General features: G+C 35.2%; 4 protein-coding genes and 5 long non-coding RNA genes across 18 annotated transcripts; 8 read left to right on the plus strand and 1 right to left on the minus strand.

Annotated features, from left to right (window-relative positions):
- The first annotated feature begins 482 nt into the window (after window positions 1-482).
- On the plus strand, window positions 483-6146 carry LOC129925702 (uncharacterized). Of its 2 annotated transcripts, XR_008777423.1 has the most exons (4): window positions 483-1187; window positions 1223-1661; window positions 1777-1888; window positions 6017-6146. It is a non-coding gene; the product is annotated as an uncharacterized LOC129925702 (long non-coding RNA). The 2 variants fall into 2 exon arrangements; XR_008777422.1 differs by having other exon boundaries at window positions 918-1661.
- A 13441-nt stretch (window positions 6147-19587) lies between these two features.
- On the minus strand, window positions 19588-25486 carry LOC129925705 (uncharacterized). 3 transcript variants are annotated; one of them, XR_008777428.1, is made up of 2 exons: window positions 25283-25486; window positions 19588-20382 (listed from the first exon to the last, which is right to left on the minus strand). It is a non-coding gene; the product is annotated as an uncharacterized LOC129925705 (long non-coding RNA). The 3 variants fall into 3 exon arrangements; XR_008777427.1 differs by lacking the exon at window positions 25283-25486 and adding an exon at window positions 22533-22726; XR_008777429.1 differs by lacking the exon at window positions 25283-25486 and adding an exon at window positions 21035-21379.
- Window positions 21379-22875, plus strand: LOC129925708 (uncharacterized). Its single transcript, XR_008777432.1, has 2 exons — window positions 21379-22286; window positions 22453-22875. It is a non-coding gene; the product is annotated as an uncharacterized LOC129925708 (long non-coding RNA).
- Window positions 25487-25963: 477 nt separating the features above from the next.
- On the plus strand, window positions 25964-30316 carry LOC129925699 (uncharacterized). Its single transcript, XM_056025779.1, has 5 exons — window positions 25964-26109; window positions 27689-27743; window positions 28496-28547; window positions 28650-28717; window positions 29287-30316. The coding sequence occupies exons 1-5, from the start codon at window positions 26102-26104 to the stop codon at window positions 29437-29439; spliced, it is 336 nt and encodes a 111-aa protein (XP_055881754.1). The 5' UTR covers window positions 25964-26101; the 3' UTR covers window positions 29440-30316.
- LOC129925992 (uncharacterized) lies at window positions 29749-30723 on the plus strand. Its single transcript, XM_056027606.1, has one exon. The coding sequence runs from the start codon at window positions 29749-29751 to the stop codon at window positions 30721-30723; it is 975 nt and encodes a 324-aa protein (XP_055883581.1).
- On the plus strand, window positions 30720-39093 carry LOC129925993 (uncharacterized protein K02A2.6-like). The gene is made up of 7 exons (XM_056027607.1): window positions 30720-30882; window positions 30991-33056; window positions 34043-34115; window positions 35976-36093; window positions 37033-37118; window positions 38366-38593; window positions 39041-39093. The coding sequence occupies exons 1-7, from the start codon at window positions 30720-30722 to the stop codon at window positions 39091-39093; spliced, it is 2787 nt and encodes a 928-aa protein (XP_055883582.1).
- Window positions 39094-47122: 8029 nt separating this feature from the next.
- On the plus strand, window positions 47123-51479 carry LOC129925703 (uncharacterized). 2 transcript variants are annotated; one of them, XR_008777425.1, is made up of 8 exons: window positions 47123-47240; window positions 47605-47659; window positions 47788-47878; window positions 49527-49603; window positions 50203-50254; window positions 50383-50450; window positions 51244-51317; window positions 51428-51479. It is a non-coding gene; the product is annotated as an uncharacterized LOC129925703 (long non-coding RNA). The 2 variants fall into 2 exon arrangements; XR_008777424.1 differs by lacking the exons at window positions 47123-47240; window positions 47605-47659; window positions 47788-47878 and adding an exon at window positions 47915-48158.
- Window positions 51480-52100: 621 nt separating this feature from the next.
- Window positions 52101-59359, plus strand: LOC129925700 (uncharacterized). Of its 6 annotated transcripts, none has more exons than XR_008777415.1 (12): window positions 52101-52190; window positions 52346-52404; window positions 52685-52739; window positions 53372-53462; window positions 53615-53700; window positions 53808-53896; window positions 54080-54131; window positions 54231-54298; window positions 54699-54782; window positions 55552-55953; window positions 57875-57982; window positions 58667-59359. It is a non-coding gene; the product is annotated as an uncharacterized LOC129925700 (long non-coding RNA). The 6 variants fall into 6 exon arrangements; XR_008777412.1 differs by having other exon boundaries at window positions 55629-55953; XR_008777411.1 differs by lacking the exon at window positions 55552-55953.
- A 21745-nt stretch (window positions 59360-81104) lies between these two features.
- Window positions 81105-96907, plus strand: LOC129925697 (uncharacterized). Its single transcript, XM_056025777.1, has 4 exons — window positions 81105-81209; window positions 81549-82393; window positions 88563-88874; window positions 90596-96907. The coding sequence occupies exons 2-4, from the start codon at window positions 82292-82294 to the stop codon at window positions 90698-90700; spliced, it is 519 nt and encodes a 172-aa protein (XP_055881752.1). The 5' UTR covers window positions 81105-81209; window positions 81549-82291; the 3' UTR covers window positions 90701-96907.
- The last annotated feature ends 10353 nt before the right edge of the window (window positions 96908-107260 follow it).

Genomic DNA, 107260 nt, shown 5'->3' on the forward strand with positions numbered 1-107260 from the left:
TGATGTTCTCTTTTGGACTGCAATGGATTGTCTCATTTTGTTGTTTAGTTACTGCAATGCAAATTGGAGTTTGAACAAATTAAAGTAAAAGCATAATAAATAGAATAGAAATAAATTATTACATAATTTTAATGAATTTTCTCAATACTGGCTTTTATCTTTCAGACTAAGTTTTTTTAAGAGTAGAACAATCTTCCTTGTCAAACTGTTTTAAACCAATCTTTTGAAGTAGCCTAAGTAAATTGAATAATTTTTTCATAATATTTTTAAAATCAAGGCAAAGGAAGAATCACATTCAATATCTTTTTAACAGGATTTGTTTCACTTTTCACTGCCCAGGTAAAACAGAAGAAAACAAAATTGAATGATAGTAACATTTTACTGAAATCCAAAAGGGAAAATAATTTTCTTTCTCTAAGTTGAGAAAAATGATGACCTTCTTGTTTACTTATTTAAAATGTTATTTTTTTCTTTGTTTTATGTCAGTTTTGCTCTAATTTAGCCTAAATCATGTTTTACACAAAGCTGATTAAATTAAATTACTACTATTATGTAGATGCATTTTTTATAAGTAATGCTGAAAATGCATATTGAATTCTTCTTATTATTATTGTTTTTGCATTGCATTGAAAGAGAATGTCATAAGAAATAGAAATGGTTTTGTTCCTTAAATAGCCATTGCATAAGATTGTTTGACTAATCTCGCATTCCCTGTGTATCAGTCTCTCCATAGACCTTCTATAGTTCTTTGAAGTATATTTCATATTAAGGTATATATTATCTCTTTTCAATGTAGGAAGGGATTTATTTGCAATGGGTTTTTTTTTATTTATACTAGAAAAAGTATCGCCATTATTTCCTTTAATTTTAAGAAATCGGTCTAATTGAAATGGTAAAAATTAATCTAATTTTATGAAATACAGATGTCACTTAAAAAAAGAAGATGATTAAGGCCTATGCATGTTTCTAGGTCAATCTAGTCATGCATGTTGATCATTGACTGAAATTCTGCCAAGTCTTAGGTTTTGTGACTCACTTAGGCAGCCCATTCCATGCTCTAGGGAAGAAGGAGCATTTATACAAATTTGCCCCTAGCGTATGGAACAAGAAATGTGCCTTTATCTTTGTGTCTGAGTATTTTATTGGGTTTTGTTTTTGTATTTGAAGATTATGGTTCAGTGTTTTATGTATAATTGCTACTTTTAAGTCTTCTATCCTGAAGGCTTTCTTAATTAAGTGATTTTAGTGCCTAAGAATTATACAAAGGCCCAGTGGCTGAATGAAATAGGACTTTCAGTGTTAAAATTCTATAATATTAGGTTAAAAACAGACAAAATGCAGTAGGCTATATTTCAGCTTTATCCAATACCACACAGAAAATATTTTTTTCTTGAGCACGAGAATTTTGCCATCCACTCACTACATAGAAACTTAACTTTATTTGAATATTTTTTGTATTTTGTCTAAATATTGTTTAAAGAAATTAACACCATAATATTTTTTAAGATGAATGTTTGCTGTTGTATTTAGAAATGGTAAATCTTCACAGACATTGCAATGTTATCTTTTGAATTTATTCCCTAATCAGGTAATCATGCATCACGTGCCCTCAGATATGTACAAAAAATGAAGTTTGAGAAGAAAGAGAAAGGATCAAGATGGTATACTTTGAATTCTACAAATTAAATCCTGCTAAGCTTTATTCAGTTAAAAAATCGAGTTTATGTGTAACTACTATGATTCTACAAATATTTTTTGTTTGTTTGCTATGCACAGATTTACAAGACACTAAAGAAGTTATCTATCAACTATACTCAATGTATGGACGACTTGCAGCCAGACTAGAATTATAGAGTAAGATGTTTTTCTGCTGGCTAAACATGTATGGGTATGTTTGTCTTTCATTATGTCTATCTAAAAAATAATTGTTTTTGTTTGTAATGTTGTTACAGTGCCTTGAGCTTACATTTTGTTTGTTAACAGCGCTTTATAAATAAAATTATTATTATTGTTATTATTATGTAATACCTAGGATTCTTCAGTTGTAATACCTAGGATTCTTCTGTAGTATCTCAATTCCATTGCTAGGATCCTCCTCTCTAGCTCTGCAGTCAGTGTCCAAGACTCACAAGCATATAAAAATGTGGCCATGACCAGAGAGCGTATCAGTCTGATTTTGGTGCCTAGGGCTAAGCCTTTGTCTTTCCATATTATTTTAAGTTTTGAAAGGGCTGCTGTGGACTGTCAGTAGTTCAGGTTTCGTTCCCTCATCTGAGACAATAGCTTCTAGGTATTTGAAGTAGGCCAAAATGCTCTTTTGAATTTAATAAAGACAAGCTACAGGTTTAATAAATATTGTTAACTGCATTTGTCGACTGGTTGTCAGTAAAACCAAGACTTGGTAGAATTTAAGATTCTATTTATATTGTTACATGGTGCAGCTTTAGTGAAATCCAGTTAGTCTGTAGAATTGGCATCTCAAACATTGTCCATATATTTTTGTAATTATATATATATTTCTATATATATATGGTATATTTCTCTTCTTATAAGATTTCTAGAGCTTGACATATTCAGAAGTGTCCAAACTAGTTTAGTGTGAATTCCCCTATCCATCCATCCATCCCAGTGGTGGCTCTGGCCTGCTTTAACATATCCTTCCATTCAGATCTCCTGGGCCTTTCGTCTCCACGCCCTAGCCCCAAGCTGCTTCAGATCTGTTTCCACATCATCTATCCATCGCATTCGGGGTCTGCCTTTGGGTCGCCTGCCTTTTGGTTTTTGCCTGTATACGATTTTCACCCCTCTGTTGTCTGACATTCTTTCAAGGTGACCTGCCCAACGTAGTCTGTTCTTTTTTATTTCGTTCACTTTTGGTGGGTCTTCATACTATTGATATATCTCATGGTTAGTGCGTGTCCTCCACCCTGTTTCATCCTGTATGGCACCATAGATTTTGCTAAGAATTTTTCTTTCCCAAGTGTTAAGTAAATTTTCATATGTCTTTGTCAGTGTCCAGGACTCACTTCCATACATTGCTGCTGGTCTTATTATAATTTTGTATATTATTTTCTTGGTTTTCCTTGAAATCGTTTTGCTCTTAAATAAATGGTGGGTGCTATAAAATGCCCTGTTGCCTCCTGCTATTCTTTCCTTTATTTCTGCTAGTAGGTCATTTTTGAAATTAATAGTACTTCCTAGATATTTGAAAGTTTGGACGTTTTCAAATTCGTGGTCTTTGATTTTGATATTTTGTCCCTCTGTTTGATTGTCTCTTGTCATTGTAATGTACTTGGTTTTACTGTCATTGACCTCAAGTCCTGCTGGTCGAGATGCTTCTTCTAGTTGTATGAAGGCTCTAGCCATGTCAGAGGTTTCTATACCCAATAAGGCAATGTCATCGGCATAAGCAAGGTATTGTAGAAATTGGCTGTATATCATCCCTGTTGGTTGTGGACCCGTGTTTTCTCTCCTGAAGTAGTTAGTAATAGTTCCCCTTGTGTTTATGTGTATATTTCTTATAACTCTCTCCAGTGTTAAATTGAAAAGCATGCAGGAAAGTGCGTCTCCTTGTCTTAATCCTTGTTTAATCCTAAATTCCCGTGAGTCTTCTCCTTGTATTATGACTTTGCTTTTTGAGTTGTTTAATGTCATATGTATAAGTCTTGTCAGCTTGTTGGGTATTCCAAAATCCTGTAGAGTGTCTTATAGTTATTTCCTTATAGTTATTTCCTTCTGATACTGTCATAAGTCATTTTATAGTCTATAAAGAGTTGGTGGATTGGTATGTTGTATTCATGGCATTTTTCTAGTATACATCTTAGTGTGAAGATGTGGTCGGTTGTGGATTTTTTGGGTCTGAAACCACATTGGTAGTCACCTAAGATTTCTTCTGAATATTTTCCAAGTCTCTTAGTTATAAGCCTAGACAGTATCTTATAAGTCACATTTAGTAGAGAGATTCCTCTGTAATTACAGCACTTTAACTCGGATCCTTTTTGGTGTATTGGGGTTGTAAGAGCCGTTTCCCATTTTGTTGGTATTACTTCTTCTTCCCAAATTCTTGACATTAGTCTGTGTATTTGGGAATGTAAGTCTTTCCCTCCATATTTAATTAGTTCTGCTGTGATTTGGTCCTCTCCTGGTGCTTTGTGATTCTTCATGGTCCTAATTATTTCTGATGTTTCAATGAGTGTTGGAGGGTTCACTAAGGGATCTGGTCCCCCATGTGGCAGTTTATATTCTCCATTATCTCCATCTTCAGTGGTATTTAGGATCTCCTCAAAGTATTCAGCCCATCTCTCAATGACCCTGCTGTTTTCTGTAATATAGCATGCTTTATTATTTCCCTATGCTCATTTATGTTATTTTCGCTGTCCTTTTCTAATGTTGTCAGTTGCGTTTGGAGTGCCATTCTATAAGTTTCTGCAACAAGTGGATCCTTTGTGAGTTTTTGACTATCATATTGCTGTGCTCTCTTTCTTTGGTACTTGTGTATGGTACTTATTCTCTGTCTAAGTTTAGCTTTTACTAGTAGGTGGTCTGAGTCAGCATTAGCTCCTCTGAAACTTCTAACATCTAGTATGTCTGATCCATGATTCTTATCTATGAGTATATGATCTATTTGATTCTGGGTGTTGCTATCAGGTGAGATCCAGTTAACCTTGTGAATATTCTTATGTTGGAATTTTGTGCTGCTGATAGACATTCCTTTTCCACTAATCTTATGCCATTATTGTTGGTCTCTTCGTGTAAGCTTTCTTTGCCAATTATTGGTCTGAATGCTGGTTCCTTTCCAATTTTTGCATTGAAATCTCCTAGGACTATTTTGATGTCATGCTTTGGTGCTTCATCATAAATTCTTTCCAGTTCATCATAGAAGGCTTCTTTTGTGTTATCATCTGCATCTTCAGTAGGGGCATGAACATTGATAAATGATATGTTGAAGAATTTTCCTTTCAAACGCAGTGAGCAGAGTCTGTCACTTACAGGTTTAAATCCAATGACATTACCTACCATTTCCTTTTTAACAGCAAAACCTGTACCTAAGTTGTTAGTGCTTCCACCACTATAAAATATAGTATACTCCTTGGTTCTGAGAATGTCCGAGTCTTTCCACCTGATTTCCTGTAGAGCTTTAAGCGGTACCCTATATTTCTTTAACACTTCAGTAAGTTGGGCTAGCGCACCTGCTCTATAAGGCTTAGCACGTTCCATGTCGCAAAACAAAAATCATGTCCTTTTTCGTTTTCCGTTGTGGAGTTTTGATCTCCCATCGAGCGCCTCCCCAGGTGGCGGATAGGGGAATGCCCTCCAGATATGGTGGGTACCGGGGAAATAAAATACCCGGGGTGGACCAAAATCAAACCTGCTGCCTTGCAGGAAGTGGAGGGATCCACAAAGGCTAGGGCACCTTACCCAAAAATAAAGGCAGCTATCCAGAGAGCTGAAAGGGGCAGCCCCCCAGATGGTTATGCACAGGGCTAACAACTCTGTCATATAAAAAATACTGTTACGAAAGCTAATACACACAAGAATTCCCCTATCACCAAGACTTTAAACACATTATCTTTTATTTGTCAGCTGAATCCCTTCATTATCTCATTAACTGTTGTTCTGATAAAGATGCAGACCAAGTTCTCTAAATTAGATCAGCATACAGACTAATGAAATAATCTCCTATGAGTTACAGGCAAAACTTAAACTCTACATCAATTTTTTTTTCTTTTGGATAATATTACAAACAGGAATGGAAAATATGGCCAACAGATCTTGTGTGGTGCCCCAATGGTCCAACAACTAAGGGATAGGTTAATATGATAATACATAATAGGTTAGCTAAAACTTACAGGTTAATTCAGGAAATTAAGTTAACTTTCTAATTATTATTTTTTTTTTGTACTAAAACTTTCTTTTTAAGTACTAATTTGATTAAACTTTTTAAAAAAATAGCTTTCAGTTCCAGTTTCTACACTAATCTTCTTTGTCCAGGTCATTAATTGTAAATGTTTTTCAGATAATGATGCAGAGAATTTCCTGGTGATCAAGAATTAGGAGCTGCACACAGTTTAATGAAACCATATTTTAGGAACAGATAGAAAACAAAGAACTGCAGCAAAGATGGCCTGTTTTTATTCTTCCTCATGGCAAGTAGATTTTTTAAAGCATTATGATATAGTTTCCCTTTCAGACCTTGTGGTCCAAAGGGCAAATGATGTAAAGTCATCTCTGTTTCTGTGGCCTACTGTCGCTACCTGGTTTTGGCTGTAGGCGTAGCGGCGTGGGTGTGTCCGTGTGTTGTAGGTACCTCTTCTGGTACGGCTATAATGCTCCTCTTGGCGATGTACTTCATTAGACGCACTGGATTTGCAAGTGCGCAACATTACTAGTATACTAAGGTCTCTAACGACAACATTTAGAATTACTGATGAACACACTGGTAGCAGACGTAAAGTTTATTATATATAGGATAAATTACAGAAAATACTGGCGACTTCAGCCGTCACAAAATATACACCAATAAATACTGGCTGTTCATGCCATGTGGAATAAGCAATCACATCAATGAAATGTTCAAAATATAAGTCCGAAGAAAACTCTCAAGTTAACATTAAATCAAATTCATTAAGGTACATATTACAGACAGAGAAAATTGTACATCCACTCTCTGCTGGAGTTCTTCACCAACTAACTTTTGACCCTTATTTCAGAGTCCTTTAACTTATTCACATAACTTCGTGCTTGCCCGCACGGAATATTACAATAGGTGACTGAGTGTCACTTCATGTCACAGAGGTTCTAAAACTGGACTGTGACATACGCCCCACACTCCAAAAAGATTTTTGACCAAAAATCTTTGACAAATATATTTTACATTAATATCACTGTACAAATATATATGAGCTTAGTCCATTATTCTATCAAGTGCTGTAAGTTCACTCCAATTGCTCATATCATCTTATATAATCTTAGTAATTATGTATAACATCATATAAATTACTGAGTCCAAAAAAAAATCATTTATATACTTAATTCACTGAGAGCAGAATCACTGAAATGTAACATTAATTGTAATGAAAAGTACCTCCATCAAGTGTTAACAAACTTTATGCATACATTTGTACTGAAAAAAAAAAATTTGTACAAACAATCACATGCTAATCAATATAAAAAAAGGAAAAAATATCCAAGTTATTCCACATCCAATGTTTTACTATAATTGTAGATGCACAACATTATCAATGTGTATCATTTGACACACTGAGTAAATTTATTCAAAATTATTACAGAAATGTTTATTTACAATTGTTATGTGCTGTGTCAAAATATTATTCTAAGTTTTGCCTTCATCAAGAAAAATAAAAAAAAAATTTTCAGATACATGTCAATCCAGTTCAAGGTTGACCTTGCATAAGACTACTATAAATAGTCTGAGTGTAGTATTGAAGTACAATAGTAAACAAATTTCCATGTTTATAAACATTCATTGTAGTATTCAGGTGTGTAAAAAATTTTAGACAATATTTACATCTGTGAGTTGTTATGAAAAAAAATTCAGGTCAACAGTTCAAGTAGTTCACTGTTGTTTACATCTCATTGTTTACATTGCTGTGCACAATCAGTAATGAAATACAATATATACACACAAAATAAACACATCTGGTATTTGTCATATTACAAGTTGACAATAAAATACAATGAGTAGAAAATAGATGATCTGTTATTGATCATAAGCATAAATGTCATCATGACCCAAAAGAAAAGTGTAACAATAAAGTGTCATGACTTATTTGAAAAATGTGTAGAATGTTAATTTGACTTAGTTGACTGCTACTACTTGTTTCTAAGTGCTTTGTACTGGTTATTTATTCTATCAGAATGTCCTGGCTGATGTGTTTAATGTCATTATTTTCACTTGCTTCATTTTCATGTATTATGTATCTGGATAAAAAGTCAGCTATTACATTTTCATGTCCTGGAATGCTTTCTAAATCAAATTTGTAATCTGAGAGAATGAGTGTCCATCTGTTTATCCTGTCATTTTTTAGATCTTTTCTTTTTAGTGCCAGTAATGGTTTATGATCACACTTGATGCTAAAAAATCTACCTAACAAGTAATTCTTGAGTTTTACAACTGACCATACAATGGCTAATAATTCTTTCTCAATCACTGAGTATTTTCTTTCTGTTTCAGACAGTGTTCTACTGATGTGTACTATTGGCTTAAAAAATGACTCCCTTTGCTGTAGTAAGCATGCCCCAATACCAGTGTTGGAGGCATCAGTGTACAGTGATAGTGTTGATGTTGGGTCAATACTGGCTAATTCTAGTTTCTCATTAAATTTATCTTTTAAGTTGCTTAATGCTAGTCTACTTTTTTCATCTATGCAAATTGTGTTTCCATGCTTCTTTTTAGTAAATTCAACAAGGGGTTCAATTATCTGTGCATAATTTGGAATGAACTTTCTATAGAAGTTGCAAAGTCCTAATAATGATCTCATGTCTTTCTTAGTCCTAGGTTCTTTTATGTTTTTAATCTTTGTTAGGTTTGTTTCAGTGGGTGTAATTTTGTCATTGGTAATGCAATATCCTAAGAATTGGATTTCAGGCTTGGCTAGGTTTAATTTCTTGGGGGCTAATGTCATGTTGTGTGTTCTTAGTCTTGAAAATATTTGCTCTAGTACATGAATGTGTTCCTGTTGTGAGTTGGTGAAAACACAAATGTCATCTACATAAGACAATACATTATTTATGCCTTCTAATAATTTTGACATGCATTTCTGAAATGTGGCTGTACTATTTATTAAGCCGAATGGCATGACATTCCAGACATAGATACCTTCTAGGCCTGGCATAGTGCATTTGAATGCTGTATATTCCTTAGAGTCAGGGTCCATTTTAATCTGCCAGAAGCCTCTGTTTAAGTCCATTGTTGTGAATAGGGATGATTTGCTTAAAGTTGTAATTATGCTGTCAGTGTCTGGTAGGGGTTCTGGGTCTATGACTGTGCATTTATTTATTTCTCTAAAGTCACAGCAGATTCTTACTCCACTGTCTTTCTTTTTTACAATGACCATGGGTGATGCATATTTACATGTTTCTGATCTCTCTATCTTCCCATCTTTAATTAAGTTGGTCATTTCTGTTCTAACTAAGTCCTCATATGCTTTGGGGATACTATAGGCTTTTGTCTTAGTTGGTAGTGCTTTGTTGAGTTTTATTGTGTGTTCTATCAGATTGGTACATCCTAGCTTTTGTGTAATTACATCACTATATTTAACTGTCAAATTCTGTAACATATCATTTTCAATATTTGGACTACTGTTGTGTGTGGTGTTTATGGTGCTTGCTATATGTTCTTGTATGTTTTGTTTGGTTTCTACATCAGGTTCAATTATATCTGTGTCAGTTATTTGTCTCATATCCAATTTTACAAGTTTGTCAATATTGAGTTTGCATTCTCTACCATCTTTATCAATGATGTACACTTTGTTATTAATTCTCTCTATAACTTTAAATGGTCCCTCATTCTTATCTTTACAGTGTTTGTTTTCTATCTTAACAAAAACTTGGTCACCTACATTTAGTGTTCTTAGTTTTCTATTTCTGTTTTTTATTTTCCTATGCCTTTCTAGATTTTTGTCCATGTTTATCTCTGCTAGTTTTATTCCTTGTCTAAGCTGTTGTTTGGTCTGAATTATCCAAGGATGGTACTGTTCTATGTTTTCTAAGTCTAACATGTTGTCAGCCCATAACTCTAACGGTCCTTTAGGTTTTCTGTTAAATACAAGCTCATAGGGGCTGAATTTGGTGGTTTCATGGATGCTAGTGTTGTAGGCAAATATAGCATAACTAAGAGTCTGGTCCCAGGTGCTCATTGAGTCTCTTTCTAGCTTATATATCATCTGTTTTACAGTTCTGTTCCATTTTTCTATGACTCCATTTCCCTGTGGTGAGTAGATAGTGCTATGGACTAGGCGGATGTTAGTCATTTCTGCAAATGCTTGGTTAAGGTGGGACTTAAAGTTTGATGCATTATCTGACAGTAACTTATTGGGGAATCCAAATTTTAGAAAAAGTGTTTTTAAGCAATTACATATGTCAATAGCCTTTATATCTTTTAGAGGAAATGCCTCTGCCCATCTAGTGGACATGTCAATGATACCCAAAATATATTTATTCCCTTTACTGCTGGTAGTTAGGGGTCCCATTATGTCCATGGCAATTTTGTCCCAAAAATAGTGAGATTTATCTGATTTTTCTAATGGGGCTCTAGTCACTGTTTTTTGTTTGGCACATTCTGTGCAACTGTTTACATAGTTCTTAATGTCCTTTCCCATCTTTGGCCAGAAGAATTTGTTGGCTATCTTAGCATATACCTTTTTTTTTCCTAAGTGTCCTGCTGTGGGGTCATCATGTGCCATATTTAATATTTTAGCTCTTAAAGTTTTAGGGATCAGGATTTGAAGTCTAGTACAGTTTTCTTTCCTGTTATATCTAATGGCTAGGTTGTTAATTTCTATGTGGTGGTTATTTAAATTTATCTTGTTATAATCTTTGCTTAAGAGGTCTTGTATTGTGGTGTCATTTTTCTGCATAGCTATTAGTTCCTCCCTAGTTATGCCTATTTCATTGAGTAATACAGTGGGGCATTCTATTTCTGGTGTTATTTTTTTATGTGATCTGGTTTGAGCTAATAGTGCCTCATGTTTAAATAGGGAATATTTTTGTCTATCTTCCGCCCATTGCATAACTTCTTCTAGTGTTGGATCTTTTACACCATCTACATTGCCTATTATTAGATCTTGTGCTGGGGTGTCCATGACTATGGCTTCTAGTTCTCCTGTAATCCAGGGTGATTCTATTAGGACTTTAGCGGTCTTGCAAATATCGAATTTTTGTATATTTGCATAGGTCACTTTTACTGTATCTTCTAGATACTGTCCTGGTTCGACTAAAGAGGCTTTAACTATTATTGCCGTGGCTCCACTGTCGCGAATTGATCCTACTTCTTTAGAATTAACATAGGATGGAAAGACTTTTATTTTGGACTTATTTGATTGCATGTAGGCTACATTTTCCTCTCTATGGGTGTTGGTGTTATTGCCACTGTTGTTTCTATTGTTTCCTCTATTGTAGTTGTTTGGGTGGTTGTTTGTGTGGTAGTTATATTGGTCCCTTCTAGATTGCCTGTTGTTTCTATTATAGTTATTGTGTTGGTAACTGTTTGCAAAATTTCTTCTTTCATTGGGACTTGCACTCTGGTGTAGTCTATATGGTCTATTATTGTAGTTATTGTTGTTTTGTTTGTAGCTGTTTGGGTTGTAGAAACTAGTGTAACTTCTGTATCTGTAATTGTTATTGTAGTTTATAGGAGCTTTGCATTGGTTTTTTACATGACCTTTTCTCCCACAATTGAAACAAGTCTTGGTGTTGGACCATTTGAATTTGTCATTTTTGTTGTTGAATGTTGTTGCTGTGGCTACTAGTTGGTGTAGGTCTCTTTTGTCGATCGTGTGTCCAGGGTGACTGTCTTTAAATAGATTTAGATTCGTTATCAGTTCAGTCTCTGTCTTGATCTTCTTTTCTTTAAGGAAAGTAAATACTAAGTCTGTCACGTTGTTAAGGACATTGTCAATAAGTAGCATGTCTAGGATTTGTGTCGGGTCTTTGATGTCACATTTTGCTAGCTCTAACCATTTTATCATGTTAGTCCTCATGTCGAATATTATTCTGTTGAAGTCCCCATCTTTTTTCAATTTAGTGTCCCTGAACAGCTTACGATAGAAGTCTGAATTTTTTCCAAAGTGTTCTAGTAATCTAGTCTTTACTGCTGCATAGTCTTTCTTTTGGTCTACAGTTAAAGTGGAAATGATGTTGAGGGGTTCTCCAGACAAATTTGCTAGTAGGTGTTTGGCCATGTCCTCATTGTTAAGACTATAGGTTGAGGCTATATGCTCAAATTGGACTAAATAGTTTTCAAGTGTTTCATCTTTTGAATTATATTTATGGAATTTGGAGATGAATGGCTTTGTTGTGGACTGTTGGGTATTAATGTTGGGATTTGTTTTGGCAGCTTCTAGTTCTAGTTCTTTTTGTCTAGTTTCTAGTTCTTTTAATGTTTTCTGATGAGCTCTTTCAGCAGCTCTTTCTTCCCTATCTTTTTCCTCCCTTTCTTTCTTTTCTATTCTATCTTTTTCCTCCCTTTCTTTCTTTTCTATTCTATCTTTTTCCTCCCTTTCTTTCTTTTCTGCCTTTTCTAATTCTTTTTTGATAAATTCCTTTTTCTCATCCCCTTCTAGTTCCATGATTTTCACTAACTCTAAAATTTTGTCATAGGAAGACATGTTTAATGCTTTGTGTAGTTAATTAAGTGAGAAAAGAAAAAAATGTACTGTGTTATACTTGTCAATACAGTGTGTGTCAATTATTTAACATGTGTATATTACACAATAATATAAAAAATTCAATCAATGGTTACAATGTAATGAAAGAATGTAGTGATAATTGTCCAATGTATAGATCTAGATCAAAATTTACTCAGTTAATTATAAACTATTCAAATTCAATAGTCATAAATATCAACGTATGTTATACATGTGTGCTGTTGTGCCAAAGTAAAATAGTAAAAATGTAAATTAGTAGAAGAAAGAAAAATATATGTACAGTATAAGTAAAAAGACAAACACAGAAACAATATAGAGAACAACACAGTCTGCTTTTAAAGAAATTAATAAAAAGTAGAAATTTGACAGGAGAAATACAGATATATGGATACAGGACTTTTAAACAAACAACAATATAGATACAGATTAAGTACACTGACAAAAATACAAACAAGACTCAACAGCTAAATAAATAATTTCCCACTATATTCTATGACCTCCGTACCAACAAGGAGAGCCTCAAACGCATTGGGCCTTATAGAGGTTAAAGAACAAATAGGATAGACCCTAATAGATCCTATTGTTATGATAGTTCATAAAATAGTCCCTCTCCAGCCACCCTTAAAAGAACACTTAGAAAAATGAAATCAAAATATGGCTCCAAAAATGCCAAGAGTTATCAATTACTGACTCTACTAACAATCAAGTTTAATTACTACTATATCAAAGCAAAATCCATGTACTTTATAATCATATGCATGTATTTAATTTGTTAATAGTGACTTACAGATTCTTTTCTTGTCGACTAGTGTAGTTTAATCCTCTTCTCTCTTGTAGCTTGTCAAATGCCATTACAGTTTGGGTGGTTCGCTAATAATCCATGTATAGGTAATCCAATTTAAGAATAATAATCCATGTATAAGTAATCCAATTTAAGAATACACGTTACTATGAGCATTAAAGTGGTAGAAGAAAAATAATCCAGTTCAATGCCATAAGATGGCTCAAATGCTCAAATTTACAATACAGATAAGTTCTGTCAAGTACTCCAAAGTAATCCACAAAATAATCCAAATAATCCAAAATAATAATCCACCAAATAATCCAAATAATCCAACAGTACTTAAGTGGAAGACTTCAGCTTAGATAATCCAAATATGTAAAGTCTCTGAAAAAAAAACAGCATGGCCATAAGTGAACAGAAGTCTAAATGGAGGACCTTCTGTATAGCAATGTAAGGTGAAACCTCGACAATGCAAGAGCGTGTCAAACGTTGGTGACGAGCGCTCACGTGGAAACGATGTATCATCTGTCTTCAGGCGACGCCTTGAATTTTTCACCCACACAAATGTATCAGCTGTCTTCGAGCGACGCCTTCAGTTTTTCATCCACACAAATGTATCAGCTGTCTTCGAGCGACGCCTTCAGTTTTTCATCCACACAAATGTATCAGCTGTCTTCTGCCGATGGTGATGTCACGCCGTGCTAAATCTCAAGATGTCGACAATAGTGGAGAAATAGGCATTGACCAGGTTTAAAATATACAAGCTATTGATGTTAAGTTCGATTTGGTCAATGATGAAGTGGACTCTAGTAACTACGGGTCAGGTCAACCGGTGAAAAAGTGCAGGCTCAGGTTAGTTCAATGATGATCTACTTGAATACTTGTGGCTGGTTTCGCTTGAGTGGTGTTTGAGTCCGTGCGTGTCTAGAACACAACATACTGGCCACCAAATGTCGCTACCTGGTTTTGGCTGTAGGCGTAGCGGCGTGGGTGTGTCCGTGTGTTGTAGGTACCTCTTCTGGTACGGCTATAATGCTCCTCTTGGCGATGTACTTCATTAGACGCACTGGATTTGCAAGTGCGCAACATTACTAGTATACTAAGGTCTCCAACGACAACATTTAGAATTACTGATGAACACACTGGTAGCAGACGTAAAGTTTATTATATATAGGATAAATTACAGAAAATACTGGCGACTTCAGCCGTCACAAAATATACACCAATAAATACTGGCTGTTCATGCCATGTGGAATAAGCAATCACATCAATGAAATGTTCAAAATATAAGTCCGAAGAAAACTCTCAAGTTAACATTAAATCAAATTCATTAAGGTACATATTACAGACAGAGAAAATCGTACATCCACTCTCTGCTGGAGTTCTTCACCAACTAACTTTTGACCCTTATTTCAGAGTCCTTTAACTTATTCACATAACTTCGTGCTTGCCCGCACGGAATATTACAATAGGTGACTGAGTGTCACTTCATGTCACAGAGGTTCTAAAACTGGACTGTGACACCTACGGTTATGGTATAGCTATTTTAAATAGAACTTTCTATCTTTGAATGAATGCATAATTAAAAAAAAATAGGCAACATAAGAAATTAGATAGAGCCGCATCAGTGCTTTACATTCTGACTCTGTTCTGGGCTATTCCCCATCCATTTCCATCCTGCCAACTTTCCTTCTTGGTCTGCAGGTTTGATCTATGTTTGTGTCACAGATTCCTTATTATATTTATAATAATAACTCTATAGAATCTACCTTAGTTCTCGATACGTCTAGGTGTCCCTGGTTCAGTTCTAGTTAACCAAATAAAACAATGAAAGCACTAGATCAAACACATAAACTTTAATCCGCTTTACTGCAAATCACACACGCTGGTCTCTGTCTAACAACCAACACACTTCCAGTCATTCGCGCAGATTGTAAAAATAGATTATACATACATAAACACATTCATCCATGACATCTCGCCCCTCCTAAAATTATAATCGATTTTTACAAAGATTACTAAATAAAATGATTATAAAACAAATATCAAACATTACACCACAATACAACAAAAATGTTCGTTCGATAGGCCACAAATGCTCTGAATATGCCACACAGGCGTTTATGTATCCAAACAAACTTGAACATAGTCACACAGACTTTAATGTAGTCACACAGACTGCAATGTAATAGGCACACAGTCTATAGTTAAGACACACAGTCTTAGAAGATGAAGACACACAGTCTTAAAAGCTGAAGACACACAGTCTTAAAAGATGAAGACACACAGTCTTAAAAGATGAAGACACACAGTCTTAAAAGATGAAGACACAAAGTCTTAGTTGTAGACAGAAAGTCTACCATCAAGCAACAAAGTCTAAACTGTTGAAGACACAAAGTCTTCGATGAAGCAACACATGCTTGTGAGAAGCCACGTAGGCTTATATCTATGATAAGCATGGCAGAATGTCCGCTATGACGTTTACTTTACCTGGAATATGCTGCACTTCGAACTGAAAGTCCTGAAGCATCAGGGGCCCAGCGAGTTACCCTGGAATTCACCGACTTGTGTTTAAACAGCGTAAGGGTGCGTGATCTGTGCGCAGTACGAATGTTCTGCCCAATAGATATCTGGCCAACTTGGTTACTGCCCAAACAACTGCCAAGCACTCTCTTTCTACTGTGCTGTATCTTTTTTCGTGCTGTCCCCATATGACCCACAAAAGGTGAGTCATGACCTAACTCCAAAATTCTTTATCTTTCGGCGGCAGGGATGACTAGCTGTAGTTTCTCTTTGTTATCTTGTCTCATCAGAAGTCCATTTTTCACTTTAAATTTACTGGTGGGACGCTTTGCCAATTCAAAAAGTTTAACCAATGTTTGGTCCTCCTTTTGTTTCAATGCATAACTGGATGTTAATTCTGATTCTGGCTGTTCAATCTATGTAGGATCGGTTGTCCCATGTTTTCTATTACACCAGATTGAGATCTAGTTACCGCAATAGTAACTTCTGACATTGCTCACCTTTGCCACTTGTAGATATCTGTGATGGTAGGCTCAGTTATGCCAGTCACGTTTCCTAGAATCAAGTCAGCTGCAGGCCTCTCCAACACACATGCTTCAACTTTTCCAGATAAAAATGGCGTATCAATGTCAATGACAGCTGTGGGATATTCTTCAATTGTTCCTCCAAATGTCATACATTAGACTTTCTTACCCGTCAACTGGTGAGGGTGCACATGTAGTCTCTTCACTCCAATTGTGGTCGCTCCTGTGTCTCTCAAGACCCAAATAGATTTCTTCCCAACAAATCCAGGATACATTTTTAATTTCCCGGCGTCACAAGTTACAGCTCCAGCCATCTGATCTGATTCATGGAGTTGTTCACCATGTTGATAGTCTATGCAAACTGACGCATTGTATGGATGTCCAGTTGGTCTTCCCCTGTTGCTGGTTTTAAACTCCTGACTTCTGCTTGAACCCATAGTCTCATTTCGTCTTAAGGGGCTTTTGTTTCTACATTGGACTGCTAAATGACCCGTTTTGAAACACTTAAAACATTTTCTTTTTTCACCAACACTTCTTTTCTGCAGACGGTCCTGTCTCCATTCTTGTTTAAATCGACTTCTGTTATCATTAGTCTTTGCAGCAAATTGTCTTCTCTGGATGTGCAGTAATATAGTGCTGACACAACTTGACTGCTGTTGGCACATCTTTCGGTTTCCTTTCATGTAGAAAAGCCACTAACTGAGGATTGCAAAATGTGAGGATCTTGTCTCTGATGAAAAGATCAATGAGACCTTCGAATGTCTTTTTAGTATTAGACAATTCTACCCAACGCATTAAGTATCTTCTAATGTCCTCAACAAAATTCATGAAATGGCTGGTTTCTCTCTGGTTTAGCTTTATGGAACTTCTCTCTATACCCATCATCTGTCAAGTTGTATCTTTTCATTAATACTTCTTTCACCTTGTCATATTCCTCTAAATCTTTCTTAGAAAAGTTGATACAAGCTTGCAGTGCCTTTCCCTGTGACAATGTGTATAGATGACTTCCCCACTGAGTTTTAGGTCTTTCTGTAGCTTGAGCATGTACTTCAAATCTTGCCAAATATGCATCCATTTGATCCACATTCTCATTAAAAGGTGGCAACTTTGGTTTCCATACAGGTTTTATATGCTCTTTAAGTACTCCTATCGTCTCCCTAAGCTCCAACTCACTGACTCTCAATCTGTGTATTTCTACCTCAGCTTCTTTCTCTTAAGCTCTCTCCACCACCTCTCTTTCTTTAGCTCTTTCTTCTCTCTCTTTAACACGTTCTTCACGCTCTCTGTCTTCTCTTTCTTTTTCTTTCTTTTCCAGCTTGACTTCTCTTTCTTTCACCCACTCCTGTAGAGCTGTCCCACACAATCTCATCTCTTTTCCAGCAGCTATTAACTGTGTTAATCTCTCTGACATTTTGTTTATATCTTTAGCATACAATATACACAACACAAATAGTTTTATCACTGTGTTTGACCTGGTTTCGTCTCAGCTGATTGACTTAGTTTTTTTTCCCGCCATTGCACATGAGCGCACACTCTTCACGACTTCACAGCCTTCTTTGTCCTTGACCTTTTAACAATGGCGAACCGCAGTTCTGCCTAATGTCTTCCAAGACTAAGTCAAGTTACTAGATAAACGAGCCTCCAAATATGTCACAGATTCCTTATTATATTTATAATAATAACTCTATAGAATCTACCTTAGTTCTCAATACGTCTAGCTGCCCCTGGTTCAATTCTAGTTAACAAAATAAAACAATGAAACCACTAGATCAAACACATAAACTAGATTATACATACATACACACATTCATCCGTGACAGTTTGCATGGGTCTACCAGACTTTCTCTTCCTCTCTGGGTTCCAGTCCAGTCTTGCAATGTTGTCTACTGTTCTTCCCAGTGTGTGCCCAATGCATCCCCATGTGCATCATTTGATTTCTTGTTCTATCTCTGTTTACTTTTTTGTTTCCCATAGGCTGTAGTTTGATATTTTGGCTCAATGAATAAGGTTTATACTGTAATAATTTCAGTATTCTTCTCAAAAGGTTGGCTGATTGTTAAAGGGCTTGGTTTCTGAATCTAAGGGTCTTGGGTTCGAAAACTGGGATGGAATTTCTAGAATGACCCCTAGCCCTAATACGTACCAGACATTTGTTGTTGAAAGTAAAGGTGGCAGGTCATTGTGCTTTGCACATGACACTCTTGCTAGACAATGTTGACAGAAAGTGTTATGTGTACTCCTCAAAAGTTTTATATGAAATAATTTGTTTTTTTAACAAAGCTATACATTAAATTTCAGTTGTGATTGATTTCAGCCCACCGACACAAGGGACATACTTTTAGACTTAGATCCTCCCCCTCTGGCACATTGGGTAGCAAGCTGTCTCCAAAAAGATCTGTCATTGGCAGAAGTCTCTTCCCTCATACTTATAGAAATATAAAAATATGCTGACTTCTAGAAAAGAGAAAAATGGAAAGACAAACTAAACTTTGTCAATGTATTTAAAAAAAAACAATGTTGAACCAGCTAATAGTTTATGATGAGAAATGTCATCAGCCAGCCACCTTGGCATCAGTACCAAGATTGACTGCTATCCAAAAAACTGCCAAACCAAATGTTAGGCACTATCATCTTTGTCTTGTAGATGGCATTCAAAGAGGATGCAGTTTAAAGTTTCATAAGGGTAGCTAAGACATTAATGGGGAAGTGGGGACTCAAGATATGGATACCATCATTTATATTTATTTAACTTCTGCATTATACTTTTTATATTTTGCATTTTAAAATGTAATTTTTATTTTTATTTTATCATTATTTTTTTTTAGATCAAAGGAATGTACATGCTGCTGATATAGAACAAGTATCTGACTGCTTCCAGATCAGTGTTCTTAGTTCCGCTAATAATCTACTATTGCATGATAAATAAGCAAAGTCCTGAAAAACCTGCAGAATCTTGAAGCACACGTTAGTTAATAAGCAGGGTGTCATATGGCCTGCACAATGATCAACAGTTAGCAGTAATGACATACTTCAATGAACAAGTCCTACTTACGCCAAGATGACAATGTCTTTTTTAGTACTGTATTGTATATTATTTTACACCTTAATTGGTCACTGTAAAAAAAAAAACTAAGTAAAATATTTTTAAAGCTATAGCGAGTATAATTTATTTTTTTAGAATCCAATGTAGATAGTTTGTTTTTTAGGTGTTATTATTAATAGTAGTAATAGTGTTATGAAATAAAAACTAAAGAATTATGTTAAGACATATTTTATATGGAAGCTCTTTAATAGCATTCAACAAATTACATAATCTACTAGTAGCAAATAATGGCCTACCATTATCTCTAATATAAAAAACAAAAATGATAAAAAATACCTTTTAATATTAATAGCATTGTAACTAACTAAAAAGCAATTAAACTATTATTGAAAACACAACAACAGTATTGACCATCACTGTATCCATAATAATAGTAATGGTCTGGTTGTACTTTTTGTTATGGCTGCTCTCGTGCTATGATATTTTGAAGTGATACCCAGATGTAGTGCCATCCGGACACAATGTGTGATTGTTATCCTGGTCAGAGCTCATTGAATATTAGGAGCATTTTTGGCACATAGCTTACAAATATTTTTTTTTCAATTTCGACCCTTACAATGTGTGATGCACACAGGTTCTTGTTGAAACAATGTGGTCATGGAGATTATTGTAGTCAACTGCATTGAGTTTATCATAGTGTGCATCTTCAAAATGGACACTAGCGGCTGGGAAAAAGGTGGCACTGGATAGATCCACATGGAGAGAGAGCATAAAGGAAGGGTCTCGGATTGCAGATGCCATACACAACAGCAGCAGGAAGAAAGGTGACAATGCAACGGTGCCTGGTGATTACATGTGCTCAACCTGTGACTACAGCTGTGTATCAAGGATTGGCCTCTCTAGCCACACCAGAAGTTGCAAAGGGAAAAGATCTTTTCTCGAGAGGTAAAATGCCACAGACATGAAATCTTCAGGCAGCATCTAGATCTAATTGATGTTGTCAGCATTAGAATATATGTAGTAAATTTAAAGGCTGTTATGGTTATTTTTCTTTCAGCAGCACTTGCAGGTAGTATTATTGGAGTTTCAGAAGTTGTTGATCTAGTTGTATTCAAAACAGGGCTGCAATCAAGAAAAAGAAATACAAAATGTTAATAAAAGAAATAATTCATTTGTCTTAAAGTAAACATCTAAATATAATGTTCTTTACAAATCTATTGTTTATGTGTGAAGAGTGTTGAAATTTTTACAAGTCTATAGATTGCATTTTAAGAATCATGTAATAATAATCAAATTAGAAAAGTCTAGATTTAGAATTATTAAATAGAGATATAGAATCTAGATCCAGCAAGTGAAATGTAGGATACTAAACAAAAAAAAGTTCAAGTCAGTTTTTAGTCAGTACAACATGGGTCATACTCTAGAAAATAGATCTAAGCCTAGATTCGACTAAACACCTAATCTAGGCAAAAGACAGAGAGGAACGGTCCAATAGACTAAGTGTAGTTCTTTAAAAACAATTGTTTATGCGTGAAGATAGTTGAAATTTGTTTACAAGTCTATAGATTGCATTTTAAGAATCATTTATTATAATAATAATCAAATTAGAAAAGTCTAGATTTAGAATTAATAAATAGAGATATAGAATCTAGATATAGCAAGTAAAAATGTATGATACTAAACAAAAAAGCGAAGCAGCGAATAGGAAAACAAAATGTCACGAAATTTAGGAGGGACTGAAAAAACAGTAAAAAAAAAAAAAAACTTAGCGTACCAGCTGTAAAGGACCTCACAACTCGGCCAAAATTAAAACTGGCCAGTTCAGGTGTGTGGTCATTACTCGATGCACTTGTAACTAAAAGTGTTTATTCTACTTTGGCCGGCCACTTCGCAAAATGCCGGGGAATCCCTGGCCAATACCCAATTTGCGGATTCAAGTCTGTTAGGTATTGCTGTAACGATAATTTTCAGCTTGCTGCTTTTTCAAGAAAATGCCCTGTCCCCGTCATCTGTGTGTGTGTGTTTTACTGCAGTTTCATTGTTAGTGTTATTCCTCGGCTCGTGCGAAGCAGAACGTTGTGACACCGGACATTTTGGTGCTAAATCTATTTGAATCATTATACATTTTCATTTATTATGTCTTTTAAAAAATGATCCTTTTCAATGTTTTGTATGTTTTTGGACGCCTCCAAGCGAGAGTGTGGCGGAAATGGAATAAATCGCCCTGGCTGCCTACAAAGATCAGTGTCTATCAAGAACTTCGAAGAAGTGGTTCTCCCAACTCTTCTATAAAGATCGGAGAAATGGGTACTATACAGAAAGCAGATACTTCTTGAACGCTTTTCCCAATGACTTCTGCGCTCCTCCAGGAACATACGCTGGCAAGAGCAGTATTGTTCTTGTGAATGCGGTATGGACATGATAGAGGTATTGCTTATAATAGTTTGACAGCGACGCTGGGCAGGGCACGTATATCGTACGGGGGACGACCGTATGCCAAAGGCAATCTTTTGGTAAGACGAAAGATGGTTGGAGTCTTTGGAGCAATTATACAGCCATGCTTCACCCCATTCTTTACAGAGAAATAAGCTGATATGTCACCATTGTATCTGATTTGATTCTTTTGAGACGCATGCTGTTGGTTCAAAATAGTAACTTGGAAGGCATCGCGTACTCACTGTGCCAGATGTTTTGTTAGTAGATTCTATATTTATAGTAAATTTACAATAAAGGTCATTCATGCAAGAGATACCAAACATTGTATTGGCCGGGTTTCTTAACGTGTTAGTTTGATTTTTACATGAATTGTTTCAGACACGGAAAAAAAAGTTTGACCTATTTTTAGTGAAAGCAGACGTGTTATTGCAGTTCATGCGCGCACATATTTCTTTTCGATCATTTACTTTTTGTATAGAAATATGCTTCAGTGAAGTTCAGATATTGGAATAATTAGATTCTTCAACAGATTGGATTATTATAATCATACGGGTATTACAGGCAAAGTTTGGATTATTTATTACGCAAAGGTAAGATTCTTTTTCTTAGAAGAAAAAAGAAATGACTTGAACATCCAACTTCATGAAAAGATCTATTAAAAAATGTAGGCCTAAGTCAATATAAAAAAGACAACTTACAAATAATGAAAAAATAATAATACTGTATAAATGTCTCTGTCTCTCTTTCTATGAATAGGCCTATATAAAGCAATATATATATTGTTGTCAACCTGGTGGTGACATAGATGGAGGTAGTGCTGTGTATTTTTAGCCTACCCAAATCGCCACTGTCCAGCGCAGGAAGAGCGGTCAACTGTGACCAGTGACAGTACTCGCCAGTTCGTCAACGACCTGTGTGTAAATATTACGCACGCAAGTCACGGCGAAAGTGATCAACTGGAGTGGTCAAGAAGGTCCGAGTAGGCCAGTAGAGACACTATATAAGAGCGACTGTGTTAGTAAGACTTGACTTCACGTTACCTCGCAATGTGACCAGTACGAGGCGAGAACCAGCATAGTGTGTAAAGTCAGGCGTAACAAGACTAGGTTTTTGTAAAGACAGTGTTAATGTTGTTGCCAATTGCGATGTATTTGACATTAAACTGACTGATACTTTGGAGCACTGAGTTGTGAGGTTCTTTAAGTTCGTTGTGTCGTAAGGTGCAGTTAGAAGAGAGCCTGAACAGTAGGAGAGACATAACAATATAGATCTATATACGCAGGGCTTTTTTTGTGACGGAAGGCATCGCTACGGAGTACCGGCACCTTTTTGGAATGTGGGGGAAAAATTATTACTTTTCTTGTATTTTAACGTAGATCTATATTATTAATTTATTAGTAGTTAAAAGTTAGGCAATCAATCACTGAGTACCGGCACCTATTTTTTTTTTTAATAAAAAAAAAAGCCGTGATTCCTTCATTGTGAAATGCTTATTGTTCTATTATAGTACATTATTGACACGAGACATGAATTCGACAATTATTTGCATTACAAAGAGAGCAAAAGATTCTGACGATGGCATTGATTCTCATCTTATAAATTACTGACATCACTTCAAAAAAAAAGATGATGATTACATCTTACGCGTGTCAATCTAGTCATGCATGTTATCCTATGACTTAAATTCTGCCAAGTCATTGGTTTTCCTGACTGACTCAAATAACCCATTCAATGCTCTAATAGCACAAGGAAAGCACTTACTTTTAAGTCTTCTATCCTAAAGGTTTCTAAATTTAGTGATTTTACAAAAGGTGTCTAATCAAATAAGAATATTCGTTTGCTATGAATCTCGCTGCTCTATTTTGTGTCTGTTACAGTTTGTTCACTTTCTTTGAGTTGAGGGGTTCCAAACAGATGCATATATTCTACTATTCGCATACTATGAATAACGGCACAATAAACCACTTTTTTTTAAAGGCAAAACAAATCAAAGTCGATTAAAACTATTTTGTCATCTCAAAAAATTGAGAAACTATTTTAAGCTTACTTTATGTATCATCATTTGTAACTGTAAGTGTTCTTACATAGCTTATATCAATTCAGCCTATCTTAATGTTTTCTTGAGTTGATTGCTGAAACCTAACCCTTCCTGCCATAAATAGGCTTACTGCCAGTGGAAGTGTATTTTCAATGTACATTGACAATCAGTGAGCGAAGGCTTAAGCTAAGCCAGAAACATAAAAATAGTGATATTTCTCAAATACAACATGCAGCCCTGATTGATAAACTGACAGCAGTCCAATTAGCTACTTTATATCAAAAGTCATCCCTTTTACTGCTTCGATGCTATGTGTACTTTAACTGCAGCAATTTGAATGTTTCGTGTTTGCAATAGCTAGTGTGTTGTAATTTTTTGTTTTATCAGAGCATTCGGGTAATCAACCCTAGGGAAAAAAATGTAACACTTTCATTCACATCCCCCCTCTCTCTGCCCTAGACTGAACACTAAAAGTTGGACAGTAAACAATTAATGTGTTGGATTGGTCAGATAGACCTAGCTTGTATAGTCGATGTCTCGATACGTCGACTAGTTGCTATATATGATGAAAAGGCGGTATTTTTCCTTGTGCGTAATACTAATAGCGTTGAGTTGTCTAGCGATCAAATAACACATCTGTCAATGAAAAATCTAGATCTGGGTGTAATAAAACGGTTGCCTGACCTAGTCAGGAAAACCAGTGACTTGGCAGAATTTAGGTCATTGGTTAATATGCATGACTAAATGCATGACGTGTATGACGTAATCATCTTTTTTGAAGTAACGTCTGTATTATTATATAAGATAAAACGGGACCTCAAAACAGTGAACATTGATACTGGGAAGACATAGCTCTAGAACACTACGCGGAGAGAGATGGTGACCAAGAAATGTATGGACAGTGAAAAATCACGGGCCTCAGCTCTGGAAGAAAAGCGTGCCATACGAAAAATGTCCAGCTCATCTAGATAGACCAATAAAGCGAAATAGGCCACCTGTTAATGCGTAAAATGTGGACTAGAGTGTCTCTCCACAATAGGGCTCTACAGTTATATACACGAAAAAGTGTTCTGCGAGATTAACCTTAGTCGTTGTACGACTGAATGAGGCCAACACTTTTACACAGGTCAAATGTGTCTTACCCCGCCCTATTTTTGAAAAATGGATCTAGCGTGCACCAGTTACGTGTGTGTAGGATTTTTGTAAATTTCAGATCTACTTGTGACTATTCTAATATAAGCTATTAATAATACCGCTCTAATATTGACTATAAGATAATTATTTATTATTAAACTGTATAATTATAACTGATTTAAAAAATAAAATACGCATTAAAAAAACAACTTTGCGTCCTGAAAAAAAGTCCACGCATTTCCCCTTTGTTAGCACCTCCTACCAGCACAGTTGACTACACAGTGGGGCGGAGTAAAAAGTTGCCGTATTCCGCGTTAAAACGGCGCCTTCGACATACACGGAGGTCACGGTTAAAATGCACAGAACACCTTGTGATGTTTTTGCTAAATCGGAAGGCGTGTTTCACAGACTAACCAATCAAATCTTCCTAGGCTTTCAAGTTAGGCAGACTCTAGAAGCACGTGTAGTTGTTAATGTCTATTATTTGCGGCCAAAATTTTAGGTGATCATATTCAAATCATCATTGCTCATTACTTCAAATCACTACACCTTACAGTAGATTATATCTAGATACAATAGAGGCACATTCCTAGGCCAAATTTCTACAAATGCTCCAGCTTCCCTAGTGATATTAGAGCATGAATGGGTTGCAGAATAAATGCATGACGCATAGAGGTTTAAAAAAGACCAATCGTTTTTATCGCTATAACAATAGGTCTCGTTTTTTATATGTTAATAAATTAATAATGAATCTAGTATTTATTTTATAATCAATATTATAGTAATTATATCCAAATACTATAGTTCTCTCTTTAAATTAGTTTAAAATAAAAAGAAAGGGGGAGATATAGAATGTAGATATGGTATTTTAAAATTTCTTTGGGTGAGGGGAAGATACTATCAAGTAACAAATCTCAAGACTCAATCCAATCACAGCCATCAGACCAACACACATTAGAAAAAGTTCATTAATAGCACAACACACAGGTGTATACCAGGCCATCTACACAGCCCCAAAACATTGCTCTAGTTTTATTGACAACAATGATGAGAGAAAAGGGGGAGGAGCCAATTATTGATCGGTCAAGTCGTTAATTAGGTCACACACTAAGCATGCTAGTACGTTGATGCTTTTTGTATGTGTGTGCAACAGACACTGAGCGTGCTCTAAGATACGTTTTTTTTTTGGTCAACTAGGTGGCTTGGAGAAGGCGGAATTTATCTAGAATCTAGATGTATAGGTAACACAGTTCACAAGCTATCATAGCTTTTTAGCCCCTTCCCCGGAAAAAATATTCAGTACTGACTTTGGGGCCTTTTTCTTTTGTCAGACTGTGTTATAGACTATAGAGATAATAGACTACATAGATTAAAGATACTTAGAGTAAGTTAGATCAGCGCATGTTTTGTTTTTAGGTCAACCAGGTAAACTGATGTGTCCTCGAATGCCTAGGGGAGGGCGGGATTATCTAGATCTATATACTTTATATAGACTTTAATCTATACGTAGATCTAGATTATATAGATCTAGATCTCATTCTATAGTAGCCTTTACTATCATGCTAAGATTTAAACGTTTTTTTAAAAATCCTTTTCTTTTTCTTAGAAACAGGTTAGACTAGGCCTACTCACTGTTAGATCTAGATGGTAGACCTAGATTCTAGATCTATATAGACTAGACAGTCTAATATTCTTATAATATAAGATCGATCTAATTATCTGATCTAGCTAGACTAGAATTGACTAGATCTGATCTGAATGGATTGTCAGGAAAAAAAAGGATTTAGTCGGCTTAGTGGCTTATACTGTAACTTTAGTTTGTTCTTAGTCTTAGTGACTCTTAGTGAAGTAATACTATTATTAATAGTAAGGCTAAGGTACTAAGCCTAACTTAGTAACTAAGGTGTTCTTGTTTTAGTGTTAGTGTTATGGGTTGGTTGTAGTAGTAGAATATTGTAGATCTAGACTAGTTTATTGTAGTGTGTTTGTGTCTAGTAGATCTAGTATCTAGGTCTAGTATAGTACACAGTAGTTGTAGTGATTTAGTTAGATAGTTGGTTTTATCAGTTTGTAGATAGTTGGTTTGGTTAGTTTGTTGGTGTTTGGTAGTGGCGTAGATTTAGAGGGTTTTAGTTAATTTCTGGGTTCAGTTGTAGTGGTTAGTGTATATATATTATATTTTATTATTGATTTATTTTTCATGTAAATAAAGTATCGTTTTATTTTTAGTATTTCAAGTAAAGTTTTTGTTCTTGCTTCCATTTTAAATTTAGTTAGTTTAGTGTAGTCTAGTTGTCTGGTTACTTAGGCGACTCTAGCCCCTTGGTCGCAGACCGAGGTGCACAGATTGAGCCCACCCAGTAGTGCTAACATCTGCCTACTGTTATAAAATTTAATGTTGAGCAGAGAGAAAAGGTCTCTCTTGCGCCTCCTGACCTGCTCACATGTTAATTCACAGGACATCACAAACACATAATAACAATATGTCTTGAGCATAGGTTGTTCATCAGCCCTAGACTTGGAGAGGGAGGGGGGGGGGGCGGGGACTTGGTTCTCTTCTTTTCAATGTCAACATTCCTTCTCAGTCTAGTCTCTAACAGTGCACACCTACTGCACTACTTGAATGGTGGTGTGCTTGGCAGGGTTATAACTATATATAGATAATAATAAATAAAACATGATGATTGTTATTCTATACTGATTTATTTTCTTGCAAAAACAAAACAATTTTTTATAATAATAATAATAAAAGTCATGTGACCATCACATTCCAATATTGTTTGCATAGTTTAAATTTGTTAAAAAAAATTTCCCCTATAGCCTGATGCCTACTTATGTACAGCTTATCCTGTTGAAGATGAGGAATATTATATTTGTAAGTCAGTCACACTTTTACTTTGTGTTGACAATGTTAATATATTACTGTAATATGCATGCCTGACTCATTCTAAGACATGAGATCTAAACAGATCTTATAGCTCACTGTCTCTCTTTTGAATTTGCAAGTGTTATTCTGAGAAATGCTTATCTCAATTCAGTTGAAGAAACAAGTTGAAGTTGAAGAATCCAATGCATTTTAGGTGTAAATTTAGTCATGCATGTTAATCAATGGCTTAAACTCTGCCAAGTCATTGGTTTTCCTGGCTGATTCAAGCAGCCCATTCCATTCTCTAATGGCACTAGGAAGAAGAAGCACTTGTACAAATTTGTTACTACATCCTAAATAGCTTGTATCAACCAAGTCCAGCACCTGTCATGCTAATATAACTTAAACTGTTGTAAAGAATACCATAGTTAGTTCTTAAGTTTTATAGAGTCCTCTCAGGATTTTCCCTCAATCTCTTGTGGCTTGAAACTGCTGCAGCTTGTTTGGAATTGGGAGTACTAGATAAATATTCATATTATATAACTACACTATGGCTACAAAAGCTAAAAGTTCACCTAACTAAAAGATTGTTGATTGATGTTACTACTCAACTACTTTGTATTGTGTTTGAATGTCACTTTCTTTCTGTCTCATGAAATACTGCATTCTTCCTTCATCTTTGGACTTATTATTATAATTACCTTCTATCTACTTAATATAGCCTGTAGTGTTGTGACTTTGACTCTTAATATTTTATGTAGATTCTGAGCCTACTGATCATTCAGGTCTTAAGATATACACCACATTTCAGAAGTAAGTTTTTAAACCCTTACTCTTGTATTTTAATTTGTGTAATCATTTCTATTGAAATGTCAACACTCTTATTACAACCGTTCTTTCTGCTCCAACTTCTAGGCCTCAGTTTGTGGCTGGAATATTTCTTTTGGCTAGTTACTGGTTTCAAATTCCACCCCAAGTGTCATGTAAGTATTGACATTTAATGGTAACAATGTAACAGTTCAACAGACATGCACATTATAAGAGAACCATGTAAGAGAAGTATGTGATAGCTCTGTAAGAGAGATATATGATTAAGTGTAAGAGAAGTATGTGATAGCACTGTAAGAGAGATATATGATAAAGTGTAACAGATCTATGTGATGAAACTGTAATTGAGATATATGATTAAGTGTAAGAGAAGTATGTGATAGCACTGTAAGAGAGATATATGATTAAGTGTTAGAGAAGTATGTGATAGCACTGTAAGAGAGATATATGATTAAGTGTAAGAGAAGTATGTGATAGCACTGTAAGAGAGATATATGATTAAGTGTAAGAGAAGTATGTGATAGCACTGTAAGAGAGATATATGATTAAGTGTTAGAGAAGTATGTGATAGCACTGTAAGAGAGATATGTCTATGATTAAATGTAAGGGAAGTAATCATAATTTTCAAAATTATTTATTGACCATAAAATGTAAGAGCCCTAATATCTGGGCTTTTGGAATTGTTGAGAAATGTAAACTGTTTGCTATTCTTTGTATATTATAGCATATTGTAGCATATCCTGTAGATATCAGCTGTGCTTTCCAAAAAGAGAAAAGTATATTCCCCTTTGCATATAGAACACATGCTCATTGTGATAGTAAGTGTATGTGTTTTGCATGGCTGGTAGTGCAGTGTGTGTGCCTGTGTATGAAATGACCAGTGGACCTTGAGTGTACATGCTTGAGTGAACAGCAGTGTGTCAGGAACTGTGTGTAAAAGGAAGTCAGAGTATAGAGAACAAGTGGCTGGAGTAAAGAGCATAAAGATGGACGAATAAAAACATTGTGTTTATTGAAGCTCGTGTTGTTTTAGTCTATTACATGGTGTCAGATGGACCGACTCCACCCGCCACAACCGCTGGAATTAAATGGCAACGTAGCAGAAAATTGGAAAAGGTTCAAACAATCCTTTCAGATATATTCGATAGCAAGTGGACTGGATACAAAAAGCAGAGAAGTACAGTCTATGACATTATTGCATGTGATCGGCCAAGAAGCAGTGCAAGTCTATAACACTTTCCAATGGACGGACAATGAATGTAATGAATGTGAGATTAGCAAGTCCTTCAATACACTTCACTGCATTCTTAATAAGTTCGAGAAGTACTGTCTACCAAGAAAAAATGTTACCATTGAAAGACGTGTTTTTTTCCAGCGTTCTCAACATGAAGGAGAGTCATTTGACAACTTTGTCACTGACATCAAACTCAAGGCAAAGACATGTGAGTTTGATTTGCTTAAAGATTCCCTAATAAAGGATAGGATAGTTGGTGGCATAAGGAATGAGAACACCCTAGCAAGACTTTTGAGAGAACCAGATCTAGACCTTAACAAGGCAGAAAATATATGTCGGGCAGCTGAGGCAACTGAATGGCAGCTTAAACTCATGAATGAAGAAAGTGGGGTACACGTTGTGAATTCAGCTACCAATAGCTTTAAAAGAACAAAAGGAAATGTGAGTTGTAGCTATTGTGGCAAGGAACACAGACCACGTCAGTGCCCAGCTTATGGGGAAACCTGTCACAGATGTCATAAAAAAGGTCATTTTTCATCAGTGTGCAGATCAAAGCCTGTAAGTATAGTGAAGTCAGAAGGTCGAGATGACTCCGTTGAGGAAACATTTTTCATCTGCAGTAATGGCTCCCATAGTCTAAGCAACGAATGGAACTCACTCATTACTGTTGAAAACAAACAAGTCACATTCACGTTGGATACTGGAGCACAAGTCAATATTCTCCCATACAGAATCTTTAAGCAATTAAAAAGAAAGAAACTTCTCAAATCAACATCCAAACTTACTACTTACAGTGGAGAAAGATTGAAGGTTGTTGGCAAAGCACACATTAAATGTACTGTTAAAAGTAAGACAGCCATAATAGAATTTCATATGTGGAGACACATTCAAAGCCAATTATGGGTCTACCAGGCTGCCAACAAATGAATTTAATCAGAAGAGTTGACTTTATAGAGGACGATACACTCTCAGGCTACGCAGATGTATTTACTGGCTTAGGCTGCATGGAAGAGGAATATACTATAAAGGTCAATTCCAACATTAAACCTGTTGTACACGCAGCAAGGAAAGTCCCAGCGGCACTACGTGAGGAATTAAAAAATGAATTGAGAAGAATGGAAGATGAGGGTGTCATTGAAAAAGTAGATCATCCCACTGCATGGGTCAACTCACTTGTTATTGTTGAAAAATAAGGAGGCGGATTAAGGATATGTCTAGACCCTAGAGACCTCAACAAAGCCATTCAAAGAGAACACTATCAATTACCTACTATAGAAGAAATAGCTAGTCGACTAAGTGGCAGTCAAGTGTTCACGGTATTAGATGCCAACTCTGCCTTTTGGCAAATTAAATTAGACAAGAGCTGTACAGATCTAACAACTTTTAACACACCTTTCGGTTGCTACAAGTTCCTTCGTCTACCATTTGGGCTAAACTCTTCTGCAGAAGTATTTGCAAAACGTTTCCACCAAGCTTTCGACGTTATACAAGGGGTTGAGACATACATGGACGAAATACTGATAGCAGGTAGAACAATAGAAGAGCATGATGATAGACTTAGACAAGTTCTTGACATAGCAAGAAGGAAAGGAATCAAACTGAAGCCATCTAAATGTAGCCTAAGAGTACGACAAGTCAAGTTTGTAGGACATATCATTACAGATAGTGGTATAAAGCCTGATGACTCAAAGATTGAAGCAATACAATCCATGCCATACCCTACAGATCGCAAGGAACTAGAAAGATTTTTGGGTATGATTAATTATCTTGGTAAATTCTTACAGAACTTGTCAGAAATAACTGCCCCATTAAGAGAGTTACTTAAACAAGACAACGAGTGGATATGGTTGGAACAACATCAGAAGGCTGTTGATTATTTAAAGAGTTTGATCACAACCGCCCCAGTTTTAGCCTTTTATGATGTTTCACAGTCAGTCAAGTTGTCTGTGGATGCTTCACAGGAGGGACTTGGAGCAGTATTAATGCAGAATGAAAGGCCAGTGGCTTATGCCTCAAGATCTCTTACAGACTGTGAAAAACGATATGCACAAATAGAAAAAGAAATGCTTGCCATTGTCTTCGGAGTTGAACATTTCCATTACTATGTGTATGGACGTCCAATAAAGGTTGAAACAGATCACAAACCTTTGAAAGCGATTATCAAAAAGCCTTTGGCATCTACACCCCCTAGGCTTCAGCGGATGCTTCTTCGACTAATGAAATATGAAATACTGCTGGAATACAAGCCAGGCAAAGAAATGTCTATTCCAGACACACTGTCAAGAGCATCGCTACCAATCAAACATCCCTCAAGTGATGACTGGGATGCACAAGTTCATCTGATCGTCAATAGTTTACCCATGTCAGATGAATATATGAACATTTTTCAGCAGGCCACTGCAGATGATGCTGTTTTAAGGCTGTTAAAGAATAATATTATGATAGGCTGGCCAAACAAGAGAGCTGAAATTCCACAAGAAATTCGAGCATATTCAGGATTTAAAGAAGAACTTAGTGAAAGCAATGGTTTACTTTTTAAAGGAGAAAGATTAATAGTACCAAAAGTATTGCAAAAAGAAATGCTTCAAAGACTGCACCAAGGTCATCTTGGGCGAGATAGATGTCTTGTTACAGCTAAGGAGGTGTTCTTCTGGCCTGGAATGTCTAAGCAGATTATAGACATGGTATCAACATGTGCAGTGTGTAACGAACACCAGAAGTCCCAGCAAAAGGAGCCATTGTTACCACATGATACTCCTGTACTTCCTTGGGAAAAAATTGGAGCTGATAATTTTGAGTATCTCGGTAAAAACTATTTGCTACTTGTAGATTACTATAGTAATTTTTTTGAGATAAATCTTATCCCAACACTAAAGGCTTCAGATGTGATCATACATATGAAATCACAATTGGCTCGACATGGTATTCCAAGGGAAGTAATTAGTGACAATGGACCCTCATTTGCTTGTCAAGAATTTCTGAAATTTTCTAAAAGCTGGGGATTTAAGCACATTACGTCTAGCCCCAGATTTCCACAATCTAATGGTATGGCAGAACGGGCCATACAAACAGTGAAACAGCTTCTAAATAAAGCTAGAACGTCGGGTCAAGACCCATATATGGCCCTCTTGCAATTTCGAAATGCTCCATGCCCTGATGAACCTTCACCTGCACGGCTGCTCATGGGCCGCCGTCTGAGGACGAATCTTCCGACAACGGAGGCCTATCTCAGACCTCAAATCCCAGACAAAAAAGAAAATGCTTGGAAAACAAGAAAAAGTAATCAAGCAAAATATTACAACAAAACAGCGAGGCGCACCGAGCGACCACACATTCAGCCTGGGAGCAAAGTGTGGATGCAAAAGAAGCCTGGCGATTTATGGGAACCAGCAGAGACCCCGAGATCATACAGGGTAAAAACACTGAATGGGATAACTTACCGAAGAAATAGAAGGATGTTAAGAGACACATGTACAAAATCAAGGGTCATGCCTGATATTTTTTAAATGGACACCCCAGAGACAGTCATTAATGGTCAAACCACACAGCCAGAGAACGTGAGCGATATAAATGTGCAACAGGAACAGACTAACACTACCAATCTGCCACCTGTAATAACTCGATATGGTAGGCAAGTTCAGCCACCAGTACGTTACCCTGACGCAGATAATTAGATACATATATATCTTTTTATTATTATGCAATTTGTATATAATTAATGTCTATTTGTAAACCTAGACTGTTGTTGTTTTTTTTTACTACACATTTTATAATTTATATTGTTACTATTGATAATATTAACAATTGAACATTCTGTTGTGTTAAACATGTATTCAGTTTACTCATTTGTTTATAGTGAGACAGAAATCATTTGTATAGTCAATTGATATCTCAAAGCTTTTAAGGAGGGAGATGTGATAGTAAGTGTATGTGTTTTGCGTGGCTGGTAGTGCAGTGTGTGTATGAAATGACCAGTGGACCTTGAGTGTACATGCTTGAGTGAACAGCAGTGTGTCAGGAACTGTGTGTAAAAGGAAGTCAGAGTATAGAGAACAAGTGGCTGGAGTAAAGAGCATAAAGATGGACGAATAAAAACATTGTGTTTATTGAAGCTCGTGTTGTTTTAGTCTATTACACATGGACTAGGTAAAACATAATTTTTAAATTATCTTTTTTTTTAACCTAAAACAATTAAACTCCAAAATAAAAAATATTTAAACTTAAATATTTTTATTTTTAAACTTAGGCAAAGTTATCACAGGCTATCAATACAATGGGACTTATCATGAATAGGCAAAGGGAATCCCCAATGGCCACAAGTGAGTTAGTTCTAATATTGACACTACTAGTGACACCAGCATTAGTTTGATTTATTTTCTGCAAGTGTAAACTTACAAAAGTCTGCAAGTGTAAACTTACAGCAGTGTCATACAGCCAACCGGCATCTTATACCATTTCTTTGCCAATGACTCACAGTTATATGATTCATCAGTACCCTCAGAGGTGTCGCATCTGGCAGAGAAAATCAGTGGTACCATTGCAAGGGTGAGCGATTGGATGGTTGAAAATAAACTCAAGATGAACGAAGACAAGACAGAAATAATTAAGATTGGCACTAGGAACAATGTCTCAAAAGTTGAAAGCACAGATTCTCTCTTTATCATGAACTGCCATGTTCCTTTTGTCCATGTAGTGCGGAATCTTGGAGTTTTCTTCGACTCAACACTATCTTTCGACCCACACATGTCAGCTCTGCAAAGGTCTTAATCTGCAGCTGCGCAGATTAGGCCAGATCCGACCATATTTAACAATGGAGTCAACAAAAACTCTAGCTGTGGCATTCATACTCTCCCGCCTTGACTACTGCAACGCCGTACTAGCAGGTATACCTGATGACAAAATAGCCAAGCTGATATGTATACAGAACAACGCCACTAGAATAGTCCTTAAAAAAACTAGACAAGATTCTGCTACTACGCTCTTGCGCACGCTCGATTGGCTTCCAGTGAAAGCGAGAATCGATTACAAGGTCGCCACACTTTGTCATCAGTGTATATATAACAACGAGATGCCCTTGTACCTTAGCAAACTGATTACTCCATATGTCCCCCAGAGAGCCCTGCGCTCAATGGACTCAACGCTTTTAATAGTGCCACGTTTCTCCCTCAAAAGCTACGGTCTGCTGGCTTTTTCAGTTCACGGACCAAAGGTTTGGAACTCACTCCCCATTGATCTCAGACAGACATGCTACACCACTTTTAAGAAGAACATTAAGACCTATCTGTTTAAAACTTTTTTAGATTAACTGTCATTTTAGCTGTCGTGTTTGTGTTTGTAATCTTATTACAGCGCCTTGAGCCTACATTTTGTTTGCTAACAGCGCTTTATAAATAAAATTATTATTATTATCATTATTGAATAGCTTTGGTTCTAAGAAAGATCATTATGGCTGAAGAAGCTACTCTTACTTATATATCTAGTACATGAGGTTGAATTACTTTCTAGTCATAAATCTTAAAATACAAAGTTGCTTTTTTTTTAAATATTCAACAAAAACCACTAAAAAAAAAATTGGATACTAAAAACAAAAAAATGAATCCACATATTAATTTACTGCTTTTTTTTTTTTTTTGCAATAGCAGTTTTTTAGGTTATTTAACAAAAAATTATTGTTTAAAAAGTTTTCCTCATGTATTTAAAGAGGAGTTTCATTTGTCTACATTCTATTGGCCCACAATGATACTTCTTTAAAAATAAAGTTATCACATGTTTACAAATATAAATCCAAACCCTTTGAACAGTTTTAGTGGGAACTCCACAAATTTCTCTATTTTACTATTCCATTTTTCAACCAGTCTAAATTGATTCCATATCTGATAGTTTCAAAACATCTGGTAAAGAAAAGAAATAATGATTATAAAACTCTTTCAGTTTTAAACCTTAAGTAAACACTTTTTTTTTTCTCAATTGTATTATTGTTGATTTTCAAAACATTTTTTTCTTTTAATCTTGTACAGGTCAACTGGAAATGATGAGTTGTTCACTTACTGATGATAGTTTCTGATGCAGGTCAACAGGCAATGATGAGATGTGCAATTATTACATCATGTTCTACACAAATAGTTCTGTAGCTGACTCATCAGGAGATTGTAAATTCAATGAACTTACACCACTGACAGGAGATAACTTTCCCAAAGATGTTAGTGTTCCACTTCCACCCAATCCAGCTCTTGAAGAAGCAGCCATAGGATCTCACAACCATCCAGGAGTAAATCCCCCAGAACAAAACAATGGTCAGTTGGATTTTATTGATTAATATCTTAGCAGTGTCTGCTTGAATCCCAACTGAGCTTTGTGTTTGCTGACTGCCTAAAGGCAGCATGAAAACTTCCATAATACCTTCTCTCCCCCCCCCCTTTTGTCCATACAAGAAATTTGACAGTAGTGCACTAAGCATGCTTTCCAAGCACTATATAAAGGCAATTTATAAAAGAATGAAGCTTTCTCCTTTAAGAAAAGATGAACTTGATGTAATTTATTTGCACACAAAGACCTTGGAGTTGAGTCTTCTTCTCAAGAAGCAGAATACATTGGAGACATTAAGAGGATTCTTTCAATGGCATAGCTCAGTAAAAGAGACTTACTGAAAGGCTTATTGACTTCTTAATATTTTGAGCAATTTTCTAGATATTTAAAATACCAACACTCTTACAAAAATACCAACACTCTTTAATACAAATAATAATACAAACAAAAATGTACAATTAATCAACAGAACTTTGTTTTCAACAATGTTTTTACAAAAATGGACATGATCTTAAGATGTCTTTTTCTCTCCTAGTTAGTCTACCTTTATTTGTCTTTAAAGAAATATTTCTCTTTTATAGATATAAATCCCCCTACTGGAACATAGTTGGCTTTCTAAGTGGTGGACATTATTAAATGGCACTTTTTTTTTTCCTTGAGACTTCCATAAACTATTCATAAAAACTAAACATCAAAAAGTCAATTTAAAGGGCTATTTGATGGTCTTGCAAATCTTTTGTATTCATTTCAAACCATTGCAATGCTTATGTAAAATTCATCTGTGAAATGAGCTCTCCATACTTTAAGAGCAACTATTATTTTTTTAGTCTGACTTATTTGAATAATGTAAAAGTTTTAAATATAAAAGAAATAATCTTTAGAAAGAAAAGTTTGGTGGATGTTAAGTTTCTATTCTACTCTACTCAACAGGAACTGTCCACTAATGTGTAAAAATGGTCAGTCCTCAATAATGTTTGCCTGGGCTAAGAATGCTCCTCCAACTGTCATGCCCAAAGGTAAGGAAAATTTAAAATAAATATTTGTGTTGATGAATTATTTAATTAATTATTAATGCCAATGTGCTCTATCAAACCACATTTTGTATGAATTGAACAAGGGAAGACTGACTGAGGTCTTACAATCCATCCATTTATTTATACATGTTAAACCCTTTAACAATACGCTAATTCTTTTTATCAGACTTAACTAATTTAGAGTGACAACTTGATATTTACAGCTTTGGTTTTGCCACAAAAACATTCATAGCTCAGTGGTCTAAGCTAGCCAGGAATAGTAACAATACATAAGACTATTCCTTAGTTCTATAGTTAGCTATCTACATGTTTTTATTGAAACCATTAAGGCAACATTTTCTTTACTTCCAGGTCATCATCTAACTAAAGACCCTTATATAATATAACAGTAATAACTTGTATTAATATTTTTATTTTCTACACCTTTGATTTGATTGCTACTTGATAAACTGGTGCATGAAGACCAGAATGTGTGGGATTTTTTTTTCTGCTTTACTGATGCATTGATATGTGTTGCAGCTTCTTAGTGCCATGTGAACTTAAAATAAACAAAAAATGTTTAGGAAATTAAAATAATGTTCTGTGGCTAATGTTAAGTAATTATTGATACATAGTCGAAGTCAGATTAGATTAGCCCACAACATTATTTTGGCGACCCCGACGAGATACAGAAAGCAGAGTAGGAAAGTTGAGTTTAAAGAGAACAGAAACAGAAATAACAAAAGTAGAGTGTATTTCACCAATGAAAGGGACAGTAGAGAAAGTAGTGATAATGAAGAAGTAGAAGAGATGAACTATTGTTGGGGTGTAGAAGAAATAAATTTTGCAGAAGATGAAACCAACAGAGTGAGAGTACACTCTGGTTTTATCAATGGGAAACCTATGAGGTTTGTCAAAGATTCGGGATGCAGTACAGTTGGAATTAGGAGTAACTTAGTTAAACCAGATTGTTTATTAGGCTATGAGAAAAAAGTAAGGTTGATAGATGGCAGTATCAAGCGCTATCAAGCCTGTAAAGTTTTCTTAGAAACACCATTTTATACTGGTTATTGTAAAGGTTTAGCAATACCAGGATTGTCTCATGATTTGCTTTTAGGCAATATACATGGACTAAAGGAACTGACTCAAGGAGAGATAGATAGCTGGAATAGAAGACATGAATACAAAATGAGACAAAGAAATTCTTGTGGTAAAGTGAGAAGAAACATTATTTGTTTTAAATGTCAAAGAAAGGGACATATTGCCAGGCAATGCAGAAGTTGTGACTATTCAGATAGAAGATCTGACCATTATGAGTATGATAGACATTTTGATAGTAATGCCTATGATAGACAGTATCATAGAGGGAACCCTCAGAGAAGATGTAACTCTGATGAGTACCAGGGTACAAGGGACAATTGTAGGTCATATAGACCTTACCAAAGAAGAAATGGAGAAGCAGAATATAGTTGGAGAAAGTAAATTCTTGATGGTTTACTTATAAGTATATATAGATATATATATACTAGCAATGGTTTAATTGTATAGTGCATGAACATGTTGAGTTCTTTTAGATTGTAAATAAGTTGTATATGTTATTATATTTATTTGTATGCTATAGTATGGCACTCATAAGACTGTGTTGATGAGAAAGGGAAATAATTTGAAGAGTTATAGTTTTAAAGGGAGATAATATATATTGAAAGCTTATTGGAAAGTAAGTATGAGCAGAAGTATTATATTTTCTTTGTGTGTATCATCACATCGATCATTTGTAAATTTTAGATTCCTGAGGAAATGGTAAGCGAAGGAAGAAATAAGCTTGAATCTATTGATGGGTTGGAAATTTAGGGATGCCTCAAGTATCACTGTTTAAACGTTGTAATAAGTTGTTAATGGATTTTTACTGTTTGTATCCATAATAGGAAAATGTCATGAAGTTGTGATGCTTCTTGATGCTCTTGAAGATGGACAGTGAGATGGTACTTGGCATCGTAAACAACATTATTGTGATGTGATGAACTTTCATCTTGTACAACGTGTACAGCTTGAACCTTGTACAAAATTGACTAAAATTTTACACAACACATCAGAAGTATGAAATTTCAATATGTGTAGTTTCCTACCTACTGCCGTTTAAAAAACAAAAGCTATATCTAGGGAGAGATTGAAAAGATGAAAGTGTTGAAGATTAGTCCATACATAATACTATGGACTAATGAATTTTTGACCCAGAGATCTCAGAGGGTTAGGGTAAACAATGTTATTTCAAAAGACCGCATAGTTTCTGTAGCTGGAGAGACTATTGAAATTGTGCAAACCTTTAAATACCTTGGTACTATCCTAGACAATAAACTAAATTTTACTGCAAATACTGATTATATCAGCAAAAAAGGGCAGCAAAGATTATGATTACTAAGAAAACTGTCCTCGTTTAATGTTAGCAAAAAGGCCTTGGCTATGTTTTATCACGCTCATATCTGCAATATTTTAAGTTTCAATATCACTGCCTGATATGGCAATCTGAGCATTAAAAATAAAAATAAACTTTATAGAATCCTAAATGCTGCTGGTAAAATCATTGGCAAAAAACAAACCCCATTTGGGCAGTTGTTTGAGACAAACATCTATAAAAAAGCCATCTATAAAAGATCCTCGAAATAAAGAATCACCCTTTGTGTCAGGATTTTGTGATTTTACCATCACAAAAGAGATACAAGACACCGATAGCAAAGACTAACAGACACAAACTCTCTTTTGTTCCCCTGGCAATCAAATCATTAAATAAGAACAATCTGGTATAAACTTTGTCACATGTAAATTATGAGTGAGTCTGGTGTGAATGTACACTTTGGTTTCTTATAGTTATAATGTTTTTGTTTGGTGTAATGCACAAATTGTAAGACCAATTTCCATACGGACAATAAAGATTATTATTATTATTATTATGTTAGAAATGAACGAGTAGTCATTCTCTGGCGCTGCCAGGGTCGAGTTTCGCTAAAGAGAAACAAAATTCATCGTAGTCCCTTTAACAGTTTCCACTGAGGAATTTTCTGGTGATGTGGCAGGTCTGCAACAGTACCGCCCTCTGACAGGCAACGAAGATGTTCCTAGGAATGTTAAGGGCCTTGAAGGTGTCTGTGAGGTCAGTTGTTATTATCCCCTCGGTTGATATAACAATGGGGTATATTGCTATTTTGGACAATTTCCATAGATGCTTAATCTCCAAGCCTAGGTTCCCATATTTTCTTTGTTTTTCTATCTCAGTTTTTCTTAAATTATGAGACAGTGGTACGGCGATATCGATAATGGTAGCGGTTTTTTCTTTTTTATCGATGAACAGCAGATCCGGGCGATTGAAATCTACCATTTTGTAGGTCAGAATAGGCCTATCCCAGTACAGCAGATGTTCAGTAGACTCGAGAACCTCTTGCGGAGAGTATTTATTATTATTATTATTAATAGAGATAACCAAAACAAATGAAAACTGCTTATCCTTATTATTCAAAACCAATATCTCAAAGCTCAAAATACCTTGGAATTATAATATTATATTCATATTATGGAATTAATTTAGAAATCAAACAAATCATTAGAGCTTAAAAATTATTAAAAGAAATTTTTAGAAATCCAATAGGAACATACAACTGAAATTCTATTTAATCTTAGCATTATAAGTTGATCAGGTCTAAAATAGAGCTGTTTAGTTTCTAACAAATGAATGTTTACAATTACTGGAGTAATACCAAGAGTAAAGTTACTAGGAGACAATTCAGAAGTAAAGTAACAAACAATATTACACAAGAAAAATACGTAAAAATACTTTTTAAAAAAAACAAGCTTATATTAAGTGTAATTGTATCAATTAGTTTGGATCGGTCATGTAATTAAAGTTGTAATAGATCTAGACTAACAATAAGTCTGTGCGATTAGAAATATTTCTACCTATTGTTTTTGTTTAGCGCAATTTCCTGCCCTTAGCTCTCTCTTATGGCAGCCTCTTTGTGGAATAGTGTGGTGGCTTGTTTGAACTCAATGGGGACCATATTCACATGTTGCTTGCAAATCCACTTTTCACAAAATAAATGTGTCCGAGCCGCCTCGTTGATACCGTGGGAGCTGGAATTTTCAGAAGTCTTTCAACAGCTTGTTTTATATTTTTAAACGCTTTTAGCATTTGAAGGCTCTTAGCATAATTAACATTTTGCTTTTTAAAGTTCTATCTTCAAATTGTTCTAAATCTAGTTAAATAATTTAATCAAGGATTTTTTTCTATTTCTCTTATTATATACTGTTCAATGCTTACTTACAACCTTCACTTTTAGGCCCCAGTATGTTCATCATCATCATCACTCCTTTGAGTTCCTCATGGAACATAGGGCCTCGACAAAAACACGCCACTCTCCACGGTCTCTTGCTAGCTTTTTGATGGTGTCCCAGCTCTTCCCGGTCTTCTCTGCTTCTTCAAGTACACTGCGTCGCCATGTTCTTTTTGGTCTTCCTCTGCGTCTTGTTCCCTGGGGGTTCCACTCTAAGGCCTGCCTAGCTCTGTTGCTGGTATCTTTTCTAAGGGTGTGACCAATCCATCTCCACTTCCTCTCTAAGATCTGCACTTCTATATTTTTTTGTCCACTCATCTCCCACAGTTTGGTGTTTTCTACTTTGTCATACCAGTGTATTTTTAGGATATTTCTCAGGCATCTGTTGATGAAGGTCTGTATTTTTTTTGTTGTGGCTTCAGTTGTTCTCCATGTTTCAGAACCATACAGTAGGACAGCCTTGACATTAGAGTTAAAGATTCTTAGTTTAGTCTTGTTTGAGATGTAAGGAGATTTCCAGGTTGGTTTTAGCTGTGTAAATGTCTGACGTGCTAGATTTATACAGCGTTTAATGTCTTCATCTGTTCCACCTGATATACTGACTACACTCCCAAGGTATATAAAATTTTCTACTTGGTCTATTGTCTGAGAATCCAATACTATGTCTCCGATTTGTTTATTGTTTACTTTAAGTACTTTAGTTTTTTGATGGTTTATTTTGAGGCCTACTCTTTTTCCTACTTCGCTTAAAGCTGTGACCTTTTCTTGCATATCCTGTAGTCTGTGTGATAAAAGGGCTATGTCATCAGCAAATTCCAGATCTTCCAGCTTTTGTGTGAGAGTCCATTGGATTCCTCCCTGTTTGACTCCTGTTGTGACTGGAAATTCCTCTGACAGCTTGCCACAGTGGGTTACTTGGCAGGTGAAACCATCATAAAGGTTCTTGATTATGGTTATTATTTTATTGGGGATCCCATAATGTCTCATTACAGTCCAAATAGATTCTCTGTCGACACTATCAAAAGCTTTTTCAAAGTCGACAAAAGTTGCATAGAGAGGAGATTGCCATTCGACACATTGTTCTACAATTATCCTGAGTGTAGCTATTTGGTCAGCACAAGATCTCCCTTTTCTGAATCCGGCCTGTTCTTCCCTTAGGTGTTCATCACATGCTCCCTTTATTCTGTTTAGTAGGATTCTGCTAAAAATCTTGCTTGGTACTGACAGCAAAGTGATGCCTCGCCATTTCTCACATTGTGATAGATCTCTTTGGTATTTTTATTAGCAAGCCCTTTTCCACTCACCCGGAGGTGTTTCTGTTAACCAAATTTTGTTGAATAGTTTGTGCATTTGGTCAACTATTTCACTTCCTCCTTCTTTTAGGACTTCGGTGGTATGTTGTCAATTCCAGCAGCTTTACCTGTCTTCATTTGTTTGATTGCATTCCTTATTTCTTCTTTTGTTATTTCTTCCATGTTTATGTCTAGTGTTGGTCCTGCATTTAGATCTGGTGGATTTCGTGGTTTAGGTCTATTGAGCACTTCTTGAAAATATTCTTTCCATCTTTCAAGTTGTTCATTTATTGAAGAAAGTAGTTTTACGTATTTGTCTCGGACTGGAACATTGCAATTAGCCTTTTTGGTACTGAGAAGTTTGGTGATTTTGTATAGTTGTTTTATATCTCCTTTACCTGCTGCTTCTTCTGCCTGTTCTGCCAGATTATTGTAAAATGATCATTTGTATTGTCTAAGCATTTTGGTGACTTTCTGTGAAACTGCTTGGTAGTCTTGTTTTGATTGTTGCTTGTGGTTTCTTGTTTTTGCCTGTTTAGCGCATTTCCTTTCTTCGATTAATTTCCATGTCTCGTCACTAATCCACTGTTTTTTCTTCTTAGGGTTAAGGCTTAGTACTTCATTGCTTGTTTCAGTAATAATTTCTTTGAAATTTTGCCAAGATTTATTGCTTTGTTTGGCCTCATCTAGTTGTAGCACAGCAAATCTATTTTGAAGGGATAGTTGGAATTCCTTTTTAATCTGGGTGTTGTGGAGCTTGTCTAGGTCAAATCTTTTCCTTTTGTTTCTTTCTGTTTTATTGCTGGCCAGCTTCATTTTTAGTTTGGCAACAACTAGGTGGTGGTCTGAGCCAATATCTGCTCCTCTTCTGTTTCGTACATCTAGTAATGTGCTTCTCCAGTTCCGCCGTATGGTAACGTGGTCGATTTGATTCTCTGTTTTATTGTCTGGTGAAACCCATGTCACTTTGTGGCATTTTTTGTGGGGGAAAATGCTGCCTCCTAATTCATTAAATGTGCAGAAGTCTGCAAACATTTCTCCATTTTCATTTATGGTGCCAAGTCCATGGGTGCCCATACTTTTCTCTCTCTCTCTGTTGTCACTTCCCACTTTGGCATTCAAGTCTCCCATGACGATCAAAACATCTCTTGTAGGTATTTTGTCAACTATACTTTGCAGTTGGTCATAGAATGTATTTTTGTCAGTATCACTTGCAAGGTTGGTGGGAGCATAGCACATAATGATGTGAACAGGATCTGTAGTTTGTAGTTGGCCATTTCCTTGGCAATTTGTGCACATCTACCAGGTTCTAGTAAAGTGCGGACATTCCATGTTCCCAAATTAAATGTTGCCTTCTGAATAAGGAAGTGTTTCTTTTTCATTGGTTTAAGTAGAGTGGTCGGCCTCACAGGATTCGTTCAACTTTCCCTGCATAGCTTCATAAGTCTCCTTTGTGGAGCTCTACTTTCGCCTCTGACAATGTTTAGTGTTTGTGCTTTTGTTCTGGTTTCTATAACACTATTTTTTTTCCATGGACAGGTTGTTAGCCTATTGCACAACCCCTGTGTCCCGGGGAGGGGGATGCACCTTTTGTCTGGCCTCTTTCCTAACAGACCTGTCCGGCTTGGTAGTACCTGCCAGGAGTGATGAGCTCCCGCCGGTATAGCTCTGAGGGTCATTGAGGCACTCAAGCTGTCACACCACGGCAAGGTATGTGCATCAGGTGACAGCCCCAGTATGTTGCTGGTATATTTTTGTTGGCTGCTGGCTTCACCATCTCACCACATGTAAATTGTAAGAATTCTTAAATTCTATAGACTATTTTTAGTAGATATTATTCCAAAGAAAAAGCTTTTTTTTTTTTGTTTAATGAAATTTAATAATAGTTGAATCTTTTTTTTAAAACATTATAAACACCCAAGGACATACATTTTTTTTTTAATTTCAGTGTACCCTGTAGATATAAGCTGTACATTCAGAATGGACAAGAGTATCTTTCCCTTTGCCTACAGAACACATGCTCATGGATTAGGTAAGAGTTAGAATTTCTCTCTTTTCTCCTCTTCAAGATAAACTATTTCACTTCCTTCACTTCCTCATGTCTCACACACTAACTAGAAAATGGATTAGGGTCTTCAAACTAGATCTAGGTAACAGCCTTGTGCCTTTCAGTTCTCTTCCACCCTAACTATTGTTCCAGGTCGAGTCATCACTGGTTACCAACACAATGGTTCTTATCATAAGATTGGCAAAGGAAATCCACAATGGCCACAAGTGAGTTAGCTTGACAATATTATATTAACATTAAGAAATTATATGTAAAGACTAAGCAATATTTTCAAGACAATATCGAGCACTGTCTATTATATCCTTTGTATAGGCTTTTTACCCAGTGAAAGATATTATTGAAGTCAAACCTGGAGATGCGTTGGTATGTTTTTAGAATTCCTACTACATTTATTTTTTGTTATACATTCATTATTCTATAATGCTAGGACAAATTTGTACAAATACTCCTTCTTCCCTAGTGCTATTAGAGCATGGAATGGGTTGCCTGAGCTAGCCAGGAAAACCAGTGACTTGGCAGAATTTAAGTCATTGGTTAATATGCATAACTAAATGCATGACGCGTAGGACGTAATCATCTTCTGTTTTGAAGTAACGTCTGTATTATATTAGATAAGATAATGAAATTTTCAGTTAATGTTTTTTTTTTATTTGTTGAAAATTGAATTGTTGGACCTAATCATTTAAGAAATTACATCACATTCATTCTCTAGAAAATTGGTAAAAGTAAGATTGTTTTTTTTTTTAAAGAATTTTTATAAGAAAAGTTCACTAAGCAATGTCTAGAACGTACTGATATTTTATGTTAAAAAAAACAAACTACATTGTTATGTTCATATGTTTAACTAGTTGTTTATTTCTTGTATACTAAGTGATTGGTTTTCATATCTGTTTTAGGCAACCTATTCCATCTCTTTAGAGAGTATACACTTTAAGGCACTGCACATTTTAATGTTTTTTGGTGTTTTTTTTTACATTGAATGATCAAATAAAAAAATATGATTGTTATTCCCAAGACATCACATTCTTTCATAGGTAAACAAATGTGTGATATTTATTTGCTAATTTCTTTTTTGTTTTCACCTCCTATGTAGGCTGCTAGATGTACTTATAACTCAAGTTCAATGGATCATACTGTTGGGTGTTGGGTTAGTGTATTGACTTTGTATTGTATTTTCACCTCATTTGTATTTATTTTCTAAATATGTGTGCTGATAATAATTTAACCATTAGTTCAATAATTATTTTATTATTCATTCTTTTTAAATGTATTATACTGTGTTTAACAAGTCATGAAAGGATTCTTTCCAGTCATCATCATTAATTTAAGGTTTACAAGTAAAGAGGGGGCAGCAGGGTGGCTGAGTGATAAAGTGCTTGACTTCCGCACCAAGGAATCCCAGGTTTGACTCCTGGTGAAGAATGGAATTTTTAATGTTGTGATCTTTGGGCAACCAGCTTTAATGGATACCTGTTGTTAGTTGGGAAAAAATAAAGGCGGTTTTCATTATACTTGCCACATAACACCATCGTTAACCAGAGGCCACAGAAACAGATGACCTTTACATCATCTGCCCTATAGACCACTAGGTCTAAAAGGCACTACATTTTTATGTAGGAAAAACTTAAAAGAATTAGTCCTCAGAAAATATACAACTTAGTAAGGGACTTGACTGTAGCATTTGTATGAATCTAATGATTGACAGACCATTAAGTTCCTTCACTCATTAAAAAAATGTGCCACATGACCTTATTTTTTCTGATCCTCTTGTAAATTAATAATGTACTATTGAAATTGTAGTTTGTATACCATAATTAGAAGCAAACTAAATAAACCCAACTATTTAAAATTCTTATTGACAATAAATATATCCTTTTGCAGGTCTACAGGAAATGATGAGATGTGCAATTTTTATATTATGTTCGACACGAACAGCTCTGTGGCTAATCCTTCATGGCAATGTGGCACCTGCAAAAGAGCTCACAGCTCAGCAGCAATAAAGCTGGCTAGAAGAAGAAGAAGGCACTAATGAACTTCTACAACTGACAGGAGATAACTTTCCCAAAGATGTCAGCGTTCCACTTCCACCAAATCCAGCACTTGAAGAAGCAGCCATAGTTTCTCACCACCATTCTGGCATGAATCATCCAGATAAAGCCAATGGTTAGTTTTGTAGCATATAGAAGCAATTCAATTAATTGTTTTGCATTGTTAAACCTTAATTTTGTTTTGTTGTAAATAGATTTTTTTCTTGAGCAATTAGAATCATCATTTATTTGTATTACAAGTGATATATTGAATACACTGTCACTTTCCAAAGAACTTGTACCAAGACACAAAAACTCAAGACATATTGATGCCTGGTGCTAAGCCTAATACAGTAAGTGTTTATGAAATATAAAGAAAAAAGCTTATCCCACAAGCTGACATTCAAGTTTTAGATGTACTAAGAAAATATTGTGATGGTTGCTGGTATTTTTTATATTCAGTCCTGTGTTATTTCTAAACAATTCTTTATCCAAAACCAAATTTTTAAAACATGGGCTAACTTTGGAAAACATTTTTTTCTTAATCAAGATATTGAAGTTTAAATTAAAAGACTTATTACAGTAGCATCTGAACATTTCTCATCATAAAAGTATTGGTTATATTAATTAATATTTTTATTAAACTTGCTTAAACATAAATGTATTTAATAAATAAACAATGAAGTCCTACCTAGCCATGAAAAATTATTAATACAAGTGTGTCAGTAATCTAGTCAATTAATGTGTTTGTGAGATGATGTTATTTCTCTTGTCCTGTAGCCTGACACCTATCTATGTACAACCTATCCAGTTCTAGAAGAGGAGCTTTATATTTGTAAGTCATCTCCAAGTCTTGTTGACTAAACTATAGTTACAGTGGTGTATATGACATACACTGAATAGTTAATTTAAAAAAAAAATCATGTAATATATTTAATGGTATTCAATTATCTTGCTAATCAGATAAATTTGAAGCTCTGGCCAATGCTGCCACTGCACACCACATGTTGCTGTATGGATGTGATGGTGAACCTTTTTCTACAGACAGCATCTGGTAAGTAAGAAGCTTTAATTTTTTAATGGTAAAGTTGTTGTTTTTTTTAAATAAAATTCAAATAGTAATAAAATGATTCTAGATAATTAATATATTTTATTTGTGACAAAGTGCTTGACCTAGTTTGTAGCTAAAAATAAATAAGAATGGCCTCCAGCTTTTGCTGTATTAGAATTATACTTTTTCTCTTTCGGGAACTGTCCACCAATGTGTAAAAATGGTCAGCCTACAATAATGTTTGCCTGGGCTAAGAATGCTCCTCCAACAGTTATGCCTAAAGGTAACAAATAAACAGTTGACATGTTTTAAGCTTAACAAACTGACTAGAAAGAAACAAGTTTTTTCAAAATTCAGTGATGAGTGAAGACTTCTGTTTGAGCAATTCACTTGTTAATTGATGGTGGAATTGCATTTCTGAACTTGTTATTAAATGTTAATATCCTCTCACCCCATCAATATGTAACACTTTTTAAAAATTTAATACTATAACCTAGATATCTTTTTCTATGTACCCGAAATTGATTTTCAGATAGGATCTTTGCTTATGTTTTTGACAGTAAATGGACTTAAAAGAGCCTGGTAATGGTCCATTTTTTAAAAAACCTGCATAAAATATATTTCAAAATAATTTTTGTAAAAACGCTATATTTCTCTTCAGCAAGCTGACAATTTAAAATGATTACATAATATTCTAAGATCTTTGATAAACCATTTTAGTATTTTTTCTTCTTGGCACTTTTGTGTTGGTGACTGCGCCTTGCCATTTTATTTCCAGAGTCTTGCACAAATACCTGAGACAGACACTTTTAATGTGGCATTCAAGACATGCATTCTTTTGTTTATCTCTCGCTGCCACTGAGGCATGTACTAAGCATAAATGCAATTGGTGAAAACCAGCTGGAAAGGTTTAACAATAGGTTAATGACCTGTCAAGAACTATGTTAGGCTAAGAACATTACAAGCATGCTGAAACTCAGATATAAGCTCTCAGTAGTCCTTTTATATTATCATTATCACATGATGACAGGTCAGAGGGATTTATCTGTGAAGAAATTGAGTTAGGCATACTATTGTTGAAATTAGAAGATTACTGAAACTTTACAGATCAGATTTTGCCCACCTGCTCTCCATTGAAAGTATTTTAACACAAGTAAGGGCTCAAGGTAGCAAATGTAATTTCCAAGATATAAGCTGCATGATCTGTGATAAAGTTCTGAGTTGTGTTCTTAGGAACACCTGACCAACTTAGTGGTAAAACATTGAAATGAGGTTCATTAACATATGCAGTGCAGTGAACAAAATAGTTTGGCAGTAATGCATTAAGAACATCTGGGTTAACATTGACAAAAGAAATAGAACACCTCAACAAGATACACTGAGTGTTTCATTGGGAACGTTTAAGTAGGGAGAACTTATTCTGCAATTCTTTCTATTAATAATCCATCATGTTGCTTGTATCACCTTTACAAAAGGTTCCTTTTCACCTGTTCCTTACTATTGCTAAAAAAAAAAAATCTAGACTTTAAAGTCAGTAAAAAAGTCATTGAAGATCAGATTTCTCCTGTCTCTACCATTACTTGTCAATACTCACACACTCAACATGTAGGAATTAAAATGTTATCAAGAATGTCATGTTCTTTCTTTAAAGGTGTAGGTCTCAGGGTCGGCAGGAAAACATCAATTAAGACTATTGTACTCCAGGTACACTACGCAAAGTTTTTGAAGGTTAGTTTTATTTACTAATATATAAATGTAGATGAACCTATAAAATTGTATTCTATATAATTATTGGAAAAAAATTTAGACAATGTATTAGAATGCATTATGGGGGTGAGGTGGCTGAGTTGTTAAGTGCTTGGCTTCCAAACCTGGCGTCCTGGGTTCGAATTTCAGTGAAGACTGTGATTTTTAATTTCGGGATTTTTAGGGCGCCCCTGAGTCCACCCAACTCTAATGGGTATCTGACTTTAGTTGGGGAAAGTAAAGGCAGTTGTGCTGCCCATTAACCATTGGCCAGAGAAACAGATGACCTTTATGTCATCTGCTCTATAGACCACAAGATCTGAAAGGGAAACTTTTCTTTATTAGAATGCATCATTGAAATGATTTGAAAACTCAAATTCAGATTTTTTTCCTTATATAAACTTAGTCATAGAAATTGATTAGATGTCATTTTGTCAACTAAATTGTTATTATTTCTCCTTCTGCTAACATTTTATTTCATTATGTTTGTCTTAAACAATATTTCATTCAGTGATGTTATTCCATAATGTTTTATGTAACACTTCAATCTATTTTTTTTAGTAACTACCAATATATTTCAGACTCAGAACCTGCAGATCACTCTGGACTTAAACTTTACACAACCCACCAAAAGTTAGTAGTTCATCTTGAAATAATTCTCTTGTATTAGATTATTATTGATATATTTGCCCCTCCTCACCCCCCCCCCCTGGAAAAAAAAACTGCATGTTTTGACACCTTGTATTTGTCATCTTCACTAGGCCTCAGTATGTTGCTGGTATATTTTTATTAGATTCTGGGGACTTCACCATTCTTCTACATACTAATTGTAAGTTTTCATAATTTTTTTAAAAATATTACATTGTCTGCTTAACAACTAGTTTACTACTTTGAATTGTATTAGAAGATAGTGTGTGTGTGTGTAAATTATGTTAAACCTTTATGTATGATGATGGCCAATAGATTACTATGAACATTGCCAAACTCATTTCTAACCATAACAAAAATAATCTGAAAAAAAAAAATAAACATTATAATTTTTATTGATTGTTATGTTTTTTTTAAGAATAGATTACTTATATTTATAGATTTTAAGAATCAAAAGTTTCTTTTAATTTTATTCAAATGTGGTTTTAATAAGGAACAGTGTAGTCGTATTTTTGGTTATTATGATTTTTCTCATACAACTTAAGGATCTAATCACAGATGAATTGCATAACTTTCACCTAATTACTTCAGATTACATTGATTTTCATGTGTTTAAAGTTAAATAAAATTGTACAAGAAAACATACAGAATTCAACATGGTCTTCTAATAATATTTTGATGATAGCCTGATTAAAATCTGACTGGTCAATCAAATTTCCTCTCATAAAATCGAAAGAACTTATTTGTCTTTGCCCTTCATAAAATGTAAAGAAGTTATTTTTCTTTGTCCTTCAGTGTATCCAGTAGACATCAGCTGTACATTCATGATGGACAAGAGTATCATCCCCTTTGCTTTTAGAACACATGCACATGGTCTAGGTAGGAGACAAAACACTTGTCTTAAAATATCTCTTTGTAATGTCTAAGATTTTATCATATCTCTTCTAATTGTTATTAATTGTAATGTTCTTCAGGTACAGTCATAACTGGTTATCAATACAATGGAACGTATCATGAAATCGGTAAAGAAAATCCACAATGGCCACAAGTAAGTCTTAAAGTTACCATATTTGATATTCAATTATTCTAACATAATATGATCTTATACAAACTTACACTTAAAGTGACACATGTTTATGATATGAAACAAATCTAAAGGCCTTCTATCCAGTGAAGGAAGTAATTGAAGTCAAACCAGGAGATGCTTTAGTAAGTCTGATCTAAATATTTACCAACTGTAATGTCAGCTTTTCTTTTTCTGAATTATTATTAAAGCTCTTATGGTGTTTTTTGTCTAAATTTGAAATGTAACTTATGTTCCAGGCTGTTAGGTGCACTTATAACTCAAGCTCGATGGATCATCCTGTTGGTGTTGGGTGAGTTTCTTGTTGGTTTAGCTTTTAACTCTACAATTGAAACAAACAAACTAAAAGTAGTCAAAATTGCTGAAATGTGATTTCTGTTTACAAATTCTGTCATCAGCTACATAATTTTTTTTTAAAATAAAACATTCATCTGTAATATGGACACCTAATAAATAATTGGAGAAAGAAACAAAATTGACTAAAAAAAAAAGTAAAGAAAAATATATTTGTTGAACAACTTCATCTCTAATATTAACTTTAAACATAAGAAAGATTAATTTATTTCAATTAAACCAATTTAGCAGTGTTCACTTACTGATGATAGTTTCTGATGCAGGTCAACAGGCAATGATGAGATGTGCAATTATTACATCATGCTCTACGCAGTTCTGTGGCTGACCCATCAGGAGAATGTGCTTTCAATGAACTTACACAGCTGACTGGAAAAAACTTTACCATTGATGTCAGCGTTACTCTTCCACCCAATCCAGCCCTTGAAGAAGCAGCTATAGGATCCCATAATCATGCTGGCATGAATCATCCAGGTGAAGCCAATGGTAAATTTTTTCTCAAAAGCTTTAAACACAATATTTCCAATAAGATTGCATAGTCTTGTAATGTTTTCAGTCTATTGTTTGTTGGCTTGTGTTGTACATGAACAGAGCAAATTTTAAAATGTTGTTCACTATTTCTGATTCTTTTTTATCTGTAGCTGACTTTGAAGACACACAGATATTAAAGATATTGATGCTGGGAGCAAGCCCTAGAAAGGTAAATTCTTTGTAATTGTTCATGGACATAAGAAGAGAGTGAAGATGCTTACAAGGATTCTATTTTAATAACCTTTTGGATCAATTTAGTCATATTTCTCTAAAGTACTAAGAAATTGAATAAGGAAATCAAAATGTGTAATTTCACAACTGAGTTAGGAGTTGTCAACAAAAGAGAAATAGTTGAATATCTTAACAAATTTAGTTTCTATTTTCATACTTTTAGTTTCTGCCTTTATAAATAAACAAATATTTCTACAAAATCTTTATTGTGTTTTCAGCCGGATTCTTATTTATGCACAGCTTACCATGCACAGGATTTGGAATCATATATTTGTGAGTGTATAATCCACATTTTTTTATGATAAACATAGCCTCTTTCTATTCTTTAGAAGATTTCACTAATTTAATATAATACAGTATAGGCTAAATTGTATGTTAAGCAATACAGCAAACAAGTGACTGGAAGGTTATTAAGTACAGAAAATGTTATTATTGAAAAAAAAATCATGATGAAAGCAATTGACTTTCTTTATTGTTGAAGGCATAAAGTCTGTTTTGTTATTGAAATAGAGAGTTACATTCAAAGTATGTTTCTTTTTTCCTTGTTTTGCATTAACTTTTGGGTGCCTAAGTTTTTATCTTTGCTCTGAAGCCAGCCTTCTCCCCATCATTCCCATTCCTTCAACAAGAAAAAATAAACTTCTCTTACAAACATTTATTGGTATTCTGTATAGTAAAGTGCTTAAATCATCGCTTGCCCTGAAGTTGCTGTTTGTCCAGACAAACCTACTGCTGGCTTATTTTTTTTAAGTATAATGGAAACATCTTTCTTAGCGAAAATTGAAACAAGTATATACTTATGTCATAGGCCTTTTTTTGCTGATACCTCAAGTTAGTTTTGAAGACCTATTTTATCTCTTGGAACTCTGTAGTTACTGTTATGAGTTTGGTGCTTTTTATTTCAGATAAGTTTGAAGCTGTAGCTGACGCCAACACAGCTCATCACATGCTGTTGTATGGATATGATGGTGAAGCCTATTCTCAGTAGCCAGTTTGGTAAATATTTTCATTTGTGCATGATAGGTAATGCAAGGATAGTCATTGTAGTGTGTTGGTGTAGTGGTGTATTGGTTGTGATACGGTGGTGAAATGGTGTTCTGTTATATCTGTTCATTATTCATTAAGATTTTTTTTAATGTTTCTTTTAGGAACTGTCCTGCAGTGTGCAAGAATAGTCATCCTGTGATTTTATTTGCTTGGGCTAAAAATGCTCCTCCAACTATCTTGCCTAAAGGTACATTAATAAACTCATTGTTATTTTAATTATTAGTTATTGGTATTGAGAGAAATACATTCAATTGAAACTTTTTTGGTTACTTAATGTTCTTTGTATTATCTTAGATGTTGGTTTGAGATTTGGCAACAGAACATTCATTAAAAACATTACTAAACATTAGTACTGCAAGTTCACTATGCTAGGATATTTACTGGTGAGGAAAGAGAATGTAACCATATACTTCACTATAGAAAACTTTGTAACATGTATTGTCTATACTTTTTATTTTGTATAGTTATACTGTTTTGTTTGGTGTAAAGAGATTTTATCAACTCTCTGTTTCTTAGTTAAATAACTGAAAACCAAAACCAAAATGTCTTTCTTATTAATTGAACAGATGCTGAAGATGAAGACCACTCAGGTTTGAAGATTTATGTCACACACAAAAAGTAAGTCAATCTGATAAAAATAATTAATTATAGGCTGTTGTAATTAGAACTTTTTTTTAGAGCTAACTTGGCTGTAAACTTCATTTTGTGTTTTCACAGGCAGCCATATGTTGCAGGAGTTTTTTTCTTGGCATCTGCATCGTTTACGATACCTCAAGGACATTCCTGTAAGTACAAGCCTAGTTTGTTGTGTCTCTATCAATATATCTCGCTAGTGGCAAGGTTTTATCTGGTCACTTTAAACTTCTCCCATAATGTAGAATATCAGCATTAAACAAGACTCAGAAATGTACTTCATCATTGTTTTATGCCATTTTTTAGGCTAATCAGCCTCTGTAAGAAATGTAAATCCTCCCTCCCTTGACCCAACAATTACTTTACTCAGTCAATTACAATTACCCACAGTTCTCCACAGTAAATGACAAGAGACCTACAGTTAACATTTAACCTTCAGAGACCTGCAGTTAACTTTTATTCTTTTTTTTTTAATATTTAATAATAATTTAAAATATTTAAGATTTTGTATAGAAAAAAAGGCTGTAACATTTGTATTCAATTTATTAACAGCCTTCCCTGTGGATGTCTGCTGTAGATTTTCAAAAGAAAAAAGTATTTTTCCATTTGCCTACAAGCCACATGCCCATGGTTTAGGTGAGAATATCTTTGTTTTTTAGTCTAATATAAATAGTTTAGGCAAAAATATAGTTATGATTTTAGTGTAAAATATGTGCCCATGGTTTTAGAGGAGAATATCTTGGTTTTTAGTGTACAATACATTCCCAAGGTTTAGGTTTTCAGTGTGTACTAATGACACAATGGTGTTAAGTTTTTAGCCATGGATTTAAAACTTTTAAGCTGGTTTCTTGAACTACCCACCTTGATGTTATCAACATCACTGTATCCTGCAATGAGAAACAAGCGACACAATACATGCACCCAGTCGCTTTGTAGGCAATTTTGGCTTGCTGCTTTGTCAGTCTCTCTATCATGTGTGTGTTTTGATTTTGTTAACCTTTTGCCCATGATTATGACTCCCAAGGTTACAGCCAACTCTTCTGATGTCTGTGCCCTCTACTTTAGCTACCTCTCCAGATTCACCTGCCCCAGTATCTTCAGCTACTTCCGCAGCTTCCTCCTCCCAATAAGTCTGTCCTTTCTTTTTTTTTTTTATTGCTGTTTCATTTCATTACTAAACGTATATATTTTCTTAATGTGTTTTTTTATAATTATGTGGGATACTCTGTTAGGATTGGTTTTAGGATAGGATAAGTTCTTATTGTATTTACATACAGTGGGTATGTATTTTCCAACTTTACACCGAAAATTGTTTTACAACACAATGGATCAATGTCGAAACTCTAGAACCCCTTGTATATTGCTAAAAGACAACTACTTTCTTTTTCTATTTCTCCTTTTTAAGGAAAATTGTTTTTTTCAAAGTTAAAACTAATTGAAAAAAGGAATTACAATTGAATAGTAACAATGACGTATGTTCAGGAATATTATGATGAATATGCTGCCAATGATATGAGAGAGAAAGGAATGTATGGAACTGCCACCTCTAGCGAGGAAGGACTCAGTCGGAACAGGAACAAGGGTTTTGAAGCCATCAGTCAACAGCTAGAGCATTTCCCTCGCAAGAACGCAGCTGGTCGGATCAATCAATCCCAGCGTTTGGATCAGAATCAAGGGAAACAGCCTCTGTCAGAGAACACAAATCATGCCTCAATCAACAGACAAAACAGTGAGCTCAGAAAACTCCCTAACTCAGTTAGAGCTATAGAAGTTGGTCAGTCAGAAGCAGTCCATAAACCACATAGTTGTGAGTGATTTAGAAGTTGTGTTCACCTCAACATTATCTTGTACCTTTTTTTGTTATTGTGGCCTGCACTATGTATGTTGTCATTGTGTGTTGACTATGTTCCCACAGCTGTAAGTGGCATGAGTAAGCAGCTGCAGTGTGCTCACACATTTATGTTTGCTGTATGTATTATGTAACTTACACAATATGTGTTGTTGTTTTATTCTAAGCTTTATATGAGTGTAGCACACCAATGGATCTAGTTTTTTAGTAAATGCATGGCAATAATAGCCACACTGCAAAGTGAATATTGTGGTTAAAAATTAAACTGGAAATATTTGTCTTTTTAACTTGTATAATAATGAGAATATGTAGTGATATGTTGACCCTTAAGAATGCTAATAACATATCTGAAAATAAAAGATTGCCCTTTGTTAGTCTACATTCAGAGGACATACATGTGTATAGTTTTAAGCTGCAACATAAATTCACTGAGTTATTTTTCTTCAAATAATTATTTCAATTAAAGTATAAACTCAGTTATTCCTTATAGTTTATATCATCTACATTTTTTTTTAGATTCATACATGCAGAGCACATTTCTAACACTGTTTGTTTGTTATGCAGTAAATCTTTTCAAACCTTTAGCAGCTTGTATGATTTTGTTCTTGGACTCCATCTGTAAACAAATGTGCATTAAGCTTTTTGAAGATAATCGAAAGCTAAAGATTTGCTGTTTACCATCCACACATATCTCAAGGCATCTTTCTGCTATTCTAGCATACACTGATAGTGAACTTTATAGAAATTCTGTATTAGCTAGTTCTTGTAAGACATTGGTGAAAGAAAAAATAACATGTAAGATTTCATTTACCTTGTATAAAACAGAAACATAATTTTTTCAAATGTGAAATATAGATTAAATAATGTTTGAACACATTACAATGGTTTACTGTGATATTAAAGTAACTAACTCATTGTGATATACTTTGATTCAATACATATAAATGATTGGATCAATCATTTGTGAACTGAAACCCTAATATTAATTTGTTGCCATTTGCCATTGCTGCATAGAAGGAAAATGAGTACTGACATGCATTTCAATAGCTTAATTTTGTTTTCCTTAGTGTCCTGCTTCAAAATGTGTTTGGAATAATATGTAGATTGGTGTGGTATTAGTTATATTCATAATTATCATTAGCTGGTAACTTGATGATAGACTAAGGCAGATAGTTTGTACACACTTTTCCTATAAATTTAAGTCCAACTTTAAGACCCTGTGATTCACTTCCATTAGATATGTTACATGTACCTTAGTCAATGTTATTAGCTTATGACTCTGGTGTCTCTCTCTCTCTTATTATATAAATATTAAAAACTCACATGAGTTCTCCTTATCTTTTGCTTTTGTAGTGTGATACATTTATTTACTTTCTACATGTATTTTGTTTGGAGAGTGGATGTCTAACTTAATCCTTAATCATTCAATCTTGTAAACAAAAAATGTTTAGCACATGTTGTATGTAGAAGCTGCATAGTTGTGATCCTGTTGTGTAGATTTGTTAATTGCACAAGCAATAGAACTTTTGGAATGATATTTGTTTACTGTTTTCTTTTTTGTGATTTCCTTATATCATACCTTAACATAGAATTTAAAAAAAAAAAGAAAATTAAGTAAATCAAATTAGGATGCAATAAATGTTTAAAGTTACAAAACTTCATCAGATACTGGTAATAAGACAAAATATCATTTAAAATATAGTAAAGTAAAAAGTTAAGTTCCCCTTTCAGACCTTTGATCTATAGGGCAGATGATGTTAAGGTCATTTAATATAAAAATGGAATAAATAAAAAACACTTGCACTTTTGGTAGATAATAGATATAATGGATTATATTAGCTATTTAACTCATTTCTTTTTAACTCATTCTGTTCTTCAGATGTTCATTTGGAGAAACCTATATTCAATTCATCATGGCCAGAAGAGTCTATTACATTTGGTCAGGTGTGGCTATTGACACAAGTGGCTCTAGAAAATGGACTGCACAGTAAGTGTTGGAACCTGATCGTCTTTTCTTCCTGTCACAGATCTATAATGATCACATCAAGAGCTAAATTAAAGATTTCTTTATTTTAATGGGAGTCCTCTATTCTTTAAAATAAAAAAATAAAAAAATAGAGAGTAATGCAAAACTGGTTTGTAGGCTTAACCTCTAAATCAAAGTTATACAGAGAAAAAGGGGGGAAATAATTAATTTGACTGAGCTATTTGTTAAGGATTAACTCTTTCTCTCCATAATTATTTACCACATTCTGGTGGAATCAACGCTGGTATCGTCAGTTAGAAGAGAAAGAGTTAAGGAGTACAGGTGCAAGGTTTCTTTTAAAAAATAATTTTTTATAGGAATGGAATATATCATCCCATTTTTCTCAACTGAGGACAAGTCTCTTTAGAACTAGATCTAGATTATATCTAGGCAGTATTTAATGATCCAAATTGAACTAAAAGTATTTTAATGATAGTTATTCATATTTTCACAAAACTTAATATCTAACACTTAAAATATATAAAACATTTAAATTAATTGTCTTGAGGTCACTATCCAAAATAATCACCCTATGAAATATTAATATAGAAAAAAAAATTTTTTTTTGTTTACTCTTTAAAAACCTTTTTTTTTTTTTGGTAAATGCATGTTGAAAATGAAATGAATCTATATTTTTTCCTAAAGGAAACTTTTAAAGTGGGAAGCGTGGTCGAGAGGTTAAGGGCTCTTGAACTTGGCTTGGCTTGGCTACCAATCAAGGAGGCTCGAGGTTCGACATCCGACTTAGGCAGAGTTGTGTTTATTGAGCGCCTAAAGGCAGCACAGAAAAACCTTCTCCTAGATACCCCCTCCTCCCCCACAACTGAGATTGGACCAAAGCGCTCAGAGCATGCTATAAGCATGAATCTCTCTGTTTCATTGTATCATAATTTATCAAAGTTATGTTTTATTTACTTATTCTTATTCAACTTTTACAAAGTAAAAATGTTATGAATGAAAAAAATTGTATTTTTTGTAAATTTAGTTACAGTTATATTGAATAGAATTATTTATGTTAGCAACTTTTGAATGCATCACATAATTTTAATTTGACACAGAAACTGAAAATCATTTCAATTAAAGTTGAAACATTGTCTCTTGTTGGTGGGGTATGCAAGACATTGGTTCTATGCTGTTGGTAAAAATTTCTCATCGTTCATTGACTTCCATTGTACTCCACCTTGCACTTTCAAAATAGTGATGTCATTTGTTTCTCAAATGTTAGTAGCATAGAAAACATGGACTGTGTGGTCTATTTATCTTAATGTGTGTTTCATGTATTGTAAGTGATCATATGTAACAGTTATGGGTATAGAGAATAAAATACAAAATATTAAACTCATTATGTTGTTTCATTTTTCTTAAATAGATGACCTAACTTGAATAAATCCACCATTACAATACTGTCAATCATACCTGCTTAGACACAATTTAAGTTCCCTCAGACTGACTTTATTAAAGCTAATCTTGAGATAAAACAAAACTTGATCATTTAGCTTTAAAAAAAAAATAATAACATGCTTCTCTTGAGGTTAAGAAATTAATATCTGATTAATAGTTAATGAATGTCAGGGTAGGTTATGTTGACAGTGCAGTGTGTATAATCAAGATCAAATAGCTCTTAGACCTGGGTGGACTTATGTTTTGAAATTTCATACCTACATCATAATGAGAAAGTAATGTTCTCATTTTACCTATTAAATATTTGAACCACAAAGCAAGGAATCTTTAAATGCAGACAAATATCAAGTAATTTTTGTGATTTATTTTACAAAAAGGAATGATAAATCTTCATTTTCATTTCTTAGTTGTAAAACATGTAAAAAGAGATTTCAGTCAATTTGAAACATGAGAGTTTTGATAGCTGCTGCTGAAAAACCTCTTTACCTATCCCTTAGTCTGTTGGACCATTGGGGCACCATGCAAGATTTGTTCACCATCTTTCTCCTTTCCACTAGTCTTTTACCTTAGTTAGAACCTCTTTCAATGGCAGGCCCATCCATTCTTTTATGTATCTTTCCATCGCTTTCTGTCTGCCTCTTCTTTTTCCTGATACTGTTCCCTAAAGGAAGGTCTTAGCGAGTCGCGAAGACTTTGTAATATGGCCATAGATTTTTAGCTCAAGTTTTTTTATGATAGCAGGTCATCATGGGGTCTAATCGCTGCAGTAGCCCTGCCTCTAATATCTTTGTGATGTGGTTTAAAATGTGATACCTAGGATCCTTCTGTAGCAACTCAATTCCATTGCTAGGATCCTCCTCTCTAGCTCTGCAATCAGTGTCCAAGACTCACAAGCATATAAAACACTTGCAGGTAAACATTGAAAAGTAGGCATGCTGTTGCCTTGGTAGTAAGGGCACCTAAATTCCCTAAGTAATGCTGCCTATAATATAGCTTTAAAAGAAAAGGACAATGGGCATTGCTGAAATCGAAATTTTCAAAACAGGATCCTTACTTTACATTCAGCACTAATTTTGTAAGCAGCTCAAAGGCAGATCCAAAACATTTTTTATGGGTCGAAAGTCGAGAGGCACTGAAGGGAGCACAAAGAAAGGGTCGTCCAAAGCAAAGCTGGCTGCACAACGAAAAAAGGCCACTCTTTGGACATCCTGCTAATAATAATAAGGCTAGTCTTCGAGTCCGAAGATCAGTGAGGAATGCAGTATTTCACCTCGCTGCGCAGTTAGCTGTTCTTCTTCTTCTTCATCGTTCTCATTGTTATGTTGGAGTGTTCATATGACTAAACCAATACACGAGATGAACTGCGCAGTGGTTTCCAAATCAGGGAGCTCTCCATATAGTTTTCTTTCTATTGGGGTGATTTGGGGCCAATGTCTTATACGGGCCTCTTGGTAGAGAGAGCAGTTTTGGAGGACGTGGTCGGCATTTTCTGGTGATACTCCACATGGGCAGATTTCACTGGTTCCAATTTTGAGCTTCCGGAACATGTGTTGTCGCATTCTGTTGTGTCCGGTCCTGAGTCGAAAGATTAGACGTTGGTCTTGTCGGGATAGCTTATAGTAAGCATCATCTTTCTTGTGATTTGGATGGGAGCTCGTCCATTTCTCATTTATTTTATCTACAATTAATTTCTTCATTTCTTCTGGATAGAGTGCAGAGTTTACTTGTGAGTTTGTTCTCCCACTCTTGGCGAGTGTGTCAGCCTTCTCATTTCCTGCTAGTTGTATGTGAGCTGGTATCCATTGAATAACAGTTTTTTTGCTGTTGTGGTTGAGCTTTGTGAGTGCTGTTCTGAGGTTTTTAATATAAGGGGAATCAGAGTTTTGCAGGCTTTGGAGGGTTGTTTTTGCGTCTGTTAGAAAGACAATCTGACTGTGAGGGGAACTTGGATGATTTGCTAGCATGGTAGCAGCTAGTGCTAGTGCTTCCCTTTCTGCTCTGTGACTGTCAGAGAGCTCTCCAGTTGCAAAGGATTTTTCTAGTTTTCCTCCATCTGGCCATTCGATAAGTATTCCAGCTCCTCCATTTGTGGTGGCTTTATGGGATGAGCCATCCGTGTAAACTCTGATCCACTGATTGCTAGGGTAATTGGTATGTAGAAAACAGTTCACTATTTCATTGAGCTCTGTTGGTCTGTAATCAGATTTTCTTTTTATGTTTTCAATATGGTCCCTTATAGTAGGAAGAGGGCTTTCGTCCCAGGGTGGAGATTCGTTATAGTGTATCGAGGATTCCAGAGTAATTTTTTCAAGTTGGTGTTTCTTTTTTAGGTTTAGAGATTCCTGTATGAAATTGGTCCTTTTGAGACGGATTTTGTGCCAGTTTTGTGGATTTTTGTTCTGAGTGGGTGCCTTTCCAAGGTTTCCAATTTAGTGAATTGGGAAAGGATTTTTATTTCTCGTCTTTCATCCAGAGAGATCAGGGCAGCGGTTTCCTCCATAGCTCTTATGGGTGTTGTTTTGATTGCTCCTGTCATTACCCTTAAACCAATATTTTGAACCTTGTCTATTTTTCTTAGGTTGGTTTGGGCTGCTGAGCCCCATGCTGTGGCATCATATTCTAGTACATGTATTACATAACTGGTATAAGTCTTTTTCAGGATGTTGTGATTAGCTCCCCAATCTGTGCCAGCTAATTTTTTCAAGAGGGATAGTCTCCGGATGCCTTTACTCTGTGTTTTATCTATTTGGTTTTTCCAGGTTAGTCTCAGGTCATAGGTGACTGCAAGATATGTAGGGCTGTCATTTTTTTCTAAAGCTTCCTTATCTAATGTTAATTTTATTGTTTGTTGTTTTGTTGACAGTGAGAATATGGTATATGTTGTCTTTTTTGTGTTAATGGACATGCCCCAGTCTTTGGACCAATTATTGAGTTTATCAAGAGCATCTTGTAATCGAAATTTCGATGTTCCTACATATTCTTCTGTGCTAATTAAGGCAAGGTCATCTGCATACATGCTGCTCTTAACTTTTTTGGGTAGGTTTTGATTTAGATCGTTTATGAATATTAGGAAAAGTGATGGGGATAGGACTCTTCCTTGGGGGACACCATTTTTTATACCCACTGTGTGGCTTCTTTGTCCTTGCATGCAAACTAAGGCTTTTCTATTATTTAGGTATTCCTTTATCCAGTTGTACATTCTGTGGGATATGTGATGCTGGATTTGCTTGAGCAAGAGACCTTGTTCCCAGACTTTGTCAAATGCTTTTTCTAAGTCAACCCACACAATTGTTGTTGGTTTCTTTTCTTGAAAGCCGTCTTCTATTTCTTGTGTGATGAAGGCAATTTGATCTTCTGTTGATCTGCCTTTTCTAAAGCCAGCCTGGGCAGTTAGCTGTGACCTACATATTTTGCCAGGGCAAGCATCACCATTGTCCGCAGGTGGTCGATTTAGATTTTCTTTTCGCCTTCTGCGTTTGTCCTCGACAGCAGATTTTCTTTTGGTTTTAAAATGTGTATCCCGCGGCCTTCGTAAGTGACCTCCAGCTGTCTCGTTCTGAGGCCGCATGCAACCAGGTGCTCTCTTCTGTCAGCCAAGGAAAGTTGACGCCTAAGCTGGTCTTTGAAGCGTTTCCGCGGATCTAGTTGCGCCATAGATCTAGAATCTAGACCTATGTAAGAAGAATAGATCTACAGAAAACTGACAATGAAAATGAAATTCGGGATTTTAAAATACGTTTAATCTTTAAATGAAATAAAACTTATTTTAAAAATTGAAAAATATCCTTGGTAACTGATAATTTAGTTTATTTAATTTCGTGGCTTTTAAAAAAAAACTTTTTTAAGCTTACATGCAGTCAACTCATTTGTTTTGAAATCACGAATAGACCTAGATCTAGATATAGATAGATTCCATTCATGATTCATTTTAAACAAAAACAGTGACATTAATATTTAGATCTAAAATTAAAAGAAATGGCAACACTCAATGTTTGTCGTAGAAATTGAGGGAAAATTGATAGATTTCAAATTCCCATATCAAGTCTAGATGATGCTGTTGATTCTCTTGCAATTTAAATTAGTAAACAGATTGAGATTCTAACTCGGATTTTCATTTTGGTAATAAAATAATAAATTATTATAAATTATTATAAATTATAATAAATAGATCTAGACTAGTCAGTCACTAGATTATTCTAGATAATAATCAGATAGTTAAAATACTTTAAATTTTAAATGAATCTGGTAGATCTATCATCTTCTAAGTCAGGGGTTCTCAACCTGTGGGTTGTGACCCCTTTGGGCAAGTTTGGGGGTCAATTGACGATTTGCCAGGGGTCGCCTAAGACCATCGAAAATATGGATTGTTATTGTCTACTCTTCTATTGCTGTGTGTGTGTAAGGGGGAGGGGTCGCGGCAAAGTGAGGAATTGTAAAAAAGGGTCGCCGAGCTTAAAAGGTTGAGAACCGCTGTTCTAAGTTCTAGTATTCTAGACTAACTCTTGACGTCTTGAGTCTCTTGATCTTGAGCTAGGCCTAGTACTAGTACTCCGAGTAGTACTCAGTAGTACTACTATTTATTACTATTAGTAGCACTCTAGTAATAGTAACTAGATTCTAGATCTAATCTAAATAAACCAAGTAGTAAGTAGATCTATTAGTAGTACTACTTACTAGTACCGTGAGTGAGTAGTAGTACTACTACTAGCCTCATAATCATATTAAATATTACTAGTCTCAAGTCTGGTCTAGTTGTAGAAATGTAATCTAAATGATTCTAGATCTAGTAGAAAAATCTAGAGTAGAGACTAGACAGGATACTCCAAGATCTAGGTCTAGATGATAATATGATGGCGGACCCTATTTCCAACCAGTTGTGAATAGGCTTCAACCCTATTCCCAACCGGATGGATGGGTCAAATAAGGTCAAAACCATATTCACACTCAACAGGGTCAAATTAGGTCAAAACCTTATTCCCAGTCGACTGTGTTTAGGTCAAATCCTATTCAGTTAAATGTTGTTGTTTTTTTTTAAGTGATTGATTTTAAAGAAGATAATAGAAAATAGCTATAAAATTGGTTTGATATTGATAAATCTTTACAATTTATTAAACTATTATTTTTTCCCTAATGTAATTAAAGGAACAATGTATACTTTATAGGTTATTTTATTATAGAATTGTTAGGTCATATTTTTGTTAAATCTTTGAGCTGAATATTTGTAATAGCTATAAAATATATTAATTCACTGATTTTGTTTTCATTTCATTCCTGGTCACATCATCTCCAATTAAATATATTTTTTGACTTGGCTTTGACTTTAAGCACTCAATTCGACATATTTTTTTATAGGCCTTCATACTGCTTCTTGATATTTTTGACATTTGTTTTCAATGTTTTCTCTCCCATCTTCATTATAAAGTTTAGTGCACTGAGGATGGCTATAGTAAAAAAGAGGAGCTATCAAAACAAGGCAGAGAAAAAAATATAATTTATGTTGATTCTATTCAATGTAGGGAATATCAAACTTTATTGTTCTCACTAAGGTGAAATAGGGGAGGCAGGTGGGTAGGATATACCTACTGTGACGATCACACTTGCGGGGGATTATATTATCAAACTTGACAATTCAATGAAATGAAGAAAGAAACATCTCTCTGTATTTTCTTCAAACTTCTTTAATAACTTCTTCAACTTTCACATCAAATTAACTTCTTAATTCAATAACAACTTGACACTTCATAAATAAAACTTAAAGATACATAAAACTTCACTTAGTATAACTTCAACTTCAATTACTAAAACTTTACTTAATGGACCCGCTAATATCACAAAACTTATTACTAATCGAGGACTGAGCGAGGACCATCGCTCTACAAGAACTACTACTATGCGAGGACCCCGTCTAACTGACTTTCCCCTAATTTATACTTTCTTTGATCGTACGTTCCAGAATCATGGAACCTTCTCAGATAATTATTTTAGTAACTTTGACCTTCTAGAAGCTGACGTGTGCTTTTTTTTCCCTTAACCTCTTTCTTTGATTGGATATCTAAAATTAACTTGTTTACGCTGGACACTTGCACTGGTTTGAACTTGCTTCTAGAAACTGGTCAAAATAGGTCACAGACTCGACTCGTGACACCTACACAGGATGTTATAATCTAAGGCCAAGTTGTGGCGGAAGTAGTGGATATCTTTGAGAGATAGTACCACAATAAGAATCAATGGATCATGCTCTATACCTTTGATCATTATCCAACCAATCTTAGCACCATTTCAATAAATAAATATTTCTCTCATTTGATGTCAGTAATATACTTGTATGATTTCTAGGTTTGAAATATTATAAAATAGAAAACATACACATTACTTTGTTAATTTACATTTTTCTAAGTCATTTATGTTTTTTTTATATCAATAAATTATAATGCTTAAAAGTTTCTCTTACAGCCCCTCCACCCACCAAAAAAAAAAGACATGTTCAGTTATAGTAACCATCCTACAAGCAAAATGGGTTGATATCATCATCTGTGGTTAAGCCTAATATTAGTATCATTCTGTAATAATTTAGAGAATTTAAGACACTTAGAAAGTGCATACCTTTAATTCTCTTACATGAATAGCACAACACAATCAACAAAAACTTTTTTGTTTTTTGTGGTCATATGTATGACATAATTTATTAAAGCAAGTAATAGAAGAAATTTTATGTTCGACTATCACTGCTAGAAATATATCACATATAATACATAACCTTTTCAGTCACCATATAAGTAGACATGTAAACAAACAATGTAATATGCATCAAAATAAATTCATAAATAAAACTGGTAAAATAATAGAAAAAATATGATAAGTAATCTACAAAATTAAAATGCCTGTACAAAATTACATTTAATTGTTACAGTTAAAAATATATTACACATATACTCAACTAAACAATATCAAAGTCAATATTTAATATATAAACTTATGTAAGCAATTTAATATGTGTTTGATAAAAAAAATGCATTATAACAAATATATGGTGAGTAAATAGCACATTATTGAATGATAGTGTTACTGATACAATAGTACATTTATATATTAAAGGTAGAATTATGTTACACTTTTAATGCTCAAGATAGGTCTTATGAAGTGAAAGTTAAATTAACAAATAGACATGAAGTGAAAGTTAAATTAACAAATAGACTTATGTCAAATGTTAATATGTATTAAAACATTTCAAACATTTTAATTGCAAAATTTACAAATAAATGAATCTACAGAAATATTACTTGATAAACAGAACTCATGAAACCACCTATCATACACCATACAACCAATCCAGTTCATCAACTTTCCATCTATACAATTCTCTTTTGAAACCTCTTCCATTCCACATTCAGCACATTCATCACCATTACATTTGTTTTCTAAACATTCAACATGGTTATCAACAAAAACATTCACATCATTTGCACTGGAACATTTTACATTACCTACCACTTCTTTTTCAGTACTGCTAACAGTTTTTTACTAACCGAGCTGTAAGGGAAACCTAGCCTTTTTTTCTTTGTGAAGTGTTGTTTATTATTAGGTCTTCCTGTAGTTTTTTTTTTTTTCAACATTACATTACTAAATGTATCAGTTGTAACTTTAGATGAGTCAACAATATCACTACCAGACAGATTGTTTTCACTATTATGAACCACAAAGGGTTGAGCACGATTAATTGGAACAAACTCTTCACCAACACACTCACCATTCAAACTAATATTTGTTTCAGCCAAGGCCTCAGACACATTAGTAATAACAAATTCCTTATTGGCCCTGATATGATAAATAAATGTCTTTAACTGTTCAAGCTTTACTAAAAAAATGTTGTTCCCCCATATTCTGATACAGACAGTTTAGTTCATTTGTCAGATCCTTAACAATTTTAAATCGCCCTTCTGCTGTCTTTGCACTAATGGTTGGATAAATTACATTAGTTGAGATAGATGATATGTCATCAAATTCTTCATCCCTAAATGATTTATTTTGGAAATGGCACCCAGCAGGAAGAAAAACCATTTCTAAAGAAAGTTTATGTCTCAAAGAAAGAATATGTCTGCAAGGCAATAAAAATTTAGTGAAGAAAATACAAGTGCAAGAATCCATGCTAACCACATATGAATTGGTATCATTAGAATTACTAGTATTAGAAATAGAAAAAAATGATGTGTCAGCATCATTTTGAACTATGTTATAGTTACATCTTTTAAAAGAAATCGGATGGCCCACTAACTCTGCTCCAAATGGTGTTAATATATTCTTGTACAAAGTAAGAAAATGTGTGTCTGGTAGTGTTGAATATTGTTTAATTATTTTGTGAATGTGATGTTGTGCTGATTTTATTTAAGATAGATCTGAATCAAACAAAAGTAGCTTAGTTACACATACTGAGAGTGTTGTGTGGCTATCTAGGTGCTTTTTTATCCTTGAATGATAGGATTCTACATGATTTGTAGTTGTGATATGCAGAGATGCAACATCTGTATTTCTACATGCTGCCCACATGTCAGAAATTGACCACCAATTATTTTGAAAGTAGCTTTCAACACTGGGGCATGCTGAAATGATGTCAACTTTTAACAACTCAAATGCTTCTTCACTCAATGTACAAGATTAAATAGATCAAAAATTTTATTTGATAATTCCTTTGAGACATTTGTGTTTAAATACTTTTTTACTGCTGTCATTGTGTGAAATGAACATAGGCAAAATAAAGATTGAGGAAAACATTGTTTGATAGCACCTATTTCACTAAAATCTTTATCTACAAAAAAAATTTGAGGCTCCACACACACATCATGTAATACACTCAAACATTCAGACAAAATTTCAACACTCTCATTCCTTACAAAAGCATGCAACACAGGTACACCATTACCATTGGCATCAATACACATAACATTCAACAATGGAAATAAATACTCATTGACTTTATAAGTGCAATCTATTATCAATATGGTTTTGTTGGCTTTAAGTGAATCTATCATTTCCTTGGTCATGTATGCCAAATACAAAAATTCATTTTCTGGTGTCACACCATATTTCACCATTCTACCACCAACCTTTATACTGTTTAGAATTTTCTCTACTCCTTCACTGTCAGTGCAGGGGTCTTTCAGTTTTCTCCTGTAGTTTTCCATATCCTTCCCAAGAACACATTTATTCTGTTTATGCAAGATGATTTGTCTCAATTCTGACTGTGATATTTTGGTGCCAACCATCAGATCCACAGTTTCATCAGGCTTTATTCTCATATTTTCAGGATACACAAGTGCAGACTGAAAATAATAAATTGTATATATATATAGCTATTGGAAATCGATATTGACAGTTGAAAATTCATGAGAGATAATTTTTAGGAGTAAATATGCTTTTTAATAACTTACCGAATGATCTGTGGGGTGATTTTCATGTGACAATATTGCCTTTGTAATGACAAACTGGTAGCCAGTAACATCTGAATGCCTTATCACTGCACGTATCACTGCACGTATCACTGCACCACAATCATGTTTCCATGACCTACAAAAAAAATATAATGACAATATTATACATATTATATTTATTTTTTTCATCACTCTACTCTATTATTATTTTAATTTGAGAGATGGGAGGAGAAAGGGGGGAGGGGAACTGGCTACTGTACCATTAGTATCAACTATTGCATTCTAAATAAAAGTAAATTACCCCTTTCAGACTTTGGAATCTAATAAGGCAGATGTTGTAAAGGGCATCTATTTCTATGGCCAATGGTTAACTAGGGTGGACAGCACTTCACTCAACACTTGGCCACTATACCCCAACTACACATCTTCTGTAATACCATAATATTTTTTACATTGTTATGAAATATTGAAATAAATACCTTTGATTCGGCCGGATGCCTTTACTCGATGTTGGTTTTGTGGCTCTGCCTTGTTTGCATACTAATTTTAGCCACTCATACTGTATGGATTCTTTTGCTGGATGTCCATTGATAAGCTAAAAAAATAATAAAATTTAGCACTTATAAATTGTGTGTAGGGAAAATTCATTCTCTTTTTTAAAGTGCAATTAAATTTAACAGCTGTAAACGAAAAAATATATAACATTCTAAACTTAACTTCTTTGTGTATAAAAAAATTAATAAAACTTTCTTTTTAATAAATGGAGAAAGTTTAAAATAAATCTCTCTATATTTATTTCCAACTAGGACTACGTTATTTTCAGTCAAAATTACAAGCTACTTTACATGTAATTATTATTTTATCTATAAAATATATATCTTATAATAATACAGACATTACTTTAAAAAAAGAAACAAAAACATTCTACACTAGTAACACTAACCAGCACAAAATAAAATAAATGAAAAGAAATAAAAAACTAAGCTTAAATGAAATAAATAAGAATCTAACGATCTATTATAGTATAGTATTACAGTCAATATTGAATATAGTATTATATAATCATTGTAAAATCAACAACATACCTTTTTAGAACCACTAGTAACGAACAAAACATGCTGTTCCTCTTCATGTTTCTTGATAAATTCCTTGAATTCAGTAAAATTTGTGAATGATTTTCCTTCCATGTTTTTTTTTAAATAAATGATAGTGAAAGTGGCCAGAGGATAATTGATTATTATATAAAATGCCATGGTTACGTTTACGCTGGCATTTTATATAGCAACACTTCCGGTCAACAGGGGGGATTGGCAGGAAGTCTATACTGGGGATAGACCGGAAGTCAACTGACTGTAAATAGGGTTTTGACCTTATTTGACCCATCCATCCGGTTGGAAATAGGGTTGAAGCCTATTCGCAACTGGTTGGGGATAGGCACTTTGTAATATGATAGTAGATTAATTTTTAAATTGCAATTTTCATTAGATTTATTAGACATTTTATAATTGAGCAGTGTGGTAGCTGAGTTTTAATGTGCTTGGCTTCTGAACCAAGAGGTCTTGTGTTTAAATCTCAGTAAAGGCTGGAATTTGATCTTACTTCTGAACTGGATTTTTAGGACGCCTCTGAGTCCACCCAACCCTAATCATATGGGTAGGCCTACTTGTCATTAGTTGGGGAAGTAAATGTGGTTGGTGGTTGTGCTGGCCACCTGACACCCTTGTCAACTGTTGGCCACAGAATTAGATGATACTTACATCATCTGCTCTATAGATCACAAGGTCTGAAAAGGAGAACAACAAACTTTTTTTTTACTTTATTGATTGGGATTTTTTTATATTGTTTCTAAAATTTAGCAGATGTTATTCTATTTTAAAGCTGTGAGTAATAATACTAATACGAGACTTTAAATTAATACAATCTTATATAAGATAATTCCTCTTGAGTAAATTAAACCTTCATAACAATCATTATCTACTTTGTGATGTCTGGAGTTGAAACAACCATCATAGGATTTAAATCTTATATTTATTCCATACATTACTTTCCTTAAGTATATATGCACCCATTGGATACTGTTTTACAAATCAATATTTGATGAATTTCTCTCCTGAACACATGCTTTCGTGCCATTGAGAGGACTGTTTGGTCATGGGCTCTGAACTGTCCTATCAATGGACCAGGTTTGAGCCCTGCCAGCTGCCATCCCCCACTATCCTGCAGGAGATTTGGGCTAGGATGTAGTAATCTTCAATTCTGAAAGAACAATCCACACATATATATAACGAAAGAGCATCACCATAGTTTAATGATTTATTTTTTTTGGTGCATTTATAATAATTTAACATGATCTTCAAGAAACTTTCTCTGTTCACAGTGTCAAAGGTTTTAGTTAAGTCCACATATATTGAAATAAAGGTTACTATAAAAGATTTACATTTACACAAGAGCAGACTTTATTATTTGAAACACATCAGGCAAAAAATTCACAGCCTTGACTATAGCAGTTGCCCCTTATACCAAAAAGATAAAGCTATGTTGATCTGTTGATTGGATCTCTGGGTACTTTAATAATCTCTTATGGTATAATTATGTTAAAAAATTAACAGGATCCACTTAAAACAAACAAACAATAAATCAAGGAATAACATTACACACAGTAAGATCTTGAGGAAAGTTTATGAAGTGGGAACTGGTTATCAACTTCATTGCATTGTTGTAGTATATTTTACATTAATTTATTGCTTACATTAATTTATAACTATTATTCAGGTTTTTAATCTAATCAACATTTTATATCTTAATGTAAACTGTTCAAATGTTTTTCTTTGTATTTACTGGCAAAAATGTGTATGCATAGGTTACCACACTCTCTATATACATGAAATTTTAAAAATAAATCATCAACCTACTCCTTTAAAAAAAAAAAGGGTCATCACCAAAGAATAATTTTAATGGAAAATATCTTTTTCTTTTTTTCAGGAGTGCAATGCCCAGAAATAGACCATCATTTAGACTAATTCTCATGCACATTGAGATTGCCTCTGCTGAATTACTTCGGTTCAGTCGGGAGGACTTTTCTGAATCTCAAGTAAGTCCTTTACTGATTGACACTATGGGTTCTGTCATTATCAACAAGAAACTCTTAAGAAATGATTTGAGGTGTTCTCATTTTCCCAATTAAAATATACAGATGAAAAACCTGCCTTTGTGCATTATGCATATATATATATACATTATTATTTGAGTAAAGAGCAGATGGCCTCCTGACTTGTCTTATTCTGCTAGAAAATTTGTCTTTTTATGGCATTTAACGTTTAACAGTACACAATACATCATGGCCTCCCTCAGTCACAAAGCAACTATGGATCATCTCATTGAAACAAGATAAATGCCTGGGCATCAGCTGTGGTCAGAATGATATTGCTTTCTCCATGCAGCTGATGTATCCAAAGGAGTGGCAAGTGCTGATACAGTTTGGTATCAGTGGTGTTGCAGGCTCTGCAAATTGCCTAAGGGTTGCGGTCTCCTGATTTTTTCTCAGGGTCAACTCTCAAAACCTTTCCCATGATTCGGTATAGCTGCAAGGCAGCAGAGCTTTCAATTCAGAAGTTTCCTTCTCCTAGGTGGGTACAAAGAATTGATATTACTCTAGTATCAGCATCTTGGTTTGTCATCAGAAGTTGGCTTTGTACTTAATGTAGCTGTGTGATAGCAGTGCTAGAGCCAGAAGTGAACTTGTGCTTTGAATGATTAAAAAAAACTTTTTTCAACCAATGCAAAGCTTCTAAGCTTAACCTTTCTTCATACAAAAAAAAAAAGAGACAGCCTCTTATTTTCTAGCCTTCTTTTACACTCTGAGAGAGAAAAGCTTTTACACTGCAAGTATCCCTGCTGCTATATGGTAGTAATGGTGACCATCTTTCAGACTCTATTCAAACTTCTTATTCTGACCAAGAATGACATTGAAATAATTTGACCTAATGCAGAAATAAAGCAAATTTAACTCCTTTCTGTTCCAGCTCTGGCTTATCTTCTAATGTCATTAGTTCTTAAAGTGAACCAATTCCTATCTAAATATTTTTTCATGATACATTTTTTTTTCTACTATATATATTAAAAAATGTTAAGAAAATATTTAAACCTTTTTTTGCTTAGGAAATTTGGAGGAAAGAGATTCGTGAAAATTTCCAAAAAATGAAAGCTGAAGGTTCCAACTTACCCCAGCTAGAAGAAGAGCTTATAAAAAGAAGAATTAAGGTATTTTGTATGGAGAAGATTTGGGTTTTTTTTCTTTCTCATGAAATTAAGATCATTTATTTATGCAACTGAATTTTTTTTTTTCATTTGACTTTTAAGTACTTTGTTTTATTTTTAAGTAAGACATAATAGACTTGACAATTATATTTTTAATTATCTCATGCCGTGACTTGTATCTATATAGACTTTGACTAAACATATAGTAAATTTGGATATTTCCATTATTTGTTGCTATGAAGTGTTAACTGTTATGTTTCAATATAAAATTATTTTGTTTAGACATGCACAGGATGTCAGAGAGCATTATGAAAGCAAGTTGGAGCATGCTAACAATTTGTATATGGAATTAACAGCTTGTATGCTGCAACTGGAAAAGAGAGAACGGGAGCTCATCAAGTAAGGACATGTTCTTTGGTGTTAATGTTAGTCATGCTTTACAATGTTTTAGGGGTGCTTTTCTCAACCTGTGGGCCATATCACAAAAGGACCCGCTGACAAGGACTTGACTTATTCCTGTGCACTCCCAGGGTAGCATAGGGCCACAATCACCACCAAACTCTCCACTAAACTCGGTTCTGAGCAGCTTCCTTCGTCTGTCATTCAAGTACCCTCAGCTTCACTGATGACTGACCTCTTCCAGGTTTGCGTGGGTCTGCCCACTTTCCTCTTTCCTTGCGGATTCCAATCAAGTGCGTACCTTACAACATCGGTAGCTGGTTTTCGCAGGGTGTGTCCTATCCAGCTCCACTTTGGCTTTGTGATGTCTTGGGCTATGGGCTTTAGTCTAATTCTCTCCCACAAATTGCTGACAAGGAGCAGTCACATATCTGGTCCCTTTTTTTTTTTTAAACTTTCTTATGGCAGTATTAATAAAATTACTTTATATTGTACAATTAAATTTTACTAAGATTATATATCAGTTATATTTATTTATATTATATTTATGTTAATTTTTGTTGTAAATGTTCTTTTTCAACGGATACACATTTAGATACAAGTAAAGTAACTTTAATGTTGCGTATACTACCACTTTGGAAAGCCTTACTATTTTACTATTGATATAGATGTTTTGTATGAACCAAAGCATAAGCACAGTATATTCTATTATAGATGTATCTAAATAAGTGTTTCCCAAATATTGGAATATAAATATTGCACATTGGAAAAAAAATTTAGCTGAATATTTATCTTATTTTTAAGGTAGAATATTCCTTACATGTAAAATATATAATTTGTAAAACACTTTTTGTTTTGTATTAGAATTTATGCTAAGATAAACTGTTATTATAATTAACCAATTAGCTCCTTCTGCAATCTGAAACATTTTCTCCTGTCATTGTTGTCGTAAACTGTTGTAGAACGTTTCTAAAATCCCCTTTTTCAATATAGACCTACTTGCTTTAAACTTTTTTAAATAGAAGATTTCTCCTAGTCTCGTTGCAAGCATGACTATAAATCATTGTGAAGATTATCGATTCTATTTTTAGTAAAATCTGGAAGATTTTTATTGTTTAAATAATTTTTCAAATGAAATGGTCCATAAACCCCAGTGTATAAGCCCCCACCTGAGAAAATGAGTTCTTCTTCTTCGTTCTCATTGTTATGTTGTAGTGTTCATATGACTAGAGATGAACTGCGCAGTGGTTTCCATATAATTTTCTTTCTATTGGGGTGATTTGGGGTCAATGTCTTATACTGGCCTCTTGGTAGAGAGAGCAGTTTTGGAAAACATGGTCGGCATTTTGCGGGAAGCGTGGTCGAGGGGCTAAGTGCGCTTGAACTTGGCCTGTCTCGGCTACCTAGAAGGGGGCTCGAGGTTCGACACCCGACTCGGGCAGAGTTGCGTTTACAGAGCGCCTAAAGGCAGCACGGAAAACCAACTCCTAGATACCCCCTCCCCCCCACCGGTCCACAAATGAGATTGGACCAGAGCGCTCTGAGCATGCTAAAAGCATGAAAGTAGCGCTGTATAAAAGCTATAATAATAATTTTCTGGTGATACTCCACATGGGCAGATTTCACTGGTTCCAATTTTGAGCTTCCGGTACATTTGTTGTTGTATTCTGTTGTGTCCGGTCCTGAGTCGAAAGATTAGACATTGGTCTTGTCGGGATAGCTTATAGTAAGCGTCATCTTTCTTGTGATTTGGATGGGAGCTCGTCCATTTCTCATTTATTTTATCTACAATTAATTTCTTCATTTCTTCTGGATAGAGTGCAGAGTTTACTTGTGAGTTTGTTCTCCCACTCTTGGCGAGTGTGTCAGCCTTCTCATTTCCTGCTAGTTGTATGTGAGCTGGTATCCATTGAATAACAGTTTTTTTTTTGCTGTTGTTGTTGAGCTTTGTAAGTGCTGTTCTGAGGTTTTTAATGTAAGGGGAATCAGAGTTTTGCAAGCTTTGGAGGGTTGTTTTCGCGTCTGTTAGAAAGACAATCTGACTGTGAGGAGAACTTGGATGATTTGCTAGCATGGTAGCAGCTAGTGCTAGTGCTTCCCTTTCTGCTCTGTGACTGTCAGAGAGCTTTCCAGTTGCAATGGATTTTTCTAGTTTTCCTCCATCTGGCCATTCGATAAGTATTCCAGCTCCTCCATTTGTGGTGGCTTTATGGGATGAGCCATCCGTGTAAACTCTGATCCACTGATTGCTAGGGTAATTGGTATGTAGAAAACAGTTCACTATTTCCTTGAGCTCTGTTGGTCTGTAATCAGATTTTCTTTTTATGTTTTCAATATGGTCCCTTATAGTAGGAAGAGGGCCTTCGTCCCAGGGTGGAGATTCATTATAGTGTATCGAGGATTCCAGAGTAATTTTTTCAAGTTGGTGTTTCTTTTTTAGGCTTAGAGATTCCTGTATGAAATTGGTTCTTTTGAGACGGTTTTTTGTGCCAGTTTTGTGGATTTTTGTTCTGAGTGGGTGCTTCTTCAAGGTTTCCAATTATCTTATCTTATATAATACAGACGTTACTTCAAAAAAGAAGATGATTACGTCCTACGCGTCATGCATTTAGTCATGCATATTAACCAATGACTTAAATTCTGCCAAGTCACTGGTTTTCCTGGCTAGCTCAGGCAACCCATTCCATGCTCTAATAGCACTAGGAAAGAAGGAGTATTTGTACAAATTTGTCCTAGCATATGGGACGAGGAATGTGCCTTTATCTTTGTGTCTTTCAGAGTATTTTATTAAATTTTGTTTTTGTATTTGAAGATTATGGTTCAGTGTTTTATGTATGATTGCTACTTTACTTTTGAGCCTTCTGTCCTGAAGGCTTTCTAAATTTAGTGATTTTACTAAAGGTGTTACTCTAGTCAAATGTGAATATTCGTTTGTTATGAATCACACTGCTCTATTTTGTGTCTGTTCTAGTTTCTTAATGTTTTCTTGAGTTGAGGGGTCCCAAACAGAGGATGCATATTCTATTATTGGCCTAACCAAGGTTAAATAACATTTTAGTTTTATGTTCTTATTTGATTTATAGAAATTTCTTTTAATAAATCCTAATGCTTTGTTTGATTTTTTTGTAGTTTCATCAATATGTGGATTCCATGACAGTTTTTCATTTATTATAACACCTAGGTATTTTGCGTTTTTAGTCTGTGTTACTGGTTTGCCATGAATAAGATAAGTGGAATTAATTTGTTTTAGTTTTTTTGTTACTCTTAACAACTGACATTTTTCTGGGTGGAAAGACATGCTCCAATTTCATTCCCATTTCTGTAATTCATCTAATTCTCTTTGTAAAATATCTGTTTCTTGTGTTGTTTTTATTGTTCTATATATTATGCAATCGTCTGCAAATAATCTGACTTTTGTTCCTGAAGTAATGCAATTTGGTAAATCATTTATGTAAATTAAAAATAGTAGTGGACCCAAGACTGTTCTTTGAGGTACACCTGAGTTTACTGTTATCGGTGTTGATTTAGAGCCATTTATTATTACAGTTTGTTCTCTCCCTATCAGAAAGTCCTTAATCCACTGATGCAGTGGACCATTAATGCTGAAATATTTTAATTTTTTAAGCAAACTATGGTGGGGAACTTTAGTGAATTGGGAAAGGATTTTTATTTCTCTTCTTTCATTTAGAGAGATCAGGGCAGCGGTTTCCTCCATAGCTCTTATGAGTGTTGTTTTGATTGCTCCTGTCATTATCCTTTGACCAATATTTTGAACCTTGTCTATTTTTCTTAGGTTGTTTTGGGCTGCTGAGCCCCATGCTGTGGCACCATATTCTAGTACAGGTCTTACATAACTGGTATAGGTCTTTTTCAGGATGTTGTGATTAGCTCCCCAATCTGTGCCAGCTAATTTTTTCAAGAGGGATAGTCTCTGGATGCCTTTACTCTGTGTTTTATCTATTTGGTTTTTCCAGGTTAGTCTTGGGTCATAGGTGACTCCAAGATAAGTAGGGCTGTCATTTTTTTCTAAAGCTTCCTTATCTAATGTTAATTTTATTGTTTATTGTTTTGTTGACAGTGAGAATATGGTATATGTGGTCTTTTTTGTGTTGATGGACATGCCCCAGTCTTTGGACCAATTATATTATTGAGTTTATCAAGAGCATCTTGTAATCGAAATTTCGATGTTCCTACATATTCTTCTGTGCTAATTATGGCAAGGTCTTCTGCATACATGCTGCTTTTAACTTTTCTTGGTAGGTTTTGATTTAGATCGTTTATGAATACTAGGAAAAGTGTTGGGGATAGGACTCCTCCTTGGGGGACGCCATTTTTTATACCCACTTTGTGGCTTCTTTGTCCTTGCATGCAAACTAAGGCTTTTCTATTATTTAGATATTCCTTTATCCAGTTGTACATTCTGTGGGATATGTGATGCTGGATTAGCTTGAGCAAGAGACCTTGTTCTCAGACTTTGTCAAATGCTTTTTCTAAGTCAACCCACACAATTGTTGTTGGTTTCTTTTCTTGAAAGCTGTCTTCTATTTCTTGTGTGATGAAGGCAATTTGATCTTCTGTTGATCTGCCTTTTCTAAAGCCAGCCTGGGCTTCAGTGAGTAGGTTATTTGACTCAAGGATCAATGTCAGCCTTCTATTTATCACTCTTTCCATCAGTTTGCAAGTACAGCTAGTGAGGCTGATGGGATGGTAGCTATCCAGTTTATTTCTTGGTTTGCCGTGCTTTAGTATAGGGATCATAATGGCTTTTTTCAGATGTTTGGAATTCTGCCAGATTTCCAGCTAGCATTGAATATTTGTAGCAGTTTTCTTTTGGCTTGAGGACCCAAGTGAAGAAGCATGTCATTTGATATTTTGTCCGAGCCCGGGGCTTGTTTTGGTTTGAGGACTTTTAGGGATTCATCTAGTTCCTTCATTTTAAGATTAGTGGTCATTCCCAAGGAGTAAGCTGGATTGTTTTCTTTAATTTTATCTGGGATTTCTGAGTTTACATCTTTATTTCTACTTTCATTAATTTGTATTTGTCCTACGCTTTGGAAAAACTTAATGAATTCATTTGCTGCTTCTTGGCCTTTCAGGGGTTTGTTGTCCTTTTCTATTACTATAGGAGTTGTTCTGCTTTCTTCCTGGTTGAGACATTTGGCTATACGCCAGAGTTTGTGACCATCTCTATATACGTTTAGTTGTTCTCTTTTTTCATGCCAACTTTTCCTCAAGGCAGAAAGGTAATTTTTCCTGAAAACTGCGTTAGCTGCTTTTAGATTTATGTTATTTTCTATACAAGGGTTATTTTCTACTTTTTCTGGCTTCAATAGTGTCATTGAGGAGTTGTTGAAGGTGATCAGACCAGTTGGGGATATAATCTTTTCTTGCTCCTCTAGGAATTGATTCCTTAGCTGCTAGGAGGATTGCTTTGGAGAAAGCTGAGTATGACTTATTAACCTGATTTGATTTGCAGTTTATTGAAGTTGTGTATAGGTCTGTGAGCTTTGAGAATAGGTGCCAGTTGGCTTTTTTGTAGTTGCATCTGGGGATGTTGGAGTTTTCTGATATTTTGAAGGAGGTATCGATACTGATCAATATGGGTCTGTGGTCACTGGTGGCTAGCTGGTCTGCAACTTCTCTGGTGCACTTTTTGGATAAGTTGTCAGTTGCAAAGGCTAGATCTGGAGTGGTTGATGTTAGCCAAGCTCTTGAGAAAAAGGTTGGTTTATCCTCAGGTTTATTAAGCAAGATAAGTCTGTTCTCTGCTTGCCATTCTTCAATTTCTTCTCCCCTGGCATTTAGGTCTGGCTATCCCAAGCTCTGAGAGTGACTATTCATATCTCCTAAGATTAGACAGTCTTCTTGGTCAGGTATTTGTATGTGGTCAATCTCGATTTCCTTGTCTGGTGGGAAGTAGCAGTTAAATAGATAAATATTTCCATCTGGGAGAATTAGCTTAGTTCCCATTATTTCTGATTCTGAGGAGTTGGGCATAGTTATGTCTGTGGTAGGAATATCATTTTTAATGAGGGTGGGGATTCCTCCTTTGGGTCTGATTTCTCTATCTTGTCTGATGCAGGTGTAGCCTCTAATGGAGAAACGAAGATTACTGTTCAAATGAGTTTCTTGGATGCAAGCTACATCAATTTCTTTCTCATGCAGAAATATTTTTAGAGCTTGTTTTTTCTTTTGGATGCCCTCTGCGTTCCATTGTAAGATTTTTAGACTTTTGGTCTTGGAGTGTTGGCCAGTAGTATTTACTTTCTTGTCCCTGCTCCTGGCTCCACAGGCAGAGATAGAAGAACCACCAGCTCGCTTGTGTGGGCTCCTTCGAGGGGGAGAGCCCGGCCCCCTACCTGCGCGGCAGAACGCCACATCTATTAGAATCGTTACTGAACTCCAACATAGATGAAGTTGCTTGTCAATGTGTTATGCGCCAGGAGGCCCATTGACTCCGACTTTAGCCTGCTTTTCTTTCTGGGTGTGCTCCCATAGCCTTTGATCATCCAAGATCATCTGCAAGGTAGCAGGTGTTTATTTTCTCAGTTTTCTCTCCTAAATGAACTGCTATTTCTAGCTAACGGGTTTCATCTACCCGGGTTTAGAGTTAGAGCGCCCTATACTTGCTTTTTGCAATCATTTCCCTGGATTTCTCAGATGTTTTTAGTAAATATTCTAACCACTGGAATACTTCACCTCATCCTCCATGACTGCAAACCAGTTGGTCCTCAGCTGTTTATTTGCTATTCACAGCTAACCCTTATATCTAAGGGTCTTTCCCCTATCCGCCACCTGGGGACGCGCTTGGTAGAAGGTGGTAGCTCCCCCAAGAGAAAATTAGTATTTTTGAAGCTTTTTTATATTCTAAAGGTATTAAAAGTATATATTTTTTTAAACTAGACATATTGTTCTATTTTTTAAAGTTGTTTGTTTATTTAGTATTAGATCTTAAGTTTGATTACTTTTTCAAAATATTTATTTTTTAGGATTCAGGGTTATCCCTCTTTGATTAGGGCCTTGAAAGGTTTTTTTTTCTAACTGGAAATAGAAGCTATTGGGTTAAAATATGAAAAAAAAAAAAAAATGACTACATGATTTTGGGTCCTTGAAGTGCATATCTTATTTAAATCAGGCCCAGTATTGGTAAGTTCAATGCTAAAAATGAATTTTGAACCCAAGATTGATTTCAAGTTATATAAAATAATTTTGGATCATTTTCAGCTCTTCATTCATTTTTTTTTTTTTTTTTTTTTTTTGAGACTATCTCTTGTTACTTATGCATGATGTTGATATTTTCTGTATGATTATTTTGTATCATGGCGAACATTGAATTTTAATCATGAAATTTTTTTTTTATCAGACGAGAACAACAACTGACTTTGTACAATAAACATAGAAAGAGTATCGTTCGACCAATCATAAAAGCTCAAGAAAAGTTAGATCGACTTGGTAAAAAATGTACACATAGGTCAGGGTCTGAAGTCATGACGTAAGTAAATTTTCTTGTTGTGTGAGTGTATCTTTATATCCACAATCTATAGCTCACACTCCACTATCATACTGCAAGGGATCCTTGGCCATGTAGATATAAAGTATAAAGAGAAATGAAAAGATAGAATTTAGGTATAGAATGAAATAAAGAGACAGATTTATGGACAAAAAGGGAAATGACAAGGCACAGTCTTACAGAGGGAAATGACAAGGTAGACCTAATGTCAAAGTAAGGGTCATTAATTGAGGAACTGGAAAGACTTGTAATCTATAACACTGTTAAGTAAATATTAACTAGCAATCATAAAGAATATCTTCACCAAATGGTATTAAGATGCACAGGCTGAGTTTTGTATAGATAAATGACCTGCCATAGACCTATAAATGTTTGACATATCAAATTTGTATATGTCGCAATATGAAAATGGTATTTAGAAAAAGAAAAAAAGAAATTAATTTTAGAATATATATGTGGTTTTTAAAAGATGAATAACAAGAGATGGAGATGAGATAATAAAAATAAAGACTTTTTATTTCTCTTCTGACTTTAGGCCAGACTCTATGAAAAACACAGAAGGGAGCATGACAACTAGCTCTGAGCTGGTACCACCGTCTCCTATGAAATTGGGTACCAGAAAGTCTCGTCATCGTCGGAATAACAGCAGAGGGTCTATGAAAGACATTACCTCTGCTCAAATCTCAATCTACATATGAAGCATCACTGGACACCCAAACATCAGACAAACTTAACCCTGCAGGGCTTCATCCTACTGACCATGCACCCTATCCTGGGACATTTAAATTTTTGGGACCTGCCACTGCAATCGGGGAGTATCGAAGTGAAGATGAAGCTGATGGCCAAGAGACAAGGTTAACTCATATGGAAAACAACATGAAGAAACGTCAGGAGTGTTGTAGCAAAAACTCATCCACTTCTGCCACCAGGCACTTGCCAATCTCAAAACACTCACCTGTAAGTAAACACTTACCAGCATCAAAACAGAACTCTTCATCCTATCAAGACAATAACATTAATGATGTCTGCTTTGGCTGTGATGGTGGCTGCAGTGATGCTACTTGTAGCAGAAATGCTCATCCCAGGTCAGTGCAGATGTGGAGTGCACGTGACCTATCCCCTCTGTCCAGCCCAAAACAGAACTTTGAAACTATGAGTGAAAAATCCTCTCCGGATATTGACCTCTCATCCCGACCTGAAGAATAGAAGCCCCTCCAGAAGGATTCTTGAATCTGATTTGATGAAGAAAGGAGTTATGAAAACATTAGAGGATACAATATGCTAGGAAATTTAGAGACCAACTGTTTCCAAAGTGGAATAGAAAAAAGAAATGAGTCACCAGAGAAGACCAATGCTCCGAAGAAGTTTAGAAATACAAAGGTTAGTATAGTAAAATATTGTATCAATGTTAAATGACCATTTTTGTTGTGTAGTTATGTAGGTCTTATCTACACTGATCTTAGTAAAATCCTGACTTCCCTGTTACTTTGATCCACACTGTGTCAGTGGGAGTCTTCCAAAATTGTAGTTTGATCATGACTCAATTATTTATTCCACACTGTGTCAGCGGTGATAATCCCCATCTTGATAATAAAAGACATAACCATATAAATTTCATTGAACCGAAGGTTAAACACCAGTCCACTAATCAGGACTGAAGTGCCAAAGTGTTCTTGTATCACTTAGAATAATCATTTAATTGGTTCCAGGTCACTTCATCCAATGGTCACTTCATCCCATGGTCATTTCATCCGCTAGTCATTTCATTCTCTAATCCATCAAATTATAATTGTAAAAAGTATGAAATTAACAATATTTCATATATTTATTTTTATTATTACACATTATAATATAATAATTATAATAAGTATAATAATAATAAATATAATAATTACACATTAATAAATAAGAATAAAGTATAATGTCAATATAAAAATTGTTTTTGCTTGTTAATTGAAATCAATAAGATAGTCTATTGATAGTAGGTACAGAAGAAGATCTTTTGATTTCTATTGCTGTACATTGTTCCTAATTTCTTGGCCAGTGTGGCATATGTCTTGAAGTCAGCGTTTATTAGAATAAATAAAATGTTATATATTAGGGTTTGAAATGACACGCACATATTTAAGAAAAAAAGTTTGACAAAGAAAGATAAAGTGAAAGATGGCAGTCAGGTGATAATTTATCTGCGATATGGTCATAAGTATTCTAACTATTCTCATCTCTCAAAAGATTTACACTACTTCCACCACACCTTGGCCTTTGATGATAATTTATGAGAGAAGAGTGGCCTGATCATAATTATTCAAATTGTACTTCTATTTCTAAAAAGATTTTCCCCACTTCCACCACGCCTTGGCCTTTTGTCATTACATCACGCAATATGCACAGGATAATATTGACATCCCTACAACAAACAGAAACTATATAACTAAATACAAACCCTGCATTACAATATATTGGGGGAACACTATAAACACTATAATAACATGTTCAAAACATTAAAAAAAAATATTCTAAATAAGAATATTTATATATTATATGAAATGAGTGCTTAAAGGCAAACCCTTAACAACACAATTATACAATGACTAAAAACATTTTTAATTGGGAATGATCTGACCAAAAGTGAGAGGGATGAAATAACCAGTCACCGTGTAATTGGACCAGCCACTTATTAGCACCAAAATGATCATTTCCTGGTGCGGTCAGATTAAACAGACTCAAGTCTGTAAGGTTATACAGCCTCGTATGAATTTTTATCTTCAGCATATATGGTTTGTTAGTAGGATACTTATAAAATCACAGATGATAGATTTGTATGTTTGTATCATTTTTCTTATTTCATCTGGTTTGTAAAAAACAACACTTGAAATAAAAAAAAAACTGAAGGTGAAAATGCTCCTCATGAATTATGAAAATATGAAATCAAGATTAATTTGTTAAATATTAAATCCATTGCCATGTCTTTTCAATTGTAGCAGGGATATCAAGGCAAATTATTGCCAATGTATGTAGGCTTTGCCCCTCACCACCCAACAAACAAGAGGAGAAGCAGTCTTTATAAGACATGTATCTAGAAACTTTCATTTGAACATGACAAATCTAAACGATTACATACTTCCTTTGAATAATTATTGTATTTGCAATGTATGCAAATTTACTTTCTTCCTCTATGGGGGACATTGCCTGCCAAACTCCAGTTGGTGCCTTCTGGTAACTTGAGGGAGTTTACCCTCTTGAATGTTTTGAAAAGAGCTAACATTGTGAAACATCTGACAGTCGCTGGCCTCTGCAGGCTAACTGGTGATATGCTAGTTGGTTGTTTGGGGATAGCAATGAGCTGTGGCTTACATGGTTCTTGCATGCTTGTCTGGTTTAAGGGCTGTGATTGTCAGACTTTAGAGCTACTGCTGGAGTTGATCTGCTGCCTGTTCTGAAGACTTTTAAAGGGTCGAGCCTTTCTCATATGTGTAGGTTCCAAACTGGTGGTATTAAAAAGGATCTCTTGCCCCCCTTCACTTTTGTGGATTAAACCCTAAAGATGATGCTTCCTTCCACCTCACAATTATTTGGCTATGTGAGAAAAATTGTCAGAAATGAAACATTCTATATTTTCTTGCCAAATGTTTTAGTGTTCAATGTACAGTGGATATGAAATAATAATAATAATCTTTGTTATCTGTAAAGACACTTGTCTTACAATTTGTGCATTACTTCAAATAAAACATTATAACTATAGAAAACCAAAATGTACATTCACACCAGACTCACTTATAATTTACCTGTGAAAAGTTTATATCAGATAGTTTCTGTGAAGTAAGATTTCATTCACATAATACTTTGTTCTAGTTATCATCATTCATTATTTTTATAAGCTCTAGCTTGGGATTGCACTAGACAAATTGTTAACAATCTGGGCCAACTTAGAAAATGTTTTGACCACTTTCTGAGCCAGGAAATTATTTGATGAAATATTTTTAAAATCTTTAACATAATTTAGATAAATTATAAGTCTTGGGTTAGTTTTGTTTTATATATATTTTCTTCAGAAATTTAGCATATTACCTCCTAGTTCAAACATCCTGCATGATGACAGGTTTGAAACCAGGGCCATTGTAATGACAACCAAAGCACAGACCACACTGCTAAGAAGCCATACTTACTTAGTAGTCAGTTCTTCCATCTATCCCAGTGGCGCTACAGCCCATGGAGGGCTCTGGCCTGCTTTAACACATCCTTCCATTCAGATCTCTCCTGGGCCTTTCGTCTCCACGCCCTAACCACAAGCTGCTTCAGATCTGCTTCCACGTCATCTATCCATCGCATTCGGGGTCTGCCTTTGGGTCGCCTGCCTTTTGGTTTCTGCCTGTATACGATTTTCCCCCCTCTGTTATCTGACATTCTTTCAAGGTGACCTGCCCAACGTAGTCTGTTCTTTTTTATTTCGTTCACTATTGGTGGGTCTTCATATAATTGATATAACTCATGGTTAGTGCTGTCCTCCACCCTGTTTCATCCTGTATGGCACCATAGATTTTCCTAAGGATTTTTCTTTCCCAAGTGTTAAGTAAATTTTCAGATGTCTTTGTCAATGTCCAGGTCTCACTTCCATACATTGCTGCTGGTCTTATTATGGTTTTGTATATTATTTTCTTGGTTTTCCTTGAAATCGTTTTGCTCTTAAGTAAATGGTGGGTGCTATAAAATGCCCTGTTGCCTCCTGCTATTCTTTCCTTTATTTCTGTTAGTAGGTCATTTTTGAAATTAATAGTACCTCCTAGATATTTGAAAGTTTGGACGTTTTCAAATTCGTGGTCTTTGATTTTGATATTTTGTCCCTCTGTTTGATTGTCTCTTGTCATTGTGATGTACTTGGGTTTACTGTCATTGACCTCAAGTCCTGCTGGTCAAGATGCTTCTTCTAGTTGTGTGAAAAAACTAGCAATGTCAGAGGTTTCTTTACCCAATAAGGCAATGTCATCGGCATAAGCAAGGTATTGTAGAGGTTGGCTGTATATCGTCCCTGTTGGTTGTGGACCCATGTTTTCTCTCCTGAAGTAGTTAGTAATAGTTCCCCTTGTGTTTATGTGTATATTTCTTATAACTCTCTCCAGTGTTAAATTGAAAAGCATGCAGGAAAGTGTGTCTCATTGTCTTAATCCTCGTTTAATCCTAAATTCCCGTGAGTGTTCTCCTTGTATTATGACTTTGCTTTTTGAGTTGTTTAATGTCATATGTATAAGTCTTGTCAGCTTGTTGGGTATTCCAAAATCCTGTAGAGTGTCATATAGGTATTTCCTTCTGATACTGTCATAAGCCATTTTATAGTCTATAAAGAGTTGGTGGATTGGTATGTTGTATTCATGGCATTTTTCTAGTATACATCTTAGTGTTAAGATGTGGTCGGTTGTGGATTTGTTGGGTCTGAAACCACATTGGTAGTCACCTAAGATTTCTTCTGAATATTTTCCAAGTCTCTTAGTTATAAGCCTAGACAGTATCTTATAAGTCACATTTAGTAGAGAGATTCCTCTGTAATTACAGCACTTAACTTGGATCCTTTTTTGTGTATTGGGGTTATAAGAGCCGTTTCCCATTCTGTTGGTATTACTTCTTCTTCCCAAATTCTTGATATTAGTCTGTGTATTTGGGAATCTAAGTCTTTCCCTCCATATTTAATTAGTTCTGCTGTGATTTGGTCCTCTCCTGGTGCTTTGTGATTCTTCATGGTCCTAATTATTTCTGATGTTTCAATGAGTGTTGGAGGGTTCAATAAGGGATCTGGTCCCCCATGTGGCAGTTCATATTCTCCATTGTCTCCATCTTCAGTGGTATTTAGGATCTCCTCAAAGTATTCAGCCAATCTCTCAATGACCCTGCTGTTTTCTGTAATAAGCTGACCATCTTTGTTCTCACACATGTGTGATCTAGCTTGAAATCCGTTCTTTTCATCTTTAATTTTTATATACATTCCTCTCATGTCTCCCTCCTTTGCTAGTTCCTCTATTTGAGTAATCTTGGACTTTTCCCATTCCCGTTTTTTCTTTCTTACAACTTTTGTGGCCCTTCTTCTTGCTTCATTGTATTGCTGTCTAGTGTTCCTGGTTTCTCTCTGTAGCATTATCATTCGGGCATCGTTCTTCTCTTCTATAGTTTGTCTGCATTCATCATCATACCACCCTATTTTCTCTACTAAATGTGACTTATAAGATACTGTCTAGGCTTATAACTAAGAGACTTGGAAAATATTCAGAAGAAATCTTAGGTGACTACCAATGTGGTACTTATTCTTTGTCTAAGTTTAGCTTTTACTAGTAGGTGGTCTGAGTCAGCATTAGCTCCTCTGAAACTTCTTACATCTAGTATGTCTGATCCATGTCTCTTATCTATGAGTATATGATCTATTTGATTCTGGGTGTTGCCATCAGGTGAGATCCAGGTTACCTTGTGAATATTCTTATGTTGGAATTTTGTGCTGCTGATAGACATTCCTTTTCCTGATGCAAAATCCACTAATCTTATGCCATTATTGTTGGTCTCTTGATGTAAGCTTTCTTTGCCAATTATTGGTCTGAATGCTGGTTCCTTTCCAATTTTTGCATTGAAATCTCCTAGGACTATTTTGATGTCATGCTTTCGTGCTTCATCATAAATTCTTTCCAGTCCATCATAGAAGGCTTCTTTTGTGTTATCATCTGCATCTTCAGTAGGGGCATGAACATTGATAAATGATATGTTGAAGAATTTTCCTTTCAAACGCACTGAGCAGAGTCTATCACTTACAGGTTTAAATCCAATGACATTACCTACCATTTCCTTTTTAACAGCAAAACCTGTACCTAAGTTGTTAGTGCTTCCACCACTATAAAATATAGTATACTCCTTGGTTCTGAGAATGTCCGAGTCTTTCCACCCGATTTCCTGTGGGCTACAAGGGGTATCCTATATTTCTTTAACACTTCAGTAAGTTGGGCTAGCGCACCTGCTCTATAAAGGCTTAGCACGTTCCATGTCGCAAAACAAAAATCATGTCCTTTTCCAGGCCTAGGTCATTTTCTGTTGAGATCTGTCCGGGTTTTCTTGTGTGTATAAGCTTTCGTAACAGTATTTTTTATATGACAGAGTTGTTAGCCCTATGTATAACCATCTGGGGGGCTGCCCCTTTCAGCTCTCTGGATAGCTGCCTTTATTTTCGGGTAAGGTGCCCTAGCCTTTGTGGATCCCTCCACTTCCTGCAAGGCAGCAGGTTTGATTTTGGTCCACCCCGGGTATTTTATTTCCCCGGTACCCACCATATCTGTAGGGCATTCCCCTATCCGCCACCTGGGGAGGCACTCGATGGGAGATCAAAATCTCCACACGAGAGTCAGTTCTTCTCTTTAGATAAAATCTGTGAAGAAAACTGATGAGATTTTAGGTTTAAAGACAAATTTAGATTAGGTTTAAAGACAAATATTAAAAAAATAAGTTCATCCACAGTAATTATAACTTCAAACTAAATGACAACTGTATGTTTTAATCACACCATTTTGAACTGTCCCCACAGCACTCTGAAGATTCATGCTCAGAAGAAGTAGGAGACGTTAGTGAGGATGATGAATCAAGTAGCCACCCTCCCTGTCGTCAGTCTCTCTCAACTCTCAGTTCTGAAGGTGTGTTGTCTGAGGAGGACATGACTAGCGATCGCTCTGGTCATCAAGATGGCAGTGGCGATAATGGCTTTTTGTCTACGGGTAGTGCAGAAAATTTACAAGCAGAGTTGACAAAGTTTACAAATATACCTGATGGGTTGTCCGACAGGGAGAAGACTGTCAGGAAGATGAAGAATAAAGTCAACTCCCCTGACAGAATATTTGAAGTAAGTAGAAACTATTAGTTTTGGATGTACCTTCAGATTTGAAGATTATTTTCCAAACCTCCTGCAGGATGATGGGGTATGGCACCGGGCAAAGTTTGAACCAGGGATTATTGGAATAACAGTCCAGGGCGCATACCACATGACTAGGCAGCCCTGCTTTCCATTCCAACTAGTTGTCGATAAATAAATTTGAAAAACTAAATAAAATAGAAAGAGGCATTATCTCTGAACATCAAGAGGCTACACTGAAATGGCCTGGAACATATACTGCATATTTTTCCTCAAGTAAAAACACATGTTAAAATGTGAAAGGTTGGGGTATACTAACTTGTGCCATCTCTACTTCTCTTTCATGAAAACTTTCCTTAAAGAGATGTACAGCTATGTCTGTTGTTGCGTACTGCTCAAAAGAAAATAGAAGAATTGTGGGGGAAAAGAAGGAAAACACTCATGCAGCTAATCAGAGAGTTTAAAAGCAAACACTGCCTCAGGTTATAGAAAAGAAAATTAAGAGGGCTAAAGTATAGATGGGGGGGGGGGCATGGTTGCAGAGTGAGTGTTTGGCTTCTAAACAGAAGACAGTTGGTCATTGTGCTGGCCACTTAAGACACTTGTTAACCAACTGTCATAGAAACAAGGCGACCTTTATATCATCTACCCCAGCATGGTTCAAAGTGTGGGTGACTGCCAAGGGCCTTGTGGTTTTAGGGGCCTCACACCTCCAAGGATTATCTATTGCATGAAAGACGCACATCTAGTAGAACAAAATCATTTGGAAAAAAAAATCTTCAATTTCTATAGCGCTGTTAACACACATAATGTAGGCTCAAGGTGCTGTGAGAACATGGCCTAAAGAAAAAAGTTAAAATGACAAACCAATTTTTTAAAAGGTTTGAGCAGACAAGTGAAAATTTTCTTTTTGAGTGTAATGAAGCATGTTGCTTGTCTAAGGTCAATGCTTGCATGTACTGAAAAAAAAAAACCCTCAACTTTTGAGGAAGAAACTTGGCAAAACTAGAAGTGTTTAGCCCAAAGCAAGGCTCTTAGAGGGTCACATGGAGTAATCAGTTCACTAAGGTACAGGAGCATATCTTTGTTCTAAATGCAAAAATGACAAAGAATGGCCACCCTGTAGTAGATCTTGTACTCACAGAAAGCCAATCAAGTGTATGCTAGAGTCTACAGAATCTCATGTTGTTTTGTTTCTGAATTCACTGCAGCTTATCAGTTTTACATGCTTGCATCGCATTGTATTAGTTAAGCCAGAAAAGTATGAATGCCAAAGCAAGCTTTTTTGTTGACACACTTGTCAAATATGGTAGAATCTTGCCCAATATGTGCAGCTGCAGACAGAGATGCTTACAGAACTGAATTATGTGTGGGTTAAAAGATACAGTTGATTCAAGAAAACTCTGAGATTGCGAACTACATGTTATGCAGATTCAACAGTGGATATTTAATCACATCTGTCTCTTCTGCCAGTCAATTCAAGTGTAGTTTTTTTTTTTTTTCATTATCTGCCCCATCAGCAGCGGGGTGGGGGAGGTCTATAATGTATGAGGTGCTGTCTCTGTAAACTTGGAAAAATTTAAGTAATTCTGCAGTCAAATAGCTGTATATAAAAAGTATGAATAGTTTCAAATATTTTTTATTATTCACTATTAGCTCTAAGTAACTCTAATTCTGCTTCACTTACTAACTATATTTTTATTTCATTTTAGAAATGTGATACAGAAACTAGTTCAAGTTCTGATGAATGCTCTGACATGACTGTCTCATCAACTATACACAAAACCAGATCTCTAGAAACTAGTACACACTGGTAGTAGTTTTTCTCTTAGTTGTATTTCCTCCAGACAGAAGTCATCAGTTCTATCACTTACAATTAGTGTGTTCAGTGAACTGTGCTAGATAAACATCATTCGGACATCGATACAAATGGTTAGACAACCATTTACAATGTTTTGTTTGGACATCCATCAAGTTGGATAGACTACCATTTACGCTGTTTTGCCATTTGTTTAAATCAAGCAGTAAACTAGTCCTGCGACGTCATGGATTCAAAATTTCACTATAACAAAAACATCTTAAAACACAAAGACAGCATCTTTGAATTGCATTACTTGGAGGATGTAACAGTGCATCAAACCAATGTTTTCACTGCTCTTGGTCTGAGACCACCATCAATTGCACATAAACGGATTCATTTATCATTGTGCACCATCTTTAGAAATGAGGACCTTCATGGAATGCATTCAGTTTAAATCTGAATTGAAGTCATGTAACAATCTCAATTTTAAAAAAACTCAACAATTGACATGTCGCCACGACTGCAAGTCAGGAGAAACAGAATTTCTGTGAAAATGTCTTAATTTTATATCTTTACACTTAAATAAATAAATAAATTATTGCTTTAATATAGTGCTACTTTCATGCCTATAGCATGCTTATAATGCTATGGTCCAATCTCATTCATGGACCAGTGAGGGGGTATCTGTGAGAAGGTTTTCCGTGCTGCCTTTAGGCGCTCAGTAAACACAACTATGCCTGAGTCAAGGGTCGAACCTCGAGCCCCCTTCATAGGTAGCCAAGCCAAGTTCAAGCGTACTTAGCCTCTGGACCACACTTCCCACTTAGAATAAACTTTAATTGTATATTTTTACACTTAGAATAAACTATTCAGTTAGTTTGGCTACCATACACAAACTGTCTATCATTGCCACTGATACATCAAGACTAAAGAGTTTTGATTTTCCCTACTTATGCTCATCTTCTTTGCATTGATGCGAATATGTAATTTTTTTTTTGTGGCATGATTCTAATTATCTTATACTAATAGTAAAACTTTAAATGTTTATGTAAGCATCACCTCACCATATCCTGATTGTATTATGCTTGTCACATATAGAAAAAGTAAAATGCATTGCTATTAGGGAAAATCATATTAAAATGATGGCAAATTTGTGCATTTTCTGCCAATAGAAACTTGATCTAAACTAAATAAAAGCATGCACTAAATCAATGAATCAAAAATTGTCATTTTATATCAGATTTGTCAATGGTTTATACAAGTCTAGAACAACTTTTCAAAGCTAACCCTGGGCCATTGATGTATTGTGTGGAGGAGGATGAGCTGTATTTTTTTAATTTTTGTTGTTTTATGTCCATTCTAACAGTTCTGTGAACTCATCCTTTCTAAAACTACCAGCTGTTTCAATTGAACTAACTACTTACTGGTTAATAGATTTTAAAAAAAAATTGCATTGTTAATTATTTTGATCTAAATGAGATTTGATCAAAGGACATTAGTACCTTTAGATTCTAATTTTGAAATGTATTTAGTTAAATTATGCTACAAATATTAGTGATTTTCACACATTTTTCCATTTCTCTGATTTTTGCTTCTTAGATAATGTACACTTATGACATAGACCTATTTTTCTGTTTCTAGTATAAATAATCAATTTGAACAAGTCTATGTGAATCTTGTGCATATGAAATTTACCTTCCAAATTCCCCCTCAACCCCCTCCCTTTTTTATTAGTTTTATCAGGGGAGTCAATAATATTTAAACTTCAATGAGTTACCAAAATCATTGTAGATCAGTTTTATAATTAGTACTGGATCCACTACTTCTGTGGGGATATGATCATTTTGAATGGTGGCACTTCATATGGGGATAGAGCCAATGATAGAATCATCAGATGTTTGTGGGAAATAAAACTAAGTGGGCCTGTGAAGAAGGGCTTCTAAGTGTATAATGCTCATTTCCTTGATATATATTTTAATTTATTTTTAAAGTGAACTAACTTTAGCTTTAATGATTTATTTCCTTATGCTAAACCCAGTCTAGCTTCAATTCATTGTGATTGACTTATCTATAAGTAGGCCATCTCTATAGTCACTTTCTCCACTATGTAGTTTTATTACTTCTTTCATCTTAGGGAATCCTATTCAATATGTCATTTATTAAATGGCTTCACTTCTGAAATAATTTCTTTATATGTCTGGTAATTATTAATACCAAATCTTCAGAGATCAGCTCCAACAGCAGAAATAGATTATACCATCAACATTTTAATACTAGTCATTTTGTTTAAAAATAACACAAATTGTTAGTTGTATCAAGTCTTACAACATTGGCAAGATGTCACAAATTATACATTCAACAGTGGTGTGCCTGGCTGTCTGAAATTGCATGAGTGTTTTTGTCTCTCATTGCACTTTGTTTTAAAAGTTTTTGTACCAGACTCTCCAATGAGACCAATTTTTTTTTTATACACTAACTTCCTTCTATTGTCTAAAGGCATTGACTGATACTTCTAAACAAAGATATTTATTTTCTCTCTTTGTTCACTTTTTTTTCTCTTTCTTTACTTTTGGATTATCTTCCTTTTCTTGTTTACATTTAAGCTATGGAATGTTATATTTTCCTTTGATTTAGAATCGTCTTTTTCTGACATCAGCACAAATTTTAGGGCATTCTCCCCTCATGAGTATTTTATTGCTAAGCTCTTTGTTATGTCTTAACATTTAGTGCTGAATTCACTACTTCTATAGTGATATGTCAAAGGAATTTGTTAGGCTTCACTTGTTTACAATATCAAATAAGGCAGATAAAAGTTTAGTTTTGTTTTTGTTTTGTGTATTTTGAGTAAGTTTTATATAATGACAATAATGTCATAGTAAAAACAAAAGTGTTCGATATGAAATGAAAACAGTTCATAATGCTAGTGTCTTTGGAGTCAGTCAAGTTTTGTTTATCAAGAAGTTTTGGACTTAATTATTTGGTTAGTGACAGCGATGACAGACAGATTCCCTTCATTATTAGATTAAATGTTTGAACCGCCAACACACTTGATTGTCTCATTATATTGTTGGCATTGCCTCTGAGTTAATTTGGTTAGTTGAAATTAGTTGTTAGAATACTCAAGACACAGCGAAGAAGTTACCATCCACATGTACATCTAGGCCTGACCACAGTTTGAAATGCTAAGAAGATTATCAAAAACTAATAGTCAAATTGTATGAAATAATTGCTTCTTGGTAGAATGAGATGTTAGCCAATCTTGTAGGATGTTAGTAAAATCTTCTATGATAAAAAAAAAGACAATAATACATATTTTTATCTATCAGTATTAAACTTAGTTCAAAAATGTGCATCAAATTTTCCTTGGAGAAATAAAAGCCATTTGTTGTAGCTTAAGGTTCTTGAGTGAATTCAAAAGTTTCTGCTTCTAGCTGCTATGTCCCTTCAGATATCAAGTAGCCATTGGACTTGAAAGAGTGTCAACAAAGTATCACTGAAGCCTAACCTTTATTGATTAGACTTGAGAGAGTTCAGTGGTGCCAAACCTTTATTTCAATGCTGACATAACAAACAGACAGTTTGTTATTATTGTATTTGTTAAACATAAATGTCAACCAAAATTGAGGCCTACTTTCTCAAACTCTTTACAAAGGTAACCTGTTAATCATAAATACTGTATGTTAAAAGATGAAGTTATTGATAGGCTTCTTCAAAAGTTGGTTACAAGTTTCAATTGTGATCATAGAGCTGCTAGTTTTTTTTTTTTTTTTTTTTTTATGGTTGTTTTCTTTTTATTGAAAATAGTCAACTTTTTATGTGTGTGTGTGTTTGATCTCAAAACACACAATAAAAATTAAACTGAGTGAATTCATCAGTATGAATTTTAACCAGGTGCAGTAGTTTGTATTTCAAATATCTAATAAGTCCACTTGGGCATTGTTTGCTTATTGGGAGCTCTGCTTAATTAGCCAGCCACTAGGAACTTTTGTCTCTTTAAAAAAAAATGAGCATTTCCTTTAATTTCCTTTGAACTTTAAGGTGACTCATTTTCAAAACCTGATTGCATTCAAGGTTTGCGTGGCCGATTGCTGCACTTTGTGTAGCTATATTGGCTTAGCCAATGTACAAGAAACTATTGCATATTGGTAATAAGCTAAAGCACAGGAAAATAGTATTTATTGATGACTATTGCTAACAGCCAATATGAAAAGGATTTTCAGCCAGTGCATGTTTTCAAGAGGGGAAAAGTCCTCTTAAATAACCACAAACAATGATTTCATTGGCAGTTTTCTTTGCTTCTTTTCTCCTCATTTTCATCTTTGCTAATGTTACATTTATTTGTTTAGCTCAAGTTTATTTATTTAATGACAATATTTTATCAAATCTTTAAAATTTCAAAAATAATTTAAAATTAACATATCACGTTTTTAAAAAAGTTGTTTTTTTATGTATCTTATAACATGGTAACCACTATTGTCATTCCGAGACAAGAATAAAAATAGATCCACATTTTTTCAAGTCTATTTTTGCATTCCTCAAAAAGCATGTATGCATCCAAAATCCAAAATAGTGATACCCAGCAGAGGGCCTGCAGGCCATATCTGGCCCATGGTGCAGTGCTGTTTGGCTTTTGAAGCTTCTGCTCGTAGTGCATAATCAATTAAACTGCAGAGGCAAATTTCATTTTGTTTTTAAATGTGGCCCATGACCTGTATTAGAAATTCAGGCTGGAAAAGGTTGGGCAGCGCTGATCTAAATCATTCCTTGAGAGTTTTGTCCATCTTTCTTAAGCAATGCATGATTTTATTTCCTGTCCAACTTTTCATAGGCCAAAAAAACAAACTTGTAGGCTTTTTAAAATGTTGATAGAACAGAAAGAAAAAAATAGATTTAAGTTTTCTTTTCAAGGGGGGGGGGGCCTCTAGTTATTAGAAATACAGCATTCGGTCCTACAAAAAAAAAATTTTTGTTGAGACTTAAATTTGTTTTGTTTTTTTTAATAGATCAATTTTCATTGTCATCATCTCTAAATTGAACTATTCTCAATCTGGAAAAAAAAAATTTGTCATAGAAACATTTATTACTACATAACCTGAAAAAAAAAAAAGTTAAATATTGTATATTACAATATCTTATTGATTTTTACTAATGAATTTTTTATTTCAGTTTTTCTGTGTCTTATTACTCTTCTTCCATACATTTGTAAGTGTTTATTTCTTTGTATAGATCCTTTTATTTATTTTAACACACACATTGCTTCGTTTGTCTTAAAGTTTACCAGTGACATTTGTATTACATGTCCAGATTATAATCGTTTAATTTGGCCACATAGTTTTGTCACTATTCCATTCATTAGACAAACTCAAGTTTTGCTGGATAAAACTTGCTTCATCAAAACATTGGTTTCGCTGGCAGGACTATCACCTTGATTTTACCTCTTATTGAAAAGAGTTCATGTTATTTATGCTTTTCTTTGACTTTTGCACTCTCAAATATACAAAACATTAATCATAGGAAAATCATGAAACAATTGTTGTTTTTTTTGCCATGTCTACTACTGTTGTTAAAATTTTAGGGGAAAGGGGGGGGGGGGGACAAAAATGTCCTCTGTGGACCTCAAATTATTTTTTTTTTAATGTTTGCTTTTTGGTTTGTTTTATTTACATTTAGTTTGTCTTGCTTCTCATTTTATAAGTCAGAAGAAACCAAACAAGCTGAGTAAACATCTGCTTAATACTTATTTTTTACAAATTATATTTGGTAGCACTCTTTGGCTTTTTTTGTTTTTTTTGCTAAAGCCTTTCTTGTTGACTAAGTTTTAAAGTTGCTGTGTGATTAGTACAAAAAAAAACAAACAGTTTTGTATATGATATTATATTACATTATTATTCATAATTGTTACTTATCCATTTTTGTTTTACATTCAAACACTTGTACATTGACAGTAGAACTCTTTTGTGTTCTCCTGATTGCTACAATCATTCTAGTGGCAGCCATTTTATTTCTTGTTATTTGTAGGACTATGATTCAGTTGTTATTGTTGTCAATTAGTGCTGCAAATGGTTATTACGTATTGCGTGTATATGGTTTTAAAATCTTTTATGATTATTCTATAGACAATCTGAATAATGCTTCCCATTAATAAATGATGGGTTTCTAGGCATTGAACTTGACTTGTTATAAACTAATAGGCCTGTAAGCTAATAAACTAGAAATGATTGAATTTAGTTGTGATGTCTTTTTTTCGTTTCATTTAAGAAATGTGCATTCTAAAAATAAAATAGACCCCATGTTTTAGGAAGTAATTCAAAGACATTTAGGTGGGGTAGCTAGGTCTTGTATTCCTTTTTAGCATTAAAGAAACTACATGTCGCCCATAAATAAGCTAAATACAAATGTGAAGGTAACTGCTGAACCAATGCATTAAAGAAGTTGATAATCGTCTTGCAAGTACCTCTTTCACTCATGCTGCCTACAAATAAATGACGTCTACCAAGCAGTGGTTGTCACCACTATTTTGAATAGTTCTTCAATCAAAGGGGCTTCCGTTCTTAAAAGGCTTACTTTGAAAGGACCACCTTACAAATATAACTGTACCAGTGACTGTCATATAGCTATGGACTAGGTCTAGGCCATGGCAAATCTAAACAGCCACCGTAAGAGTGAAGCAATAAAAAATGATATCTCCTCATGAACTCAATGACCTCTTTGGCGCACCGCAACAAACACATCACCATCACATCTCTGAGATCCAGACTGCGGCCCGTCTCCTCCAACCTGGTGAGTTGGCCAAGCACGCTGTCAGTGTGGTAGCCAAGACCATCACGAAGTACACCAACAGCAAAAAAAGTTTTATAACAATAAGTCAAACAAAAGCCCTTTTCATTTAACACATGCCATTTTTATCGCCTTTTCTTGTTCCCAGTTAGATAATTCCCTATCCGATTGAGTCTCTTTTGATTTATCTACGTCATACTCTGTTAACAAAATTTAAGAAACTTGGTTCAAACTCTAAAAATAGAACTTTCCCCAAATGAAAATTATAGATCTATTGTATTATTATATTATATTTGTCGAATGTCATAGACACACAAAAGGCCTTCTTAAATGCTGATAGATATTTTCTCAAACATATATTTTATTGCCTTGCAGATTTAGATATTATTAAATTTATTTGAAAAAAAATGTATAGCCACTTCGATGTCTTTGTTAAAAGATGGAAGGTCAACTCTTTTTTTTTTAAAGATTATATCAACTCACTCTGTCTGCCTGGTAAAAAGCCTGCACACGTTAATTCTCACATATATTTCTAATCGCTTAGAATTATTATTAGTCTAGAAAAATCTAGATCTATTACAAATTGGATTACATGACTAATACAAAAAAATTGATACAATTATTCTAAATATAAGCTTTATTTTTTTTTTACAGTGATTTTTTCTCTTTTTTCTTGTTATGTGATACTTTCCCACCCCAACAGGAATTAGGTCAATGTCATCATCTTCCCTATTTCCCTCGTTTAGCACAGTGTAATAAAAGTTAAATCACGTGACAATAACGTGTGCAGTCTACAGGGTATTAAGGTCAACGACTTCTCCCTAAAAAAAAATCAACTTCGTTATTGTTACACTTTTTGAAATGGTCATACACAATCCTCAATGTTTCATCTAGACTCGGCCAGCAAATTGTCTCTTCTAACACAGTTTTTCCAAAGTGTGGTAGCCTACGCGAATCCCAATGGATGCTGAAAGAGTTTGAATAGAGTGCGCGTTGCATTGCATTATTAATGATGTTTTAAAATACTTATTTATTTTGTTCAGTTAATACATTAAATTAAAAGCTAATAACTTTTCAATCACATTTTATTACATGTATTAAAAACTAAAACATCGAATGTAGAGTGAAGAGTGTGAAGACTAGAAAGCAAAGATAAGAATGTAGAGATGAAAAAATGAAGATAAGAATGTTAATATGAGAATGTGAATATACGAATGTGGAAATGAAATTGTGAAGATAAGAATGTTAATGTGGGAATGTGAAGAAATGTGGAGAAAAATGGCAGCTGCATCTGAAAAACGCGAAACAACTTAAAAAGACAAAGGCATAGCCCTCAACAAAAAAAAATTCAGACCGACACGCTCCCTGGTCACTGCCACATTCTTATGTGTGTGAATCTTGGACGCTGACTGCGGAACTAGAGAGGAAGATCCTAGCAATGAAATTGAGATGGTAAATATTGAATATACAAGGATCCTAGGCATCTCATACAAAGACAGCATCACAAAAGAACCGATAAGAATTAGGATCACAACGGCGATTGGACTCCAAGACAACCTGCTAACAACTGTAAAAAAAAAAAAAAACTCAAACTAAACTTTATGGCCATATCACAAGGTCCCATTTCTTGCAAAGACCTTCCTTTATTAAACAGTACCAGAAAAAAAAGAAAAAGGCAGATAGAGAAAGCGATGGGACTCTGGGAAGACAACGTAAATGAATGGACGGGCCTGTAATTGAAAGAGATTCTAGCCAAGGCAAAAGATAGAGAGGAATGGAGAAAGATGGTCGACAGATCATGTGTGGTATCCCAGCGGTCCAACAGTCTAGGGCACGTGTACTGCTTGGTCTCTTCAATTATCAATTTTTGTTCTGCCTATCTTAGTTCATCATAGAACCAAAACATGATTTTGCTCATAAGAAATAATTTCATTTGTTCGTATCTGTGTGTGTGTGTGTATTTGTGTTTATGCGCATGTGTGTGATGATTCTATACGGTCAAATGTTTGTTTTGTTTTACATTGTTTCGGATGTTCCTTCAGAGTTGAAGATAGTTTACTTCCTAGTCCAAACCTCCCGCAGGACGACGGGGGATGGGAGCGTGCAGGGTTTGAACCCTCGACCGTCGATAAATCCGAACGACAGTCCAGCGCGCAAACCGCACGACCAGGCAGCCATCCCGACCAGGCAGCCATGTCGGACACGTGTATTTTGGGTCGTGTTTTTATTATTATGTGCTATAGGCTAGGATTTTAGTGCACGAGTTTCGCTCGCGTGGCTAGCCTTTAGAAACTAGCTGTGTTGCTGTACATTAAACTTGAAAAAAGGTGACTAGTCAAGCATTGTTATTTCACATAGCACTTAACTCAGTGTTTTTCATACTGTATCCCGGGATCTCAAGGTTCCACGTGACGAAGGAAGTTCCACACAAAGATGAAAACTATACAATTAAAACAAATTCTTCTCTAAAAGCCAGTTTATACAATAGGATAACTTCAAAAATAATCGACTCGTCCCTCACTACTGTTTAGTATGTCTATTTTCTATAAAGACCTTCACAAAAAAATTTGCATTGCGCGTTTTTAATGTTATAACATGCTTAGTGCACTAGGGTCCAATCTCATTTATAGAATAATGGAATGGGCAAAGGGAATACATGTGTATAAGAATGTTTCCAAACTAACTTAGGGCGCTCAGTTAAAGGAATGGACCTTATTCGCCAATCGTAAACAAACAATATTTAGCCACGTGATTCTCTATCTCTTCTATACAAATTACGTAATACACACAGGCTGTCACGTGACAGTTTTTTTTTCAATATTTTATCAATATTATCACGTGGCTAAATGTTGTTTGTTTACGATTGGTAAATGAGGTCCATTCTATTCGACTCAAATTTTAAATCCTTCGAAAAAACAATTTCCTGGTGCATATTAAGAATGACCTCGAGCTGCTGAACTAAGCGGTGTGTATGACTACTTCTAAGTCACACAGTCTACAATAGAAATACACGTCTTCTTATTTTATTGTGATCTCTACTGGCAAGCTGCTCAGTTTATAACCGATGTAAACGAACTGAAAACAACTTAACTATAAAATAAACGTAATTTTACTATCAATATTTCAAGAACTAGACTAATTTAACATTGCTACTTTCTCTTTACAGACCATTGGATGACAGCAAGAATTTCTCGAAAATTTGACTTAACATAAAATTATTTACTTAAAAATTTTATTTATATTTTATTTATATATCACTGGAAACAATAAAATATAAGGGTTATTTGTTAAATGCTTCAATTTAACGGTCCAAATATTATTTTGTAATTAAATCTGTGATTTCACTGTAATTTATATTTCCTCAAAAGATTATGTTTATGGTTTCTTATGTATACAACTCTTGAATACTTGCGGTAATTTCCCACGACATGTATTAAAAATAAAACTTCAAAAGCAATGTTTAATTGTAAGATTATTATATTTTTAAAAATTATAACGGTCCAACCAGAGTTTTCATTGTCCACACACACACACACATTAAAGGGACATTTCCCCTGGCCATGTTAATCGTTAGTGTTACGTTAGCCCTGTTCATGTGTAACTCCAGGGGATAACACCTACATTACCTTGCTACTAGACCTCTACAGAAGAGATAGTGACTCAATGTGTAATTTTAGTTTAAAAATATATATATACATATTTGTGAGTTTGTGTAGCACAGCCGTAAATTAGGAGCTCGCGATAGGGGGTGCGAGCTCTTGAATAAATGGGGGAGGTGGAGCAAGTCATTTCCTTTTTCAAGTGAAGAAAAAAAAACGTAATATTTTTGTATAGTTATCAATCCATGCCAGATCCACTCGCATGCCAGATGGAAAAATCCCTAAAGAAATCCTGTACGCTGAGCTAGCAGAGGGAGCCAGACCCAAGGGCCGCCCAAGACTAACTTACAGAGATGTCTGCAAGCGAGACATGAGAGCCATGGTCATCGACCAAAGTATGTGGGAAGAGATAGCCCAAGACTAACTTACAGAGATGTCTGCAAGCGAGACATGAGAGCCATGGGCATCGACCAAAGTATGTGGGAAGAGATAGCCCAAGACTAACTTACAGAGATGTCTGCAAGCGAGACATGAGAGCCATGGGTATCGACCAAAGTATGTGGGAAGAGATAGCCCAAGACTAACTTACAGAGATGTCTGCAAGCAAGACATGAGAGCCATGGGCATCGACCAAAGTATGTGGGAAGAGATAGCCCAAGACTAACTTACAGAGATGTCTGCAAGCGAGACATGAGAGCAACGGGCATCGACCAAAGTATGTGGGAAGAGATAGCCCAAGACTAACTTACAGAGATGTCTGCAAGCGAGACATGAGAGCCATGGGCATCGACCAAAGTATGTGGGAAGAGATAGCCCAAGACTAACTTACAGAAATGTCTGCAAGCGAGACATGAGAGCCATGGGCATCGACCAAAGTATGTGGGAAGAGATAGCCCAAGACTAACTTACAGAGATGTCTGCAAGCGAGACATGAGAGCCATGGGTATCGACCAAAGTATGTGGGAAGAGATAGCCCAAGACTAACTTACAGAGATGTCTGCAAGCGAGACATGAGAGCAACGGGCATCGACCAAAGTATGTGGGAAGAGATAGCCCAAGACTAACTTACAGAGATGTCTGCAAGCGAGACATGAGAGCAACGGGCATCGACCAAAGTATGTGGGAAGAGATAGCCCAAGACTAACTTACAGAGATGTCTGCAAGCGAGACATGAGAGCCATGGGCATCGACCAAAGTATGTGGGAAGAGATAGCCCAAGACTAACTTACAGAGATGTCTGCAAGCGAGACATGAGAGCCATGGGCATCGACCAAAGTATGTGGGAAGAGATAGCCAAAGACTAACTTACAGAGATGTCTGCAAGCGAGACATGAGAGCCATGGGCATCGACTAAAGTATGTGGGAAGAGATAGCCCAAGACTAACTTACAGAGATGTCTGCAAGCGAGACATGAGAGCAACGGGCATCGACCAAAGTATGTGGGAAGAGATAGCCCAAGACTAACTTACAGAGATGTCTGCAAGCGAGACATGAGAGCCATGGGCATCGACCAAAGTATGTGGGAAGAGATAGCCCAAGACTAACTTACAGAGATGTCTGCAAGCGAGACATGAGAGCCATGGGCATCGACCAAAGTATGTGGGAAGAGATAGCCCAAGACTAACTTACAGAGATGTCTGCAAGCGAGACATGAGAGCCATGGGTATCGACCAAAGTATGTGGGAAGAGATAGCCCAAGACTAACTTACAGAGATGTCTGCAAGCAAGACATGAGAGCCATGGGCATCGACCAAAGTATGTGGGAAGAGATAGCCCAAGACTAACTTACAGAGATGTCTGCAAGCGAGACATGAGAGCAACGGGCATCGACCAAAGTATGTGGGAAGAGATAGCCCAAGACTAACTTACAGAGATGTCTGCAAGCGAGACATGAGAGCCATGGGCATCGACCAAAGTATGTGGGAAGAGATAGCCCAAGACTAACTTACAGAAATGTCTGCAAGCGAGACATGAGAGCCATGGGCATCGACCAAAGTATGTGGGAAGAGATAGCCCAAGACTAACTTACAGAGATGTCTGCAAGCGAGACATGAGAGCCATGGGTATCGACCAAAGTATGTGGGAAGAGATAGCCCAAGACTAACTTACAGAGATGTCTGCAAGCGAGACATGAGAGCAACGGGCATCGACCAAAGTATGTGGGAAGAGATAGCCCAAGACTAACTTACAGAGATGTCTGCAAGCGAGACATGAGAGCAACGGGCATCGACCAAAGTATGTGGGAAGAGATAGCCCAAGACTAACTTACAGAGATGTCTGCAAGCGAGACATGAGAGCCATGGGCATCGACCAAAGTATGTGGGAAGAGATAGCCCAAGACTAACTTACAGAGATGTCTGCAAGCGAGACATGAGAGCCATGGGCATCGACCAAAGTATGTGGGAAGAGATAGCCAAAGACTAACTTACAGAGATGTCTGCAAGCGAGACATGAGAGCCATGGGCATCGACTAAAGTATGTGGGAAGAGATAGCCCAAGACTAACTTACAGAGATGTCTGCAAGCGAGACATGAGAGCCATGGGCATCGACCAAAGTATGTGGGAAGAGATAGCCCAAGACTAACTTACAGAGATGTCTGCAAGCGAGACATGAGAGCCATGGGCATCGACCAAAGTATGTGGGAAGAGATAGCCCAAGACCGGACAGCATGGAAACAGAGTGTACGTGCTGGTACGAACTTTGCTGAATGCACAAGAAATGAAGCTGCATCGGTCAAGAGAAAGAAAAAGAAAGCTGCCCTGTCAGTGAGCCCTAGGACAGATGAATATAAATGCTCGAACTGTGGCAAACTCTGCCGATCCAGAATTGGCTTGATCAGCCACTCCAGATTCTGCCATGTCTCAAGACGTAACCAAAGCCAGTGACTTATCTGGGCGCATCCATTGTCTTACGAGACAGAAGGAGCCATGTATATCAATCCATGTTTTGTTATTAACCAAGCCAAATGACATTTCATGTATTACAAATGTTTTTATTTTAACTTCGTTTCATCTTTTAAAAAGAAAGAGCAATTCGGGTGCTGGTCCTTAAAGCGTGTGTAAAGATGCGGATGGGCTGAGTGTATTGTGTAGACAAATGGCTTTGTGTGGGTGAATGCAACAACACACTGGATAAAGAGTAGGATTCTGATAGCGGTTAGTACATATACATGTGAAAGAGATGGTACATGGGTTGACCATTCTAGATTGCTTGAATGTGAACGACGACTATATCAACACTCCCCAATGGACTACAAACTTAGATTTGGTTACAGATCAGCCGATTCACATATACAAGTAGGCCTATCTCATTAAAACCGATAACAAAATAGTAAATATACCCATACACATATATTACTCGGGCGCCTAGGCTAATATTGCAATTTATGTAATAATATTTTAAAGTATAACATTTTGTCAACAGACCTAATCATTACCAGTAACAAGAACCAAACTAAATAAAAGAGAAAAAATAATATCCCTTTCATACTCTATAACAGAGGTTCTCAAACTTTTTTGATCCGGGGACTCCTTTGAATAGTCAAAATTTGCCCTCGAATCTCAAAGTGACAAAGCTACAGAACTACATAGTAGATAATTTTTAAAAATGTAGAAAAAAAAGTAAAGGGGAAGGATTGATTTATGAAATTGTAACTTTTGTTAAAAGTAAGTTTTAAAATAAATACTTGGATAACTGTCACGAGATTTTAGGAGTGTATTTGTGTCCGGGTCAATGTTTTTATAAATAGCAACCGCAAATTTCAAGTCCTTTTTTTTTTTTAATGTCATGAGATTCTTGGCGGCAATGTATCCAAATAAAAGACGGGAAATCAGCCAACAACTTTGTACAATGATCCATAATGCAGGGTATAAAATTGGAATTATTTTTGAAACCAGAATCTTTCATATCATTGTTCAAACATTGGTTGTAAGTTCCTCTTTTTGTGTGTGTGTTTTTATTGTGTGTGTGTGTGTTGATATCTCAATTAGCTGCTCCTGCATTAGTATGGATTGATCTGTGTAATGAAATGATAACGACTAGAATACCAATAACATGGCTTTATTCGACAAAATTAGACTACAGTAAACAGTGAATGACACCAGCACGTCTAGCATACCACTGATGCAGTCTATACACACACACACACTGGACATGAAACACACACAATGGCCATGACCTTCAGACACGCTGGACGCACGCAGAAAATCAACTCAGTTACACTACAATCTGTTATTGGGATCTAGAGTTTGTCTACGCGCTAAAGAGTTCAATAGAGTCCAATAGGGTATATCAGGTGAAGAGTGTCTTCAAATCTGTTGCCTAGGTCGTCATAAAATAGTTCGTAAAAAACAATAAACAATAGAGATGGGCGAGTCGATTATTATTCGAATTATCCGATCGAATTAACTGGCTATCAGCGAAGAAATTATTTTAATTGTAAATTATTTTCTTTTTTTTTTCGGACCTCCCCACGGTCGTATGTGGACCACAGTTTGAGAACCACTTCTTTATAAACAAACAGAATCCCGCTCCTAACAAAAAAAAACCCAGTTTGAGAACCACTTCTTTATAAACAAACAGAATCCCGCTCCTAACAAAGACCAGCTTAGCACTCGAACTTCTGGCCCAACACACATAGTCTCCCCTGAATAAAAAAAATGTTAACAACACAATTCTCATGTCTCACAATAAAAAACAACTTGCACACAGTCTCACATCTTACACCCCTCTCTCCTGACATACTGTACTAGTGGAGAGGCTTTTTACAAAACTTAAATTGACTCTGTCCGTCTGGAAAAAAATCTGAACACGTTATTACTCCAGCACCTATTTTCTGATCAAGCTGAAACTTCACTACTGGAATTCTGTCTCCCCGCACCTTCGATATGGAGTCACGGAGGTCATGGTCTCACGCGTGACGGCTGGGGGATTGGTGGTCTCAGGATTCGAGACCAAGATCGTCTAGACCAGGGGTTCTCAACCTGTGGATCGCGACCCCTTTGGGGGTCGATTGACGACTTGCCAGGGGTCGCCTAAGACCATCCAAAATATGGATTGTTATTGTCTACTCTTCTATTGCTGTGTGTGTGTAAGGGGGGAGGGGTCGCGGCAAAGTGAGGAATTGTAAAAAGGGGTCACCGAGCTTAAAAGGTTGAGAACCGCTAGTCTAGACGACAGTGTGGAGCGCATAGAACATGACCGAGCAGCCATCTATCTTGTGTGTAATAATAAATCTAACCAATCTAGTTAATTAAAACTAGTTTACATTGATAATTAGCGATGTTTATTTTAATGTCTATCAATTAATATTAGATCAATCTAACATTTATTTACTTTTTTTTCTTTTGGTCTTCTAATGAATTAATTCAGAAACCAGTGAATCTATTTCTAAACGTTTGCTGTTTTTCGCTTGTGCTAATATGTTTATATTACGTCAATGTTTGTTGTGAATGTTTTTGTGAGAAAGTACTGGAAAGGATATTACGAAATAAAAAAAAGGAAAGTCTTCTATGTCTACTTGTATAAACACAAAGTCTCTGTTAGTATTATTGTTATAATTAATGTCTACAGTATTTTATTTATTTATCTGTGACAACAGAACATCGCTCATGGATAGAACAGCAAGTGAAGTCAACCTGCTCTGTGTCCTAGAACTTGTTATATACTTTTTTACTTCTCTCAACTTCGAGAATGACCGAGGCCATTCGTTATAAAAAGCCTCAACACTGACCTGCAACGTCACAACCTGTGGACAGTGCAGATCAATAGCTAGTTGTCACGTCGGAATGACCACTCTTCTGAACAAACGGTAACAGGCTTTGACAGTGTTTGGAAAACACAAAATGCGTATATATGGTATAGAGTAGTATAGTCTATAGACCATGTTTGGGGAACAACTGAAGCATCAACAAAAAAAAAATTACAGATCTTCATCAACAGATGTCTGAGAAATATCTTAAAAATATACCTGTACGACAAAATTTTAAAAAACACCTGTGTGAGATTGGTTGACAGAGAAATTAAGATATGCAGATCTTAGAAATAAAGTGGAGATGGATTGGTCACACCCTTACAAAAGATACCAACAACAGAGCTAGACAGGCTTTAAGAGTGGAACCCCCAAGGCATAAGACGTAGAGGGAGACCAAAAAAGACGTGGCGACGCAGTGTACTAGATGAAGCCGAGAGGACCGGGAAG

The sequence above is a fragment of the Biomphalaria glabrata genome, chromosome 4 (assembly GCF_947242115.1).
Source record: "Biomphalaria glabrata chromosome 4, xgBioGlab47.1, whole genome shotgun sequence".
Classification (NCBI taxonomy): Eukaryota; Metazoa; Mollusca; class Gastropoda; family Planorbidae; genus Biomphalaria; species Biomphalaria glabrata.

Bases quoted from the DNA above. Each gene is read 5' to 3' on its own strand.
- LOC129925699 (XM_056025779.1), top strand. The intron at 27,744-28,495 runs GTAAGTCAGTCA...TATTTTATGTAG, and splicing joins AGATGAGGAATATTATATTT to ATTCTGAGCCTACTGATCAT. The intron at 28,718-29,286 runs GTAAGTATTGAC...TGTATATTATAG, and splicing joins AATTCCACCCCAAGTGTCAT to CATATTGTAGCATATCCTGT.
- LOC129925992 (XM_056027606.1), top strand. From the start codon at position 29,749: ATGACATTATTGCATGTGATCGGCCAAGAAGCAGTGCAAGTCTATAAC.
- LOC129925993 (XM_056027607.1), top strand. From the start codon at position 30,720: ATGAATTTAATCAGAAGAGTTGACTTTATAGAGGACGATACACTCTCA. The intron at 33,057-34,042 runs GCTTGGAAAACA...TTTTAAACTTAG, and splicing joins TCCCAGACAAAAAAGAAAAT to GCAAAGTTATCACAGGCTAT. The intron at 36,094-37,032 runs GTTGGATTTTAT...TCTACTCAACAG, and splicing joins CCAGAACAAAACAATGGTCA to GAACTGTCCACTAATGTGTA.
- LOC129925697 (XM_056025777.1), top strand. From the start codon at position 82,292: ATGCTAGGAAATTTAGAGACCAACTGTTTCCAAAGTGGAATAGAAAAA. The intron at 82,394-88,562 runs GTTAGTATAGTA...CTGTCCCCACAG, and splicing joins AGAAGTTTAGAAATACAAAG to CACTCTGAAGATTCATGCTC. The intron at 88,875-90,595 runs GTAAGTAGAAAC...ATTTCATTTTAG, and splicing joins CCCCTGACAGAATATTTGAA to AAATGTGATACAGAAACTAG.